General features: G+C 41.0%; 2 protein-coding genes across 2 annotated transcripts in view; both read right to left on the minus strand.

The window, feature by feature from the left end:
• Window positions 1-7,137: 7,137 nt before the first annotated feature.
• Window positions 7,138-71,874, minus strand: carns1.L (carnosine synthase 1 L homeolog). The gene is made up of 10 exons (XM_018225586.2): window positions 71,781-71,874; window positions 70,582-70,597; window positions 69,996-70,242; window positions 37,797-37,886; window positions 37,087-37,553; window positions 24,408-24,609; window positions 23,857-23,942; window positions 23,368-23,599; window positions 10,389-10,672; window positions 7,138-8,838 (listed from the first exon to the last, which is right to left on the minus strand). The coding sequence occupies exons 2-10, from the start codon at window positions 70,582-70,584 to the stop codon at window positions 7,414-7,416; spliced, it is 3,036 nt and encodes a 1,011-aa protein (XP_018081075.1). The 5' UTR covers window positions 70,585-70,597; window positions 71,781-71,874; the 3' UTR covers window positions 7,138-7,413.
• Window positions 71,875-98,826: 26,952 nt separating this feature from the next.
• The window catches only part of LOC121395521, a 45,914-nt gene continuing 561 nt past the window's right edge, over window positions 98,827-144,179 (minus strand). The window contains exons 1-3 of the mRNA XM_041569114.1: window positions 142,309-144,179; window positions 126,007-126,060; window positions 98,827-99,669 (exon numbers count right to left, since the gene is read on the minus strand). The exon at window positions 142,309-144,179 is cut by the window's right edge and continues 561 nt beyond it. Of these exons, the coding sequence (XP_041425048.1) occupies window positions 142,801-144,093 (1,293 nt within the window). The 5' untranslated portion in view covers window positions 144,094-144,179 and the 3' untranslated portion in view covers window positions 98,827-99,669; window positions 126,007-126,060; window positions 142,309-142,800. The remainder of the gene's footprint in view (window positions 99,670-126,006; window positions 126,061-142,308) is intronic.

Raw genomic sequence — 144,179 nt, forward strand, 5'->3', positions numbered from 1 at the left:
AAAGGCAGAAGCAAGAGCCGCGACGCAAGAGTCTAGCACTGGTTCTGGATTTAGGGTGCCGTTCTTGACAGTACTTTACCCTAGGCCATAGATCATATATTTTTGAAAATGTATTTATTATTTATTAAGAGAAGTTTCCATCAAAGGTTGCAACAGGCAGGGCCGGATTCACATAGTAGGTGCCCCTAGGCCCACTACCGTTTGTTGCCTCCTCCAGGTGGACAGGATCAATGGGGATTGGCGCACAGGAAATTAAAAAAATTATTGTATCTCCAGCGCATCCCCCATTGTTTTTGAACCAATGTGGGTGTGGTTGGGCAGCATTCTGCCCCCCCCTAAAATCCTGCCTTTCCACAAATCCGGGCCTGCTAACAGGTGTTCCCAATCTGTGTGTTTGATTTATGGTGTGACAAGTCAGGCAAAGAGTTCATCTGCAAGAACATCATTTTTATTCCTTAGTTTTTTTGAGCATAGCAAAAACAAAAAAAAACACAAAAAGGGGAAAAAAGAGAAAGGGGGAAAAAAATACTTCTGAGTCTGATAGCCCTATTTTTGCACATCGAAAAAGCCTTTTCATAAACAACAGATTTAAGTGAAGATTATTTGTGAGTATTTTAGAATCTCACGAAAATGTAATCTTTGGCAGGGGCAATTCTAGCCCCAAAGTTCCCTGAGGCAGCTTTCACAATGCCCTTAACCGGCACTTATCTTTACATAGCCGCAGGGGGTCCATGGGGGTTGCATCACTAGAGCAGCGAGTGCAGGTGCACTCTCTGGACTGGCAGAGCCAAATTTCCCATTTAAAAACCAGAAATTCAGCTCTTAAAATTACTAGAATTGGCTTTTTGTCGTCCCTGATAACTTGCGGGCACTGCCGTCTGAGGAATGGAAATTTTTCTGCTATATATACATTTGGACGCCACTATGCCACATAGTTTGATAAATCTATGCATATTGGGCATTAAACTGTTCAGTAGACTCCTAGATTCATATTTAGTTTTATGTTGGTATGTTATGACATTTTTGGCATATTATGGGGTAAAATGCAAGCTTTACGATGATTTTCATAAATGTCATAAATATTTTTAGCATGGCTTTGAAGACCACTGGCTTTCATATGATGTTTTATGTTGGTGCATTATAAAATGTTGGGCACATTATGGGGTAAAATGCAAACTTTGAGATGATTTTCAAATACGCTAGTTTAGCATAGCTTTGCTGTTTGATGATTTGCCACATAAATATTTACCTAATTCAGCAGAATGTGTATTTTCTGAAAATATAAGGTTTTCTGTGATCAAGTACTTATTTGTCAATTTTACCACACTTAAATCAGGCAATATTCTCCTTGGTAGTAGAAAAATATGCCATGAATTATGTGTGCACTAACTCAACTTTGGGGTCTTTACAATGGGCATCAAATTCTTAGGTGGTCCAATAGAATTCATGTTCAGGATGTTTTTCCTTGTACTTAATGATATGTTGGAGATCCTTCTGGAAAGTGGAAGCTTTGAGGTGATATTCACATTATTAAAACCGCCAATTTTGAGAAAACCTTGTAAATAGTTTGGGATAAAAATACATGTTACCTATTTTGGATTTGCCCAAATGTGTATTTTCCAAAAATATATGGTTTTGGGGAGGTTGACTTTTTTTTTTACCCAACAGAAAATTCAGTAAATGTGTAGATTTTTCAGTAGCTGAAGTGATCTCCAAGACAATTAGAACACACTAATTTCATTTTGGGGTCTCTACATGCCAGATACTTTGGGAATCCTATGCACAATAAGCATCAAACTGTTCGGTGGTCCCCTGGCACTCATATTTAGAATACTTTTTCTTGCTACCGAATACTATGTGGGAGATGTGAACTTGGAAAATTAAGGTTTTGAGGTGATTTTTCAGATATGTCATACATTTTTATAGAAAACTTGGTGTGGTAATTAGGAGTACAAAGACATGATTACCCATTTTGGATTCAGCAGAAAGTGTTCTTTCCAAAAATATATAGTTTCCTCTGGGTAAACCTACTGTTCCAGGATTTTTCTTTGGAATATAGACTGTCGCATTCTGCTTTGAAAATTCAGTATTTTACTGCTGGGAGCTTTTGATATATAGAAGTCAGAAATCTCCATAAAACTATACATATCTGGTATTGGGACGTTCGAAAGACATGAGGCTTTCTAAATAAGTTAACGTTTTGTGCATAAAATACAATTTTCTGGTATAAATCCCTATATCATGAAAAAAAATTTTTTTTGTGTAATTAGGGCTCTAAATGTTGTTCCAGAACTGGAAATACACAACAACTCAAGCAGATTTAGAAAGCTCACATTCTCCTAAAACAAGCAATGTATAGTTATCTGAGTAAATAAAGTCAAAATCCCTGGCTTTCTTTAATTCTTCCCTCTATAATCTCTGAGGCCCAGAATGGTTTTATTAAGAATAGATCAGGCGTAAAGAATATTAGAGCTCTGATTCATATTTTATATTATGCCAAAAAACACAAAATCCCTAGCTCTATTCTTAATATTGATGCTGAGAAAGCGTTTGATAATATTACCTGGGAACACCTATTTTTTTGCCTTCAAAAATTCGGTATCACGGGTCCCTTCTTCCAATATATCAAATATCTTTACGAAAATCCCAGAACACAAGTAATTTTGGGAGGAGCTAGATCGCCACCTTTTGAAATATTTAAAGGGATGAGACAGGGCTGTCCTTTGTCGCCCCTTTTATTTAATATTGCATTAGAACCGCTAATTTGTTTCCTTGATCAATCCAAGCTATTTAAGGGAATTTCTATTAACAATAGACATCTCAAGGTATTGGCCTTTGGTCTTCACTCAAGGTTGTTTTTGATTCATTTCAAGACTTTCAGTCTTTTTCAGGGTACAAAATTAACGCTGAGAAATCGGAAATAATGAATATTTATGGTTCTAATTCACTATTTAAGAAATTTCAACATAAAAACCCAAAGAATCAAATACTTTAATTAATAATTCCTTCAGATCTAAATAATTTATATTCTTTGAATATTACACCAACCTGTCAAAAGGTTTTTTCCATGTTTTTTCCCTTAATATTAAGGGACGAATTCTCTTTTTTAAATCCTTGTTATTTCCCAAGATAATTTATCCATTAATTAAACTCCCTTTGCTTATAAAGCATTCCGATATTAAGAAACTTGACTCTGCTTTAACTAAATTTATTTGGAATGGCAAAAAGGCAAAAATTGCCCTCTATAAATTGAGAGCTCCAGTTAAACTTGGAGGATTAAACCTTCCTGATTTCAGAGCTTTTAATTTATCAGCCCTCACTAGATATCTTATTGAGTGGATCTCACAAGGTAATACATTTATAAACCCCCGACATTGAGATCTTTCAAGAACCAATTTGTATGAGAACTGAGAGAAAGCAAGCGAAGAGGCAGAACTTGCTGCTAGGTGCTCTTTATTGCACGCAACATGTTTCGGGCCAAGAGCCCTTTATCAAGTGATCACTTGATAAAGGGCTCTTGGCCGGAAACATGTTGTGTGCAATAAAGAGCACCTAGCAGCAAGTTCTGCCTCTTCGTTTGCTTTCTCTCAGTTCTCTTACAAATTGGTTCATTTCCTACACCTGGAGCAGGGGTGTCCTACTGAGATCGAGAGCACAGCTGCCAAATCCCCAGTCATCCCAATATATTGTCCAGATCTTTCAAGAACCCTTTTTTGATATATTATCTGTTTTGCATAGCAAATGGGGTAATGTTCCTTATGACTTTAAGAGGAATCCTATCTATTGTGACTCTATATTTGTGTGGAAACATTTATTCTCTCGACATAGGTATAGCTATACAGTAACACCTTTCATGCCAGCCAAACTCTTACTTAAACCTTCAGATTATCAAAAATCTGATACTTTTATATTTTCAATTAAGAGAAAGTCACTGGTTTTGGTAAAGGATATATTTGATCCGCTTAAGAAAACCTTAATGCCTTGGTCAAAACTCAAAGAACAATACAAGCTTCAAGATTCTGATAGATACTATTATTTAGCGTGTTGATGCGGTCTTTCTCTGCTACATAACAATAAAAACCTGGTTTTAGTGGAAAATAAGCTTGCAGACTATTTGGCAGAGTTTTTGGAATTCCCTGATTTGATCTCTATTTGTTCTCTTTCTAAAAAATTTTTGGAATATCTATAGTTCAGATCCACAACCGTTATTAAAACCTTCCACTAAATGGTCTGAATTTTTACTTTGTCAAATAACTCCCTCAGATTTGGTAAAATCTATAAGCGATTACAATAAACTAATTTTAGCAGAAAGTTGGAGGATACAACATTTTAAACTTACCCATCTAGGATATGGAAAATTGTTTTCGAAAAATTCCTCTAAAACCCTATTTCATACTGTCCTAAATGCAACGAGACTAATGTGTCACTTTTTCATTATCTATGGTCCTGTCCAAAGATTGATCTACTGTATATTGGAGGGAAATCTCTGGTTTTTTGAATTATCAATTAAAGATAAAGATTAAATTGTCTCCGTGCTTTGTTTTTTTGCATATAGATAATGTGATTTTTCTTTCTTTCTTTCTTTCTTTCTTTCTTTCTTTCTTTCTTTCTTTCTTTCTTTCTTTCTTTCTTTCTTTCTTTCTTTTCTTTCTCTTTCTTTCTTTCTTTCTTTCAATATGTTTACTTCCACTGGCTTAGTTAATTTTAGTTAATTTTAGTTGTTGTCAGTCTCTTTTAATGGTATTTAGTTTTTAATATTACTATGCCATTGTATCAATTCCAACATGTCTTTCTTCATCTGAATAATATTTGCTCTCATACTGTTATTACTTGTTTAACATGAAAATCAAATTAAATATTTTCAAACTAAAAGTCAAAATCCCCCCATCCTACAGAAAAGCCTCTGTGAGGGAGAGAGAGAGCACACATTGTTCAAAAAACATAGTGCAAATGAAATGCGAAATTCTGTTGGCAACAATTAAAGGATACTTCCATAGATGAATTCCTTAGGGTGATCTGACAACACCATAACACAAGCGAAAAGCAATTCTATCTGGATTTAACATTTTGGTCACTCAAGTGTTAGGCCACAATTTCAGACCACAGTGGGCCCCTACAAACCTGGGGTTTTACGTATAACGGATCTTTCCGTAATTTGGGTCTTCCTGTCTTAAGTCTACAAGAAATTCATTTAAACATTAAATAAACCCAATAGGCTGGTTTTGCTTCCAATAAGGATTAATTGTATCTTAGTTGGGATCAAGTACAAGCTACTGTTTTATTGTTATAGAGAAAAAGGAATAATTTTTAAAAATTTGGATTATTTGGATAAAATGGAGTCTATGGGAGGCAGCCATTCCGTAATTCTGGAGCTTTCTGGAAATCGGGTTTCCGGATAAGGGATCCTATACCTGTATTATACATTTCAATTTGCCACTAATGAACTGAAATGTCTGAAAGGGTGCTGTCTGGCAAGTGATATGATGCAATGCCTTTGTACACAATAAATATAACGTTCTAGTACTGGACACCGAAAAAATTGTGCTGTTTAAAGTTTAATTCAACAATTCATATCTGTTTAATAATGGTCATATGTTAGATAACACCAAGATGACTGATATAACACATTTAAGCAGGTTTCTCCTCTTGTATTTCTAGTTTAATGTAACTGTATATCTATTATTAACTGACTACTGTATACTATGGGGCCGATTCATGAAGCTCGAGTGAAGGATTCGAATTAAAAAAACTTCGAATTTCGAAGTGTTTTTTGGGCTACTTCGACCATCGAATGGGCTACTTCGACCTTCGACTACGACAACGACTACGAATCGAACGATTCGAACTAAAAATCGTTCGACTATTCGACCATTCGATAGTCGAAGTACTGCCTCTTTAAAAAAAACTTCGACCCCCTACTTCGGCAGCTAAAAGCTACCGAAGTCAATGTTAGCCTATGGGGAAGGTCCCCATAGGCTTGCCTAAGTTTTTTTGATCGAAGGATATTCCTTCGATCGTTGGATTAAAATCCTTCGAATTGTTCGATTCGAAGGATTTTATCGTTCGATCGAAGGAATAATCCTTCGATCGTTCGATCGTAGGATTTGCGCTAAATCCTTCGATTTCGATATTCGAAGTCGAAGGATTTTAGTTCCTAGTCGAATATCGAGGGTTAATTAACCCTCGATATTCGACCCTTCATACATCTGCCCCTTAACACACACACAATCAAAACACACAACTATAAACCAGTAATTATATAAGACACTAAGGGGCTGATTCATTAAGGGTCGAATATCGAGGGTTAATTAACCCTCGATATTCGACTAGGAATTGAAATCCTTCGACTTCGAATATCGAAGTCGAAGGATTTAGCGCAAATTCTGCGATCGTACGATCGAAGGATTATTCCTTCGATCGAACGATTAAATCCTTAGAATCGAACGATTCGAAGGATTTTAATCCAATGATCGAAGGAATATCCTTCGATCAAAAAAACTTAGGAAAGCCTATGGGGACCTTCCCCATAGGCTAACATTGACTTCGGTAGCTTTTAGCTGCCGAATTAGGGGGTCGAAGTTTTTTTTAAAGAGACAGTACTTCGACTATCGAATGGTCGAATAGTCTAATGATTTTTAGTTCGAATCCTTCGATTCGAAGTCGTAGTCGAAGGTCAAAGTAGCCTATTCGATGGTCGAAGTAGCCCAAAAAATATGTCGAAATTCGAAGTTTTTTTACTTCGAATCCTTCACTCGAGCTTCATGAATCGGCCCCATAGTATACAGTAGTCAGTTAATAATAGATATACAGTTACATTAAACTAGAAATACAAGAGGAGAAACCTGCTTAACAGTGTTATATCAGTCATCTTGGTGTTATCTAACATATGACCATTATTAAACAGATATGAATTGTTGAATTGTCGAATTTAGTGAATCGGCCCCTAAATCATACTCTGTGATTGCTTGGAAGTCCAGGAGGCAACCAGTGCACTTACTGATAAGCAGCTCCAAAGTATGTTTATGAAAAATGTATTATTCCTAAAGTTTAAAGGGTCCCAAAAACTATTTTGTTGTGGGACCGGTAACATCTATCTTTATGGGTATATGCAATACTTGACAATTTATATACACATTGTTATTAGACAGTACAGCTTTATTTGAATAAGTAAAAACCATACCATACTACTTAAGAGTGCATTAAGATAAAGAGAGCACTACAGAAAAGAACAGAATAGCAATATGGGCAATTCATTACATTTTTTACATCTATACCATTTTCTGACATTTTCCATGCATCCTAAGCAAGTCAGTTGACTCACCCATCATGTCACCCTCCCCTGTTATTTCTAAACTTCTTTAAATTTGTATTCAATATAAATTCATTCATCCCCCCTCAACTCATTCTTGGTGTTCATTGGAATTCTCCTGTTATATAATCAATTGGATACTCCTCAGAATTCAGTCCCAGTGCAGCACAAACCCCTAACAGCCTTTCCCTAGCCTCTCTTTGCCGTTTTCCCTCACAGGCGACATTCCCATACGGCTCTTGATCAGGACCACGTTCTGGACCACCTTCAAGGCGGTTAAAACGAATGAGTCCAGCATGATCTAGCTCTGCCAGTCTCTCTGGCCTTGCTGTACTGCGCAAAGCTTCCTCATGACTTTCACCTGTGCACATTACCCCAACAAGCACTGCACTTTCACGTGCACCACTTGCAGGTAGTGCTGGCTCTAATCCACATGACAATGCCAGGGCTACCATCACAAGATCTGTGCCATAAACACGCTGAATCCAGTCCCGCAGGTAAAAACCGCCCATACGGGGATTAATTTCCAGCAGTCGTGGTCCACAATCATTGAGTTTTAATTCTACATTGAATACACCAGGGAACAACCCTAGTGCCCTACAGCAACGCGCAGCAGCTTGTACAAGTTGACACCGTTGTTCAGGGCCTAAGCGTGATGGAAGAGCAGCAGCAGTTTCAGTAAACCCTGGAAGTAAGGTTGGCCCATTATCTGACACATATGCAGCCAATAGCCTTCCATTAGAACCTAGAACTAGATCTACATCATGCTCAGAGCCTGTTATGTATTCTGCAAGGAGCAGGTTCGGAGAAGACTGTGTACCTCCTTCTCCTAATTCAGCAAGGGGGGCTTCATTCTCCATTTTGCTATATCTACTCATTCCTTGCTGTAGGATTTCTTCTGCTTTCCATTTACAAGACCCTTCTAATTCTGATGTATAAGCTATACCTTTTGCCTTGCAAGTCTCTACAATCTGACATGTTTTAATGTCTCCTGTATTACTGTTTGCCCCTTCACATGTATTGCAGGCTCCTGAACCTGTACCCATTTTTCTAATCAATGTCCTGCATTCTTCCCCATCCTGAACAAGCTTTACGCCAACAGCTCCTGCTCCAGATTCTGGTTTTACTACAAGAGGATATGAAAGAGTTGACTCTGCAACTTTCAAACCACCTGCTTCAGGACCCAAGGAGAAACATGGCACAGCAAATGCCCCAGGACAAGGGAAAGGGGGAGATGGTGAACTCAAAGAAAGTAGGCGAAGTTGTGTCTGTGTCTTGAGTTTTGCGAGTCTCACTGCACTGGGGGGTGGACCTGGGAGTTCCAATGAGTTACTTAGTATAGCAGCTAAGATTGTACACTCATCCCAGAATGCCATGCAACCGGAGAGTTGCAGACCTTTTCCCCTGACAATAGACAAAACATTTTGGGCATGGATTTCATCAAGAGAGTGGTCTTCAAAGTCATAATGGATGAATGATGACACAAGAGATGAGGCAAAATGTCCAGGATCAGATTCGACCAGATGGATCTAAGGGAAAGATACTTAAGTTATACAGTGATCAATATACATAAAAGACACCTAGCAAAATGGTCAGGAGACGAATGAGTATACATTTTCATTAAACTAAAAGATTATTTTTAACATGATGATAGCTGCTCTTCTGGTTACAGTATAGTGATCAAGGATCCCCTCAGTTTTTACCTTAAAATATTTATTTCTGCTTTTTCTTACTGCACTTGAAACAGACTGAAAACAGGGAACATAAGTGGTGCTTGTATTACAAGACCTCAACAGAAAAAAATAACTTTAGGGTAAGGCCACATTGGGCATTTTGGGGAGATTTGGTCGCCTGGCAACTAATCGCCTCGTCTTTGCGGCGACCAATCTCCCCAAACGCCTTCCCTCACTCTGCGCAGGCTAAAAGTAGAAAACACCGACGCTAATCACACACGGCAGTTCATTTTCTGAAATCACCCGAAGGCCGACTCTGGAAAACGAACCGCCACATGTAATAAGCGTCTGCGGTTTTTTTTTTTTCATTTTACCCGGCGCAGAGTGAGGGAAGGCGTTTTTGGAGATTGGTCGCCGCAAAGACGAGCCAGGTGACCAAATCTCCCCAAAACGCACAGTATGGCCTTACCCTTAGACTTATCAGTGGCACACTAGGTTACTGGGTGTTCTTTTTCTATAGTTACACAATGGAGGTAAGCTTGTGATTTCTCAGGAACCCTCTACTTATTAGAGGGAAGTTCCAAAGATTGCAGATGTTTCATAACAGTCTAAATGATGGCAATGAATATTAAATGATGATGGTTATGATCTGTTCTGAGCCCCACCCAAAAATACCCTTATACGCTGGTTATATAATTTACTAACAAAGATTCAATTAATTTTTCTTCAAAGTCAAAAGTCTTTTTAGTAATTTTATCAACTTTATAATGGTCTAACATATTTTAACACCAGAATCAGAAACTTATGGCAGACTTATGGATCGATTTCTAAAATGTTCAAAAAAATACAAAACACTGAGCTTTGAGAGTAATGCCATCAGTGAAGGACAGTCATATAAGATTATCTGGATGTCCTGCTAAGGAAATGACATATAGGGAGTTATTAACTAAACCTCGAATTTATCTGATCGGACTTTTTGGGGCAAAAACTCAAATTTGTGGAAAAAAACCTACATTTTTTTAAATTATACCTTTATGCTGCAAAATGCCTGATTCCGAAAATTCGCCATCTCAGACTTGTAGAGGTCCCTTATAAGTCAATGGGAGAGGCGCCAATATCAATTTCAAGTTATCATGGTTTGCATTGGATTTAGCCAGAAAATCGGGGTTTCTGGCGCAAAAGCCCCCAAAAAATCAATCAATTTGGAAACATAGTCTGAAAATATTGAACCATTTGGGGTTTTGCACGATTGTATCGGATTTTTTCCCTATTCGATTAATTTGAGTTTTTAAATTAATAAATAAGATCTAATTGGGCATGAGAGTTTGGTTGTGTTTTTTTTTTTTAATAAAAAAATTAGATATATTGGGAGTTTAGTAGATAACCTCCATAGTGTGATTTCTCACCTTAATCCCATAGTTGCGAGCAGCCTCCCATATAAATTTTTTGCTAATGCCCCCAGCTCCAATCACCAGCACTTCTTTCTCTTCCATCACATAACTCATGGAGCGTCGAAGCATTGTCTCAACTAAAGGTTCTGTTGCAGAATTTACATGGATGGGCCCACATGCTGCTAGATTTCCTAGAAGACACTCCTGGATTCCACACATTTCCAGACAAAGGTCTGCTGTTACACCAATAATCACAGGGGTGACCGTATAGTCTACTACTGTAAGCAGGAAATCCACACCTAAAATTTAGGAGAATAAAACAGTGAAAAAATGAAGCCGAAGGGGAGGGTCATCACCATGTGCAAAGTGTCAGGATAATCATTTAAAGGTTGTGTAAAGGATGATTGGAGTCTGCAGCAGTGGAGATGTAGTGCTAAATCACCTTATATCATCTGATGGTCTGATGGGGGAGAGCACTAACAAACTGAAAGTAAAGTTTGATGCAGAAGGAATAATGATCTAGGGTTTTTTTCTATTGATTGGCTGGGCTATTGCTATTATTAACATGTATTTATAAAATGCCAACATGTTTCACACCATTGTACAATAAATTGGTGTTAATATTAAACATACAGGAAAACACAAAAGCCACCAATAATAAGTACAAGAGGTAAAGAGGGCCCTGCCCAAAAGAGCATACAACAGTTTCAGGAAAGCACAAATGACCCAATGCACAGATTGAAGTCTGTACAGAATTGGATTGCTGAGATGGGAGTGGAGGATCTTGACTGTCCTGTACAGAGCTCTGACCTTGACCCAGATGAACAGCTGCTGTATGAATTGGAATGCTGACTATGAGCCAGTCTGATCCCTAACAGTGCCTAGCCTTACTAATGTACTTGTGGCTTAATGGAAACAAATCCTACAAGGATTCTAAATCTAGTGGAAAGCCTTCCCAGAACAGTAAAACTATATAAGCAGTAAAGGGATAACTAATTTCATATTAATACCCTTGGGTTGGGAATGAGACATTGAAGAGATAGTTGTTTGGATATCACTGACCATATAGTGTAGATTTGTTTTATTTTTTGCAGTAACACAGTATGTGCAGATTATTGCTATATTTCTCCTTATATGATGCACCCAGATAAAGTATATTTGTCTTGAAGTATATTTCTCTATAGTCAATTTTTCTCAAGAGGCCACAGACCAAGTGCATTTATGAATATTAAAGAATTCAGAATTCCTTGTCATTTCTTAAGAAATACTATAATTGGTAAAACAAAGTCTGACATTAATGCAGTTGGTAGGTTGAAAATAATGCAAAATATAGACAAACACTCCATGTATTGTTTAAAATGGGCATTTCAGATAACTTTATGCACAATATGATTTATTTCCCATGGTATATTGATAGAGACAAGCACAGAATAATTCTTGTCTTTATTGTGGTCACACTCTCATTCCACCTGTACCTACTGTAATTATTTAAAATTGTTGGTGACCACAGCCTTCTTTTTTGCAATAGTTTAAGCAGGAGCAGTGGTCAGTTCCATTTTGTAACTCCTACCATTTTAACTACATTCAAGAATGATCCCAGTGGTGATAAATAAAAGGGCAACCATTATATCTTTGGAAAGCAATTAAACTTCTCTAGATGTTTGTAAAAATAATTGCTATTAAAAAGAAGTACCCGTCTGTCTATTAACAGTCTCTGCATTCCTGGATCTGAACAATGAAATAATGTTACAAGCTGGCTAAGTTAGCTATGTTCTTGTTCACAAGGCATAGTTTTCCTACGAAGCTGACCAACGTCTAGAAGTGCCTGACTTATGTTAATTTTTTATTATGAGACCCAGAGAACAAACAGGGATAAATTTATGTATATTGCATAACATAAAAACATTGTTATTATAAAGTAATGCTTATTTGCCTATTTCATTCCTTTCACCCTGAATACCATTTTATTTAAATTCCATTCTGAAATAATTCAGATTAATAATTCAGACCCATTTCCACCACATAGGGGCAGATTTATCAAAGGTCGAGGAGAATTTTCGAATTCAAAAAATTAGAATTTCAAGCTATATATTTGTGTACTTTGTCTAGGAAATAGTCCAAATTCGATTCACATTTGAGAATAATTCGACTTCGACCATTCGCCATCTAAAATCTGCTGAATTGCTGTTTTATCAAATCATAAATAGGATAGTCCTTTGTGTGATCATCAGTGTAAATGTGCTTCTCAACGTGCTGCAAACCCAATGCCGTAGTGCAAATATTTCCAAATAAGAAAGATAATAGCCGGAGAGCACGTAATTCTTAAATTAAAAAGTCATCTCTTTATTCAGAGAAATTACTGCACAACATGTTTCGGCTACAACGGCCTTCATCAGGTGCACCTGATGAAGGCTGTTGTAGCCGAAACAAGTTGTGCAGTAATTTCTGCGAATAAAGAGATGACTTTTTAATTGAAAAATTACGTACTCTCCGGCTATTATCTTTCTTATTTGAATTGTTGTTTTAGCCTGTGGGGGACCTCCTAGAACCTATTATTTTTAGGAAAAACTTTGATTCACATTCGATCGAATGCGCTATTACTTCGGCCGAATACGGACCTATTAGATCGAAAACGGACCTATTTGGCCAAAAAAATATTTTTCTATTTCAAAATTCGACCAATGATAAATATGCCCCATAGTGTCACTATGGTTTGTCACTATAAGGGTCATGGACTTTTCCCCCAGGCAGAACTTTTGCCCTGCAAAATGGCTGTGCATCTCACGCCAGATAAAAACACAGACAGCACTCTATTTAAGGGGGTAGCTGCAGGTCTCTGCTGGGCATTTTTTATAATTTACACTGGTCATAAAAAACATCTTATGTGTTACTAATCATAAATCATTTCCTTATTTGAAATAAAAATACTTACTTGTCATTTGTTACATTTCTGTTAATATATCTGTGTGCATAAGACACTTGTCAAAATATTAACTGACTGTTGATTTTGCAGTCTAGGTTTTACCTCTTTATTTGTCATTTGTACTGCTTTTCCCTCCATTCAGTTAACGTATTAAATTATTAATTCAAAAAATTTCATCTTAACTGTATCAAGCCCCTTGTGGTTTTAACAAAATTTAACCTTGATCACCTCCCGTTGCATGTATTGGTACATGGGCATAAATGTATATGTTGTTGGATCATGCTTTCTGTTGTCTGTCCGGGTATTCGGTACATACACCCACAGACAGGAAATAAATATGAAACTAGGCAAAGAATGACATGTGCAACCACAAATGTGGTATATATAATGAAATGCCCGTGTAGTTTCATTTATTGTGGAATATCCATAGGACTAGCATCAGAGCAGCCTAAAGGTTGCCATACATGGGCAGATATTAGCTGCCAATTTGGCAATTTATCTGCCTGTGTATGGGGCTGCAGGCCTGGATTTGTGGAGAGGCCTTGCTTAACTGATATTTGGTTTAAAATTGTCCAGATATTAATTGAGCAAGCTTGATTGCCCAAGTGGATCGAGGTCTGCATCTGCATGCTGATGCGGTCATCCATCTGACTACTGGCTTAGCATCAGCCATAATCCGATTGTTGTCTTAAGAGCCAATCGATCAGATGATCAGATCAGTACAATATTTCCCCAACTTAAGGTGGTCATATTGGTGAACAATCCACTCATTTGGTGACCTCACCAAACAAGCAGATCTTATAATGTATGGCCAGTTTTAGACCAGGATAAAGCAGAAATGTTGGTATCAAAGAAACAGGATATACCAATCTCTAGCTATAAATTGGCTTGAGGAAAAGCTTGATTAAATAATGCAAGGCTTTTCCAATCTATGAAATTGATTGCATAACACCTTATAACAGTTATAAAGAAAGATTTGTCAAGGAGGGAATGGTTACGTTGGAGAACAGGAGAACTTTGTACTTGATCTTAACTAAGATATGATTAATCCTTTTTGGAGGTAAAAACAATCCTATTAATGGTACCGAAAGCAGCAATAGACAAACTACAAAGGGCTATAATGAACTTTGTATGGACGGGTAAAAGATACCGTATAGCACGCCACACATTGTTCGCCCATCAAACGCAGGGAAGACTGGCAATCCCAAACTTAACAAATTATTATAAAGCGGCACAACTTAAACAGGCAATGGATTGGGTGGGCGTCTTTGGAATTATCATACTGTAATACTCCACATTTGGCTTATTACCTGTGGACTACACATAAACCTCCATGCTACCCTACTCTATTAAGGCCGACGTTTCATAAGCTAACATTGTGGCAACGAACAATAGCAAAACATAAACTTCTACCTACAATACCACCACTGTTACCTCTTTGGGGTAATCCAGATTTGTCAGCGAACTTGCACCATACTACTATATCTCCTAACTTGACCGTTAATTTATTTCAACTCTCTAAAGTATTTCATCCACTTACTAGGAAGATAAAAAGTTATCAAGACTGTAATTTAGACACAGGGGTGAGTAAACTCTCGAGATTTCGGTATCTTCAACTGAGACATTTTATTTTGACTAATGTTGCTAAGGGCATACTCCCTCCTATTGAACCATTATCAGCACTATGCCGTCTAGGTTATATTCAAAGAGGGTTAACATCTAGGTGGTACTATGTTGAACATGACTGATTTGGAAACGCATCCACATGCTTACATGAAAAAATGGGAAGCTGATCTGCAATGTAAAATAGATTTGCCTAGATGGCAGAGAATGTGGGAGAATGCAACAAAAAGTCCTATATGCACTATTATATAAGAAAATATATACAAATTGCAAATGCGGTGGTATCATACACCGGCACTGCTGAATAAATTGTTTCCTCAAAATTCCTCCCCCACATGTTGGAGATGTGGTTAAGGAGAGGGTAATATCTTACATATTTTCTGGATGTGCCTGGTGATTATAGGCTTCTGGGACTCTGTAAGTAAATGGTTGAACAAAGTGCTTTTGTCAACTATACCCAAGGATCCAATTATATTTGTCTTAGGGGATAAGATACCTAGGATCACAACTCCGATGCAGAGACTGGCAAACTCTATTCTATCAGCAGCTACATGCTGCATAGCCAGTAAGTGGAAAGGGACATCCCCACCATCAGAACAAGAGTTGTTAAATCGGATCCACTATGTAAGACGGATGGACTTTTTAACGGCCCTGCTTAATGACACAGTGGACCACTTTAATAGCATATGGAGTAACTGGGATGTCACCCAAAAAGTGATTACTAGTTGACACGTTTAGCCTCCCACATTACCTTCTTTATGTCTTGCCAACTAGATCTAGATTGCTATGCGAACCACCTTGCTCTTTCTAACCAGGGTATTATGTATTATATATGTTATTTCTTGTACTCAGAAACTCATTTGTATGTGTAGCCGTGTTGAGTTTTATGTTACTTGTTCTTATAGTGCTGATTACACAAGAATCTGGAAGCAGTATAAGATCTTCAGCTACAAGATAACACATTATGAGTGATTGTTAACAGGGGATAATTTTCATCTGTGTTTTATACAGTAATGTACTCTTATGCATACTAAGATATATTATGTTAAAAGTGAAAATGATGTACACTTCTATGAAAGTATTTTATTTTTGTTTAATAAAAATATTTTGAAAAAAAAACAAACAATCCTATTGAGTTTATTGAGGGGCAAATTTACTTAAGGTTGAATATTGAGGGTTAATTAACCCTCGATATTCGACTGTCGAAGTTAAATCCTTCGACTTCGAATATTGAAGTCGAAGGATTTAGTGATATTCGTTCGATCGAACAATTAAATCCTTCGAATCATTCGATCCGAAGGATTTAATCCGTCGATGGAACTATTTTTGTTCGACCAAAAAAAAAATAGCTAACCCTATCGGGACCTTCCCCATAGGCTAACATTGACTTCAGTAGCTTTTAGGTGGCGAACTAGGGGGTCGAAGTTTTTTTTTTAAAGAGACAGTACTTCGACTATCGAATGGTCGAATAGTCGAACGATTTTTAGTTCGAATCGTTCTATTCAAAGTCGTAGTCGAAGTAGCCCATTCAATGGTCGAAGTAGCCAAAAAAAACCATTTGAAATTCAATTTTAATCTATTCCTTCACTCGAGCTAAGTTAATGGGCCCCTTAATGTTTAAATAATTTTTAGCAGATTTATAGTGTGTGTGTGTGTGTGTGTGTGTGTGTGTGTGTGTATATATATATATATATATATATATATAAATATATATAAATATATATATATATATATATATATATATATATATATATAAATAAAGGTCGAACCGTCGGCCTGTTTTTTAATTAACTTTCAAATAAAATTAAGTTTTAAATAAATCTATTGAATGGTTCCCAGTGTGCACTCACTACTAGCGGATTGTTAGAGGTATATATATATATATATATATATATATATATATATATATATATATATATATATATATATATATATATCCAAATTATGGAAAGATCCCTCATCTGGAAGGTCCTGAGCATTCTGGATATACATAGACCCTATAATAAGCTCTTTATTTACCAGTAGGTCCTTCCAGCAGACACAATGGCATCCATTCAGATTAAAAGATAGGAGCCTCTACCATAATATTCAGTGCATGTTTTTTTACAGTAAGAGCTCAGAAGTGGAATTCTCTCCACTGGCACATTTGATAACTTCAAGAGGGGATTAGCTGTTTTTTTTAGCAAGCGATAACATTGACTAACACATAAATTGTTTATGGATTTACTATGCTTACAGTAGGTTGAGAAAAAGTAATAAGAAAAAAATAGAGTTACAATTTTGGTTGTGAAATAACATTTTGGTTTTATATTGCTGAAGAAGGTGGAACTGAAACGTTGGATAAAATGATTCTTTTTGTGGAATAAACAATCACATTTTCACTACTAACAAAGTGTGCTGATCCTGCTTCTACATATATATACAATATATATATATATATATATATATATATATATATATATATATATATATATATATATATATATATATATATCTAATACACAAAAGCCATGAATATATTATAAATTATATCCTTATAAACGGTGAATTCTGATGTCATCAGTTATAAACGGTGAGTTCTGATGTCATTTCTGTCATGACTCACTGAAATTTGTGTATTATAATAAACCCCCAGTTGCAAAATATGAGGATATTAGAAGTTACCTCACATATCCTCGGAGTTCCATGACCTGTAGAAAAACACGAGGCCTTCGGCCTCGTGTTTTTATATGGTCATGAAACTCCTCGGTAACTTATAATATCCTTTATTCACTATATATATATATATATATATATATATATATATATATATATATATATATGAGTCTCCAATAAAGTATCACATTTGTTAAGCTTCAGAAGAGTCCCGTGAGTGTCGCTATTCCTGCAGATAAACCATTAAATGTTTGCTGGCACCCGGGCATTTACACAGGAAACGGAGTGCACCTTTGGGACTTGTTTATATATATATATATATATATATATATATATATATATATATATATATATATATATATATATATATATATATATATATTTATATTTATATATTTACTTATGGATAGATAAATAACAAGCAATAGTTTTTGTTTTAAAGAAGAAAATTGTTTATGACTGATAACACAGTGACAACGCACTGTAGGGCTCATTTGCAACTGCAAGTGCATTGTGCAAGCTGGAATTCTGGATAGAAATCTATTTTTTTTACCTTTGGTGCAGCATGTTATCCCATAATTTGTTAAAACAGCTTTATTGAGAAAATCAACAAAAGGATATACAGTATAGTAAATACAAACAATCATTGGTAACACATAAGTTTAGGTATGGTTCCTGAGTTAGCTCCTGTCAGGTGGGATATGGTAGAGGGCATAGATATGTTGAAGGAGAGCAGGATATAGATAGAGTGTGGGGAAGGGAAAAAGAAGAAATCCAGGCCCATCTATTAAATCAGTTTTTTTAAAAGAAAAATCATCTGAGCCAAGAGTATTGTTTTGAAGTATAAGCAGATAATTATCTGCAAATCTCATATGAGATTTCATAAAACCAATCTTTAATTGAAGGGCTGTATGTAGATTTCCAATGTTGGGAGGATTAAAAGTTTTGCTGCATTCAACAGATGAGGCTTTAAGCTGTATATGTAGGATGAAACTGGCTGTGGACTGTGGAATAACAGGACATACTGTATACAGGATATGTGGGTATATTAGTGCCAAGGTACCCTTTTACTTGTTACAGCACCAACATCTGCCATTTGTAACATAGTAACATAGTATCTTTAGTTAAAAAGACACACGTCCATCAAATTCAACCTTTTAAGCCTACATATGATCTACCTAACTGCTAGCTGATCCAGAGGAAGGCAAAAAAAAAACAATTTGAAGCCTCTCCAATTCGCCTTAGAGGGGAAAAATTCCTTCCTGACTCCAAGATGGCAATCGGACCAGTCCTTGTATCAACTTGAGCTATCTTTCATAACTCTGTATTCCCTCACTTGTTAAAAAGCTATCCAACCCCTTTTTAAAGCTATCTAATGTATCAGCCAGTATGACTGATTCAGGGAGAGAATTCCACATCTTCACAGCTCTCATTGTAAAAAAAATACCCTTTCAAATATTTAGACAGAACCTCCTTTTCTTCTAATCAGAATGGGTGCCCTCTTGTCAGCTGGAAGGACCTACTGGTAAATAAAACATTAGAGAGGTTATTGTACGATCCCCTTATATATGTATACATAGTTATCATATTCCCCTTAAGCGCCTCTTCTCCAGCATGAACAACCCCAACTTGGCCAGTGGACGCTCTCTAATTCAAATATGTCCCATTTGAGCACTGGAGACCAAAACTGCATGGTACATTCTAGATGGGGCCTTATCAATGCTCTGTATAGTCGCAGAATAACCCCCTCCTTCCTCAAATGTATGCCCCTTTTAATAAAGCTCAAGACCTTGTTTGCTATTGAAGCTGCTGACTGGCATTGCTTGCTGCAGCTAAGTTTATTATCTACAAGGACTCCAAGGTCCTTTGCCATTATGGATTTGCCTAGTGCAGTCCCATTAAGTGTATAAGTGTCTTGCATATTTTACATAAGAATCAAAGGTACCACCTGCTTGTTTGTGCAGGTGTGTGCAAGATTATTCTTTTTGTATTTGCATATTTTTACATCCCAGGTGCCTGACTTTACATTTTTCACTATTGAATCTCATCTGCTACGTAGCCGCTAAGTGGCAGTGTTTGTATTTTTGTATACTGTCGATGTTGTAGCTTGGAGGGTATATAGTACCACCTTGTCAATATCTTATAGTTCAATGCTTCTATTTGGCAACATCTTAAGCTTTAAAGTAGTTTTGAAAGCATGTTTTCAATCTGTACCTCCTCTAGCTGAATATTCAGTTCTCTGGACCAAGTGTTAATATATGTTACTGTTGCCCACTTAGTAGGTAATTGAAGCAGTTTGTAGAAAAGTAGAATACCATGCTTATACAAATTCAAAAGGTGGTAATATTGCTCAAAGGTGTGTGCAATTTGTGGAAATTTTAGGTGGTCCATTTTTGTGAATGGTTTAAGTTGAACTGTTTCTCTGGGTATTCTTGATTTAGGTCTTTTTAAATTTCAGACATAATGTAGTTCAGGACAGTTAGATATGTCCTTGGTAAGTTGAAGACCCAAGTAGGTAAGTGGGTAAGATGTCCATTTGTAAGGAAAGCCATATGATATAAACTGAATGGTGTCTATAGGAACGGAGATATTTAGGGCAAGAGATTTGGAGAAGTAGTTTTTAAAATTTAAAAGTTTACAGAAGGTATGAAATTCCTGGTTAAGGGCTGGGATAGATGAAATAGTTAGGGAAAACAATGTCATCAGTATAGTATAGTGCTATCATCTGAGACAGTAATGGTTCTAAAGCTAGTACAAATAAGATTGGGGATAGTAGGCTCTCCTGTCTTGTGCCATTACATATATATATAAAAAGAGCCCAATAACATGCCATTAAATTTTAAGTGGGCTGTGGGAGTGTTGTATAGGGATGAAAGCCACATTGACATCATGGGGCCCATTCCTAGGGAAAAAACTAAACATATACGTCCAGTTTACCCTGTCGAATGTTTTTTCAGGATCAGTAGAGGGTAACATGGTTCTGCTTTGTATCTCTTGGCCCAAAATAAGAGGTATAGGAGTTTATTTGTGTTGTCTCAGCCTCCCCTGCCTGGAATTAACCACACCCATCCCAAGTACAGAACAAATACATTACAATTGTGAACATCTTTGATGCTGCACTATAAGTAATACAATCAAGGGCATAATACTTGCTAGTCATATATTATTCCCAATTAGGGGCCGGGAGGGAGTTGAACTGAACGGGGGGGGGGATAATTATATAAAGATAAATGTTTCCATCTCATTGAAAATGCTAAATGCTGAAAGGCAGGAAATTGTGTTCTGGTTATAATGTTAGACATCCATTCACTCCAGCCTTTATACATTACATTTTGGCCTAACTAACTATATTAGAAACATTTTTTATTTTGCACAGACTATCTTTTTACACAGTTTTTATTTTTACACTGAACAATTCCTTTAAGCATAAAGAACTATACAAGCATGAGAAGCACAACAAGCAATATGTGTCCTTCATATTACTTTAACAAATGTAGAACAATCTTAACAATCTAGGGATTTCCATGACTGGAGCTTTGTGAATGGGGATGTAGTGCCAAAACCTGGTCAGCTGTACTAGAGTGGTCATCACTATGTAAGGCAGCTTTGGGGGCCAGCATATGCAAAACAGAAAACAGAGACCACAGCTATAGCAGCCTGGTCACTTATCTGGCAGATAGTATAAGCTGAAGCTATGCAGTCTGCTGGTGTTATTGCAGAGCTCATAAAGCTATGAATATCCCAAAGCCTGAGTTCCACAATAAGAAGGTATGTAAGAAGGGAGACAACCTCTCTGAGCAGGCAGCGTGGAATGAGCCAAGTCCTGGTATATTCAATATTACGTTTTTTATCTCTCTTTTTTAGTAAAATTAACTCTTTTGTGGTGAAGTTTTGAGGGCAGCACAGAACATTCTGTGGACACCCTGGCCTACTGCCTGCTACTCTATGTGGCGATCTATGGAGATTTGGGTCTCCTTGTCCTGTTTAAAGGAAAACTATACCCCCAAAATTAATACTTAATCATCAGATAGTTTATATCATATTAAGTGGCATATTAAAGAATCTTACCAAACTGGAATATATGTTTAAGTAAATATTGCCCTTTTACATCTCTTGCCTTGAACCACCTGACCAGAAACACTACAACTCTAACTGTAACAGGAAGAAGTGTTGAAGCAAAATACACAACTCTGTCTTGGTGGCCTTGGTGGCCTTTCCACAAATCCGGGCCTGGATGCAAACTGCAAATCACAGTTGGGTTTTTTCACTTCTGGTGCTCAGTATGCCACCCTGAATATGGCAGAGGAAGGGCCATTTGTGTCAATAGGTGCACTTACACATGATCAGGGCCGCCATCAGAGTGTCCCGATGTGTCCCAGGCCTGGGCCTGAAGGGGGGCCCGGCAGTGCTGCACTTTCAAAAGAGCTGGGGACCCCTTGACAACGCCGAAATGGCCACAAATGTATAATTTTAATATTCTATAGGCCAATGGTTTTTTTTAAAATATTCTTTGGGCCCCATTTTTTTTAACTTGTAAGGGGAGCCCTGGCGGCAATGTTTTTTTAAAAAATATTCTTTGGGGCTCCAATTTTTTTTAACTTGTAAGGGGGGTCCTGGCGCCAATGTTTTTTTTAAACTTATAGGGTGGCCCTGGTCACCAATTTTTTTTTTTTTACTTTGTACGGGGGCCCTGACCACCAATTTTTAAAAAAACTTTTAAGGGGGGCCCTGGCACCACAGTTTTTTTTAACTTATGAGGGGGCCCTGACCATCAATAGCTTTATATAACTTGTGTGTGTGGGGGGTTACATTTTTAGCACTGATGTCTGTGTGATATTTTAAATGTTGTGTGGTGTGGGGGGGATCTGGGGTGGGGGGGATCTGGGGTGGGTGGGGCCCGGGGCCCAGTGGGCCTCGAAAATGTTGTTGTATGGGGCACCTTGATTTCTTATGGCGGCCCTGCACATGATTCAGCAGAAAAGGCAGGATGGATGAAATGGCACAGGCAAGAGTGTGCAAGGAGTGTACAAGGAGTGCAAGAAGTACTCAAGGATAATCAATGTATGGTGTCAATAAGCTCAACATTTTAGTGTGACTGCACTTGCAAGTGCATTCTTAATCTGCATTTGTAAATGAGCCCAGGTGACATGGTGTTAAATAATTTTTTTTAAAATTACCTCAGAATTAGTCTTAACTGAAAATGGATTTGGTCATGAACTTATGATGTCATATGATGCCAATTTCACACTAAGGGAGTAATAAGGGAATAGACACACATAGTAGTTATGCTTAAGAAATTCATATTATTTTCATCAATAAGAGTGCAGGTTATTTAATACAGCTACAGCATATGTTGATGTTTGACTGTGCACACAGAAATAAGTTCTGGCAATAAAGAGATACTGTATGTGTATATATGTATATTTTAAGATTTTGCTATATTGTGAATGTATTGCCAAACAATGAATTAGTAATATTATTATAATGCTAAGCCAAGGGTACATACCTATGTAATAGTGAATTACCTGAATGAGTAAAAAATGTTTTGTACACTCTTGTTGTATGCACTAGTGTCATAAATTGTGCTTGGGGTCTACTTCTTGTCACAACTTACCATTACAAGTGTTTTTAATCATTTTCCCAGAAATGTGCTATGTGAAATAAAAAAATTTACTCCGCAATTAAATGGAAAGCGTCCAGGAAGATGATCTAGCAGTGCTGTTTATGAGCAATATTCTGCTATCTATTGGTCCCCTGCTCCAGTAAATCATAATTTATTCTTAAAATGCTCACCTAGTATGTCAGTCTGTGCCTTCCATCCTCCCCGTTCCTCAGATGTCATTTTTTTTTCCTCCTCCATTACTACTCTCATTGTATTCTCTGCTGTTTTTTTTACTTGAACCCAGATGTCTTCTTTTTGACTCTTATCTGTCACTCCCCACATTTCAAGGGTAGTTTCCAAAGACTGAGGCAGGGCAAATCGATGATGAAGAGGCTTTTCTGCCCGGCCAACGGTGCATATAACCTAAAATAAGCAACACCAAATCTCTGGGCAATAAATTAACGAAACATACAGTAACACAACATAAAAACAAGATAATCTACCAAGGAGAAACTATACAGTCCATCTGTCATCTGAGGACCATCAAGCCATTGAACATATCCTGTGAGACCAAAGGTGCATCATCGGAGAGAAGTAAAGGACTTCTCTCTTCAAAATGCCTCAGTATGAGATTTTATATATTGAGTACAGGCCTCCAGAGGACGGGACAACCCTGTTACCTTGCTGAGGATTGGTTGGTCTCCTCGTGATCGGCAGACAACGGCACAGAGATGAATCGCCAGCTCTGAGGGACGGACGGAGCAGCCTGGGGGGGGGGGCAGAGACAGTAATACAGGAAAAGAGAGAGGGATATGCTAGGGGAGGTAGAAGTGGACAAAAGGTATAATAGAAGCATAGATTGAGGAAATAGATAGGCTCCACCTTTCAATAGTGTGAATAGAAATGATCACACTGCTGAACATGTGGCATGATTAAGAAATACATAGCCCCCACTCATTATACAATGAAGCCACTTTAAAGTAAAGTAAAAAGAAAGGACCAACAGAGAAATATGAAAAGTGGACAGAAAAATTAAGAAAAGTAAGGAACTAAAGAGTGATTTTTAATGAAGTTCAAGAAAAAAGGTAAGAAACAAGAGAACCTGAAGAGACAGTGATACATTAATTTAAGTGTAGAAAATAAAAGATTGGCTAATAGAGACAGAATAAAAGGCTATAACCCTTACTTTAATTCTGCAGAATTCTTCTCCCTATAAGACCCCCTTGCTTACGTGGTATGATGGGGGGAGGCTGTAGTGGACGAACTCTGCGTGGAGGCATGGTGTGTATAAACCCCTCTAATAAAATTGCTTGTCCTTCATGGAGCATTCCCACAAGTCTCAGCACAGTTTCTGATACTGGGACTGGATCACAAGGGTAGAAATCTGTGGCAAAGGATTCTCTCCATCGGGGGCCACAGACTTTAATTACTACCTAAGTAGGACAACAAAAGCCAATAAAGAGGGAGGTACATAGACCTACAATTGTCACAGCAATCAATAAAAGAAAAAAACATGTCATAATCATCATCATTATAACAAAATACCCAGTGCTTTACCTTGGTTATAACAAACAGGGAATAAATGGTGGATAACAAACAAGGGTTTACAGAGTACAATAGGATTATAGGGCCCTACAAATACAAACTAAAGGTAAGGGTACAATTGAGACATTAGGATTTTAGAAACGATTTTGTGACATGTTACAGCAAGTATTCATTAAGATACATTGAATAAGCTTCTTTAAACAGGTGGGTATTTAAGGACAGTTTGAAAGTTTGGAAAGAAGGAGATAAGTGTGAGTAGTTTGAATTTGATTCTAGAGGAGATTGGGAGCCAGTGACGGGACATGCATATGGGAGCAGCAGCATTTAGAACAGATTGGAGTTGTGAAAGGTTACTTATTGGAATACCTGCGAGGAGTAGGTTGCAGTAATAAAGGCAGGAGATGACAAGAGATTGAATAAGTGTTTTGGTTGACTGAGATATGTCATATTCGGGCAATGTTGCGCAGTTGAATACGGCAAGATTTTGCAAGTGTTTGGATGTGTGGTGAAAAAGACAGATGCGAGTCTAGGATAACTCCTAGGAAGCTTGCGCGTGTGGTGGAATTAAAGATGGTGTTGTTTACTGTGAGTGATATCTGAGGGACTGAGGAAGATCTTGGAGGAAATATAAAGAGTTCTGTTTTTGAAAGGTTCAGTTTCAGGTGGCGCTGTGACATCCAGAAGAAGACCACAGAGAGACAATCTGTAACTTGGGAAAGGACAGAAAGATAGATGGCAGGAGTAGACAAGTAGAGTTGGGTGTCATTAGCATAGAGGTGATACTTTAGTCCAAATGACTGGGGGGGGGGCGTGGCCTGATGGCGACCTAGCTGCACGCACTATTTGAGAGCTCCGAACCGCTGCCATCCTGTTAGCCCATTTTTACGCCTTGCAGAGGCTGAAATTGCTCAAACCTGACGCTAAATTCTCTGCTGATAATACGGTGCACGACGATGCGCAGAACGGCGCTCAAAACCAAGCCTGATGCGGCCGCAAGACTCGAGCAGTTTGCTCGCGTACCAAACCAAGATGGCGCTGCCTCACCACGCACTCCAGAGCGGTCTCCCACAGCATTGCCGGTAAAGGACAAAGACCCGGCTCCTGGCCCTGCTCCAGCGGTTCCCTCGCCTGCTGACCTGCTGACGGCTATAACACAGTGCCAGTCCACGCTCGCTGCCACGTTTACTTCTAAGATCGAGGAGCTTAAGGTGGATTTGTCGCTTATCAAACAGGATATGCAGGCCATAAGAGAACGCACTGGGCTGCAGGAGGAACGTGTAGGAGGGCTAGAGGACCGCATGGTGAGAGTTCCAGGGGACATAACGCTGGTAAAAGAGCGCCTGATAACAGCAATGGACCGCATAGAGGACCTGGAGAACAGGCAGAGACGGTCTAATGTCAGGATCCTAGGCCTACCTGAGCGTGTGGAAGGCACTCACCCAGAGCTCTTTATAGAGAACTGGCTCAAAGATATACTGGGCCGTGAGAACTTTTCTGCACAATTTGTAGTTGAGAGGGCACACAGAGTCCCCACAAGGCCCCTGCCTCCTGGTGCTCCTCCTAGGGCGTTCCTCATTAAACTCCTCAATTATCGAGACAGAGATGCAGCCCTCAGAGCAGCAAGAAATAAAGGGGACATACTGTTTGAAGGGGCTCGAGTATCTCTCTACCCGGACTACTCCACTGCAGTTCAATAAAAGAGGAGCTCCTTTCAAGGTGTCAAGAGAAGGCTGAGGGACACAGGTCTTCAGTATTCAATGTTGTTTCCTGCCAAACTTAAGGTGCTCGATGGCAACAGTTCTGTCTTCTTCAATAAACCTGAAGCGGTTGCCGACTGGTTGGATTGCAGGGCGTCCCTGCCACGGAGTCCGCAGCGTTAGCATCTACAGTTTCATGTGTCACTTGAATTTGAGGCTTAAAGAAGAACCCTGCTGGTGATCTGGTATAGTATGCTTCGACAACACCTAAACTACCAGTTGATTTTCTAATATTTGGTGTTAACTACCAGTAGCCAAGCTCATTACTGTTAGTGACATTATGTTGGGTCAATAGTTACTGGAAGTGAAGTTCCTTCCCACAGTTGCATTTGTTGTAATTCTGCTGATGGTGTTTATTCCTGGGAATCTTACGTTGTGCGGACTGCATGAGCCTGAGCAAGCTATAGAAGGGGGTACTCATGTACTTTTCAGGCACAGATACTTTGCCCCGACACGGGCTTCCCGGAAAAGGGAAGTCGATCACGACGCTGGCAAGACATTCCTTCTTTCTCTCCTTATGGACCTCTAGTAGTGATACACCAGGACTTTACCACTATGCCAGTTGCTGCGACCGATAGGAGCGACTACACCCATTGTCACTTCTTCGTGGATAGCAGTGCAGGATCTAAGTGACTACTCCTTTATTGGCTCTTATTGATCAGCACGATTAAGGTGTTAACTTGATCTATGGTTCAGTTCTCTGGACTGGGCATTGCTTGGACGTAACTCAGACCCTACCCTAGTTGGTTAATATGTTGGAGATGTATGTATCTTCAGGTTGTGGGGAGGATACCGGGAGGGGGGGATCAGGTTTTTGGGAAATGCTTGCTGTCTATTTAATGTCTTTTCACCTTTTTTCTCCTTTTCCTATCTTTGTCTCAAGGGTCACTTGTGGTATATAGGGTACCAAAACGTATTTCTGTATTGGGGACTTCATACGGACGGGCCTGAACCTCGGGGCTACTCCAAAATGCTTCCTCGATCATATGTAATATCATCTTATGATGGCGAGTAACAAGTTTCAGGTATTGACATGGAATGTGAGAGGGTTGAATGATAGGATCAAACGGTCTGTTATACTTGACACTGTAAAAAAGTCTGGCGCTGACCTCATTCTTCTCCAGGAAACCCATTTAGTTGGACAGCGCGTACGCGCTCTTAGGCGCCACTGGGTAGCTGCAGTATACACCTCCGAATACTCTACTCACTCCAGGGGAGTGGCCATCCTTATTCGAAAAATCCCTTTATTTACAAATTGAAAGCCTTTCCACTGATAGATTTGGCAGGTATTTAATACTCCAAGCTAAAATTTGGGGAACGTCCTATATAATAGTTAACGTTTATCTTCCGCCTTCCGGCAGATTTACACTTACTTAATGAAATAGTACTGAAGGTAACAGAGCTTGTCCAAAAGCCTACGGTATGGGCAGGTGACTTTAATATGGTGCTTGATCCGACCACGGACAGGCTTAAGCCCAATCCTCATGACTCTCTTTCCTTTGTTTACTGGGTAGAAACATTGGGCTTGGTGGATGCGTGGTGTTGGAAGAACCCACAACTCAAACAATTTACATGTTATACAGCAGCTACGGGAGCCCTTTCTCGCATAGATCTTTACCTAGTCACTAATGAGATACTACCAATACTGGGGGAAGTACGAGTTCTGCCCAGGGTCTGCTCAGACCATACACCTATACTATTGTGCATTGGTGGCAACTCTAAACCCCAAGACTTACTTTGGAGACTCCCCCCAAAGTGGATACAACATCCAGACATAGTTGAAAAAATTTCAGTGGCACTGACTCAATACTGGGAGACTAATGAGGGCACGGCGTCAGACTTGGTGGTATGGGATGCAGCCAAGGCCTATGTAAGGGGAACGTATATTGCACTCATTAAATCAGTTAGGAGACAGATTGATTCAAAAGTAACGGAAGCGCAATCTAGATTACTTCTGGCAGAGAGGGCTATGGTTGAATCCCCCACAGCAGCCGCAAAAGCTGAAATAGCGGACTCTCAGAGACAACTTGATCTGTTATATGTGGATGAATACTCACAGAAAGAACTTTATAAAAATGCAGCTTGGTTTGATAAAGGTGACAAAAATGGGAAACTGTTGGCAGCGCTGGCTAGGGGGGCTCTTTCATGTACAGTGATTAGAGGTGTTCGAAATAGCAATGGAGATTTAATCACAGAACAACAAGAACTTGCAAATACTTTCAGACAATATTTCCAATCCACCTATGCTGCCCCATCTGCTAAGCCTTTGCCAGAACTCATAGATTACCTGAATAGTATTGTATTCCCCCATCTAACTGATGAGCAGAGAGCCCAACTGGATGTGGATATTAGTCAAGAGGAGATAGATAAAGCAATCACTGATCTTCCACCGGGTAAAACCCCTGGCCCTGACGGTATCCCCAGTGAATGGTACAAAGCCCATAGTAATGTTCTCAGCTCTAAACTAGGTATTTGGTTTAATGACATCACTCAGGATAAGATACTCCCAGAATCCTGCTACCAAGCGTACATCACTCTAATCCCCAAACCTGGTAAGCCACCTGACCAGTGTGACTCATACAGACCCATTTCGCTCATAAATTGTGATTTAAAACTCTTTGCCAAAATCCTCTCTTAAAGGAATTATAGAAGAGCTAGTTCACTCGGATCAAACAGGCTTTATGCCAAACAAGTCCACCAATATTAACTTAAGACGCCTATTTACCAATCTGTCACTTATGCATGATAACAAAGGACAAAGAGTGGCAGTATCACTTGACACCGCTAAGGTATTTGATACAGTTAGCTGGGATTATTTATGGGAGGCGCTAGCCCGCTATAATATAGGCCTGAGATTCAGGGCATGGATCAGAGCGTTGTATGCACATCCGCAGGCGAGAGTCCTAGTAAATGGAGCACTCTCCACTACCATAACTTTGGAAAGAGGGTGTCAGGATCAGCCCGGGACTTGAACACTGGTGGTGCTGTTCTGGCGATTTGCAGCACTTGCCTCATGAGCCACTGGGGGCTCTCGGGACTGGTCCTGAACTATTGTGTCTATTGTTTCTGGTAATCTGCCTGTTATCCACCCACCTCGTTTCCCAATTCCTAATCACCTTCCCTTTATAAACCCCGCCCTAAGCTTTGCTCAGGGCTGAGTCATTGAATGTATTGTTTGTTCCTGACCTGCGAATCTGAATCTGAATCTGAACCTGAACCTTGAAAACCTTGTATGCCTAGTTCCTGAAAACCTTGTTACCTTGTTTCCTGAGTGAGTACCTTTGTTCCTGTGTTCCCCATTTTTCCCTCACCATCTGGATACCTCGATAAATAAACCTACTATTACTTCATCATCATCATGTCTTAGCCTACAATTACCTATGGCTACACCCCTGGGCTCCCACCATATCCACTCCCCTTGGAGTGGCTATCCTCGGTTACAGCGGTTCCTCTCTGTGAACGTTACAGAATGACTCAGCCTAACTGCAAGAAGCCTTTGGGAAAGCCCTCCATGCCTTCTGACTCTGTTGTTAAACTGCAACTCCCTTGGGATGGAGAGGATAAGGCAGAAGACGCCATTCATTTCACTGATGATGTCTGGCAGGATTTTGTCTCCGATGATGACTGGGAGGATTCAGTCTTCGATGAGGACTGGGAGGATCTAGACTCGGATGAAGATGAACTACAAACTGCTATCTGGCCTGTATCAGATCGGCCACTTCCAGTTTTTGGGCCCTTGTCTCCTCCACAACCTTCTGCTCCTGTGGCAGCTGCCAAACCCAGGTCACCCTCTTTTTCTCTCAGACCTGAACCCCAGTTTATTCGTTTTTCTACAGTTTCCCAGCACCCTCTCCAGTCTCCAGCTCGTGTGCCGGCTCTTCAGTCACCTGCTCCTGTGCCGGCTCTTCAGTCACCTGCTCCTGTGCCGGCTCTTCAGTCACCTGCTCCTGTGCCGGCTCTTCAGTCACCTGCTCCTGTGCCGGCTCTCCAGCCACCTGCTCCTGTGCCGGCTCTCCAGCCACCTGCTCCTGTGCCGGCTCTCCAGCTACCTGCTCCTGTGCCGGCTCTCCAGCCACCTGCTCCTGTGCCGGCTCTCCAGCCACCTGCTCCTGTGCCGGCTCTCCAGCCACCTGCTCCTGTGCCGGTTCTCCAGCCACCTGCTCCTGTGCCGGCTTCCCAGCCAGTCCTCGCTCCTGTGCCGGCTTCCCAGCCAGTCCTCGCTCCTGTGCCGGCTTCCCAGCCAGTCGTCGCTCCTGTGCCGGCTTCCCAGCCAGTCCTCGCTCCTGTGCCGGCTTCCCAGCCAGTCCTCGCTCCTGTGCCGGCTTCCCAGCCAGTCCTCGCTCCTGTGCCGGCTTCCCAGCCAGTCCTCGCTCCTGTGCCGGCTTCCCAGCCAGTCCTCGCTCCTGTGCCGGCTCCCCGAAAGCTGCCTGTGCCGGCTCCCTGAAAGCTGCCTGTGCCCGTTACCATGCCAAGGCAGCCGGATCCAGCCTCCGTGCCTGCAGCCCAGCCGGATCCAGCCTCCGTGCCTGCAGCCCAGCCGTTTCCAGCCTCCGTGCCTGCAGCCCAGCCGGTTCCAGCCCTCCGTGCCTGCAGCCCAGCCGGTTCCAGCCTCCGTGCCTGCAGCCCAGCCGGTTCCAGCCTCCGTGCCTGCAGCCCAGCCGGTTCCAGCCTCCGTGCCTGCAGCCCAGCCGGTTCCAGCCTCCGTGCCTGCAGCCCAGCCGGTTCCAGCCTCCGTGCCTGCAGCCCAGCCGGTTCCAGCCTCCGTGCCTGCAGCCCAGCCGGTTCCAGCCTCCGTGCCTGCAGCCCAGCCGGTTCCAGCCTCCGTGCCTGCAGCCCAGCCGGTTCCAGTCTCCGTGCCTGCAGCCCAGCCGGTTCCAGTCTCCGTGCCTGCAGCCCAGCCGGTTCCAGCCTCCGTGCCTGCAGCCCAGCCGGTTCCAGCCTCCGTGCCTGCAGCCCAGCCGGTTCCAGCCTCCGTGCCTGCAGCCCAGCCGGTTCCAGCCTCCGTGCCTGCAGCCCAGCCGGTTCCAGTCTCCGTGCCTGCAGCCCAGCCGGTTCCAGTCTCCGTGCCTGCAGCCCAGCCGGTTCCAGTCTCCGTGCCTGCAGCCCAGCCGGTTCCAGTCTCCGTGCCTGCAGCCCAGCCGGTTCCAGCCTCCGTGCCTGCAGCCCAGCCGGTTCCAGCCTCCGTGCCTGCAGCCCAGCCGGTTCCAGCCTCCGTGCCTGCAGCCCAGCCGGTTCCAGCCTCCGTGCCTGCAGCCCAGCCGGACTCCGTTCCCGTGCCAGCTCCCAGACGACTGCTTCTTCCTGAGCCAGTTTCTGTACTGTTTGCCCTGGCCTCCGGGCCCGAGGACCTGTTTGCCCTGGCCTGAGGACCTGCCTGCCCTGGATAGTTCCACTTTCCCTGCTACTGGACCTGGTAGGGCGGTTAATCCTGTCTCTATCAGGTCTATTGCTGTAAGTGGTGGTATTGCTGTCCTGGCTTGCCTCTTCCTGTTTCTAACGGGTGCCTGTGCTCCTGGTCCGCCACCTGTGATGGGTGCCTGTGCTCCTGGTCCGCCACCCGTGATGGGTGCCTGTGCTCCTGGTCCGCCACCCGTGATGGGTGCCTGTGCTCCTGGTCCGCCACCCGTGATGGGTGCCCGTGCTCCTGATCCGCCACCCGTGATGGGTGCCCGTGCTCCTGGTCCGCCACCCGTGATGGGTGCCCGTGCTCCTGGTCCGCCACCCGTGATGGGTGCCCGTGCTCCTGGTCCGCCACCCGTGATGGGTGCCCGTGCTCCTGGTCCGCCACCCGTGATGGGTGCCCGTGCTCCTGGTCCGCCACCCGTGATGGGTGCTCCTGGTCCGCCACCCGTGATGGGTGCCCGTGCTCCTGGTCCGCCACCCGTGGTGGGTGCCTATGCTCCTGGTCTGCCACCCGTGATGGGTGTACAAGCTCCTGGTCCGCCACCTGTAATGGGTGCCTGTATTGGTCTTGTCTGTCTTCATGTCCTGGCTTCCAACTCTGGCTGTGATATCTTGGCTCCTAATTCTGCCAATGTTCCTGATCTGGCTCCTGACCCCAGCGACTTCATTGTTTTGTTTTCCCATCCTGGTGAAGGACCTGTTCACGCTTCTGTTTCTAGCGAGGCTTCTGTCCATTTCCCCAGTGTTTGGACTAAAAAGGATGGGGGACCATTTGATCCTGGGATCGCCCAGAGGTCGATCCTCAAGGGGGGGTAATGTCAGGATCAGCCCGGGACTTGAACTCTGGTGGTGCTGTTCTGGCGATTTGCAGCACTTGCCTCATGAGCCACTGGGGGCTCTCGGGACTGGTCCTGAACTATTGTGTCTATTGTTTCTGGTAATCTGCCTGTTTTCCACCCACCTCGTTTACCCTCATGTGTTTCCCATTTCCTAATCACCTTCCCTTTATAAACCCCGCCCTGAGCTTTGCTCAGGGCTGTCATTGAATGTATTCTGTTTGTTCCTGACCTGCTAATTTGAATCTGAATCTGAACCTGAACCTTGAAAACCTTGTATGCCTAGTTCCTGAAAACCTTGTTACCTTGTTTCCTGAGTGAGTACCTTTGTTCCTGTGTTCCCCATTTTTCCCTCACCATCTGGATACCTCGATTAGCCTTTTTGCCTGTTCCTGCCTTTTGTGTTTCTGTGTTCCGACTGCAATAAACTTACTATTACTACATCATCATCATGTCTTTGCCTACAATTACCTATGGCTACACCCCTGGGCTCCCACCATATCCACTCCCCTTGGAGTGGCTATCCTCGGTTACAGCGGTTCCTCGCTGTGAACGTTACAGAGGGACACGTCAAGGTTGCCCACTCTCACCACTACTGTTCGCCTTGGCGATTGAACCACTAGCTATACAAATTCGGGCAAACCAACAGATAGAGGGGCTTAGACTGGGGGCTGTCACTGAAAAGTTGTCATTATATGCAGATGACATGTTAATCTATCTAGCAAACCCCAATCGTGCATTGACTGCACTCCTCCAAATAGTAGCTGCTTTTGGTGAGTTTTCAGGGCTGAAGGTGAATGAAAGTAAATCGGTGATATTTCCCATTGATTCCTTTCCTGAGAACTGCCCACAGACTGTAGGTAATTTACAAGTGGTTGATTCGTTTAGGTATCATGATATATAAAGACTTATCCAGATATATTACTCTCAAATTGGATCCCATAGTGAGGTCATTTAGTGTAAAACTGGAAACATGGCAGGCCCTTCCACTCTCGCTCCCTGGTAGGGTGAACTTGTTTAAAATGGTTTATCTACCAAAGTTTCTGTACACGTTTCAGAATTCTCCGGTAACCCCGCAGATGTGTTGGTTCAAACGTATAGACAGTTTATTAAGGAATCTTTTATGGGCAGGGGGACATCCACGTATTGCCTTAAAAACTCTTTGTGCTCCAGCAACGGGGGGGGGGGGGACTAGCTTTGCCTGACCTCAAACTCTACTTTCTGGCTAGCCAGTTGGTATTTACTCATTGGTGGATAAATCCCAAACTAGATAATCAGGCGGTGGTCCTGGAGGCTGCAGCAGTCGGCTCCTTTGAAGCTCTAGCCCGATCCTTGTATAGAGGACCGTCTCGGTCCCAGGCCACTGTAATACCTATGGCGACGGTAATACGAGCCTTTCAAAAGGCCCTATCTATGGTGCTGGGTACCCCTTCCGTATGGACTCCCTTATGGGGTAATAATAATCTGCCCCAATTTCAACTTATCCCTGAGGTTAGCTGTTGGGCAATACATGGTTTTAAAGTACTGAAGGATGTTGTGGACAGTGGGAATATTAAACAGTTTCCAAGTTTAAAACAAGAATTGAATCTCCCGTCTAATATGATATTCCGCTATCTTCAGTTAAAACATGCCTTCTTGGTACAATTCCCTACTCGTCCAATACAACTGAAAGAATCTACTCTAGAAAAATATTAACTTAAGGCAGACCTGCGAAAGCCACTCTCATGGTGCTATACAATTTTGCTGCAGGCATGCCCTAACCCATTGGAAAAAGTCAAACAGAAATGGTGTAGGGATATTCCTGAACTAGATGACGAAATGTGGAAGGATGCACTTCAACAAGTACCTGGGATAACGATTTCAATGCGAGATAGGTTTATACAACTTAAATTTCTCAATAGAGTATACTACACTCCATATAGATTAGCCAAATGGTATCCTACAGTCTCTGATGTTTGTCCCAAATGTGGAACCTCTGTTGGTACTTATTTGCATGTGTTTTGGGAATGCACCGAAGTGCAAAGGTTTTGGACTGAGGTACTACAGTATATGGCTATAGACCTCGACCTGCCCAATATCCGTTCTCCTCTTACTTGCCTCCTTGGTATTATCACAGATTCGACAATAGGCTCTCACAAGAAACTATGTTACCTACAGCTTCTGTACTATGCTAAAAAAGCGATTTTACTACAATGGAAATCAATAACTGCGCCTACTCTTTCTGGAAACAGCTGATAAATGACTCCCTTACTAAGCAGAAACTTGCATATATTGCTAGAGGGTGTCCCCGAAAGTTTGATGCAGTATGGGGTTCTTGGGTAATGGCTCAAGAAAGGTGAAAGGTTCAGTGGGATGTTGCAGATGTAAACACATGTATTGAACGCATCCTGTAGGGTACAGGTTAGCCCTTGAGACTACTCTTTTTCTTTTCTCTCTTCTTTCTCTTTCTTTCCTTCTTCCTTTCTCTAACTTTATGCCTTTTTTTAGTTGTAAAACTGAAAAATAAAAACTTTTAAAAAAAGTACAAACGACTGAAAAAGTTTTCCTAGCGAAGTAGTATAGAGCGATAACAGCAGGGGGCCTAAAACAGAGCCTTGAGGAACTCCGACAGAGAGAGGGAATATAGTAGAAGTACAGTTAGAGAAGGCAACTTTAAAGGAACAGTCAGACAGATAACATGTAAACCATGAAAGAGCAGTGTCACGAATGCCAGCTGAGATATGAATGTCTAGGAGGAGTATGTGGTCAACTGTGTCAAAGGCAGCAGAGAGATCAAGAATGGAATGTATGGAATAGTGACCTTTAGACATTGCTAGTAGAAGATCATTGGTTACTTTGGTTAATGCAGTTTCAGTTGAGTGTGATGGACGGAAGCCAGATTGCAGAGAGTCCAGAAGGGAGTTGTGAGTGAGATGCTGGATCAGACGTAAAGAGGTAAACAAGCCTTTCCAGTAATTTGGATGCGAATGGAAGAAGGGAACCAGATGATAGTTAACGGGAGAGCTGGGATCAAGGGAAGGTTTTTGAGGATAGGAGTGATTAGTGCTTGTTTATATAAGGATGGAAAAGTACCAGTAGAGAGTGAAAGGTTGCATAGGTGAGTAAGTGCAGGAGAGAGTGTATCAGAGATTGGATAAAGGAGGCCAGAGGGTATAGGGTCAAGGGAGCAGGTTGTGGGTTTTGAACAGGCTAGAAGTTTACTAACTTCATCTAGTGTTGCGCGGGTGAAGAAGTGCAAAGTGGATGTGAGTGGACTGCACATTAGTCTGAGATTGTTGTCAGATCGTATGCTCAGCCTAATGAGATTGATTTTTTCATTAAAGAAATGAGCAAGATCTTGGGCAGTTATATTAATGGGTGGAGGGGGTGGAGGGAGGCGTAGGAGTGAGTTAAATGTGGCAAACAGTCGCTGCGGTTTAGAGAACAGAGTGGAGATTAAAGAAGAGAAGTACTGTTCTTTTGCTATTGATAGAGCTGGATTGTAGCAGGAGAGCATGAATTTGAAGTGGATGACGTCAGAAAAAGTTCGTTACTTTCTCCACCGTCGTTCAGCTCATCTACTACATCTTCTGAGGTACCGAGTTACACTAGGGTGCCAGGGTTAGGGTTTAGCTGGATGACTGTGATGGGTTGTAGAAGGAGCAAGGGAGTTGAGAGCTGTTGAAAGAGCATTGTTGTAGAGAGAAGCTGCCCTATTTGGACAGGAAAGATTGTTAATATGAGAGATGGATTGTGCTGATTCATAATTGTTGTGGATCAAATGCGTTAAGGTTTCTTTACGTGTGGGTGGAGAGAGATGGTTGTGTAGGTAAAAGTGTTATCTGAAAGGAGAGTAGGTGATGGTCAGATAGGGGGTAAGGAGAGTTAGTAAGGTTGGATGGGTGGCACAAGTGGCAGAATATAAGATCAAGAGTATGACCCTCGATGTCGGTAGGTGAGTCGGTCCACTGAGAGAGACCAAATGAAGTTGTTAGAGAGAGGAGTTTAGAGGTGACAGGAGAAGCAGAGTTGTCAATTGGAATGTTTAAGTCACCTAAAATGAGAGCAGGTGTCTTGCTGGAGAGAAAGTATGGAAGCCAAGCAGCAAAGTGATTCAAGAAAGTAGAGTAGGGACCAGGGGAGCGATATATGACAGCGACACGCAGAGAGATTGGTGAAAACAAACAAATGCTGTGGACTTCAAAAGAAGTGAAGGAGAGAGAAATTGGTGTGGTTAGATTTTGAAACCTACATTTGGGGGAGAGAAGAAATCCAATAATAATGTAATAGTAAAAAACAATAGGAGACATTCAAGCTACAATTGGAACAGATCATATGAATACTGTTTGACATGAAAATGACAACAAGTGAATATCTCAGTGGAACATACCTTCTGGTACAATTTCAGTTTCAAAGAAGACAAGAATTCCGATATATCCTTTTTCACTTTTTCTTCCCAACCCTCCTTCCCATCCAATTTTACCATCTGTGTTGTCCTCTCTTCTCCATTCAGCTGTCCCCACAGTCCTTGCTGGTAAGAAGGTGTAAGAATCAGTGCAGGAGGCAGTGGAATTTCTCGACGATCCAGCAAAAGCCTTATACCCAGTGTATCACCAAGAAAGCGTGAGAGCTGGGGTGAACCACCCATTGGACATTCAATATCTCCTTCCAGCAATATTTGATCTCCTCCTAGCCAGGAGAGGTATGTGACTCTTCGAGGTGGATAAAAAGTGTCCAAAAATGTGCGCCCACCAAGATCAAAACTCACAGCCTGTCTAACAAATAGAGGGTAAGGGAGAGCTGAGTTTGCAGGCCGCATGTGGAAACAGGAAGTGGAGAGGCAGAGTAGTATGTTGCCTAGAACCAAAGAGGAAATATGTATTTTGAAAGATTGAGACAAGCAAAGTTTAAATAACAGTAACACCTCTATTTTAGTTTTTAATAAAACATAAAAAATATTCATCCTGCTATTTCTGAATTCAGTCCATTAATTTTATTCTGTAAGAGCAGTCTTTCTTTCATACTTACTCTCTATATCTTATACCCCTGTCACTGTCTTTCTCATACCTTGGTTAAGATTGTCATTTTATGTCATCTTACCAGGACATTGTCTGGCTCCCTCCAGCAAGACCGACATGGCAAAGCTAGGATCTCCCAGTACACAAATTGTAGTAGTGTCTGCAGTATGACCTGAGCAAATTACAAAAGAAAGCCAACTAGTAAGTATTGTATGTTATGTATTTTTATCCTAGTACAAAACTCTGAAGATATACTATTTGTTACAGATTTTAGAATATGAATTAGTCATGTTTATTTCTTAAGACGTATTCAGTAAATTTTATCTAAAATAAAAATGCTACATTTTGTATTCTAGCTAGATTTCCTTTGTAAAAACATTTCCTTAAGAATTTGATGGGTTAATAAGACGAAATGGAGCACTAAAATATAAACTGATCTTAATTACAATAGCATGATGCAATATTGCCTCTTAAAGGAGAACTCAATTCCCCAATTAAGAAAAGCCCCTACCTACAAAGCTAGATAGTCCCCCCTCACTGCTTACCCCCCGCATACTTCAATAGCACTCAAAATGTCCCTAAAATATTTCTCACTTATCAGTGCAGAGTAAGGGCAGCAGAGCTTGGTACGAGCTAGACGACTGCTCCAACTGCGCATACGCCAATACAGATAAAGACTGGCAATCCGAAAGATGGAGCCCACAATCTCCGCTGCACTTACTCTGCACTGTTAGGTTTACTCATAAGCTAGACTTGTTACAAGGTATCTGAAATTTACCTTAGGGTTGATTCTGGGAATGTTAACTGATTGGTATTTGTAATGTTTCCTAGTGATTTAATACTGAATTGTACTCAATAAATATTTGTGCTTAAAAGTTTTCCTTATAGTGAGAAGAGGGCTGTGCCCACAACGCCTGTATCCACACCACCTACATTATCCATGGCCCCCATATTTTCCTGAAAGTGCCCATCCTATCCTAGGTGATACTAGTCAATTTTTCATTAATACAGATCCAATATAAATCAAGTTTGATGTGGTGAATTGAAAGTAAAGGAGATTTCTAAGTGGTTATTTGTGTTGCCAAAAAAGACATTGCTTATTAGGTTACTAGTGTATTTTGCAATGTTTGGAATTTTTTTGTTTAACAGAACTTACACATGATAAGCAGGGCCAGAACTAGGGTGCAATGTAGGCACATCCTCTTCTGCCAGCCTACCCTGACTTCCAGTCCTGCTGTAGCTGATCGCTGCTCTGCCCTGCTCCACCCCATACCTGTTCATCACCACTCCCTTTCCTCCCCCGCCCCCTGCTATTTGTATTGCATGAGTGTCAGCGAAGCAGGAACATTGGGGAAAGTTACTGCGGGTGAGGGGGGGCAGGAGGGAAGGGGGATGAATGGGAGGGGGTCCTCCCAGCATTGGTCCTGTTAATAGATTGCTTTAGAAAGATGACTCACTTTGTCTTCTCAAAGTCTTATTCAGCACATGTTTCCCCCATTTTCCCCTAAACGGTGTACTGCAAAGGTAATCTCTTTGTAAATCACTTGGGAAAATATTTCAGATTTCTTTTCTTTATCACCCTCAGTCCAATGGAATAGCTGAGTGGGTTAATTAAGTTATTGAGACACCATATTATATGGGCTGAACTTCTCCTGTGTGCATAATTTACCTATAATTATGCCTCTCACTCCTCCAAAGGAAAGTCACCATTCTTTTGTGTTTGCAGCTGGGATCCTCTATCTTTCTCCCTGACAATATTTCTCATGTCTTCCATTTAGAGTGCTACAGAGGACAGCATAAAGAAATCATCTCTGGCACAAAAATCTTTGCTCATATGAAGCACACATCTCCTCAGTACTCTGTGACAATGTCTGGTTATCTGCCAAAACATACATCTCAAAAAACCTTCTCTTAAACTAGATTCCAAATACATTATTTGTTCCATCCCCTTTCCTATTCATGGACCCTGTTGCCATTTGACTGCAACTACCTAAAATGTGCATACATAATGCATACCTCCCAACTATCCCTTTTTTGGAGGGACAGTCCCTCTTTTGACAGCTCAACCTGCAGTCCCTCATTTGTACTGGAAAGTCCCTATTTTCTCTGCACTGAACAGCCAGAAAAAGAAACAAGGTTTCTCACTTAATTGGCTTTTAGCAGAGAGAAACAGAACACACCGGCACAACATGGGTACTACTAGCAGGTATAACCTTGCTCGTTTATTGCGGAAGCAACGTTTCGGGGCGTGACCCCTTTCTCAATCATACCGGATATTAGTGCACATAGAATTTAAAAGCATAGCAATTAAGTTAATTAGTGAAAGAAGTGTTACATTCAATTAATGAAAAAAGGTACAAGTGCATAAATATAGGCCAATAGAAAAATGAATAGTCCAAACTACAAAAATTCTTGGAAAAAATCCTTAAAAATTTTTTTTTGAAAATGTGAAAAAAAAATTACAGTGTCCGTTTTGTAAAATTGAATAAAAACGAATAAAAATATATTTCAGTCCATTCTTGCGCTACTTGCGTTTATATTGGTAAAAAACTGTGTCCAACAATAATTATTAACCACAAGTATAAAGTGTCAGCAGTTAACAGCACAACATTCAGAGTCGGGGCTTACCTCACCCGCTTCTTCACAAAGTTCTGCAAGTTCTTTTTTAGGGGAGGGCCCCCAGCCAAAAAGAAACGCAAGACACAGAGAGGACATGGACGAAAATCCCATGCCCAAACGCCAAACGGCATGGAGGAAGCGCAGGTAAATAATGTCATTAATTTATCTGCCTATGATCTAAAGACTAACGAACTCTCTGTTTTAAGTAAAGGATTAAACTTTGTTCCTACTTACACTGCGCCACCATTTACAATGGCGATTGATTTGTTTAAATTTACTAGAAGTTTAAAATTAAAAGTGTATTTTGCCGAAAAAAATGTTGACCAAAAGGACAGTTTTGTTAAAACGTTGAAGGCAAAATTAGGCACAAAGGGTAATTTCGTTCCTCCAGGGATTTTCCCTACCATTGACACCTTTGAAGCAATGGTAATGGCTGACATCAATAAATATCTAACGAAAAATGGAAACAAACATAATAAAAATCTTTCATTTGCTGAGCATGAGGCATTAAAAACATTGCAAAATAATACTGATGTCATCATTACCAATGCGGATAAAGGGGGTGGCATTGTATTATTAAACAAAATTGACTATGACAAAGAGGCTGAACGCCACTTACTTAATATTTCTCATTATAACAAATTGAATAGTGACCCTACTCTTGAATTTAAAAATGAGTCGAATATTATTTTAAATGCAGCTGTGATGGAAGGGTTAATAACAGAAGAGGTTTCTCGTTTATTATTCACACAACATCCTAAAATACCACACGTGTATTTTTTACCTAAAGTACACAAAAGCCTCATTAACCCTCCAGGAAGGCCTATTGTTTCAAATGTGGGCGCATTATGGCAACCCCCTGCTATTTACATTGATACGTTTCTTCAGGAGATTTTACCATCCCTGAAACCATGCCTCACTGACACTACTGAGTTCCTGACTAGGCTCAATAAGGTCATCTTACCTGAACAAAATTTTCTGTTATGCTCTTTAGACGTAAAAGATCTCTTTACCTCTATCCCCCATGCAGAAGGCATTGAATGTATACGCAGCTATTTATCCGCTTCTGACATACCTGATTTTAAAATTACATTCATCTGCCAGCTTTTGGATATGGTCTTAACCAAAAATTATTTCACATACAATGATGATTATTTTTTACAACTACAAGGCTATGCCATGGGTGCCAACATGGCACCGGCATACGCCAACGTTTATATGGATAATTTTGAAAAAACTCACATTTTCTCTAATTCTGATTATAATCATCTCATTTGCCAGTACATGCGGTATGTGGATGATACCTTTTTTGGTTGGGATCATTGGACAAGTTAAACGAATTTGTAAATCATTTAAACATTGTACATCCCACTATCAAATTTACTTTTGAGGCCAACCCATCGACATTACATTTTCTCGATGTCAATATTCAAGTATTGGATGCTAAGCTGGTTACCACTGTGTATACTAAACCAACAGACAGAAATAATCTGCTTAGACCAACTAGCTTTCATCCCCCTGGTCTCTTTAAAGAATTGCCAAGAAGCCAATTAATGCGGGTGAAGCGTATCGCATCCTCCCCGGAACTATATGATAAGGAATCTAAAAATATGGTACAGAGATTCGTGGACAAAGGGTACGATCATGATACGCTTATGAATACAAAAATGGAGGTAGAAGCAATTCCACGTGAGGAAGCCCTTGTACGAAAACCTAGGAATAAGTCCACCTTACAGAGGGTGCCCTTTATTACATCCTTTGATACAAATTCTAAGAGGTTAAAAAAGACAATCTTAAAACATTGGCAAATTTTGTCCACTGACCATAAATTTGGACATTTGTTTGGGGTACCACCATTGTTTTCCTTTAGGAGGGGAAGAAATATAGGGGAACTTGTTAAAAATAAAAAACCCAATAAAAATAGGGGTGTCAGTACTATCTTAGGCTCTCAAAGCAGTGGCACTTACCCCTGCAGGAATTGCGGACATTGCAACGCTATTATACCTGGTGCAAGTGTAACTCACCCACAACAAGGCACTAAGCACGCAATATACGGTTTCTTTACATGTGATACGAAGGATGTTATTTACAGCCTTAAATGTCCTTGTGGGTTATTATACATAGGACAAACCAGTAGGGCCATGAAACTCAGGCTAAACGAACATAAGTCTACGATTCGTACCTACAAACCCCCTTTGACAACTGTAAAGGTTGAGACTAAATCTGGCAAAAATAAAAGTGAAACCTTGTTGGCTAAACACTTCTTTACCCAATCCCACCAACTCTCCCAATTACGTTGGCAGATACTTGAGAAAGTTTCTCCTAAAGCAGGTATGGATAAAAAGAAATTATTACTGCAGAGAGGTTGAACGAAGAATTTAACTTGAGCTGCTTTTTATAATACTTTTACCCTGTATTAATCTATAACTTTTTCTTCTCTTTTAGATAAGCAGTTTGCGGTCATATGCCTCAGGGAAAGGTTACATACAAAAATTCCTGCTAGGGTAAGATAAAATAAAATCTAATTAATAGAGGTAAAGTAAAATAAAATAAAATAAAATTAAACTAAAATTAAATAAAATAAAATTCAATTAAACATGTCTAATTTGTCTTAGTATTGTTTAAAAATGTTTTTCCTTATGAGCATGTAGCAGATTTGAAACAAAGTATTTTTTAAAAAAATTTGTGACACCTGTTAAACATTATATTGGTATATTATATTGATACATTTTGTACTGAATGTTGTTACCTTTACTGCACTGGACACTTTATACTTGTGGTTAATAATTATTGTTGGACACAGTTTTTTACCAATATAAACGCAAGTAGCGCAAGAATGGACTGAAATACAGTATATTTTTATTCGTTTTTATTCAATTTTACAAAACGGACACTGTAATTTTTTTGTCACATTTTCAAAAAATTTTTTTCAAGGACTTTTTAAGGATTTTTTCCAAGAATTTTTGTAGTTTGGACTATTCATTTTTTTATTGGCCTATATTTATGCACTTGTACCGTTTTTCATTAATTGAATGTAACACTTCTTTCACTAATTAACTTAATTGCTATGCTTTTAAATTCTATGTGCACTAATATCCGGTATGCTTGAGAAAGGGGTCACGCCCCGAAACGTTGCATCCGCAATAAACGAGCAAGGTTATACCTGCTAGTAGTACCCATGTTGTGCCGGTGTGTTCTGTTTCTACGTTGCTTTTGAGGTTGCCAAATTCCTCTATCATCGAGCACCTGGGATTCGCATTTTTCTGGACGGCCAGGGTGTGCGAGTGTAAGTTCTTTCTTTTTACTTTTAGCAGAGAGCACAGAACAGCTAACAGGTGAAAATAAGATACTTTGGGGCAAATTCACTAAGATTCGTAGTTGCGCCAGGCGTAACTTCGCCGCACTTCGCCAGGCGTAGTTTCGCCAGCGCTTCGCAAATTCACTAAAATACGAAGTTGCGCTCAGGGGTAGCGTAAGGTTGCGAAGTTGCGCTAGCGTTGATTCGCTAAATGAAGCGAAGTTACGCTAGCGAAAGCTAATTTGCATACGGCGCCAAATTCAAATTTCAATGGAGGAATACGTATCAGCACTACAAATGGCTAGAAAAACTTCAAAACCTCAAAAATAAATTTTATTTTGCCCTACACATGTGCCCACTGTCTAGGTAAGTTGCCATGAGTCAGGAAATGTAGGGGGGAAGGAGGGGAGCCCCAAAATTTTTTTCGATCTTTTTCAGCCTATCACCCATAATGTAGAAAACACGCCAGCGTTTTTTGGGACTTAGAAAAAATGTTGACTTTTTTTGAAGCACTCCCTATCTACTCTATTGCGCTTCGCCTGGTCTGAGGTGGCGAAGGAAGTCTAGCGTAAAAGGTAGCGTTCAGTACACTTCGCGCGTTAGTGAATTTGCGTAGTTACGTCGCTAGCGAAACTTCGCCAGGCGTAAGGGTGCGAAGTAACACTAGCGAAACTACGCCAGCGTTCGTTAGTGAATTTGCGCAGTAACGAAAATGCCAAACATTAGCGAAGTAACGCTAGCGTTCGGCGCTTCGGCGCTTAGAGAATTTGCCCCTATGTAACAATTTTGAGACACAAAAAAACAGTTTAGATAAGGAGAATTATTTTCAAACTTTCATAACCTGGAAAATTTTGTAAAATGAACATGGTGTGGCCACAGAAATGGGCGTGGCCAAAAAAATCGCTGCGCTACCTGCCAAAAATTTTTTTGTCCCTCTTTTTACTTCTAAAATGTTGGGAGGTATGTAATGTTATCAATGTATCCCTCAACAAGTCCGCCATGTGATTGGTACAATGGATCGAGCTTTCATTCTGGGTGGGTGCTGGCATGCTGGAAATCCTCTCAATTATTAAGGGCAGGGCCGCTCCTGCCATGAGGCAAGGTGAGAATAGGGTTGCCACCCGGTCGGTATTTTACTGGCCTAGCCGGTAAAACACCTGCCAGGGCCGGGGCCGGTATTACAAATTTACCGGCTATGTAGCTGCCCGTAATTTGTAATACCATTTACAAAATCCCCTGGCCGCAGATGAAAACTTACATTTTCGTCTGCTTTTGGCGGTGGCCCCGCCCCTTTTGTGGCACCACTCCACATGGCCCGCCCCTTTTGTGATGCTACTCCCATGGATCCGCCCCTTTTGCGGTACGGCTCTACTGCGCATGCGCCGAATGTCACAAAGTTTTCCGACTTCGTGACATTCGGCGCATGCGCAGTAGAGCCGGTAACTGTTCCTACTGCGCATGCACCAGAAGACGCCGGTCAGAGCAGGAAGAAGACGCGCGTGGGAGAAGATGGCGACTGTGAACTCCGTGGACAGGACCTGCGCAGAGGGGTGAGTAACAAGTTAGGGGCATTTGCCCAGGGGGACAGGTAGGCCAGGGGGGAGGGGGGGCAACACAGGGGAGGGGGGAGGGCTTTTGCGCCCAGGGGGTTTCCTTCTCCTTTAAAGGAGAAGGAAAGGCCTATTTACTTGGGGTGCCAAAGGTTAGGCACCCTATTTACCTCACACCCTGGGCCGTAGTTCCTATTAGGAGAAAATTCCACCGGTCCAACGATCGGCTTTCTTCTTCTTCTTTCTTCAAATTTCCTAGGGCAGACGCATGCGCAGTAGAACAAAATAGCCGACGTCCTTATTAAAGTTTTGGCTTTTTTTTTCACCCACACGTAAAAAGAAAAAGGAAGGCAATCGCTCGCTGGAAAAACCCTGGGACGGTGTAGTTTTCTGCTGATAGGAGCACTAGCCGGGGTGTGAGGTAAGTATATACAATCACTTGGGGATGCCTAAACTTTTGGCCCATGTAAATACAGCCTTTCCTTTTCATTTAAAGTTAAGAAACATTTTTTTCCAAAGTGGTGGTCTCCACAGTGCTGCACACACATTTATAAACTGGTCCTTAAAGGAGAACTAAAGTTTAACTAAATAAGTAGGTTAGTAATGTTGTACATTATGTTTTGGGCTTCTGTACCAGCCCAAGGCAACCACAACCCTTTAGCAGGAAAAATTTGTGTCTCCAGAGATGCCCCAGTAGACCCCATCTTCTTCACTGCACATACTCTGTGCTGCTGTAACTTACTGACCCACTCACAATATACAGTACACATAGAATATAAATGTCACAATATAATGCTGATTAGTAATTAATACAGATAATTACTACATGGCAGCACAGAAACCAGTGCAACTAGCATCAGAATTTAATAATCAGCTATGTAGCATCAGCATGTATTACAGGTCAACCTTATTTTCGGATTATAAATTTGCGATGACCCCTAAGCTTAGCTTCTCAACAGCTGCTCAGAGCCCACTTTCCAAGATGATGACCCCCTGTGACAAGTTTGAAGTCCTGGATCATTGCTGCTATTGACAAGCTAAAACTTTAGGCTGGTGCAATAAGTTTAGTATATAAAATATGTCATGTTTAACCATATTAATTTTTAGGGTTTAGTTGTCATTTAAATTTTGCACAAAATAATTATAATTTGCACACAGTCTAAAAGAAATTTAGGAAGGAACATTGGATTCCAGACAAAAAAACTACAAAATTGGTTCAAGTTTCAGCTCAACCTCAGTCTTTTTAACAGTATTTTAATTTAGTCAAATCCTAGAGTCTGTCTGATCCAATCAAAACCTTTAATATCACTAGGGTTACCTTTGCAGTTCTTGGAAAATGGGCAAGGGGCGGGGAGGATGACATTGGGGGCCGGCCAGTGACTTGGGGCAGAACAGTGAAATTGGGGGCAGAACAGATGATGTGGCAATCAGTGATTGGCTGATCGCTATGTCATTAACTTCAATGTCCTGCCCGGATTTCCTAATTTGGAAATTCTGAAAGGACTTTAGGCACTCTAATATGAATACATATATATAATATGAATACATATATATAATATGAATACATATGACATAAGTCAGTCAGTGCACTCCCTGATACGCCACCACATACGCCACCATACTTTTATTCAGAATGCTTGTGGTACACAGCAGTTGAGCCTCATGCTGTATTTTAGTACCTGGACCAACAAAGTGGCTAAAAGTAAGAACACCAGAAACAGTTATCAACTGAAGCCTTCTAGTGGCCAGAGGTAAAACACACCACATCTTCCCCTTTCAGCCTGTGAAAATAAGAAAGATGAAAAGAAATAAGTACTATAACATTATAGCAGTGCTGGGCCAACATAGTTTGGCACCCTAGGCAAGTGCTTCAATCTGCGCCACCCCACCCCCCCAGTATTCTTATATCACAATTTCCCACCTTACCAATTTACCTTTTTAGTTTAAGAAAATCAAATTAAGAAGGGAATGTTTAATAAAGAAGGCAGTAGAACTCTCACTCAAAGCAATACCTGGTTGTTAGGTTAAATTGTCCCCTAGCAACCAAGTAGGTGCTTACATTACAAAATGGAGAGATGCTGAACAAAAACCTAAATAATTTAAAAAAAAAAAAAAAAAAAAAAGAATACCAACTGACACAAAGAGTGAATTTAATGTAATGTATTTGTTTAATTCATCACAATATAACACATAGGCCAGGGCAGCTTCAATGCACCATCATAGTAGATACTATAGAAAGTAAATCATATACTATGACCAACAAGGAGTGAGGTCTGAGGCCCAGCCCTAGAACAAATGAAGCCAGCATCACAAGGATCGTCTGATGATGTATAGCTAAGGCACAGCAAATTATTATTATTAATAGCATGTATTTATTGCTAAACAAATCTAACCTATTTGCATTTAAAAATATTTTATTTTTTAATAAATATACTGTCAAAACAGTTACAGGCAGCACATTAGCCCAAACCTAAAGATAAATAATAACAGCACACATGATGCAGCAGCCCCCCCCCCTCAGTCACAGCACATGTAACCAAACCAAACACCTCCCGTACCACAGCCCTCCACCCCCCAGTCACAGCACAAGAACACATCACCAACCCACAATGACACTGCACAGAGTCTAGTCTGTGTGTAGTACATCTTTAAATTTACCCTCAGATCAGATGCGCTGCCAGTATTATAATTAATAAAAACAGCCAGCTAGCACTCAACCTCCGCCCCATTCCTGATTTTCCCATGTACCTTAACAAGTTGCTATATATGATGCAGGTCATCAACCCCTTAAAATCAGAAGTAAAGTCTGTTTCTGCCACGCCAAAACACTGATTCCAGTCGCTTCTCCCGCCAGCCGTCTGAATGCCTTGAGCATGCGCGCACTAATTAGGCAGCGTCGGATAAGTGACAGGAGATAAGGAGGGGGATTGGATGCGCACAAGCAGAGAACAGTCGCAAGCGAAGAACAGTTTAATATTCACATCATGCACCACAGCACCAGAATGGCTAAGGGCAGGTGACTGTCCCTCACAATAAATAAAAGAGTCTCTTGCTGAAAAGTGTGCCCCTCTGTGATTGCGCCCTAGGCAAGTGCCTACTCTGCCTACCCCTAGTTCCGGCCCTGCATTAGTTATAACAGATTTAATGCATTTACATTTTCAAATTTTGACTGAAGGTCTCAGGGAGTCAAAGTCTAAAATAAGAACTTAAGCACTATTCAATTAGATGCAAGTTTGTGAATAACTCATCTAGATGAAGTCACTTCATGTCTGTCTTGTTCTTGGCTGTTGCTTCACAGACTTCCTGTGGCAGGCATTTCCCCAGAATGAGGGGGCTCTTGTGTTGCATCTGTTGTGCTATAATTGGTTTCACTGACCTGGGCAGAGGGTACTTGTTCCTCTGGAATTTGTAAAAGATGTCTGTGATTACTACGCAGAGTCTGCCCTGTATCTGTACGAACCACATATGACCTTGGGCTCAGTCTGTGAATCACATCGGCAGGCACTTCCCAAGATTTGGAAGTTTGAATGTGAACTCTACTATTGTCACTCAAAGGTGGAAGTTCTCTGGGATATTTGGCATGAACTTAATTTTGATTGGTTCTAAAATTAAGCTTTTTGTACACCACTGTTTCATCCTGGTATGGTGGCCATGGTTGAGTGGTCAAACTCTAATAACAATCTGATGCCCAAACAGAAGTTCTGCTTGAGACTTTCCACAGCTTTGTGGAGCTGCAAGGTAACCCATCAACGCCAAACAGGGGATTTCCTTCGAAACCCATGCTTTTTTGAGTATAGTTTTAGTATGTATATTACTGCTTCTGCCAAGCTATTGCCCTCAGGATGGTCTGGACTTGACATCAGATGTATGAATTCACATGTAGGAGAATTGAGGACCATTATCAGTGACAACAACAATAGGTATGCAATGTCTAGATAGAATTGACTTAGCATGCTTGACTATCTCTTCAGCTTGCAAATCTTGTAGCTTTGCCAGTTCAGGATAGTTTGAGAAGTAGTCCATAACTGCTGGATAGTACTGTCACCTAAAAGTGAAAATATCCATACCAATTCCCCCCAAAGGAGAGACGGGATAGTTTATATTAAGGTAAGGATTCTTTGCTTGTTTATTGTGATACTTTTGGCAAGCCTGACACCGACTAATAAATTGCACAATATCTTCATTCATGGCTTAACACCTGGCCAGTTAAGCTATGTGCGTGCTCTCCTTTTAATTTTCTCTATTCCTATATGACCTTTATGAAGACTTGATAAATCTAATTTGATCATTGATGAGGGAATAACAATTCTAGAAGAAAGACTTACACTCGCACACCCTGGCCGTCCAGACTTCAGCGACTCCCAGGTGCTCGATGCTAGAGGGAATGGGCAACCTCAGAAACAACGTAGGAACAGGACACACCGGCACAACATGGGTAATTTCAGCAGGTAAAACCTTGCTCGTTTATTGCGGATGCAACGTTTCGGGGGGTCACGCCCCGAAACGTTGCATCCGCAATAAACGAGCAAGGTTTTACCTGCTGAAATTACCCATGTTGTGCCGGTGTGTCCTGTTCCTAATAACAATTCTAGAGCCTTGGAACAGGACACCATCGACTTCAGAGAATTCATGAAGATATTGTATTTATGCAAAAGGAACACCTAATGGCCATTATTGTTCTCAATGGCATGTTTGACTTTCATCAGTATTTCATCTTGTTCTGTAGCCTTGGCTATTTGAGACTACAGGGCATGACTTACTCTGGAAGTTGTCTTAACTAAATTCACATGTGCAGAAATGTCATCAGCGAAGGTATTTTCTGAAGTGTTCTGGATGGATAAGCCACTGGCAACCAAGAGTCATTCATTTTTTGAAGAAGAACTGCCCCAAGGCCTTTTGTTATGTATCAGTAGGACATTTACTTGGCATGGAAGGATCAAAATACGGAAGGATTTTTTAATGTCTTCTAACTTAGCATTGTGATATTCAGTGGTGTAACAAAATGTTGCTGGGCCCCACAGAAAATTTATTTTAGGGCACCCAACATATCCAGAGGTTGTCAGTTTTTACCAATAATGTTGAAATTGCTCAATAATTAGGGTCTCATGGGGCCCCCTAGCATCATGCTTTTGTTTCCATGCTTTGCAACACAAGTTTCTATGTGAGAGCCACTGGCACTTTGCATCTTGCATGCACAACAGGCTTTGCACCCTGCACCAGTTTGTGGGTATGGGTTATTGGCAAATTTTCAAGTCCTTCAAAAACTTTATATTTTGTGAGCATCATTTGTAAGTGATTATTCCCACTTCCAAAACTTGTGACGGCATGTATTTCTACTCATTAAATTTAATTTAATTTGCATGCTTAGTTCAGGAGGCTGCTTCAGGAGATCCATGCTGACATTGTAATGACTGGAGCTGTAGCTTGTTCACAAGTGCACTTCTGGCACCATGAGTTATTCTGTAAACTGACACTGATCAAAACTTTTATTCAGAGTGCTTGTGTACACAGCAGTTGTAAGGTCATTTACCGGGGTATCTATCCTCCCTGGTTCTCACATTCTCAGATGCGGGCATCTGGGATGGTGCTTCACCATTCACGTAGACATGTTTTGGTGCAAATTCGTCAATATCGGTGCACACGTTGCTGGCGTTCAAACTCTCCATCCTCTTTCCATGGCATGGCAAGTCCTGTTCCAACCCCAGGTACTTTCAAATTAGTGAGGCATGAATTTGCGGTGAATTCCCGCGTTTCCCTGCCGGCAAATAAATTCGCAAAACCGCTGCGAAAATGCAAAAAACGGAAGCCGGCGTCAAAAAAAGAGACGCCCGCACCGTTTCACCAAATTTTGCGGCGAATAGAAAAACCACAAATTCGCCCATCACTAATTATGATGTCTCTGATCATGAGTTGCTGGCCATCAAGCTTGCTCTTGAGGAATGAAGAGGCTAATCATCCAGTTTTTATTTATACGGATCATAGATACGGTTTCATTTTCACATCACTTAGTGGCCCCGTATCAATAACACTAAAGCAGATGCCTTGTCCTGTATGCATTCTTCTGATATGAATCCTGGAGACTATCCTGAAACCATCCTGAGACCAAATAACTTTCTTCTCTTACAAGATTCATTGATAGAGTACCTTAAACAACTCTCATCATTCACCCAACTGGATCCTGCTCTTCAAGCTAAGTTATCTCAGAAGGGTGATTTATTATTCTTTGGTACCAAGGTTTTTGTTTCAGCAGGAGCTTGTCTAGAAACTTTAAAGACAGTCCACAACTCCAGACTGGCTGGTCATACAGGTATAAATAAGACCAAATTCTGAGCAGGCTTTGTGTGCTCTGGTTGAAACCTTAAACTTAGGCAAAAGGCAAAGCGAGTGTGGGAGCTGCTTAGCGAGTGTTGCATGTGATCTAAGTGTTTGCATGTGAATTAAGTGTTAAAAACCTTAAGGCGTTTAAAACCAATAAGGCGTTTGTGAGGAATTACATTTGGGAGACTGTAAGTACCCAGTGTAAATATGAGTGGGTTTGCTGGTATTACTCAGTGTGTGTCTTGTCACATGTATGTGGTGTTGGAGCAGCAGTTCCATGCAGTATTTACATGTGAGAGATGTCGGTGGGTTTTCATCTTGGAATCTGAGCTGCAGACTCTAAGGCAGGGGTAGGCAACCCGCGGCTCCGGAGCCTCATGCGGCTCTTCATGCTGCTTGTTGTGGCTCAGTCTTGCGGCTTTGTCTGTCATGCCGTCTATACAACCCTCGGTTAGCTTACCGCGGTTGCACATTCAGGAAGCCGCCAGCAGGTGCGAGGGCTGTATAGACATCCCAGTAGTGACAGGCAAGACCTAGCCGCAGCAAGATGATTCATCACGGTCCTTACTGTGGTCACAAATTCAAGACGAGAGAAGCCTCCAGAGTCCAGCTGCAGCAGGTGCGAGGGCTGTAGACGTGGATGTGAGGCATATTTTAATGACGTCTATAGCCCTCACCTATAAACAGATGAGAACACTAGGATTTAATAGGACTATTCAGTGTTTAATTTATTTCAAAGTAGGCCTACACATGTACACTGTACTTCTGTTTGTTGTATTCTGTTGTTGTAACAGTTAAAATTAAAAAAAGGTTAAAACCTTTAAAAGTTTATAAGCGGTGGTATGTATTGCGGCTCCAGACTATTTTTCTTTAGTGGAAGAGGGGGCAAAATGCCTCTTTTGATAGTAAATATTGCTGACCCCTGCTCTAAGGGGTGAACTTGCAGCACTGAGAGCATCGGCAAACGAGGGGAATGATAGGAGGCTCGCAGAGCAACCGCTGGCAGGGGCTAGTGGAGTGGGGGGAGGAGAAGGGGCGGTGGAGGCTAATGAGGGAGGAAGGTTTGTGACAGTCAAGAGGGGAAGTAGGGGACAGAAGAGTAGGGGGGCTGGTCCACAGTTTGTCCAAAACAGCAAATTCGCCGTTTTAGCTGAAGATGCTGGGGAGGAAAACTATGAACTGGCGTGTATGGAGCAGGCTGACTCTCGGAGCACCCCGGGAGGCAGTGGCTCTAATACGGGTGGTGGGGGGATTGCAAGGAAGGAAAGGCAGGTTCTAGTTATAGGGGATTCAATTATTAGAAAGGTGGATAGGGTAATCTGTCGCAAGGCCCCTACATGCCAAACAGTCTGCTGCTTGCCTGGTGCTAGGGTTCGGCATGTGGTGGAACGAGTGGACAGATTATTGGGAGGGGCTGGGGAAGACCCAGCGGTCTTGGTACACATAGGTACCAATGAAAAAGTTAGAGGAGTTGGTGAAGTCCTCAAAAATGATTTTGAAAAACTAGGTGCAAAGCTGAGGGTGAGGACTTCCAAGGTAATTTTCTCAGAGATATTACCTGAGCCACGAGCAACGCTAAGGAGACAGCGGGAGCGTAGGGAGATTAATGCGTGGCTGGTGTAGGGAGGAGGGTTTTGGGTTTTTGGAGAACTGGGCAGATTTTTCAGTCGGCTACAGGCTCTTTGCTAGGGATGGGCTGCACCTCAATGATGATGGGGCAGCTGTTTTGGGAGAGAAGATGGCTAGAGGGTTGGAGGAGATTTTAAACTAGATGTGGGGGGGGGAGGGTTCAGTAAAAGATTCAGTGGAAGACAGGTTAGATGAGATAGTGGGCAAAGAAAGGGAAAATGGGGGAGGAGATTTGGCTGGGGATACTGTTAAGGATAGGGAGGACCACATGTCATATGTTCAATATGGTACCAGTATTAAATGTATGTTTACAAATGCAAGAAGTCTGACTGGTAAAATGGGAGAGCTGGAGCTGCTGGTGTTGGAAGGAAAATATGATGTGATTGGTGTGGCCGAAACATGGCTGAATGAGTCGCATGACTGGGCAGTAAATATCAGTGGCTATACTTTGTTTCAGAGGGATAGAGGCAATAGAAAAGGAGGAGGGGTATGTCTGTATGTTAGGCAGGATTTAAAGGACCAGTAACATCAAAAATTTTTTTAAAGAAATTCGTTATTATACATCGAAAACTATACACCAACACAAATTAAACTTTAAAATTGCAAAGCCTTTATTAAGAAATAACTTACCGAAACTCCACTTCCGCTCCTGTACAGAAAAGGCGACACGGCGATGATCCATCCTGCGGCATTCTATTTCTCCTCCCTGGCTATCGCCCATATTGTACTGACAGCATGTGAAGCTGCGTTCTGCATATCGGATCCCTTGATGTACTGTACGAAAATAGCCTGAATGAAAAGAACCCAGGACAAGGGCAGCCACAGAATGACTGAGTGGGAACTGTGCAAGCAGCCACTGACAGGATTTTATCTCTCACCCGGCTCTGGGGCGCCTTTCTAGTGCGATTGGATTTGGATCTCACCAAGGACCTCTGTACACGGACATTACCTCTCCAGAAGCTGCGAGGCAATGCACAGCTCCGCTGTCTTCTTCCAGCGCGTCCTTTGGCTACGCGTATCCATTTGGAAGCAGTTACTACGGCTGCCGGGTATCACAACTTATCATCTGGCCGAGAAATACCCAAAGCCTCAGTCCCACAACTTATCAACCGGCCGAGAAATACCCAGAGCCCAGCAACCCCTCCTCCAGGGAGAAGGAGTTTGCATTTTATCCCAGTTTTGCCAGTTCCTATCAGGCAGGTCCCTGGACTTGGACTTGTTAGTAGTGCCGGGGATCAGTAGCCAACTGGCCCAGACATGATGCGCTGCTGTCTATGGACATCCCTCCCTTATGTCGGATCCCGACAGTGGCTGCTTGCACAGTTCCCACTCAGTCCTCCCAAACAGGGTGGCGGCGACGAGGAGCAGGCGGGGAAGACTGGCAAGTAGTATCCATTCGGGGGCAGATGATAAGTTGTGGGACTGAGATAACCGGCAGCCGTAGTAACTGCTTACAAATTGATACGCGTAGCCAAAGGATGTGCTGGAAGTAGACAGCGGAGCTGTGCATTGCCTCACAGCTTCTGGAGAGGTAATGTCCATGTACAGAGGTCCTTGGTGAGATCCAAATCCAATCGCACTAGAAAGGCGCCCCAGAGCCGGGTGAGAGATAAAATCCCGACAGTGGCTGCTTGCACAGTTCCCACTCAGTCCTTCCGTGGCTGCGCTTGTCCTGGGTTTTTTTCATTCAGGCTATTTTCATGCAGTACATCAAGGGATCCGAAATTCAGAACACAGCTTCACACGCTGTCAGTACAATATGGGCGATAGCCAGGGAGGAGAAATAGAATGCCGCAGGATGGATCATCGCCGTGTCGCCTTTTCTGTACAGGAGCGGAAGTGGAGTTTCGGTAAGTTATTTCTTAATAAAGGCTTTGCAATTTTAAAGTTTAATTTGTGTTGGTGTATATTTTTCGATGTATACTAACAAATTTTTTTAAAAAAAATGTTGATGTTACTGGTCCTTTAAAAGCTCATATAAAGGAGGAGGTTATGTTAGAAAATGAGGGGGGTAGAAGTCGTATGGGTGGAGTTCTTCACCAATTGTAAAGAATCCAGCAAATAAATTGTAGGCGTATGCTATAGACCCCCTAATGTAAGTGAGGAGGAGGAGGCGAAGCTCCTCATGCAAATAGAAAAGGCTGCTAGTTTAGGTAAAGTAATGATAATGGGGGATTTTAATTACCCAGATATTGACTGGAGCAACGGTACTGCTAGATTAGTTAATGGGAACAAGTTTATAAACTTATTGCACAACAATTTTTTAGCACAGGTTGTTGAGGAGCAACAAAAACCATGAATTTTGGAAAAGCTAATTTTAGTGCCTTGAGGGCTGCCCTACAGAGCATTGATTGGGGCATTAGGTTTTCAGCTAAAAACACAGAACAGAAATGGTTGTCCCTTAAAATGATATTAAATCATTACTGTTCTCAATTTATTCCCTTAAGGACTAAATGTAGAAGCTCTAAGAATCATCCTGTGTGGCTTAATACAGAAGTAAAGAAATTAATGGGAAAGAAGAGAAAGGCATTTAAAAACTACAAATCTGTAGGGACAAAAGCTGCATTTAATGAATATAAACACTGTAATAAATGTTGTAAATCAGCAATCCGGAAGGCTAAGAAAAGAAATGAAGAGTTAATTGCGGTGGAGGTGAAAACTAACCCTAAAGTTTTTTAAATATATTAATAGTAAAAAGATGCAGGTTGAGAGTGTTGCTCCATTAAATAATGGTACCACTATGGTTGTAACAGATACAGAAAAGGCAAATGTGTTAAATCAGTTCTTTTCTTTAGTGTATACAATAGATGAGTCTGGGTTCACAAGCTCACTTTATAACTGCATGAATGGTTCAGCTCAATCTAGTCAGTGGCTGACTCAGGATATGATTCAAAAAGCTTTAATACAAATTAATGTAAACAAGGCTCCAGGGCCTGATGGCATACACCCCTGGGTTTTTAGAGAGCTTAGTTCAGTTTTAGACCAGCCCTTATTTCTGATTTTCTCAGATTCACTGTCATCTGGTATGGTGCCTATGGATTGGAGAAAAGCTGATGTTATTCCAATATTTAAAAAGGGATTACGATCTCAGCCTGGCAATTATAGGCCAGTAAACTTGACATCTGTGGTGGGCAAATTATTTGAAGGCTTGTTAAGGGATCACATTCAAAATTTTGTCCTAATGAATGGCATTATGAGCAACAATCAGCATGGCTTTATGAACGATAGGTCATGTCAGACGAATTTGATTGCATTTTATGATGTGGTAAGTAAGATTCTGGACAGTGGGGGGGCAGTAGATGTGATCTATTTGGATTTTGCCAAAGCGTTTGATACTGTGCCCCACAAACGACTGCTTTCTAAACTAAGGTCTGTTGGGCTTAATGAAGTCGTTTGCACGTGGATAGGAAACTGGCTACAGGATCGGGTATAGAGGGTGGTTGTTAATGGGACATTCTATACTTGGAGTAAGGTTCTTAGTGGGGTCCCCCAGGGCTCAGTATTGGGTCCACTTTTATTTAACTTGTTCATTAATGACTTAGGGGAGGGTGTTGTAAGTAATGTATCAGTGTTTGCAGATGACACAAAATTATCCAGCCCAATTAATTCCATCCAGGATGTGGCATCCTTGCAACATGATCTTGACAAACTGGCAATCTGGGCAGCTAAGTGGCAAATGAGATTCAATGTTGATAAATGTAAAGTCATGCACCTGGGATGTAAAAATATCCAAGCCACTTATACCCTTAATGGGACTGCACTAGGCAAATCTATTATGGAAAAGGACCTTGGAGTCCTTGTAGATGATAAACTTGGCTGTAGCAAGCAATGCCAGTCGGCAGCATCAAGGGCAAATAAGGTCTTGAGCTGTATTAAAAGGGGCATAGAGTCAAGGGAGGAGGGGGTCATTCTTCCACTGTATAGAGCACTTGTAAGGCCCCATCTAGAATATGCTGTACAGGTTTGGTCTCCATCACTCAAACAGGACATTGTTGTATTAGAGAGGGTACAGAGAAGGGCAACTAAGCTGGTAAAAGATATTGAAAATCTTAGCTATGAGGAAAGACTGGCCAAATTGGGGATGTTCACGCTGGAGAAGAGGTGCTTAAGGGGTGATATGACTATGTATAAATATATAAGGGGATCATATAATAATCTCTCTAATGCTTTATTTACCAGTAGGTCTTTCCAGCTGACACGAGGTTACCCATTCCTATTAGAAGAAAAGAGGTTCCGCCTAAATATTCGGAAGGGGATTTTTACAGTGAGAGCTGTGAAGATGTGGAATTCTCTCCCTGAATCAGTTGTACAGGCTGATACATTAGATAGCTTTAAGAAGGGATTGGATAGCTTTTTAGCAAGTGAGGGAATACAGGGTTATGGGAAATAGCCCATAGTCCAAGTTGATCCAGGGACTAGTCCAATTGCCATTTTGGAGTCAGGAAGAAATTTTTCCCCCTCTAAGGCAAATTGGAGAGGCTTCAGATGGGTTTTTTGACTTCCTCTGGATCAACTGGCAGATAGGTAGATTAAAAAAAATAAAAAAATAAAAAAGTTGAACTCAATGGACATGTGTCTAAGTGTAAGGTTGAAAAAATGGTCGCCTTTTCGCCGTTTCTGAAGAGGACAGGAAGTGGACTTTCTGTAAGTTATTTCTTAATAAAGGCTTTGCTATTTAAAAGTTTAATTTGTCTTGGTGTTTATTTTTCATTGTGCACTAATGAATTTTAAAACTTTTTTTTTTGATGTTACTGGTCCTTTAATATCAACTGAAGCCCTCTAGTGGCTGGAGATAAAACACACCACAGATGCCCCTTAAATTTCATTTAAACTCAATGGGGTCGATTTATCAATGAGTGAAGTTAGAGATCACAGTCAGTAGAGTGAAATACCGCCTCTCTCCATTCATTTCTATGGGTTTTTTAAAGGCATAGTTATCAAAGGGTGCTAGTGAAAGTTCACCATTTGATAAATATGCCTTTAAAAATCCCATACACCTCAAAAACTGCTGATTTGGCAAGAAGATCTTTGCCCAATATTGCCACCTACATTTTGGACGCACGCACCATATGTTAACTTGCAATGCAGCTTCTTTTCCAATACTTTTAGGGTAATTACATCTGCTATGAGGAAATTAGCTGCATACAATTGTGGCTAATGTATATAAATGTGCAGACTTGTATTTGTGCATCAACATGAACCGGACGCATCTGGAAATTCCAGATGGCATCACTTCAACTGCAACTGAAAAAACAGGTGCATCTGATTCTTTAGGTGCACATTGACAGTGTCCATTGATGCAGGTCACCTTCAGAGGCGTTGGTAGCTCTAAGGTTGCCCTATGTCAAATAAATGCAATTTATTCACACAGCAACTACACTGATTTTGGGTAAATGAAGCCTCTTATCTCTTATTTAAATTTTTTCTTTAATGTGTTGTTACCATATATACTCGGGTATAAGCTGACCCGAGTATAAGCCGAGGTACCTAATTTTTAAAAACTGGGAAAAGTTATTGACTCGGGGGCGTGGCCTGACTGCTGATGGGATAGCACGCACTTGGTGGAGCTCCGCAGCATACCCTGCTAATATCCTGAATAACCTGCAATATTTCCTTTATTTTTGGAGCTGGAGCACTCACTACAACCTCCCTTACCCCAGAGAGAGCTCATGGGGCAGAATAAAGCACAGAAAAGGGCTTCAGAGGCTGCATCCCGGCTGGACAAGTATGCCAGAAACTCGTCTCAAAATGGCGGCGGTAAAGGCCTGGCTGCGCAACGCTCTTCACCTGTGAGGGAGAATGAGACGGAGGACTCTACCACTGATAACAGAGTCGGTGACCCACAACCGGAAGGTGTTACTCTGAGAAGAAATCAGGGCTGCTAATGATACCTGTACAACTCTTATACAATCCAAGACTGACGAAATCAAAATCGATTTGTCCATTATCAAGCACGATCTCCAAAAGCTGAGGGAAAGAACTACGGCAGTGGAGTCGCGGGTGAGAAATCTTGAGGACTCGTGCAGTGAGTTACCCGCCCAATATCGTGCAATGCAAAAAATGATGGTGGAATGTCAGCGCAAATCGGATGATTTGGAAAATCGCCTGCGTAGTAGTAACTTGCGGTTCGTGGGCTTCCCCGAAAAGGCTGAGGGGGCCGCTCCCGAAACTTTTCTTGAAACCTGGCTCAAGACCACCTTTGGAGCAGCCCAACTTTCCCCGACGTTTACTATTGAACGGGCGCACCGGTTACCTACCAGGCAGTCGCCTCCGGGAGCCCCGCCTAGGCCGTTGATCTCTAAACTCCTCAACGCAAGGGATCGAGACAAGGTGCTTGCTCTGGCGAGAGTACAGGGTCAGCTGCATTATCAAGATGCCACTGTCTCCATCTATGCTGACTATTCTATGGAGGTCCAGCGACAACGCGCGGGATTCCAGAGCTGCAAGATCCGACTCCGCAATGCTGGGCTCACGTATGCCATGCTGTATCCGGCCAGGCTCCGGGTACAAGCGGATGATCGCACCCTGTTTTTCACGGCACCACAGGATCTGAACCAGTGGTTGGATGCGAGGGGTGTGAATTAACACGTTCTACGGATCTACCGCGCTCTCTCTGTGAGTACTGTACATGTATGCCTTTTGCCATGCCTTGCGGGAGGCTTTACTCCGTCATCTCTGCCCGGCCGGGCATTGTCGCACTGTCTGGGACTTGGCCTTAATTCCAACACCTAAGAAGTGACTCTTTGAGTTTCCCGGCAGAACACTAATTCTACCTTGGCTTGGTCTACCGTTTTATTAAGGCCGAATGTGCCGCTGCTATCCTGTTTTGTTCCCTGGCAGGTTATCATTTATTTTCATATTCTGAACCTGTGGGTTCCTTTTTTTTTTACTTCCCAAGGTGCGACTTTTTCCCTTTTTGTTTTTTATTTGACTTTTTTGACTTTTAGTTTGTTGGTTGAAGCCGCTAAATTTGTTCACGATTAGTGGCGCCAACAGACTGGCACGACCCGCCCCCAACCAGGATGTGCAAACGGGTTAAGTTTTGGGCTCGAGTTCTACCTTTTGTTAGATATGAGGTGGAAGGGGAGGGGGGATTTTTTTGTGGGCGGCATAGAGTTGTTCTGTTGTTACACATCTCTAAGCCTATTGTTAAACTTTTTTCTGCAATTTTTTTTCTTTATGCTCAAAGAACCGATTTGAAATGTACTGCAATGTTTATGGTGTTTATGCTGTTGCAACTGGGTAGACAGGAAAATGGCGATTAACCTCACTAGCTGGAATGTAAGGGGTCTGAACTGCCCAATAAAACGTAGATTGGTTATGGATTTCCTGAAGCGACATGCCACCTCCATTGCATTCCTGCAGGAAACCCACCTAACTGGTTCCAAGGTGATGGCTCTGAGAAGACCCTGGGTGGGATGGGCATACCATGCTGAATTCTCGACTCATTCCTCAGGGGTGTCCATCCTAATCGGTAAATCTGTACCCTTTGTTTTTGGTAGCATTAAATCTGATCCTAAAGGCAGATATATTTTCCTACATGGTCACATTCATTCACGGGAGGTTTTGCTGGCGAATATTTATATCCCCCCGCCATTTGATGCTCGGGTACTTCAATGCCTAGCTGACCAACTCCTTCTATACCCTCATGCCTTGGTCATAGCAGCAGGGGATTTTAATGAAGTCATGTGTCCAGAGGTTGATAGACTGTTAAAGCGTTTAGACAGACCACCCCCGCAACACACTAGGCTAAGCAGAATGATTCAAGGGTTGGAGTTACTGGATATCTGGCGTGTCACAAACCCAGCTAAAAAACTATACTCCTGCTATACAGTCGCCCAGCAGGCGCTCTCTAGAATAGACCTGGCCTTTGTGAATGCAGCTGCGGTCCCTCATGTCGCATTTTCCTGCTATCTCCCTAGGGGTATCTCTGACCATGCCCCTCTCCAACTTAAGCTCACTGCCCTGCATAAGCCTAGACCTCGCCTCTCTATCCATCCAGTTTGGTTGAACATTTTGGACAACCACAAGGATGTAGAAGCTGTGATACAAGAATTCCTGGAACTAAATTCGGGTATCCCTAGTATTCTACCTATTTGGGACTCCCTTAAGATATATATCCGGAATTGCATAGCAGCGGATATTATTGCCTTTAAGAAGCAGTCTAGGCTTGCAACCCAGGTCTTGGAAGAGGAGATAGCTGTATGTGATGCCCGTGCTGCTCTAGCCCCTACTCCTGAGAATTTTAAGCTACTGCCAGTAGTCCAGGACAAATATTCTATGAGTCTAAAAGCCAGTGCGCAAAACCGTCTCTACTTTTCTAAAGTTGGAGTGTACGAGCAGGGAGAGAAGGCAGGGAGAATGCTCGCACACCTAGCCAAGGCCCACCATACACCACCCCCGATTCCTGTCTTAAAGGACAAACTGGGGATCCTCCACACTGACCCTAGTGAGGTGAAAGACATGCTAGCTGATTTTTACACTGATCTGTATTCGAGCAAGTTGAGTGTGTCTATGAATGAAATTGTAACCTTTTTGCAAAAAGGGGATCTTCCTGCTCTCACCCCTGAGTATAGGGAAACCTTAGAGGCAGATTTATCCCTCCTTGAAATTCAGGAAGCAATTGATTCCTTTCCTATAGGTAAAGCTGTCGGGTCTGATGGCCTCCCTATAGAGATCTATAAGCGCCACTCTAAAACGTTGTCACCGCAGCTCCTGAATTTGTACACTGAAGCCATTCAGTTGGGGCAGTTACCACAATCCCTATATGAGGCAGCCATTGTACTTCTTCCCAAGCCAGGAAAGGATCCTCAGCTTTGTGAATCCTTTCGTCCCATCTCCCTTCTCACGGCCGATGTGAAAATCTATGCAAAAATTCTTGCTAGGAGACTAAGCAGGGTCATTACCCAGATTGTCAACCCCGACCAGGTGGGATTCATCCCCCAGAAAACCACTAGTCTAAACACTAGGAGGCTTTATCTTAATGGAGGTAGGGCCATTGCGGTGCTTGACATTGCCAAAGCTTTTGATACGGTGGAATGGCCCTACCTCTGGCAGGTTATGGAGTCGATGGGCTTTGGCCCGAAATACATTACCATGGTTCAATTGCTATACAAACTCCCCACAGCTTCCTTGAGGCTAAACTCTCTGCATACCCCGAGCTTTTCCCTCACCAGAGGAACGAGGCAGGGATGCCCTCTTTCCCCTTTGCTCTTCGCTTTGGCCATTGAACCCTTTGCCCAAGCAGTAAGGTTGCATCCTCAAATTAGAGGGTTTGAAAGGGAGGGCCAAGTGGAGAAGATTCAACTGTATGCAGATGACACACTTGTGTACCTGGGGGATAGAGGTCCATCTCTGCAAGCCTTGGTTGAGCTCACACAAGACTTTGGCAGAGTTTCTGGATTACAAACAAACATGCAAAAATCTGTACTGTTTTTGGTGGATGGGTTGCTACCAGGCGAAACGTTGCATAACTGTCCCTTGCAGGTAGTAAATTCTTTCACTTACTTGGGTTTGCAAATAGCACTGCCAATTGGGCGGTTTCAGGAATTGAATCTGGATCGGTTAACTCTGTGGACTCAACTCAAATTCAAAACCTGGGACTCCTTGCCTTTGGGGCCCGCTGGTAGGGTGCAGCTAATTAAAATGTTTATTTTAAATGGTTATATACCCTCTGGCATTAGCCTGTTCTTATACCTAAGAAGTTCTTTGCAGGACTAAATAGCACTATCAGCCAATTCATATGGGGTGCCTCTAGGCCACGATTACGCCTCACTACCTTAATGAGACCTAGGGATGAGGGGGGTTTGGCACTGCCAGATCTATATTTGTATTACATCGCAGCACAGCTCACTCATTGCATACCGTGGGTGCAGGAAGGTATAGCTCCTCCGCTGTCACAGCTCTGGTCGATAGCGGCGCAACATCCGACCACCCCATGGGCAGCACTGTTGGTTAAACAGCCTAAGAAACTGCAAATGCCGTTGGTGTGGCTACAGAGCTATATCTTACGTAGTGCCCATAGAATGGTTGGTTACAACCAACTTGCCCCCCAAACTCCTCTTTGGGGTAATCCTGAGCTAGTGGGTCTGGCGGGGTTTCCTCCCCCAAAGATATGGTGTGATCTTGGGATTGTTTCTGTGGGGGACATTTGGGAGGCTGATCAGATGCTTTCTCTGCTCCACCTTCACCAAACTAGAAACCTTCCCCAAGCTCAATGGTTAATGTACCATAGAATTACCTTGCAGGAATTTAGACGGCGACCGAACACTGAGATTGCGAACTCACCCATTATTGAGGCCCTATCCGCCAGTACCCCCAAGAGAAGGATCTCACATTTGTACGCACATTTATCCAAACCACAATATGTGGATACCGAATTAAAGGCCAGAGGGGCATGGGAGGCAGATGTAGGCATAATCACTGATGAACAGTGGGAATGGGTATTGCACACTCCTACACTAGTAGCCCACTCATATAGGCACAACCTATTACAGTTGTACTTGATCCATAGAGCATACTATACAGTACAGAGACTATATGCTATGAAGCTGTTGCCTTCTCCCATGTGCCCCAGATGTGACTTGGAACCTGCTACTTTGCTTCACACGCTTTGGGAGTGCCACAGGGTCCAGGTGTACTGGAAAGAAATTATTCTTTGTCTGTCCTCGATGGTACCAGATTGGGGTGTGGGGGATGCTAGAAATTGTATGTTAACTATTGATCTCAATGAAACATTGGACTTACATACCAGGCTTTTTCTTGTCAAAGCGCTATTTCAGGCAAGACGCTTATTAACTCTACACTGGAAAGACCTAACCCCTCTGACATTTAGAGATTGGCACCTAGCTATGGCAGACTTGGCCGCTCTTGAACGAGTGGTGTTGGAAAAGAGGGGACAAATGCTCAAATACATTCAAATATGGAGACATTGGTCTAGCCACGTTGAGTTACTTGAAAATGGCACGGGATAGTGTGGAGTCATGGAGTTAGCTTCCTGAGCGGGGGATGGGTATCTGAGAGCTCTGATGGTGTAATACATCTGTTCTAATTGCCATTGTTGCTGACAGTACGCATTGGAATGTTTCTTGTACATTGTTCTGATTGATGTAACCCTATAACATTGCTGTAATGACTCTGTTTCAATAAAATCTTCTTTGAGCAAAAAAAAAAAAAAAAGTTATTGACTCGAGTATAAGCCTAGGGTCAGAAATGCAGCAGCTACTGGTAAGTTTAAATAATCAAAAATTGAGGCATGAGTGGGTTAAATGTTTTTGAATACGGTATTTATGTTATTATCCCACTGTTACTATAGGCACCATCTCTCCCTACTATACCTGCTATCCCACAGTCACACTCCCTTCCCAGAGACCATTATCCCACTGTTACTATAGTCACCATCTCTCCCTACTAAACCTGCTATTTCATAGTTACCAACTTACCATAACTTCCCAAAGGGTATTATCCCTTGGTTAGATTTGCTGTTGTAGAGAGCATAACTTTTAATTTTCAGATTGAAAATGTGGAAGTTAAGTTGCTGCATGTGGCACAATACATGGCTCCACAACTGTGGTCTATTTCATATTGCCCAGTCAAATAGAAAACAGGTATCTATTATCTATTTGTATTGACATACATTTGTATTGACATCTCTTACAAGAAAATTATTTTTTTCCATTGTGTGGCACGGTACTGCCTGAGCTTTTCTTGCCTCATGTTAAAATCAGCACTGCAGATACTACCATAACTGGAAAAGGGAAGCTGTTATATATTAATTTTTATATACGGTACCATATTTTTTCCCTGCTCCCCAGGGCCTGGGCCTGTCAAATTGGTGCGGTTGAAGACAAGTGTGCATCGCCGATGACATTGCGACGCTGGTGAAGTCACATGCAGTGTGTGTTCAGCTTCCACCCTTCAGGTGTAATGGAAACTATGACACTCACCCAAGATGGCGTCCAAGATGGCGACCTTCTGCTCCACCGCATGGCTCCTGCTGGGCGCTGTCCTGTGACATCGGCATCTTCTCGATCTGGGATTGGTCGCCGACGACGGAACGGACGCCGGCGTCAGAATCGGGTGCCGGCGTCAGGGCGTCAGCGTGGGGACGCTGGCGTCTGCGTCTGACGCCAGCGCGTCAACATTTCGGCGCCAAGCCATGGACTATTTAAACCCCATTGCCCTTTTCTTTCTTGCCCAATTATAGGTTCCATTGACTTGTGTTCCTGGGTGTGACTTCTATTCTGATTTTCTGTGTACCGATCTTTGCCTGTTTCCTTGTCTCCGCTGTTTGCCGCCTGAACTGACCTTTTGCCTGTACCCTGACGATTCTTCTGGATAAACCCTTTTGTACTTCGAACCTGGTTTTGTCTCCTCTTTGGTCCGCACTATTACTGCTGCGCCTTCGGGCCCATTACATCAGGCATCTGATTTGACTGCCTGCGGCGCACAGAATAGAGGTTGTGCGCGAGCTGCTGGGGCCCTGCGGCGCTCAGAAGAGAGGATGTGTGCGAGCTGCTGGGGACCTGCGGCGCACAGAAGAGAGGATGTGCGCAAGCTGCTGGGGCCCTGTGGCGAGCAGAAGAGAGGATGTGCGCAAGCTGCTGGGGCCCTGTGGCGCACAGAAGAGAGGATGTGCGCGAGCTGCCGATGGCCCTGTGGTGTACAGAAGAGGTGCAGGTCAGCACAGCCATCCACTCCGAGCGCTAGGTACCCTATATCTGCTTTGATCAGCAAAGGATCATTTTTGTACAAGCAGCCCTGACTCGAGTATAAGCCAAGGTAGACTTTTTCAGCATATTTTGGACGCTGAAAAACTCGGCTTATACTCAAGTATATACGGTACCACTGTAATTTATTCAGTTTCTTTTATATTTGCAAGCTCCAGTCATTTCTGTTACAGAATGTTGTATAGTAAGCATTATGTTTCCATACAACTATAATGTTGTATTCTGTAGTATGGAAATAATAAAGATGATGAATATTGAAGGTACTGTTGATGTTGACTTTTGTTGCAGCGTTCATGGTTTGTTTGGTGCGGGAGAATTCTTAAGTAAACATGAGTAATGTGTTTTTAGACTGTAATATTTTCCTATTTAAAGGGATATTCCATGAAAACGTTGGCCCATATATAAAAGTGAATCTGTTTTATATTGGTAGCATGTTAGTTTATATCTCTAGATGGGAGTATTGCACCTTAAATTATATATACTGTTAAGCGACACAATTGGCTCATTATGCTCAACAACAAGGCAGACCAAAGATAACATTCTAAAGTCCACAGCTCTGGAAACCATCAGTAAACAATGCCCACTCCAACCGGGAATTCTTAGTACTGTGTACAAACTGTTAAATCAACCTCCCCAACTATCCCTGAAACTGGGATAAATGCTGAAATGGGAGAAAGACAAATGCCACAATTGCAACCGAGCACTGGGCCCAATACAGCCTTACTGCACATAAAGGGAGAACTTGTGTGACCATCAGAGAGACTTCCATTAAACTACTTAATAGGACTTATTTAATCCCTACAAGACTGAACAAACTTTACCCCACATGCAACTAGGGTTGCCACCTGGCCGGTATTTTACCGGCCTGACCGGTAAAAATACCAATTGATCCCAATGTTATTAATAGGGTAAAAACATAAATATATAGGAAGGCCAGTATTTTGTTCCAGAAAAGGTGGCAACCCTACGTGTAACCCACAATGCTTCTGAGGCTGTTCAGATCCTGGGACTATACTCCACATTTGGTGGAACTGTAAGGTTATATCTAAATTATGGGATGCAGTTACCAATCTCCTTTCCAGAGTCCTCCATGTTACTAGGGAAAAAAACACAAAAATATACCAACCCGGCTCATAGGTTGAGCCAACACATACTGATGGCTGTGAGACTAATCATAGCAGGTAATTGGAAAAAAACAGGAGGAACCATTGGGATCCCTAAAGACAAAGATAATTGGCATAGCCACCAACGAAAAGCTTAAATATACATTGAAGAATGATATGGCAGCCTATTACAAAATATGGCTCCCTATGTTAGCTCATGAAAATGACTCTCAGGTGTTTCTGGCCCTATACTCATGACGAGGGGACATATTTAAGGAAAAACCGGTAAGCCAATTATTCTAAAACCAACATAGAAATAATAACAGTAATACCCCACCGCCATATAACGATCATTATTTTTAACATATTAAAAATATGTACTTTTTTCCCCTTTTTTGTATTCTTTCTTCTTTTGAGTTTCATTTACCCACCCCCTTTTTTTCTTTCTTTTCCTCACTTTTCTTTTCCTTTTTTTTCTTTATTTATCAGTTGGGTATTAATATGCAACCAGTGGACGACCCATTTCATGTACAATGAAAGTTAATAAAACATGTCAGTTTAAAAAAATTATATATACTGAATATATATATATATATATATATATATATATATATATATATATATATATATATATATATATATATATATATATATATATATATATATAATTATGGGCACTGTCCCCAAGAGGGCAGGGAATTCCACAAGAAATATATAGAGGCATGGAATTACAATGGTATAAGAAGGGTGAATTTTAAAGAAGCTAAGGAGCCAAACATGTACAGTACATTGTTGTAGTAGTATAGAATCAGCATAGAGTACCAAAGGCAAAAAGTCCCATGCGTATCAGTGTGCGTGAACTTGCGCTGTAAGGTCTAGTGCCTAGGGTGGCTCTGAACTTAAATACAGCTCTGGCCAATCATGTTAAATTATTTTTTTTTATTGTAATGACTATTTGGTGGTGGCAGTAGCACTAACCAGTTGATGAAAACATTGGGGTCTTTTTAAAGAGATGGAGCAATAGTTTTTTTTTTCCCTTTACTTTTAATATATTAGAATTGAGTGAATATGGTGGGGAAGTTATAGTCCTGAAGTAAGTGCTAGCTATTTGGGTTTAATGCTGTACTGACTTATCCCAATGTATATTTAAGAGAGACTTTAAAATTCATTTGTGATATCATACCTCCCAACTGTCCCGTTTTGAGTGGGACAGTCCCACTTTTGACAGCTCAACATGCAGTCCTGCTTTTGTATTGGAAAGTCCCAATTTCTCTGCACTGAACAGCCAAAAAGGATGTTTCTAACGTAATTGGCTCTTGGCAGAGAACCCAGAATAGATACTAAACATACATTTGTAACAGTTTAGTCCCTTGTGAGAAGTTAGACTCAAAGCTGTAATAAACTGTAATAAAACATAAAAACTACAGGAAATGTATTCAAACTTTCATAACCTAATGAATTTTGTAAAAGTGGGATGGCCAAAAAAATGCTGCACTGAGTGCGACAAATTTTTTGTCCTTCTTTCCATTTCCAGAATGTTGGGAGGTATGTGATATTATTAGCCATGCTTCCCACAGGGAGATGCTGAAAGGAAATCTAATGGCTATATGGGGGGTAATGTAATAAAATAAAGGGTTATGGTCTTATGCCTCCTATACATGGCCCTGATTTCAGCTTATCAGACTGTCTGAAGCCAAACTGGTGGCCCATACGACCGCATTGACCCAATAATGTAATCCTTTCCCAATGAGTCTGCATAGGTCTCTATTGTGACTGCAACAAATTACATTTCCTTGATAGATTTTTGTGCTAAAGCTCTTCCAAGGTCTTAGCCACTTTTACTTTATTTTCAGGGAGAATAAATTTGATTTGCTTGCTGTTTCACCTTAATTTTTACTGGGATAAGGCTTCAGAGTTACAACCCTGAACCGATAAAGTCTTGGGTTCAGTGTCCTTTAGTACAAACAACTGTTTGTACTGTAAGAACCGATTACATGTTTTTTAATGGCATTACTGTCCTTGCCAATCAGGTCACTATGTATATACTCAGCAAGCTGGTCTGTGATTGACTAAAAGAGACTCAGCCAAACACAATAATCTCCTTACATAGTGAAACACGTGGCATTTAATCTGTTGCAGAACAAACATGTCAGCCCCTTAACAATTATAACTCATCACTATATTTTTGCCAGTCATTTCACAAGGGAAAATCAGGCATCAAATTAGGGAGCTTTTTTTTTTTTTTTTTTTTTTAATATCAAATGACAATTGTAGTCCTATAACATTGGAAACCACACACTCCCTATGTCTGTAGAAGATTGCAATGAACTTTGAGTTCATGGCAATGCTTTCTAATTTTTTTATTTTTCTAATACCTTGTGTTCTTATTTTTATATAAGGCTGTTGATATTTTTACAGATGCAGGGGGATTGAGAGTTAAATACCCATGCCCACTAGCATATGGTGTAAGACATCAACATTTTTTTAATTTTAATTCATCCTCTCTCTTATATCATAGGCATTTGTCCAGAAATGCAAGGAAAGGTAACTGTTCCTATGTAGGGTTGATATTTATGCTACTGACCACAAAAATATTTCTTCCTCCTGTGTTATGACAATTACCTCCAGTATTCACCAACTTTGGTAAACTCAGTATTGTTATACAAATAAAAGCAATCAGTGTCTAATACTGCTTCATATTTATCATAGAAAGCAACATTATCAGCTGGCTCTAATATATGTCATGAGTAACATGACATATAACTATATAACTATAGATACAATTCTGTTTGCCTGTTTATCAGTGCATAATTCTTGAGTCTTTTTGATATTTAACAGTGAGAAAATGTCTGAATTAAAGTAGCAACAGGCTACTAAACTGAATTTTCTTAAGTTATCTCCACTAAATAGGGAATTTGTGTATGGTATTTCTATGTACTTGACAGTGGTTAGATTACCTTATTTTTGTGAATTATAGATATATATGTTTTTATTTACACACAGTGAAATATGATTGTTCTGTTAAAGATTTGGTACCTGTACGGGGATGTTTGGTTCTGTCCTCAGTCTCTGGCAGACCAGCATTAATAAGAATGTTCTGAAGATTGCCATATGCAGTGGTAAAATCTGAATTATTCTCTGTTCCATATTTCTCCTTGTTTGTCTCTTGCGGCCCTTTACACCACGGAGGTCCATCAGCTGCCATGCCTGGAACCCACACAGCATTGATATCTCTATCTTTAGAGTAGTTAGAATGATCCATGATCAGCTGATCAAGGGATATCTAAGGTACAAAAAAGACAAAGGAAAAGAAAGACGTGGAGACCAAAAGAATAGAAATACAGTATAAAATGGATACAATAAAATACATATATACACACAGGGAAGAATACAGGAAGACATTTAAATGATGTCCTATAATTTCTGACAGTAAATTAGGAGAGAAAGGTGATAAAGACTAACAGCTAATAAGCTTAAAAAAGAGAGTGAGAGAGAGAGAGAGAGAGAGAGAGAGAGAGAGAGAGAGAGAGAGAGAGAGAGAGAGAGAGAGAAAAGGCAGAATGAATCAGACACAGAGGTATTATAAAAGAGAAAGCTCATACACATGCTTGTTTGCACTCACCATGTTTGTGTTTCTCCTGAAAATTAAACACATTTTAGAGGTTACTTTGTTATCTGTTGATAACAATATTGATTTGCTGTAAATGAATTGTTATAGCCTGATACCATTAAGTACAAAGCTTTTAAAAATGTGCCTCTTCATACTGGGTACTAGAGTACTAGACCACAGAGTGTTTTGTATTGTTGAATTCTACCATGTGAGTAACACCTCATTCCAAACTCCTAGAATTGTCTTTTAGAATAAATTAAGGAATTCTGTGGTGATGCCACATCCCATTTTCTTTTTTTTTTTTTAGAAATAATTCCCTGCATCATTGTTCCCTCTAAGCTGTTTACTTGTGTGTTTGTATGCAGCTTATACCATCAGACAAAACAGAGATTATGAAGGGCAATGAAAATGTTGTAGGATCACATATAATTCAGTACTGGCACAGCCCCACCCACAATTGTGTATGCACAGTGTTTAAAGTGCAGAAATAAGATAATTTCGCCCTTGCAGCATAAAAGAAGTTAGAAGGAACTCTGCCTGCCATTTTGTCTTGACATTTTTCCCAGGGAGAAAGATTGTCTAGCTTTAAAAGGTTTATGCATTTGTAATTTCACTTGTGAAAAAAAAAAAAATTTTGAATAAAACAGTGCACTAATTGGTTATGGTGAAATATCTGAGATATATCAACAAATTAAGCTTATAGGTATTGTATAAATGGAAAGGTCACTACCGACATGTTCTTTTACTGTAGGTGATACTTTTCCCCACAATCTCAACTCAGTTCTCCTTAATGACCTTCTGTCACATTATTAATGGCTACTAACAATTTTTCTAGCATGTCAGTCCTGCCCTAAAGCACCATCAGCTATTCTTGTGTTTCCCTACCCTTTTCATTCCTTCAAAGGCACCACTACCCCCTTAAACCATAACAGAATACAGTGTCAGGAACTAACTTTCCATTGGATGCTGTCCAGATTCTCTCTCTCCCGTCTATCGCTCTACTCACACACATAGAAGTGTAATTTTTTTACATAGTGGATTTTATGTAAACAAAGCTTATATGTAAGTGGTATTACACAGTACTAGAAGGCATGAGAAGTGATTATAATAAAATATTTTGTATGTGTTCTTTAAGATAAATATTTATAGTAAAAGCTATTATGGCAAAACTATTGTATAACTTTTGAAATATGTATAAATGGACAACTTACCTTTTAATAAACAGTTCTCAGCTTCTGGAAACCACACAAAAAGTTGAGCAGGTAAAGAAACACAGCAAAAGACAAACCACAAAGAGAGCTGTAGAGGATTAGAGTCTGTTTAAATCCTGCTTCCTCATCTACCCCTCCCTTTCAGGCTTTACTTGAGCTGCTCCCAGCTGTCACTCAGCTTGGGGCATATCTGCAGGTCAGTGGCACAGCAGTGCCTATCAATCATTTTGTGATACCAGGGAACTTATTCCATTACACACAACAGCACCTTGATGTCACAACTATTCCTGCACTGAGGATACAAGTAACTCTGTTGCATTGCTGCAGAAAGTATACATGCATCAAGACCAGTGCTTGCAACTGCTGTTTTCTTGGCTAAACCCTGATTTATGTTTGTGCACTATCAATGCATTAAACATTATTTTTAGCAGATAGTAGCATGCTTACACGCCTTTAGGTTAATATCACACAGGGCTAATCTCAGCCTGCGGAAAAGTAACATAGTAAATTAGATTGAAAAAAGACACACATCCATCAAGTTCAAACCTTTAACTCTATTTTAACCTGCCTAAAAGCAAGTTGATTCAGAGGAAGGCAAAAAAAAAACCCATTTGAAGCCTCTCTACTTTGCCTCAGAGGGGGAAAAATTCCTTCCTGACTCCAAAATGGCAATTGGACTAGTCCCTGGATCAACTTGTACTATGAGCTATCTTCCATAACCCTGTATTCCCTCTACTTGCTTAAAAGCCATCCAACTCCTTTTTAAAGCTAAATCTAATGTATCAGCCTTTACGACGGATTCATCTTCACAGCTTCCGAATATTTAGGCGGAACCTCCTATCTTCTAATCGGAATGGGTGGCCTTGTGTCAGTTGGGAGTGCCTCTTCTCCAACGTGAACAACCCCAATTTGGCCAGTCTTTCCTCATAGCTGAGATTTAGTTGCCCTTCTCTGTACCCTCTCCAATTCAGTAATGTCCTGTGCATGTATGTAAAGTGCATGCCAAGAATCAGTCCCAACACTGGCAATAGCTTCCATTTTTGCCTGCACCTAGAACCATTGCTTTGGGCCACAATAGCACCTTGATGTCACACCTGTTCCTGCACTGAGGATACAAGTAACTCTGTTGCATTGCTGTAGATAGTATACATCAAGACAAGTGCTTGCAACTGCTGCTATCTTGGCTAAACACTGCTTTCTGTTTGTGTACTACAAATACGATTAACATTATTTTTTTTAGCAGATAGTAGCATTCTTACACACCTTTAGGCTAATATCACATGTGGCTGATCATGGCTCCAATGTTGGCATTAGCTTTTTTCTTTGCCTACACCCAGAAGCATTGCTTTGGGGCAGGGTGCAGGTACACACTCGTGTGTCTGCCTATCCACAAGATCAGCTCCCATGTGGCATTTGCATTAGAGACACTTGAAGAGTAAAATTAAATAAATACAGATGTGTAGGTATGATTTTGTTGCTCAATAGCAACGGCACATAACTAAAGGAGTTCTAGCCACTAATATGTCTTATGGAGCACTTTTGCACTATGGGATGCATTGCTGCTATGTTACTGCTGCCATAAGGAAATCAGTCTCTACAAATAGTGGCAATTTCCACAATTGAAAGATGGAGCATGGAGGGGGAAATGTAATAACTTTGCAAATAAAAATTTGCATGTTGAGGGGCAAAGTGTTTGCAAAGGCAACATTTTTCACTTTGCAAAACATTTATTCACTTTGCAAACATATATTCGCATTGCGAACCAATTGTGAACGAGTTTTGCAGTAGCGACCAATATTACATTCCCCCCTTAACAATCACTATCTTCTCAGCAGAAATGTCTCTTCTACGGATTCTAAACTCCAGGCAGAACTCTTGGTACCCCTGGAGTCTCCTGCAAGAAAGAATTTGCTTCAAGGATGCCATGACAACACCATGCTGTGCAACAGCATGCCTTGCTGCCTTACTCTTTGTGGACAAACCAATATCACGTATTTGGCATAACTTCATTGCATCTTGGTTTGATTGGTATGAATACCTAATTTGAATAGATGCTCTTGCACATACATAATAGGGCTCATTTTGTGTGTGCAGTCAGACTTTTTTGCACTTTGCACAGTGCATTCCTGTCTAAATAAATGCTGAATCTCTCTGTGCTTCATTTAGGACTTGGGTGATGTTGCATCTTGCAAAATACATTTTTATTCAGTGCAAGACACAGAGTACAGACAGACCCTCTGCATGATCACTATATGATGGGCACTCTTACACTTCATAAATGACCCCTAATGGCTCCCTCCAAATAACTTATAATAGGCCAAAACTGTAAATAGAAGCAGGAGGCTGTCTTGATCACTTGCCTTTTCCTTATGGGGCTGCCAGTTCCTGCCTGTCTGATCCGGCCAGCATTTTTTTTCTCAGCAATAATCCCTTACTCTTCTCTGTGCCAAATAATAAACATGTAATGAAATGGTAGTACATTCACATGCCAAAGATTGTTGGAAGTTGGTTGGATAAAGCAAAATACTGAGAGACAGAATGTAGAACTTGCCATGCAAAGCCCAAATACAGGTGACTTCAGAGTCCAAGGCCCATCTAGCCACTTTAGCTGACTTTTTACAAGCCTAACACCCAATTCCCAAACACCAATTTGTAACTTCAGTAACAGCCAGGGAACTCTATCCTCACCTACTCCCCTGTTTCTTTACAGATACCCCTTCCACCTTTTGTTTTTTTCTGGTCAGATGTAGTGCAACGTGAGTGGATTAGAACCTTCTGGGTTCTACAACAGTGAGTGGATTAGAACCTTCTGGGTTCTACAACAGCATTTATTATTCAACTGTTCCGTTATCTAGATGCAATATTTTATTTGTTAAAAACATATCACTATATATAACATAGTAAGTTAGGTTGAAAAAAGACACACATCCATCAAGTTCAACCTTTTAACTTTTTTTAACCTGCCTAGTTGATCCAGAGGAAGGCACAAAAACCCATCTGAAGCCTCTCCAATTTGCCTCAGAGGGGGGAAAATTCCTTTCTGACTCCAAAATGGCAATCGGATTAGTACTATGAGCTATAACCCTTTAGTCCCTCACTTGCTAGAAATCCATCCAACCCCTTCTTAAAGGGATACTGTCATGGGGAATTTTTTTTTTTTTTAAATTAATCAGTTAATAGTGCTGCTCCAGCAGAATTCTGCACTGAAATCCATTTCTCAAAAGAGCAAACAGATTTTTTTTATATTCGACTTTGAAATCTGACATGGGGCTAGACATATTGTCAATTTCCCAGCTGCCCCAAGTCATGTGACTTGTGCTCTGATAAACTTCAATCACTCTTTACTGCTGTATTGCAAGTTAGAGTGATATCACCCCCTCCCTTTTTCCCCCCCAGCAGCCAAACAAAAGAACAATGGGAAGGTAACCAGATTACAGCTCCCTAACACAAGATAACAGCTGCCTGGTAGATCTAAGAACAACACTCAATAGTAAAAACCCATGCCTCACTGAAACACATTCAGTTACATTGAGAAGGAAAAACAGCAGCCTGCCAGAAAGCATTTCTCTCCTAAAGTGCAGGCACAAGTCACATGACTTGGGGCAGCTGGGAAATTGACAAAATGTCTAGCCCCATGTCAGATTTCAAAATTGAATATAAAAAAATCTGTTTGCTCTTTTGAGAAATGGATTTCAGCGCAGAATTCTGCTGGAGCAGCACTATTAACTGATTAATTTTGAAATTTTTTTTTTCCCATGACAGTATGCCTTTAAAGCTAGCTAATGTATCAGCCAGTACAATTGATTCAGGGAGAGAATTCCACATCTTCACATCTCTCACTGAAAAAACCCCCCTTCCGAATATTTAGGCGGAACCTCTTTTCTTCTAAACGGAATGGGTGACCTTGTGTCAGCTGGAAAGACCTACTGGTAAATAAAGCATTAGAGAGATTATTAAATGATTCCCTTATATCTTTATACATAGTTATCATATCACCCCTTAAACGCCTCTTCTCCAGAGTGAACATCCCCAATTTGGCCAGTCTTTCTTCATAGCTAAGATTTACCATACCCTTTACCAGCTTAGTTGTCCTTCTCTGTACCCTCTCTAATACAATAATGTCCTGTTTGAGTGATGGAGACCAAAACTGTACGGCATATTCTAGATGGGGCCTTACCAGTGCTCTATAAAGTGGATGAATTACCGCTTCCTGCCGTGAATCAATGCCCCTTTTAATGCAGCTCAAGGCCTTATTTGCCCTTGATGCTGCCGACTGGCATTGCTTGCTATAGCCAAGTTTATCATCTACAAGGACTCCAATGTCCTTTTCCATAATGGATTTGCCTAGTGCAGTCCCATTAATGGTATGAGTGACTTGGTTATTTTTACATCCCAGGTGCATGACTTTACATCTATCAACATTGAATCTCATTTGCCACTTAGCTGCCCAGATTGCCAGTTTGTCAAGATCCTGTTGCAAGGATGTGTGGATGGAATTTTTTGGGCTGGATAGTTGTTTGGTATCTGAAAACACTGATACATTACTTACAATACCCTCCCATAAGTCAATAATAAACATGTTAAATAAAAGTGGACCCAATACCGAGCCCTGAGGGACCCCACAAAGAACCTTACTCCAAGTAGAGAATGTACCATTAACAACCACCCTTTGTACCCGATCCTGTAGCCAGTTTCCTATCCATGTGCAAACGACTTCATCAATTTTGTCTGACATTACCTATCCTTCATAAAGCCATGCTGATTGCTGCTCATAATGTCATTCACTAGGACAAAATTTTGAATGTGATCCCTTAACAAGCCTTCAAATAATTTGCCCACCACAGATATCAAACTTACTGGCCTATAATTGCCAGGCTGAAATCGTAATCCTTTTTAAATATTGGAATGACATCAGCTTTTCTCCAATCCATATGTACCATACCAGATGAAAGCGAATATGAGAAAATCAGAAATAGGGGCTGGTCTAAACCTGAACTTAGCTCTCTTAGAACCCGGGGCTGTATGTCATCAGGCACTGGAGCCTTGTTTACATTATTTTTTATTAAAATTTTATGGATCATATCCTGAGTCAGCCACTGACTAGACTGAGCTGAGCCATCAATGCAGCTATGAAGAAAGCCTCAGAACTCAAACTCCTCTATTGTATACAGTGAAGAACTGATGTAGCACATTTGCCTTTTCTGTATCTGTTACAACCATACTGGTACCATTATTTAATGGAGCAACACTCTCAACCTGCATCTTTATACTATTAATATATTTAAAAAAAACTTTTTGGGGTTAGTCTTTGCCTCCGCTACAATGCACTCTTCATTTCCTTTCTTTGCCTTCCGGATTACTGATTTACAACACTTATTATAGTGTTTATATTCCCAACAGACTTGTAGTTTTTAAATGCCTTTCTCTTCTTTCCTATTAACTTCTTTACCTCTATATTTAGCCACATAGGGTGATTCTTAGAGCTTCTACATTTACCCCTTAAAGGAATAAATTGAGAACAGTAATGATTTAATATCATTTTAAATGACAACCATTTCTGTTCTCTGTTTTTAGCTGAAAACTTAATGCCCCAATCAATGCTCTGAAGGGCAGCCCTCAAGGCACTAAAATTAGCTTTTCTGAAATTCATAGTTTTTGTCGCCCCAGTGCATATTTGTTTTTTGCACCAGACATTAAATTATTTATCATTATTGTCACTATTACCCAGGGGTTCAATGACTTGCACATTTGCTATAAGTTCTGGGTCATTTGAGATCACTAGATCCATAGTTACATAGTAAGTAAGGTTGAAAAAAGACACACGTCCATCAAGTTCAACCTTTTTTTATATCTGCCTAACTGCCGGTTGATCCAGAATAAAAAAATTTCTGGTTGACTTCTCAACAACCTGTAGCATGAAATTGTCATGCAACAAGTTTATAAACTAGTTCCCATTAACTGATGTGGCAATACTGTTGCTCTAGTCAATATCTTGGTAATTAAAATCCCCCCTTATCATTACTTTACCCAAACTCGCAGCCTTTTCTATTTGCATCAGGAGTTTAGCCTCCTCCTCACTTATATTAGGGGGTCTATAGCATACTCCTAGAATTAATTTGCTGCACTCTTTACAATTGTTGAAGAACTCTACCCATAAGACTTCTGCCCCCTCATTTTCTAACATAATCTCCTCCTTTATATAAGCTTTTAAATCCTGCCTACCAAACAGATATACCCCTCCTCCTTTTCTATTGCGTCTATCCCTCCAAAACAAAGTATAGCTGCTGATATTAACTGCCCAGTCATGCAACTCTTTCAGCCATGTTTTGGCCACACCAATCACATCATATTTTCCCTCCAGCACCAGCACTTCCAGCTCTCCCATTTTACCAGTCAGACTCCTTGCATTTGCAAACATACATTTAATACTGGTACCATATTGAACAAATGTCATGTGGTCCTCCCTATGCTTAACAGTACCCCCAACCAAATCTCCCCCCCCCATTTTCCCTTCCTTTGCCCACTATATCATCTAACCTGTCTTCCACTGAATTTTTTACTGAACCCCCCCACGCCTAGTTTAAAATCTCCTCCAACCGTTTAGCCATCTTCTCCCCCAAAACAGCTGCACCATCATTATTGAGGTGCAGCCCAACCCTAGCAAAGAGCCTGTAGCCGACTGAGAAATCAGCCCAGTTCTCCAAAATGCCAAAACCCTCCTCCCTACACCAATCTCTAAGCCACGCATTAATCTCACTAAGCACCCACTGTCTTCTTAGCGTTGCTCATGGCACAGGTAATATCTCTGAGAAAATTACCTTGGAAGTCCTCACCCTCAACTTTACACCTAGTTTTTTAAAATTGTTCTTGAGAACCTCACCACCTCCTCTAACTTTTTCATTGGTACCTATGTGCACCAAGACTGCTGGGTCTTCCCCAGCCTCTCCCAATAATCTGTCCACTCATTCCACCAAATGCCGAACCCTAGCACCAGGCAAGAAGCAGACTATTCAGCATGAAGGGTCCTTATGACAGATGACCCTATCCACCTTTCTAATAATTGAATCCCCTATAACTAGAACCTGCCTTTCCTTCCTTGCACTCCCCCCACCACCCGTATTAGAGCCACTGCCTCCCAGGGTGCTCTGAGCATCAGCCTGCTCCATACACGCCAGTTCAGAGCTTTCCTCCCCAGCATCTTCAGCCAAAATGGTGAATTTGCTGTTTTGGACAAGCTGTGGACCAGCCACCCTACCCTTCTGTCCCCTAATTCCCCTCTTGACTGTCACAAACCTGCCTCCCTCATTAGCCTCCATTCCCCCTTCTCCACCCCCCACTCCACTAGTCCTTGCTAGTGGTTGCTCTGCGAGCCTCCTTTCCTCACCCACATTTGTCTCTGCCCTCAGTACTGCAAGTTCCCCCCTTAGAGTCTGCAGTTCAGATTCCAAGATGAAAACCCACCAACATCTCTCACATGTAAATACTGCATAGAACTGCTGCTCCCAAACCACAAACATGTGACAGGACACACACTGAGTAATACCAGCAAACCCACTTGCATTCATATTTACACTGGGTACTTACAGTCTGCCAAGTGCAATTCCTCACAAACGCCTTAAGGTTTTTAATGCTGCTTAACACTTAATTCCCATGCAACACTTAGGTCACATGCAACAATCGCTTAGCAGCTCCCACACTCGACTTTGAAGTCAAAGAGTAAAAGGTTTCAACCCACAGAACACAGAGCCTGATCAGAATTGACCTGATTAACTCCTCCTCCTTAATTAGCAGGCAGAGGGAAAGGGAAAAAGAAATGCTGTTTACTACCAGCAGTAAGATAACAACCCCTTATTAACTTTTTTTAAAAATGTAGCCTGAAACTCTTAGTCTAAAACACAAACAGAAAATAAATGCACTAAATGTATCTACTAGTTTACCCCAAACAGAGAAAAGAAAAAAGCGGTTTGCCTCAGTCAGATAACTCTCAGAACTAGGGATGGGCGAATTTATTCACCTTATTTCACCACGCAAATGACGCCCATAGACTGGTATGGCGTCATGCGTCGGAAAAAAAAGACGCACGTCAAAAAAAAATTTGGCGAAACAAAACGGGTCAAACTCACCCATCCCTACTCAGAACACACAGCAGTCAGTTATTTGCACTTTCTCCCTTCTTGAACCCAGAATTCCCAGCATGCACAGCAAACACCAACTCCTGAAAAGCCCAGATATATGGCCATTTTACTGTGTCAAACGCTTTAGATATGTCAAGAGCGGCAACTGACCTCTGCCCTTTGTTATCGTGAGGAGTAGCCAAGTTTAGGAACAGCTGTCTAAGGTTTAAAGCAGTGGATTTACCCGAAATAAAACCTGTTTGATCATTAGCAATAAGGACACTTAGGATTTTACTCATTCTGGTTGCAGACAGCAGTGAGATGGGGCGGTAAGCATCCATCTGTAACGGATTCTTTCCTGGTTTATGAAGCAGAATTATAGATGCTTCGAACATAGAGGCAGGGAGAATCCCCTCTTTCTGAGCTTGACATAAAGTCTTAAGGAAATGAGGAGCTACTACTTCTTTAAAACGCTTATAAAAATCAATTGGGAGGCCATCGGGACCAGGTGTTTTTTTAGTGGGGAATGAATCAATGGCTTTCAGGACCTCCTGTAAGGTGATATCAGTGTCTAACTGTGACTTGTAGTCTTGTGGGAGGGTTGGTAGATTCAAGGACCTTAGGAACCCAGCTATCAGGCCGTAAGGTGTGATTGATAAATTTGGGTAAAATAATCTGTCAAACTGACTGCAATGTTTTCAGGATTTGTGTGCTGAGTCCCTGCTGAATCAATGATTACTGAGATCACAGGAGGGGAAGAGTGAGACCTGGCAATGTAAGCTAGAAGTTTCCCTGCACGCTCCCCATGTTCAAAATATGCAGCTCTGGAAAAAAGCAATTTTCTACTAGCTTTAGTGTGTTGATATTTAGCATAATTTTGCTGCGCCTCTTGAAGTTTGCTCAAGTTCGAGTGACTTGGGACTAGTGTGGATAGAAATTCGGCGTCCTGCACCTTTTTAGCCAGATCCCTTTCCTCCCATGCCAAGTTGCGTTTTACTGCTATAATTTCTGAATTAAGGATGCCACGTAGAAAAGCCTTAAATGCATCCCAAATCACTAAGGGACTAGTGGGGCCATCGTTATCAGAGAAAAATTCAGACACTATAGTAGCTATCAAATCGTCTATGTTCAAAATTTCCAACCAAGCCGGATTCAAGGACCAGCGAGTAAACTTAGGGGAGCCTGGGCTGTCCCATTTAGAGAGTAAAGGAGCGTGATCGGAAATACCCCTTGGTAGGTATTCAGAGGAGGTTAGGCCGACCAGGAGAGAAACGGGTACAAAAATAAAATCAATACGGGAAAGGGAGAGATGGGAAGTAGAGAAGCATGAGTACTGTAACTCTAGGGGATGTAAATGTCTCCAACCTTCAAGTAAGGCCTATTTCAGTTGTTAAGGCCAGCAAGTTAGTAAGGGGAGAAACAGAGCTACCATGGCCTTTGCTGATCCTATCAAAATTTGGATGAAGTGTGGAGTTGAAATCACCAGCACATATAACTTGCGCCTGGGGGTGAAGGAGAATGAATTCCAGCAACTTTTTAATGCAGTGATCTGAGTATGGAGGGGGGATATAAATATTAGCCATAATTGTCTCAGCCGCATTTAGTAGGCAATGTACAAAGACAAATTTGCCATTGGGATCGGACTTACTGGACATAGGTTGGAAATTAGCAGATTTCCTGACTAGTATGGAAGTACCTGCTGTATAAGTAGAGAATGTTGAGTGAAAACTCCAACCCACCCAAGGTTTACGAAGAGAAAGTAATTTCCCCCCTACTAAATGTGTTTCCACATCCCAATGTTGTTTTTTAACGTAATCCAAAACCAACCTTCTTTTGATTCATTCATTCCCCTTACGTTCCAACTTAGTATAGAGACCCCCATTTGTGAAACACAGCCTGAACAACAGGATCAGTATACAAAAGGTAAATCATTTTATTAGCTAGATTTTTGTGCTTTAAGAATCCCGCATGCCTGAAAAACTGTATAAACAAAAAAACAAAGACATTTACCCCCCAGATGGGCAGATTTTTTCGTAGTACACACATAGTAATACACATTTCGGTAAACTGCCATCTTCCCTTACCCTCCCGCTCCAACTTCCCAAAAAACTGGAAGCAGAATTTACCCAAACAGACAACCTGTAAACTAAGATACGCTCTAGTGCGAGCAGTTCGGGGTGTGGATAGACAGGGTTCCAGCTAGGCCCATGAGGCCTTTGTAGAGAGGAAAACAAAATAATAGTGAAACAAAAGAAAAAAGTTCTGAGTAGCCCCAAGGCCATGCACCCCAGTCAACAGTGACGTATGCCATCAAAACAGTTGGATAGGAACGACTTGTAGAGCCCGTAGCAGTTATCAAAATAAGCATGGCCAGATGAGTAGCAGTTACCTGAGATGACCAAGCAGGAGTCCAAGGCCCTTGTAAAAACAAAACTGCCATGTCAAAGCCCACGGCAACTGAACACCAAAGTGACCTGGAACAAGGCAACACATAAACCATGGAACGCCAAGTAGTTGTGGACCAATAAGCAGAGAGCCAAGCAGTGAGTCCGGGTGATTTAGGTGATGTTAGTAGATAAACCCCATTTGTAATCCAATGCGATCAACATCAACCCAGATGTAGAGACAAAAAAAAGGGGGCAAAAAAGTAACAGTATAACAAAAAGGTGCGAAAAATTAACAATACAACAGCAGGATACACTCCGATCCAGGGTTAGTTGCGCTGAGCCTTGTATGATGTAAGCCAGGTATCAGCCTCCTGTGGTGAGGCAAAGAACTGGACTTTGCCTTCCACCGCAATGCGGAGCTTGGCGGGGTACATCATGGCATAAGAAACATTAAACTCCCGAAGAGCCTTTATAACATCCAAAAATTTAGCCCGTTGTTTCTGACGTTCCTGCGAATAGTCAGGATAGATTGCGATGCGTGAGTTCTCAAATGGAAGTTGCCCTTTGCTTCGGGCCATAGACAAGGCCTTGTTTCTATCTCTGGCATTAAGTAATCTGGCAATTAAGGGCCTGGCCGGGCTCCCGGCGTAGGCTGGCGCATGGGGACACGGTGAGCACGTTCCACAGAGAAAGTAGAAGTAAACACTTCACTCCCAAACATTTTAAGAAGCCATTGCTGACCAAATAGTTCGGGTGACCCTCCGAGCACCCCGGAAAGCCCAGCAGCCTGATGTTATTGCGGCGCAGGCGATTTTCCAGGTCGTCAGCCTTACTTTGCCAGGTTTGAACCGCCATCTGGATATCACGCATCTGGGTAGGGAGCGGTCTGGTCACGTCTTCCAAGTCACTCACCCTTTGCACTACAGCCGCGGCCCTTTCACGGATCTTTTGCATGTCATGCTTTATAATCGAGAGGTCAACTTTTACCTCATCCACCTTTGCAGTGATGAGAGTGGTGCAGGCCTCCCTGGACGACTTAATTTCGAGCAGTAGTTCTGTCAGTGTCGGCTCTGAAGGTTCCGACGGGCTACTTGTGGCAGGGGCCTCTGCTTGTTGCGCACCTGGGGAGTCGGCGCCATTTTGTTTCCCTTCGCGGGCAAACTTTCCGTGTTTAACAGCAGCTTCAGAAGCCCTCTTTTGTGCCTTATGTTGCCCCATAAGTTCCCTTTGGGGCAGCGGAGGATGTTCTGCAGGTGTAGACTCTGAGATATCAGAATTAGCAAGCTTTTAGGTGTCACAAATGGGTCCCAGCCACGGAGCTACTCAAAAACGCGTCCTCTCACATCGAGCTGGTAGCCACGCCCCCGCCAATTAATGTATTTAAATGTTTGGAACCGAAACCTAAGATGTAATAAACCTCCACTTTGCTTTACCTATCGATTTGATGTAAAATTTCCTTGGAGTGCCATCACTTGATGAAGAATTTATTATAATATCGATTGCCACCCAGGTTGTACAATGGACTTTTGGTTGTGCATTCCACATGTTGGTGTATATATGTTGTGATATTGTAAAAGGTAAATGCAGGTCATTTCTGGGGTTAAGAGCTCTGGATAATGGATACTGCAGTCAACTTACTGCAGTGTTGTTTTTCTTTAGTATCCAGGGTTGGGGAAGGATTATGGTTGTGGTTTTAGACACATGCCCATAAATGAGTCAGGTGAGTCACAGAGTGTGTGGGGAGGGGGCTTAGAGCCTACTGTGAACACCAGCTGAGAGTGGAGAAACTAAATATATAAGCCTGGTGCCATTGCTTTGTCAGCCAGACACTGAGGAAACTGAGAGGTATCAATAAGTGCTGGACTGTATTATTTATGATTTTGCCATCCAACTTGGAACTTTTTTTTATGCCTTCTTTTGAACTGGTTGAAATAAAATCAGCTCAGGCTGAATTGAACTTAAGGCTCTGTTGAGTGATTCTGTGCTAAGAAAAGTGCAGAGGTAAAGATCAAAGGTACCTGAAATCTCTCTCTCTCTCTATATATATATATATATATAGATACAGTTATATGAAAAAGTTTGGGAACCCCTCTCAGCATGCATAATAATTTACTCCACTTTCAACAAAAAAGATAACAATGGTATGTCTTTCATTTCCCAGGAACATCTGAGTACTGGGGTGTTTTCTGAACAAAGATTTTTAGTGAAGCAGTATGTTGTATGAAAGTTGTATGAAATTAAATCAAATGTGAAAAACTGGCTGTGCAAAAATGTGGGTACACTTGTAATTTTGCAAATTTGAATGCATGTACCTGCTCAATACTGATTACTGGCAACACCAAATTGGTTGGATTAGTTTGTTAAGCCTTGAACTTCATAGGCAGGTGTGTCCAATTATGAGAAAATGAGAAAAGGTATTTAAGATGGCCAATTGCAAGTTGTGCTTCTGTTTGACTCTCCTCTGAATAGTGACAGCATAGGATCCTCAAAAGATCTGAAAAAAAGATTATATTATGGTTTAGGAAGGAATGGAATCAGGAAATGGAAGGCCACAGCCACACTTGCTGTAAAACCCAGGTCTGGCAGGCCAAGAAAATACAGGAGTGGCATATGCGGAGGATTGTGAGAATGGTTACAGACAACTCAAATAACACCTCCAAAGTCCTGCAAGAACTTCTTGCTGCAGATGGTGTATAAATACATCGTTATATAGATTACATCAAATTCACTATTACTTCGAATTGTACAATTCAAATTTGGAATACGGACCTATTTGCTCGAAAACTGAACTGTTCGGCCTAAAAAAACTTCGGCTTAATTTCGGTTGGTCTTTTTGAATTCAAATTTTTACGTTTTTCAAATTTGAAATTCAACCCTTGATAAATATGCCCCCAACTGTGCTCTTTCTCAAGGAGGGAATCTCTTAAGGGAATAACAATTTGCACAAATAAAAATTCACATTTCACTATGTAATATTCTTCATTATATCATTTACAATTTTTTACAATGCGCAATTTAATTGCGCATTTTGCAATTGTTAGAAGTGCTTAAAAGCGTTGTTATGTTTTGGAGCAAACAAAACAACTTTTTTTCTAAGAAGTTTATTACTCTGCTGCAATCTTTCTTCAACTGTCAAAAGTGGTCGCTAAAGAGTTTCTTGGTTCACAAAAGTTATATCAAAATTCATGCAAAGGAAATTTTTTTGCGCAAAGGCATACATTTTTCCACTGTGAATATTTTTTCCATTAACAACTTTTATTACATTCCCCGTTTTCCTCTTAGGTACTTCTCTGAAGCAGAGAGATTGGAAATACTCCTGTGCTAAGTCAGAGGTTTGGACTAACTTTAAAAAAAACTTTAAAAATTATATTGTTATTTATGTATTTAGTAATGAAAATATGCAAATGTAGAAATTTAAGGACCAATTCTGTAGTGGCACAGATAGCTTGTCCCAAACAAGTCGGCTGACATAAGATAGTCTACTTAAAAGTGAAGAAGGCCCAGATGAAATACACCCAAAAAACTTAAGACAGTTTTTTTTTAACATCATAACCTTTATTGAAAGATGATAGGCATGACATGTAGCAAAGAATGCAACAGAAAAGGCGTAATGGACAATGCAGTAGATGACATAACACATGACAGTCACATACCAGTCAAATAAAGTTATACAATATGATAATCAAAAGAAAAGAAAACAGTGAAAGAAAAGAAACAAAACAAAAGAAAAAAAAACAGAGAAAGTGCATATATTCAACATTGTCTAGAAAACAACAATATGATAATCTGCCAACAACACTATATATAGATAAGAGTCCCGAATGCAGTAAGCAAAGCTGTCTAAATGCAAGCATACATCGTTTACTCAATAGTGCAATCCAATCGCCGTGCCTAAGAGGCCGGCCACGATCCCCAAACCTTGTCAAATTTGGTAGATGATCCCCGTTTAGTGTATAGGTAAGACATACAATTAATAAAACTAAGCATTTGTTCCATCCACATCTGATGGGTCGGGGGATCAACACTCTTCCACAGTTGAGTTAGGCATTTGCGTGCATGGAATAGGCTCTGGCGTACAATAACTAACTGATCCCTATTGAATTGGGAGTCGTCACAGGCACCCAATATGGCTAGTTCAAGGGAAGGGACTAGAGGGGTTCCCAGTACATTCGTTAGCGTAGCAAACACCTCCTCCCAGTACTTCTGTAGTTTCCTACAGTCAAACTTAAGACAGTTTAGTTAAATTTCTAGATAGGCTGCTTTTTGTCATTTTCTCAAGAGCAATTTCTCTTATTAGAATTTATTTTTTTATGCTTAAAGGGGTTGTTCACCTTCAAGATAACTTTTAGTATCATGTAGAGAGTGATATTCTAAGATAATTTGGTCTTTATTCTTATTGAAGGTTTTTCCGTTATTTAGTTTTTATTCAGCAGCTCTTCAGTTCTACCTTAGCAGCCATGCATTGGTTTGAATAAGAGACTGGAATATGAATAGGAGAGGCATGAACAGAAAGATGAGCAATAAAAAGTATCAATAACAATAAATTTTGTAGCTTTACAGAGCATTTGCTTTTTAGAAGGCGTCAGCGATGCCCATTTGAAAGCTGCAAAGAGTCAGAAGAAAAGGGCAATAACTATAAAACTATAAAAAATAAATAATTGAAACCAAATGAAAAGTTGCTTAGAATTGGCCATTCTATAACATAATAAAAGTTTTGTTAACAAGATAAAGTAAAAAACAAAATGTATGTTCAGCAATGCAAGAAGGGAGAAAAAAAATAAGAGAATAAGCTACGGTTTAGGAAGAGAACAGAAAATAATGAGCATACATAATCAAACCTCTCATTGTACCTATAGAGTGGTCACTTTGCATACTTACATAGGTAGTCATGTAAATAGAGAGGGACAAAAAAATAAATTGACCATCTTTTATTTCAAAATACTTTTATCAGACTATAACATTTAGACCTCTACTGATTTTAATAACCGTATTGGTAAAACTACTTTGTGTGTAGGGTTCCCAGAATGCTTGATCAATCATTTAGGGTGCCTGACATCAGGGCCACCATCAGAAATCACAGTGCGCTGTACAACAAACTTTTCTGGGCCTACTAGGCCACACCTACCCACCAAAAAAAAACCACTGGTGGTCAGGGTCAGGATTGGATCATGAAAAACAGATGGGGATAATGAGATGGGCGGAGAGGTAAAGTGGAAAACTGAGGTATATCAGGAACACAAATGAACAAGACAAGACAAAGGACCTCCAGTGACATGACAGGCAAGTGCACCGGTAAGTTAACACAGAGTTCGAAACTGAGCACTTCCTGACACACACTTCAGACCCAGAATGAAACCGCCCACATTGTTCACCTGTTCACACCTCATATGAAGGGGCACCAGCATTATGCAACTGTATGTAGTACATCTTAGAGTGGTCCTGATTGGTTCCCCTGTCTCCTGCTCTGTTCTGCCTTCCCTATGTTCGCTGTGTGTGCCAAACTCTGCTTGCCCTCTGCTCCCTGTGTGTGCTATACTCTGCCTGTCCTATGCTCCCTGTGTGTGCCATACTCTGCCTGCCCTATGCTCCCTGTGTGTGCCATACTTTGCCTGCTCTATTCTCTATGTGTGTGTGCCATACTTTGCTTTCCCCATGCTGCCTGTGTATGCCTTACTATGCCTGCCCTATGCTCCCTGGGTGTGTCATACTTTCCCTGTGTACAAACAAAAGTGAGTGAAGGGCACTCCAAATAGTAAATGGGTTAATTTTCAATAGAGGTGCAACATAGCCCTAGACCACTCCCAAGTAGTGGTCACAGTTATACTATTGTAAATATATATAGGGTGTGCACACTCAAATAAATATTGCCATATTCACACAGTGGTATTTTTGAAATACTTTCTTTACATGTAAAAAATACATTCATTAGTTTTACAGACAATTTGGTTCAAAAGTTTACACATATTCAGAAATTATATTTTGAGCATTTACATACCACAATGTCGCAAAGCATGTATCGAGCCTAACAAGTGAGCAGACACCCTTGCCAGAGATGAGAAATACCCCGATATTTCGGTCAGAAGCCTTTATCAAGGGGAATTCTCCTTGATAAAGGACAGTTGTGGGGATGAGCTTACCGGCTGGGTTGCCTAGGATGAAATTTCACTTTCTCCCATTGATAAATACCCTTTTAAAAATCCCATAAAAATGAATGTAGAGTGGCGGAGACTGTGGTGATCTCAAAATTCACTCTTTGATAAATATGCCCCGTAGTATTCTTTCAAAATAATAATTTTGCACATGGGAGGATATATCCAGCCCCAAACTGGGCACAAATTGAAATCTTTGCAGAGGGGTTATATTTACAGATGGTATTCTCAGACTCCAATCTATCAATTCTTGGACTGTCAAAACCAATATGCTGAGTCCAAATTTATAAAGTTCCTAAAATGCAAATTACCCCACACTGATGGGTTAAGAGAAATATACAGTATAACAAGTTAAGATACCTTAACTGACTCTTTCCCGTTTCAAAGACCATATCAGTGGTAGTTTCCTGTAAGAATTTGTTTTCAATTCATCTCTGGAGCCCATCAACTGACCTGATTTTCAGCATGTACAGGAAGGTTAGAGAAACCGCACACCTCACAAACCCCGAAGTCTTATCCGGTGCTGAGTGATAAAGGAATCGGCCACCTCAAATCCAAGCAACAAAGGGGCATGTCCAAGAAATGTTGCACCACCGCATTAATAAAATTGCAAGGGCTTGCCCTGCTATCGCAATTACTGTGTGCCAGTGAATTTCTTCATACCCAGCATGTACAATACATAGGAAAGTTATGAAGCAATATCATATATTCACACATCTTGGAGACTCAGGCTGCCTTCATCAACTGCAGCCACAAAGGTTTTATATGAGAACCTCATCTGGGAACCAGCATAAATGAAAGCAATTTTTACTTTCTAGAGTCTCTTAAAAAAGCTAACTGCTACCTTTTCTGGTGCATTTATCAAAAAAAATTAACATTTTGGCTGTTCAAATCATTTTAAACAAATTTACACATCCCCAGATCGATAAGGGAAGCTTCTTCCAAGTGTTCCCTACTTTAATACATTTTTCTACAGAGAATCCAAAATTTCCTCCAAGTACTGCTTGGCAGAGACTCTCATCCGTAAGTACTGAGAAAAAATAATATTCTGTTTATGCAGATTCCCCCTGGGAGCCCCCTGACTTGGATGGATTATATTGTCAAGCTAGCCTTGGCAATACTTCCTTGACCATGAGGAAAAACCATTTCATTGGTTATTTGAGTAGTTCTTTGTTTATCTGTGCTGTGAAAAAATATCTCTATGCTCTTGCGATAGTATCACCCTTTTATGCCTTAAAGAGACTGACATCAGAAAATAACCTTTTTCATTATCATTAACATTGTCTTTGAATGCTATTTATAATTTTGCCATAAAAGTATGTGCCTGATGCATTTTCATTACCTTTCTTACTCTGTTCCTCTATGAGGGGGCTGCCATATTTGTGCAGCAGTAGTCTGTTAGCATTAGAAATTCTTTTAACTGACAGGTTAAGAAGGGACAGTCATGTTGGCAAAACAGTCAGGTTTAGGAACTTCAAATAAGAATTACTTACAAAAGCAGAACAGTGAATCAACATGACCTATAGGTAACTTTTAATGTAGATTAATATTTTCGAAATAATTTTTTTTGTATCAATATCACTTTAATCTCATATGTCATATGTTCCCAAGTTTACAAAAACTCTGTGATTTCTTTGTTCTGACTCTTTATGAGTTCAGAATCCAATGAGCTTGTGTCAAATAAACGTTGTCTTTTCACCTTCACCTCTAGTGGTCTCCGGTTGTTGCAGTTCCCCAACAGTACCTAAACTGGTCCACCCACTGCATATTGTATTGCAGCAACTAAAAACAATAAACAGTAATACCCTTAGCCATCCGTAGACAGACAGACTATTATTAAACCTGACCTGCGCAACTGGGGACTTATAAAGTAGCTGAATTCAGGTAAGTTTAGTTCAAAGACGAATGATCAAAGTACTGCCCATAAGACCACTGAATCCTGTCAAAAGCTTTTGCTGGATACAGAGAAACAACAACCCTCCTACCTGCACTGTCATGTTTAGCTTGCATATTAACTAACATGCAACTTCCCGATGTTATATGTTGTTAATTAACTGGGCATAAAACCTGCTTTATCTGGATTAACAATTTCAGTAATTACTTAGCCAACCTTATTGCCAACATTTTAGCTAGTATTTTAGTATCCACATTTAAAAGAGAGATAGGCCAGTCGTTCAGTTTCCTATTCTTATGTTCTTTGAGAATTAAAGTTATTACTGCATCATACATTGTTAATGGAAGGCTACCCATGGTAAATGCTTTTTGAAAAACTTTTAACAGAATTAGATTTTTATATTTACTACTGATCTATACCATTCCACTGGCAAACTGTCTGATCCAGGAAATTTCCCAGGGGGCAAACTAGATAAGGCCTGTGATGTGTCTTCCACAGTAATGGAACCCTCTAGATCCCTCACCATGGGGGAAATTTACTAACCTGCGAAAATTCACCAGCGATGGCTTCGCACCCATCACTACACTTTGCCAGGCGAAAATTACTTTGGCAATAAAAGCAAAGTTGCGTTAGTGTTCAATTAGGCCTAGCGAAACTTCGTTAGACGTCTTCACTCAGGCTAATTTGCATATGATGGGAAATTATAAAGTTGAATGGACGTAAATGTTGCAGCAAATAAATTACATTACACAAGTCCAGGGAACCCTATACATGAGCCCACTGTATAGTTTATGTTTCATATGTTAGAAAATGTATGGGGGAACCTGGTTACCAAAAAAAAAATGAAGGACTTTTGCAGGCTATCAAAAGGAAAAGTCTTAAAAAGTTTTAAAAAGTTAAAAAGCTTAAAAAGTTTTTCCACTAAAAAAATGATGTAAGTAACAAAAGATTGAGGAAGACCTATGCACTCCAATGCACTTTGCCTGGTCTGAGCTGGCAAAGGCAAGTCTGGCAAAAGAGGTAACGTTCAGTAAAATCCGCATCTTAGTGAATTTGCGCAGTAACGTCCATTCACCGGAGCGAAAATTCACCTGTCAATAGAGTGCGAATGAGAACTAGCATCTGTCTCTTTCATTAGCAAAGTTACGCCTGCGGCCATTAGTAAATCGGCAAAGTGCCTAAAAACGGTAACGCTGGTGAAACGTCGCCAGTGTTAGTCACTTCACCCTTTAGTAAATCTGCCTCCATTTCTGGAGTAAGCCTTGGTAAACCAATATTTACCAGATATTCATCCAGCTTTCTAACTCCCTTTGGGCCTTAAAGGGGATGTTCACCTTTGAATTAACTTTTAGTTTGATGTAGAGAGTGATATTCTGAGACAATTTTTCCATTTGTTTTCATTTTTTATTATTTGTGGTTATTTATTTTTTGAGTTATTTAGCTTTTTATTCAGCAGCTCTCCTGGCAATTTTGAGCAATTTGGTTGCTAGGGTCCAAATTACCCTAGCAACCCTGCACTGATTTGAATAAGAGACTGGACTATGAATAGGAGAGGGCCTGATAAGAAAGATGAGAAATAAAAAGTAGCAATAATCATACATTTCTAATCTCTAATCCCTGTGTCAATCACCAGCCATAAAACATATTAATTACATAGCAGCTGAAATTTGCCAACTCTATTATATTTTTGTATACATTTCTGGGATTGGCTTGATTGGCCTCCTTGGACTCAAAATTTTAAGATAACGCAGTTAACTATTTCCTGTCAACACTAGTATAGAAATATTAAAATAGAATGTAATATAATTTTTACCAGATATTCATCCAGCTGCTGATCTGTCTGTGAAAGATATGAGTATAACTTTGTATAATAGCTAACAAATTCCTCCTTGACTTTTTAGGTTGACAATACACAATCCCCACACTCAGGGCAGCCATCAGGGGGGGACAAGGGGGAGAAGTTGTAGGGGGCCCGAGGGTAAGGGGGGCCCGGCCACGCCACACTTACTTGATTAGCTGGGCCCCCCATCTTTCTGAGAGCTGCTGACTTCGGGAAGGCATGGACGTTTAAGGGGCCCTGGCCAACAATTTTCTCATAATGTGGGAGGGCCCTGGCCACCAATTTTTTTTCTCATGTGGGGTCCTAGCCACCAATATTTTTTAATGAGGGGGCTCTGGCCACAAATGTTTTTTTATGGGGGGCCCTGACCACCAATATCTTTTTATTTTTTAATAACATGTGGGAACCCTAGCCACCAATATGTATATATATTTTGTTATTTTACTATTTGGTGGGGGGCGGACCTGTGGGGTGGAGAGGGCAGACCTGTAGGTGTGGCTTGCGGTGGGTGCAGCCCAGGCGCCCAGGGAATTTTGTTGTATGGGGCCCTGCGATTTCTGATGGCGGTCCTGCCCACACTATTGGTAATGTTAGAGATGGAGACTCAGCCTTGAACATATTTGAAAGCACTTTTCCAACTTTTTCACCAAATTTTGCTGACAGCACTTTGAAAATTGTTAGTAAATTTTGTTTTTTATAATTTCTTACTCCCTTTGGGCCTTAAAGGGGATGTTCAGCTTTAAATTAACTTTTAGTATGAGGTAGAGAGTGATAGTCTGAGACAATTTGCCATTGGTTTTCATTTTTTGTGGTTATTTATTTTGTGAGTTACTTAGCTTTTTGTCCAGCAGCTCTCCAGTTTGCAATTTCAGCAAACTGGTATTTGTGGTTATTTATTTTGTGACTTATTTGGCTTTTTATTCTGCAGCTCTCCAGTTTGCAATTTCAGCAATCTGGTTGCTAGGGTCCAATTTACCCTAGCAACGGTGCACTGATTTGAACAATATTGCTGTTCCAGACGGTGGTAATATTGTTACTGATTGGAGTCCCAGCTTTGCCCCTTTTGTCTGGAAGATATTTGGTTATACTATGTCTGTTTACCAACACATCACAACTCCTATTTCATTCTCTTATATTGAGTAATTGATATGGAATAACTTTTAACCCTTTCACTGACACCCGATTTGGTAATTTAATTGCCAGACCCTTTTTTGGACATTTTGCTCTCTTCACTTTAGGAGCATTTCCTTGGGGGTTGTCTTTTAGTTTACCCAGGAAAAAAATATTGTTTTATTGAGGACAACCTAAGCTTTCAAAGTATACTAGAATTTTGGTGCAATTCTGAAAAAGCCAAAATCGGTCAATATGTCTTTCTACTCCAAAACTGCCAAGTTGCAATTCTCTCCTAAGGTTATAGTTTCTTTATGCAAATGTGTGAAATTTTTGAAAAAAAGACCTGAAAGCTTCCAGTCTACAGCATCTTATCTTCTACAGGTTATTAGATAAGCAGATAAAACTTCCTAAACACCCTATCCTAAAATCCTAAATTACCCTAGCAACCATGTGTTATTTAATTAAGAGAATGGAATATGAATAGGAGAGGGCCCGATTAGAAAGATGAGAAATAAAAAGTAGCAATAACAATACATTTCTAATCTCTAATCCCTTAGCAATGGTGTCCGTGTGAATCACCAGCCGTAAAACATATTAATTACATAGCAGCTGCAATTTGCCAACTCCTGTATTTTTTTGTATACATCTCTAGTATTGGCTTGCTTGACCTCCTTGAACTTAAAATTTTAAGGTAACACAGTTAACAATTTTCTTTGACTGTCAGCACTAGTAAATGTAACAGAAATATTAAAATAAAATGTAATATAAATACACGTGGTTTGGCAAATGTTATAAACAATATGTGGGACAAAACAGAAGTTGAATCTGAGGTGTCTTGTTGCTATAAATATTTAATGTTAATAATGCCTGGAGAATTAATTATCCTAATTATACTCTGTACTTTATTTGGTTATTATGTTTTGGTGATTTTACAATATCAAACCCAAATATGTTTTTGTAGCAGCTTTTTAAGTAATTATATTCAAATTATCAGATTCAATTCTCTTTTCACTAAAGTTTTATCTTTTACCAGTGTTTCATTTTGTATATTACTTCTGTATTTGTTACATTAATTATTTTGCTTATTGATCATTGCTCCTTTAAAATCCCTTTAATATACAAAAATTGCAAGGCTGCTATTTCACTATGCACTTTCAATTAACCTTGAGAATACAATATTTTTCCAACTTCCTAGTGTGTCCATCTGTTATTGTGCGTTATAGCCACACAGCAGAAAAAAGACAAACTGCTTTGACTACTCAATGTGTAATGCACAGAATATCTAGTAGAATAAAACAGATTATAGATATTTCTATTCCCATAATACTTTGTAGAGTAAGATAAATTAGTCATTTGCCACTGACTGATTAGTCATTGATTGTATATTTATTTCCACTTATTTTATATAGTAAAATAAAGCCTGTGTATACTGTTTTTTTAATCAGTACACTAAAGAAACCTTAATCTGAAATTAGGCAAAGGGTTAGAGGTCTACAACCATTTCTTACAACTATGGTGTGCTGGCTGGCTGGCTCCTGGCTGGTAGTGCTAATAACACTGAATAAAAATCAAGTAACCACCTAAGTAACAGATGTATTCAACATACACTATAATACTGAAATCATCTTATATCCCTTCTATGCTTTGTTACTTATGTCTGCTTTAGGTCCAAATCCATAATCACTTCACTATTAAGTAGAAGCATTGAACAGTTATTCTACAGGTTTGGGACCGGTTATCCAGAATGCTTGGGACCTGGGGTTTTACAGATAATGGATATTTTCGTATTTTGGATCTTTATATCTTAAAGTGATACTGACACTAAAAATTTTCTTTTTAAAATCTTAATCTACATTAAAAGATACATATAGGTCACGTTGATCGTTTTTCGCTGATAGTTCTGTTTTTGTAAGTAATTGTTACTTGAAGTTCCTAAACCTGACTGTTTTGCCAACCTGACAGTCCGATCTCAGCCTGTCAGTTAAAGTTGCTAATGTTAACCGATTACTGCTGCACAAATATTGCAGCCCCCTCATAGAGGAACATGGCAGTAAGGAAGGTAATGTAAAAACATCAGGCAAATACTTTTATGGCAAAATTATAAATAGCAATCAAAGATAATGTTATGATGGATATAAAAAAAAAAAGGTTATATTCAGGTGTCAGTATCTCATATCTTTTTCCCTGGTGTCATGGGAAAATGTTTTTATCAAAATGAGTCAGTTAATAGTGCTGCTCCAGCAGAATTCTGCACTGAAATCCATTTCTCAAAAGAGCAAACAGATTTTTTTATATTCAATTTTGAAATCTGACATGGGGCTAGACATATTGTCAATTTCCCAACTGCCCCAAGTCATGTGACTTGTGCTCTGATAAACTTCAATCACTCTTTACTGCTGTACTGCAAGTTGGAGTGATATCACCCCCCTCCCTTTCCCCCCCAGCAGCCAAACAACAGAACAATGGGAAGGTAACCAGATAACAGCTCCCTAACACAAGATAACAGCTGCCTGGTAGATCTAAGAACAGCACTCAATAGTAAAAACCCATGTCCCACTGAGACACATTCAGTTACATTGAGAAGGAAAAACAGCAGCCTGCCAGAAAGCATTTCTCTCCTAAAGTGCAGGCACAAGTCACATGACCAGGGGCAGCTGGGAAATTGACAAAATGTCTAGCCCCATGTCAGATTTCAAAATTTAATATAAAAAAATCTGTTTGCTCTTTTGAGAAATGGATTTCAGTGCAGAATTCTGCTGGAGCAGCACTATTAACTGATTCATTTTGAAAAAAAATTTTTTCCCATGACAGTATCCCTTTAAGTCTACTAGAAAATCATGTAAACATTAAATAAACCCAATAGATTGGGGTTGCTTCCAATAAGGATTAATTATACTGTTTCTTAGTTTGGATAAAGTACTAGGTACTGTTTTATTATAACAGAAAAAAATAAAATAATTTTTAAAAATCTTGATTATTTGGATAAAATGGAGACTATGGGAGATGGCCTTTCCGTAATTCTGAGCTTTCTGGATAATTTGTTTCTGGAAAACAGATCTCATACCTGTACATAAAAATTTAGCTATTAGCTAATCTGTTTAGAAACATACCAACTGTAGACCATAATAATTTGACAGAAAACTACAACTCATGCACTGCAATGTGTTTTTCCACAAACACACATACAAATGTCAACCAATTTATTAATTGATTTATTCCCGTGTATAAGCCGAGTTTTTCAGCATCCAAAATGTGCTGAAAAAGTCAACCTCGGCTTATACTCGGGTCAGCGGTACCCGACCCGAGTAGCTGAGATTGCAGTCACTTTTAATCATTCCTATACCAACAGTTCACTTGGGGAGAGACTGCACTATCCCACAATGCCCTCTGTTGGTTATATGAAAGAATAACAGTGCGCCATCTGTTGGTTATATGAAAGAATAACAGTGACTGCAATATCACACAGCGCCATCTGTTGGTTTTATGAAAGAATAACAGTGACTGCAATATCACACAGCGCCATCTGTTGGTTGTATGAAAGAATAACAGTGACTGCAATATCACACAGCGCCATCTGTTGGTTGTATGAAAGAATTACAGTGACTGCAATATCACACAGCGCCATCTGTTGGTTGTATGAAAGAATAACAGTGACTGCAATATCACACAGCGCCATCTGTTGGTTGTATGAAAGAATAACAGTGACTGCAATATCACAGCGCCCTCTGTTGGTTATATGAAAGATTAACAGTGACTGCAATATCACACAGCGCCATCTGTTGGTTGTATGAAAGAATAACAGAGACTGCAATATCACACAGCGCCATCTGTTGGTTGTATGAAAGAATAACAGTGATTGCAATATCACACAGTGCCCTCTGTTGGTTATATGAAAGATTAACAGTGACTGCAATATCACACAGCGCCCTCTGTTGGTTATATGAAAGAATAAGTGACTGCAATATCACACAGCGCCCTCTGTTGGTTATACGAAAGATTAACAGTAATGGCAATATCAAACAGCACCCTCTGCAGATGGTAGTGGGACAGTGGGACAATGCACACAGTAATCCGTTTGGCAATTCTCTGTCACCATCAACTTTGCAAAGAAGTCCGGTTGATCGCTGGGGGGGTCGCTTTGGGAGAATGTGCGCTGCTGGGAGACAGGGCTGTAGTTGTGTCTAGGCTTATACTAGAGTCAATAAGTTTTCCCAGTTTTCGTAGGTAAAATTAGGTACCTCGGCTTATACTCGGGTCGGCTTATACTCGAGTATATACGGTATTCATTCACTTAAAAACTTTAAATCTGCCTGAATATTTGTGTAATTCCATCTCTGTAGCAAGATATATGATTGATAAGATCTTAGTTGTGGGTTTCCGTGGCAGGGTCAGACTGGGTTGGCAGGACACTGGGAAAAAACCCGGAGGCCCCCGCTCTTGTGGACCCTGCCGACCCAGATCTGCACCCTGTGATGGCTCTTGTCCCCCTGCTGCGACCTCTCTTGTGCCGGTTGAGGCAAAACCACACTGCGTGCTAGTTCTTACACTAACGTGCGCATAGGCACACGCACGTTGCAGGGGGGGTCTGGTCCGGAGGGAGGTCCTGAAACTGTAGCCCTGGTGGGCCCTGCCCCCCCCCCCAGTCCGACCCTGTTCAGAGGCTTCCCTTTGTTATGTTTTATAACAAGTATTTAGGAGCAGGCCACCGGATATATGTGTGAGTACTGCCCTAAATAGTGAATAAACAATATAGTAATCCAAAGTTAGGCAGTATCACACATAAACTGTGATGCACAAATCAATCAGAAATTTATCCAAAATTAAAAAAAAATAAAAATCAACCATACTAAAAGGACAGAGGCAACTCAGTACTCCATGGTTCTGGAGCTCTTCCCTCCTAACGCATTTCACATCATTAGACGCTTCATCAGAGGAGATCTTAAAGGATCTAATGACGCTAAATGCATTGGGAGGAAGGACCATGTAGTACTGATGTATCACTGCCCTTTTGTTATGGTTAATTATTTTACATTTTAGATAAAGTTTACAATGCTTGTGCACCAAACGTTTTATGTGTGATACTGTCTACCATTTATATTACAGATTTGGTCACTGCAGGGGCGATCCTGGCCCCTCCGCCGCCTGAGGCAGCAGCAGTTGCTGCTGCCCCCCCTCCCCTGGAAATTTGCTCTTAAAGTACCAGGAGCAGCATTTTTGCTGCCCCTGGTACCTAGTGGGGTGCTGCCGCCTGAGGCGACAGCCTCAACTTGCCTCATTTGCGAAGCACCCCTGGGTCAGTGCAACATAGTAAATAAGGTTAAAAAGACATACATGCATCAAGTTCTGAATTAAACCTCTGCTTAAGGCTCTTACACACACCATGACTGGAGGCAGCTGGGAAATTAACAATATGTCTAGCCCCATGTCAGATTTCAAAATTAAATATAAAAAAATCTGTTTGCTCTTTTGAAAAATAGATTTCAGTACAGAATTCTGCTGTAGCAGTACTATTAACTGAAACATGTTTTCCCATGACTGTATCCCTTTAAGGCACATTCAAAAAATAACATAATGGGAAGCACATTTATCAAAACCCAAACTTTTCTGAGCAATTTAATTAAAAAAAAGTCTGACCAAACTAGAATCCACGATTGGAGCTTAATCAGATCAGAGAAAAACACGTAAAAAATTGCGAAAATCAGAATTGCTAGTTTTTTCAGCCTTTTTCCTGAAAAGTCGGAAGTTTTCGGATTTTTGCCTGAAAAGTCCGAAATAGTTAAATTTTCGAGTAATTCCAGTGCAAACCACAGAAAATTCCAAATAGGATAGGGATTCAGTAGGTCTGAGATGCCGAATTTTCAGATTCTGACTTTTTCCATCCTCAGGGTATAATAAATATCGAAAAATTCTCCACTAAGAACCCTATTCTATGTAGAGACCATTGATAACCATCCTCTATACATGTATATATACTATATATCCTTTAGCCATCCTTTAATGTTCTATCCATGAACAAACAACATTACTAATACCAACAGACCTTAGTTTAGAAAGCAGTCATTTATCAAGAACTGTATCAAATGATTTGGCAAAATCCAAATAGATCACATGTACTGCAATCCCACTGCCCAATTTATTATTGTTAACCCCATCATAAAAAACAGATATGTGTTACGATTGGTATCCCAAACCCAAAATAATCCTCAAGGTCCCGGTCGCGGCTCAGTCTTCTGCCTATAACAGCCACCTTTCGTGTCGGGAGGAGCCCTCCACTATTCTGATGCCCCTCTTTTGAGCGGCAAATGCAGAGGACAATGAATCTTGAACCCTTCGCCAAATCTTAGAGAGGTGATTGACCAAAGAATTGACAGCTGGAACCTCAGAGGACTGACCTGAGAAAGAAAAGACTCTGGGATTATAACCGAAAACAGTAAAAAATGGAGATCATTCAGTGGACAAGTGAGTGACATTATAGAATGCAAACTCAGCCCATGGAAGCAATTCCGCCTAGAGTGACTGATTACTAGAACTATAACACCGGCGGTATTGCTCTAAAGAATGATTTGTTCTCTCTGTCTGGCCATTGGTCTGTGGATGATAAACAGACTAGAAAGACAAATCAGTCCCCACGAGAGAACAAAAGGCCCGCCAAAATTTAGACACAAATTGAACCCCCCTATCTGAGACAATTTTCAATGGGGCCCCATGAAACTTGGAATGATCTTGGAGATTTTGCAGAAGGGAGAGTGGGAAGGGGAATGAAATGGGACATTTTACTAAAATGATCAACTACCACCCAGATGACAGCGTTCCCTCTAGAGGGAGGTAATTCAACCATGTATATGTGGGTTTTTCAGGAATGGAAAGAGATTGTAGCAGCCCTTGCGGCAAAGACCTAGAAGGTTTAGAATGTTGACAAACTGGACACGAATCAATATAATTACCAACATCCTGAGACAGAAGGGAACAGGTCTTACTGTGACCTGAATGTCCAGGTACCTTAGAATAATGCGTCTCTAGCAAGACTGATTCACAGAGATTTTCTGGAACAAAATATTTGCCCGGGGGCACATCAGGAGAAGAATTGGCTTGGGCTCTAGATAAAGAGGAACACAGATCTGAACTTAAAGCTGCCACAATCACTTCCTTAGACACAATAATTTCAGGTTCATACTCTTCCCTTTGGACTGGAGACAAAACTTCTAGAGAGGGCATCTGCTTTAATGTTCTTTTCCCCTGGTCTGAAATTTATAGTGAAATTGAAACCGGTAAAGAACAAGGCCCACCTAGCATGTCTGGGGTTTAAGCGTTTAGCTGATGCAATGTACAACAAGTTTTTATGGTCAGTAAAGACTGAAACCATATGTTTAGCGCCCTCTAGAAGATGTCACAACTCCTCAAATGCCCATTTGATGGCCAACAATTCCCTGTTACCAATGTCATAATTCATCTCTGCAGGAGAGAATTTTTTAGAGAAGAAACACATGGATGAATCTTATTGGTAACAGGGTGTCGTTGAGACAAAACTGCCCATGCGCCAATCTCAGAAACATCCACCTCCACTAGGAAAGGAAGGGAGGAATCTGGATGTTGGAGAACAGGGGCCAAAAAAAAGGCTTTCTTTAGCAATTCAAAAACCTTAATCGCTGCATCTGGCCAAATACTAGGGACCATCCCCTTTTTAGTAAGGGCAGTGATAAGGCATACCAAAATGGAGAAATCTTTGATGAATTGCTGATAGTAATTGGCAAAGCACAAAAACCTCTGTATGGCGTGAAGAGACAGAGGTTGTGCCTCAGGGTCAGACTGGGAGTAAAATGCAGCCCCGGCAAAAAAAAAAAATCAAAGCAGCCCACACATAAATGCGTGTAGGTGTTTTACGAATACACACGTATATTTTATATATGTACATATAAAATATGGAGATAATTTATTGATCGCGCACCCAGGCAAATTAACACTTTATTTGAGAGTGCCAGCTCTACGTTGGTTCAATATATCCTTATTTACAGTAGGGGGTTCATTATCCCTTATAATACATAAGTGTATTTTTGCCCAAAAGCTTTATATTTCCCCACTTTTACATGTTGCTTCTTCTGATAAGCTCTTAATCGCCACCCCACCCCTACCCAGCTCACAGAGCAATACAGCATGTAAAAAGACAAGTAGAAGGCAGCACCAGTGGTTTGCCAGCTTGAAATGATTGTTTCCTAAGTCAGCGACTCAATAAGGAAGGTTTTTGCCTTCCTCTGGATCAACTAGCAGTTAGGCAGGATAGGCTACTGTTCAGCAATACTAATGAAAGAAAAAATATAAATCCTCACTAGGTCAAATACCATTCTTCATTTAATCTCTGCATTTGTGGATATGCCTCCCACTCTTCTCCCTTTTTTCATCTTGACACCAAGAGTCCCTTCTCACCTGTCTGCCCCACATTGATTAAGTTTATGATTTCCCTGCTATGTCTTTAAACTAAACACTGCATTCTGTTTGGCAGCCTCTCCTATTTTCCTTTTCAATCTCTTTTATTTCATGAATTGCTTGCAAATGGTTAAAAGCTATTTTTAAAAAAATCTTTTTTAAAATTGATATTTATTAGCACTGGCTTGATTGATGATCTAAAATTAATTCATAGTTAATTGATTGTATTGTATATTTAAGCACAAGCACTTTAATTAATGAACTACAAATTGAAAGAATTCATAAATTAATTGATGTTTTTTATCGATAAATGAATTGGTCGCTAAGCTAGTATTGAATCGATTACACTAAGCACAAAACACTTTTCACTGATTGATGCACCTTAAGGGTACTGTATAATTTTAAATTCATTTTAGAATAAAAGAATCCGATAGTGTGGGGTTACTACTGTTTGCTCTTTGTTTGCTCTTGGCCTTGACCACTAACTGCTCCCTGTCCTAGTCCTAGCCGCACACGTTCGGTTCATATGCTCACCCAGAACTCTCTGCCTGGTTCTCCTGCAATAAGACCTGGTGGCATCTGAGTAGCGGCGGGCTCCATCCGAAGCCAAAGGTGGCTGCTATAGGCAAAACAGCAGGTTGAGACCAGAATCTTGGAGTTAGTTCTGGGTTTGAGATATAGTACGTTACACTAGGATTCATTTGAGGGGTTGAAAGGTCTTTTTTTCAACCAAAATTAACTTTGTAACTATGTGCCATACCCTGTGTCAACCACTTGATACAGTGGAGCCATTTGAGTCCCTACCAAGTGGGTCTTTGTAGACACTGAAGAGAAGTAGTGAGTAAGAGCTTTTGCCTTTTAACCAAATTGTTCCATTATTAATGGAGCCACACTCTCAACCAACATTGTTGGGATTAGTCTTAAACTGTGCAGCAGCAAGTTCCTCATTTTCTTTCTTTGTCTTCCTTGATTCTTGTTTTACACTTATTATAGTATTTTTTATTCATTAAATACAACATCTGTCACCAAGCCTACGCTTCTTTTCCATTAACTTCCTTACCTCTGAATTATGCCACATATGGTGGTGCTTAGCACACTTACATTTAATTCTTAAGGGAATAAATTCAGAACAATAATGATTTAATATCATTTTAAATGATAACCATTTCTGTTCTGTGTTTAAGTGGAAAACATAACATCCTAATCTATGCTATTTAGAGTCTTTGTTTCGCAAATTTTCTTTATGCAACAAACATTCAGTGAGATCACATTATGGTCAGTATTTCCCAGGGGTTCTGCTACTTGCACATGCTATATGTTCTGGGTTTTTAGAGTTCGGCAAATCCGGTATAGCATGATTTTGGCTTCTCCACAACCTATGACATAAAATTATCATGTAAGTTTATAAACTTGTTTCCAATAACTGTTCTGGAAATACGATTGCTCCAGTTAATATCTAGTTAATTAAAAATTCCCTGTTATAATTCTCCCCCAAAGCAGCTTCATCGTGTGCAAAAGAGCCTATAGCTTAAAGTGATACCAACACAAAAAAACTGCATTTTAAAATATAAATGTACATTTGGGGGCACATTTATTTAGGGTCGAATATCGAGGGTTAATTAACCTTCGATATTCGACTGTCAAAGTTAAATCCTTCGACTTCGAATATCGCAAGATTCAAAGGATTTTTATCCATCGAACTAACGATTTTTCTTCGATCACAAATTGGCTAGAAAGCCTATGTGGACCTTCCCCATAGGCTAACATTGAGGTTCGGTAGGTTTTAGGTGGTGAAGTAGGTGGTCGAAGAGACAGTACTTCGACAATCGAATGGTCGAATAGTCGAACGATTTTTAGTTAGAACCGTTCGATTCGAAGTCGAATTTGTAGTCAAAGGTCGAAGTAGCCAATTCGATGGTCGAAGTAGCCAAAAAAATACTTCGAAATTCAAAGTATTTTTTATTCTATTCCTTCACTCAAGCTAAGTAAATGTGCCCCTAAAAGTTACCTATAGTTCATGTTGATCTTTTTTTGCGGAGAGGTTTTTTTATCTAAGTTATTGTTAGTTGAAGTTTCTAAACCTGACTGTTTTCATCATGTTTGCTATATGGCAAATAAGCTTTGTTCTTATTGGTTCAGTAAAGTGACTGACAGTATTGTTTCACAGAATGGATATTTTATCTGTTTTGTTTTCTGTGCTAGGGAATTTTGTATACAAAATGTATTCTGGACAAATGGCACCCCATACATGTACACTGCCAACAGCCAGGAAGACCTGAAACACAAAGCAGATCTTATTTATGTACAGGAAGACATTTTAGACTCAAATATATACATCCTTACAAAATAAATATTATTCATTGTTTACAGCAGCTTCTGCTTTTACAAACGACGTGAAACGCTCCCTTCAACTAGCAGACCCCAAAAGTGCCTTGTGATGCAATGTTCAGCTGGCACCAAAGAACTTTCACCCTTTGATAAATACACCTTTAAAAATCCCATAGAAATTAATGGAGAGAGAGGCAGTATTTCACTCTAATGGACTGTGGTGATCTCTAACTTCACTTTTTAATAAATATACTCCAAGGAGGTAGGGGTTGCATTTTGTTTGAAGCTTAAGGAGATGGGGAACTGGTGTCTGTGAACAGAGATAGACGATCATTATTTCCTTTTAGTGTGTAGAATCAGGGAAGTTTATGTAGAAAAAAAGACATTTCAATGTATTTCTGAAAGTTCAGATATACACCTTTTCTACATAAGCCCAAATGAATGTGCTTACTGTATGTCAAAATGGGGAATAGTTTTTCTTTAAAGTACAAGTATTTGCCATTACATTATGTACCTCCAAAAACTAGAAGGAATGTGTCTATAATGCTGGCCTTGGCCATACATGTGCAAATAGTATAGTTATGTGTTCAAGGAATGGTTGAAACAGGCATCTTGATACCATGGTAATTGGTTGTTTTGTCAGCTGGGTGGCACTGAAAATTTTTGTTGGTTTGTCTCAAACAATTGATAATATGTGTTCATGTATAGTCCATTAGATCATAATTATAGAACAAAAGTGGTAAAGGATGATATTTCCGGCTTATTCCTACTCCTACTATATTTGTGTGCATGGCCAATCTACTGGGCAGTCTTTCCTACAAACATTCAACGTGGAACTGGGGGGCAAACTGGGCCTGCTGCCTCAGGGGCCTCCACACCAGCTGCAAAGCACCCACTGCCCCCCCCCCCAGAAGGAACCCCCCTTCCGGCCTCCCCATCCAAGCTGCAACCCTCCATTGGCCCCACAGCACTAACCTATTCTTCACTGCAGCGAACAGACCAGGGAGAGAGGTTGGGGCAACAACGGTGGTAAGGAGAGCAACATTAGGGAGCATGTCTGGGCCGGCAAGGCCCACAAGAGCCGGTGGCCCTTGTGGGGCTATTCTTTCCTTCTAACTGTTTTTCACCTGTTAGTTACTTTTCTTATATTATTTTTCTTAATTTTTTTGGAATAGCACTTTTTACACTAGTTGATGTGAAGCATACAGGGTCGGACTGGGGGGCCCGGGGCTGCTGCCCCAGGACCCCCTCCGCCCGCCGCACTGAGCCGGCTCGACGTATGTGCGCATGCGCCGGACGGGATTAATTAACAAAGACAGATCTAATAGAGAGAGATAGTTGCCAACCCATCTTTTTTGGGAAACCACAAAAGGGCACATACCCGTGCCTATCATGCCAATGCTGTAGTAGCATTATTAAGGGTAATAAAATGAATCATCCTTTGAAAGTATTTGAGATTAAGATGAAAGATTTTGCTACTTGCAGTACAGCAGGTGTTATCTATATGCGTAAATGCCTGTGCAAGAAAGCATATGTGGGAAAAACAAAATGACAAGTTAAAATGTGTATTGGTGAGCATAAAAGGTCTATAGATAATTGTGATTTGGTGAACATGAAATATGTCACTCCCGTTAGCAGACACTTCAAAACCTTTGGCCATAATAGTAAACAATTGAGGTGGCTAGTATTACAAGTTGTGAATTTCCCGAGACATGGGGGGAATAGGGACAGATTACCCTTACAACAAGAAGTCCTGTGGATTGAGATATTGAACACCCTAGCACCTATGGGACTGAATGAGGAATTGAGCTATTCTTGCTTTTATTAATACGTGTCAAGCTTTACCTTGTAAATGTGGGTTTGTGATTATGTGCTTATATATACATGTAAATATTTTTTCACGGTAATATATATGGACACAGGGGATATCATATACAGTATGGATTCTTATACAAAGGATTTGGACTATGGACTATTATGATTCATGGACAAATAAGGCACTAAGGTACTTGGTATCCTTGTAGATGCGGTCATTATAAAGAGGAATTTGTGAATAACTGTCAATCATGATCGTGATGTCATTACTTAATCACAGGAGGTGGGGTTACACATTGACCTTCCCTTTAAATGTTTGTATGCACACATTTTGTAAGTAGCACTTGATGAAGGGGCTTGCATTGTAGTGAGTATGCCTTTGTTTCTATTTTTCTACGTATTAACAGAAGCTCTTATCTGCTGCAAAACTAACTACCATTTTGAATATATCAAAGCGAAAAAAGTTTTTTGAATTTTGCATGCGCATTCACAAATGTTTTTGTGGCATTAAGAAGCTAATATGGGTGCAGATCTGGGCTGGCAGGGCCCACAAGAGTCAGGGCCCACCGGGTTTTTTCCAGGTGTCCCGCCTGCCCAGTCCGACCCTGGAAGCATATCACTGTGAATGAAACAAAATGTATGACAAGTGGAAACCCCCCCCCCACTCTTCTGTAAAACTTTTATTCTACTGCACATGTGCACCTCCCTGGGCTACTGCAAGGAGTCCCTGGACAAGAGTTTGTGCTACATGTATCAGAATAACACCTAGGGCTGTATTTTTCATCCAAAAAAAGAGCAACAGACTGGGGTCTGAGGTTTAAGGAACAGTAACACCAAAAAATGTAGGTGTTTTAAAGTAATGAAAATATCGTATACTGTTGCCCTGCACTGGTAAAACTGATCTGTTTGCTTCAGAAACACTACTATAGTTCATATAAACAAGCTGCTGTGGAGCAATGGCGGAAATTGAAAAACGGTTATATGGCACAGGTTAACTAATGGATAAAAGATAACACCATTAGACAGACAACGTTAATCTGCTGTGTAACCTGAGCCTTTTCTTCTTTAAATGGCTGCCCCCTTGCTACACAGCAGCTTATTTTTATAAACAATAGTAGTGTTTTTTAAGATGGCCACAGATTCAAAGATCCGATCGTACGAATCAATGTATGATCGGACTTTCCCATCTCCCGACCTGCCACTAACCATTCAGATCAAAGTCTTACCATTCCCACCAAATAAAATAGTTAAAGAACAGATCAGCCGATGTTCTGCCCCTGACAGCAATTGTACGATAGATAAAGCTAGTGACAGTCTCCCACTGAAAATCGTACGATCGGCAATACATGTAGAGATATTACCCACAGCCAACAGAAATTTTCTAACGGTCGACCAATTGGCCGATCTCCGCCGGACGAAAAATGACGGGACTCTCCACACACGTTCCGAAAAATCGTACGAATCCTTGTTTTGTACGATGAGATCTTTGTGTCTAGGGCCAGCTTTAAGCAAACACAGCAGTTTTACCAGTACAGAACAACACTAAATTATATTTTCATTACTTTAAAACACTTTTATTTTTTGATGTTACTGTTCCTCAATCTCTTAGTACCTTGTCCTTGTGTAAAAGCAGTTGAAACATCATTTGAATGAAAATGACCAGTTTTATCCTTTTTTTTTCTCCTTGCATAATTTGCATACTTTTTTTAGCATAACTTCATATAATACTTAACAACTTTCTCTTTACTGGTTAGGATCATTACAGTCCATTCTGCCAGAAAGGAAGCAATCTACGATGCAGGCGTATTCTCTGAAAAGGTGGTTCTACAGGGTGCAGAGTGTTTACCGTTTGATAAGAGACTTAGAAATCATTAACCATTATTGACCTGATTTTAAAGGTGGAAAGCATAGAGGAAGAGATATATAATGCACTGGTTTAGAAAATTAAAATGGGGGAAAGTACAACAGAAAAAGCAACAACTCTCTACTCTTGTGACAGAGAAAAACATTATTTTCTATGATAGTTTGAGCCACTTTGCAGTTTGGTCACACGTATAGTCAAACTACACAGATTTCTTTATCATGCTCATTTTCTGGTTGATCAATGTATGACATTTGTAAACATTTGTTTTGCCATTTTTGTACAATCAATTATAGTAAAACCACACTATAGTTTATTCATGCTTATTTAAAGAGACTAGCAACCATACCAAAGTTCATTCACTTCTACTAGACAGTTGTTAACAATGAATCTTTATAGTCCTTCCCAACCCTTAATTTTAAAAACCTTTTGTTGGAATAGGACCAGATTACTGCCTTTAGATTCAGCTGTATAATGTAATTACTAATAAAAGTGCCGACTCACTTATTGTCTAGGGGTATTAGAATAATCTCCAGGCTCGTAGTATTTGTATAAAAATAAGAATATTTATTGCTGTGTTCAATAAACAAGGTACAGCATAGATTACAATACAATTAAATTTAGTAAAAGACACAGGACAGGCAGACAGCTAGGAATGGTCAGGGACAGGCAAGATAAACTGGAAACCGTACCCGGGAACTATAGAAAATAGACCTACGTTGGGCAATGTGCAATTGGCCGCAGGTCCTTTAAATATTTTAATTTCACTCCATGATGTAGTCACCTGTGGCATGCCAAAAATAAAAGGTCATGTACAAGTGTCCATGAGTCAAACCCAGAAGCGACATGCATCCGTGCGCAGAGGAAGCAAGGGCTACGGGCATCCCAGCAGGGAACATGGCGGGGCGTCCCTGCCACCACACTGAGCCAGGTACTCTTACAAAGTTACTGTTGTAAGCCTATAAACAGACACTATCATGCCTGACTTAAGTATATTATTATATTATAAGTATATTATTACTATTTTATATTTCATATTATGGTTACATTATAGTATATTAGTCTGGCCTTTGGAAGATTCAAAAAGGAAAAAAAATAAGTGAAAAAACACTGGCAAACGTAGTAGTGAAGATGGGATCACTTTAGAGTTCCCTTCATTCATTGTTCCTCATTCTTCATGAGGAACAAACAAGCACTCTGTGCAACAATGTACCCTTAACTGAATAACAGTAGCACACTACTTACCTATGAAAATCACTACTCTAATAATATGTGGCCTCTTTCGTTATGGAGCAGATCACCACTACCAGAATAACTGCAGTCATAGCACCCCCCATGGGAAGTGGTTCACTGCCCTTTGTTAAATGCACGATGTCTATAGAATTTGGGTGTGGTTTCAGCAAAGAAAACTGAAGAGCAGAAAAATAGAACATGAGACAGAATAAAAAAGGTAAGTGGAAGAGAGATGGTCGAAGGAAGGGGTAATCTAAAGCCACACTGTTAGGAGAAATATACTGGTCATAAAGCAAATCATGTGTGGTGGGCCTTGAAAAATAATCTTTTAAATGTTATAATCCAATAACAGAATGTCCTTGGAAATAAAATTCCGCTATTCAGGGCTGGGCCAAGCTGACCAGGTGCCCTATGCAACCTGGCCAGCAAGATCACTCCCCACACCGCCTCCCATGTGCATGCATGTGAATGTATATGCGCATGCGAATGCAAATGTGTTTTACATGCCCATAACAGAGGAGAGACAGTGGAGGGAGGGGAGATCATGGCAGAGGGGAGGACAGAGAGCAGCAGAGGGGAGCACAGGGGAGCAGAGAGTGGCAGAGGGGAGTGAACATGGACTTGGGGTAGGCAGACCCTTTAACAGGTACCTGCCTAGTGCCCCCCCCCCCATTGTTGCACCTTACGCAGGTGGCTCTTCTGCCTACACCTAGTTCTGGCCCTGTAGCTATTGGCAAGTGATGGAAAAGGCACAGCAGTGCATAAGATGGAGGAAAAATTTTATTGGGATGTGAGGTTAGGGGGGCAGCATAAAGCTGTCCATAGACGCAACGATAAAGTAGCACGTACATTTTTTTCATACAATTTTTGGACCATGTCGGGATTTTCCCAACATTTTTTGTGCCATGGGGATCGGTCGTTTAGTCGATCTACCAGGTTAGAAGATTTCTGTCAGCTAATGATAATATCTCTGCATGTATTACCTATCTGACACTATCAGTGGGTGACTGTCACTACTGTATTTCAGACATAACTTTCGTACTACTGCTGTCATGGTCAGAACATTGTACGATTTGTTCTTTTACTACTGTATTTAATCTGAATGGTTAGTTGCAGGTCAGAAGAATCATTTGTATGATCGTTTGTACGATATAAGGCTAAAATCTGTATATCTATGGCCAGCTTAAAGCTCACATTACTTATCATTTCACCTGCTTAACATTTCACCTGGGGGGGGGGGTTAGTCAGTGACAGAGAGTGTGACAGAAAATAGAGGGGGTGGGTTGGAGAAGAACAGAGTTTGTCAGGGACAGAACTAGGGAAAGGCAGAAGAGGCATGTGCCCTGGGCGCAACTCGAGGTGAGTGGATTGGCAGGGCCATGTGGACAGAACAGCATGGATTAGAGTAAGAGGTAGAACTAGAGTGAAAACCAAGATGAGACTCAATGTTGTAGTGTTTAGTAACAGCCCTTCTAAGGATGTTTATTATGCCTTGTTTATGTTTATTGCTATGCAGCACTGCTGACACTAGAGGACACCCTCTACAGCAGTCCAGGGAGAATCCTAGAGTATCCTAGGATTCTATGGTTATGACACTTTCCATGTGGAGCTGGCAGTTCTGCAGTCTGTTGAATAAATACTACAACCAAAGCCTTCTGTGTGTGTGTGGGTCAAGATTCTACAACTGACGAAGAGGATCAACATTTTGCATAACATTCATTGATTCTTGCTAACAGTGTGTAACCTGCATTTATCATGGCCCTTTGCAGGGAATACATTTTTCCACCATTTGACTCAGATGCTGAAGCCAACTCTGCTGGACATAGGTGGATGAAATGGATACAAAGATTTGAAAATTATCTGATTGCTATGGATGTCACTAATAATGACAGAAAGAAAGCTTTACTACTGCATTTAGCTGGAGAAAAGGTTTATGATATCTATGACACACTAGCTAAACCCAATGACACATACACAGAAGTGAAAGTGAAACTAACTACATACTTTAACCCTAAGACAGATGTTACAGGGCAACCCTTTTGAAATAAAAAAAAATAACAAAAGTGGTATAAAGGTGATACCTTTATTGGCTAACTAATATAATCATAGCAAGCTTTCAGAACATTTTAGTTCCTTTTTCAAGCAGATTACACTGAAGCTGTGGTGTTCTCTGGTATATATACAACATTCAGCTCATAGGTCAAATGACCAACAAAAAGGAATATCAATCTATGTGTAAGGTGTCAAAGTCATTTAAGAGGGGATCTGCAAGAGACAAGCAGATAAGGTACAAGATAATGTGGGTCAAAGAGGCTGAGTATAAATTATGGCTGAATTATTGGAGTGAAGAATCAAAGGAATTCCATATGATCTCTTAGTCCATATTCAGACATGTTGGTCAGACATAATTAGCCATAAATCCACGGCCCAGGTTTAGTCCATTCTTCAGAGAATTGAAAGTTTCCATTAATTTGTATTCAGACACTTATCTTTCATTATCTGTTTTAAAATTGCCTATATATATATATATATATATATATATATATATATATATATATATATATAGACCACTTTTGTTATTTTTTTATTTGACTATATATATATATATATATATATATATATATATATATATATATATATATATATATATATATATATATATATATAGACCACTTTTGTTATTTTTTTATTTCAAAAGGGTTGCCCTGTAACAATTTTACTGGCTAACACAGTACAGCAACTTTACCTGCAACCCTAAAACAGAGGAATACACAGCATGAAATCTACATATTCAGACAAGCAACACATCAGTCAGATGAAACTCTGGATGCCTATCGCACCAGATTATGTTTACTGGCCAAATATTGTGACTTATCTAATAGTGATGAGGAAATAAAAGCACAAATAATACAAAACTGCACCTCCTCCAGACTCAGGAGATATGCACTGAGGGAATCTGATGTGTCTTTAAAAACCCTTACTGGACTATGGCAGATCTTTAAAGATCTCTGATAAACAAGCTGCAGGTACAGAAAACAAATTTATTACTGATCAATTTGCTGTAAATCAGACAAATGAAGTATGTACCACTGCACACTATACCAAACATAATCAAAAGCCACATACCATATAGTAACTGTGGTGGCTCTTACCCACATACAGGAATGTGTCCAGCAAAAGGCCAGAAATGCAGAGCCTGTGGCAAAACTGTAAAAATAAGTGAATCACATTTTTCCACTAAAGTGCAGCAAAGGAAAGTGAATCAAGTCACACACAGTGATGGAACCTGAGACTTTCAGTGATGAAAATGACTATACCTTTGTGGCCACTACCCAGTCAAGCAAAAAAAAAAAAAAAGCAAAAAATCAATTAAAAGACTTTCAGGTGCAACTTCACATAAAATCCTGATGTGAAACCTACAATACAACCACATAGGAGAATTCCTTTTCACTTACGGCAGAAAGTTAGCACAGAACTAGAAAACCTTGAAAAGCAAGGTATCATTGAATGCATATATGGGCCCACTCCCTGGGTCTCCCCAATAGTAACAGCACTAAAACCCAAAGACGCTGATCATGTCCGAATCTGCATAGATATTCGACAAGCTAACACTGCAATTGTGAGAGAGTGACACATCACTCCAACCATAGATGATATTATTCATGACCTAAACCAGGCAAAAATATTTTCAAAATTGGACCTAAAATCAGGCTATCATCAACTCGACTGCATCCACATAGCAGATATATCTACATTTTCTACACACACTGGGCTGTGGAGATACAAACGTCTGAGCTTCAGTGTATCTTCTGCTGCTGAGAATACAATACAGCAATCTTTGTCTGGACTTTCAGGTGTTATAAACTTCAGTGATGACATCTTAGTGTATGGAGCAACCCAGAAGGAACATGGTGATAATCTAACTGCAGTGTTTAAAAGACTTAATGCTAATGGTTTTTTGTTTTTTTGGTTTTTTTTTTTTATTCAAAATTTTTTATTTTCACAGAAAAAAGAAAAATTCTTACAAGCATAATATTAGCACATTTACGAATAGGGATGTCGCGGACTGTTCGCCGGCGAACTTGTTCGTGCGAACATCGACTGTTCGCGCTCACCGAATGTTCGCGAACGTCGCGCGACATTCGCCATTTTGGGTTCGCCTTACCTGGCGCTTTTTTTTGACCTCTCAACCCAGACCAGCAGATACATGGCAGCCAATCAGGAAGCTGTCCCTCCTGGACCACCCCCACACCCCCTGGACCACTCCCCTTCCATATATAAACTGAAGCCCTGCAGCGTTTTTTCATTCTGCCTGTGTGTGCTTGGAAGAGCTAGTGTAGGGAGAGAGCTGTTAGTGATTTGAGGGACAGTTGATAGTAAGTTTGCTGGCTAGTAATCTACTTGATACTGCTCTGTATTGGAGGGACAGAAGTCTGCAGGGATTTGAGGGACATTTCAGGTTAGGTAGCTTTGCTGGCTAGTAATCTACCTTCTACTGCAGTGCTCTGTATGTAGCTGCCTGCTGTGGGCACTGATCTCTTCTGATCTCATCTGCTGACTGCTGTAATAACCCAATAGTCCTTGTAAGGACTGCTTTTATTTTCTTTTTTGTTTTTTTACTTTGCTAGTTGCTACTATAAGAGCCCAGTGCTATTAGTCTAGCAGTGTTGGGGAGTGGGACTGGTGTGCTACTGTGCTGCTCCTAGTAGTTCAGCAGCACCAACCGAGAATTTTTTTTTTTTAATATACATATAATTTTTTTTTTATTTTACTTATCTTACTGTTCTTTAACGTGTACAGTGCTGTTTGCTGTTCTTCATAGTAGTGCACCAATAGTAGTGCACTTGCAGGCATTATTTGCCCAGTGTGTTCTTCAAACAACTGCCATCTAGCTGTGTGAGCTTGTTCACATACTGTCTAAATATCAATAATAATACCGTCTCCAGAACCACCACCTGAGTGACGTTTTTCAAGCAGCAATAATATATTCCGTATCCACTGCTGTAGTAGTGTATACGTTGACCTTGTAGGCATTGTTTGCCCAGTGTGTTCTTCATTTTCAAACAACGGCCATCTAGCTGTGTGAGCTGTTTCACATTCTGTCTAAATATCAATAATAATACCGTCTCCAGAAACACCACCTGAGTGACGTTTTTCAAGCAGCAATAATATATTCCGTATCCACTGCTGTAGTAGTGTATACGTTGACCTTGCAGGCATTGTTTCAATTTGTTTGCCCAGTGTGTTCTTCATTTTCAAACAACGGCCATCTAGCTGTGTGAGCTTTTTCACATTCTGTCTAAATATCAATAATAATACCGTCTCCAGAAACACCACCCGAGTGACGTTTTTCAAGCAGCAATAATATATTCCGTATCCACTGCTGTAGTAGTGTATACGTTGACCTTGTAGGCATTGTTTGCCCAGTGTGTTCTTCATTTTCAAACAACGGCCATCTAGCTGTGTGAGCTGTTTCACATTCTGTCTAAATATCAATAATAATACCGTCTCCAGAAACACCACCTGAGTGACGTTTTTCAAGCAGCAATAATATATTCCGTATCCACTGCTGTAGTAGTGTATACGTTGACCTTGTAGGCATTGTTTGCCCAGTGTGTTCTTCATTTTCAAACAACTGCCATCTAGCTGTGTGAGCTTGTTCACATACTGTCTAAATATCAATAATAATACCGTCTCCAGAACCACCACCTGAGTGACGTTTTTCAAGCAGCAATAATATATTCCGTATCCACTGCTGTAGTAGTGTATACGTTGACCTTGTAGGCATTGTTTGCCCAGTGTGTTGTTCATTTTCAAACAACTGCCATCTTGCTGTGTGAGCTTGTTCACATACTGTCTAAATATCAATAATAATACGGTCTCCAGAACCACCACCTGAGTGACGTTTTTCAAGCAGCAATAATATATTCTGTATCCACTGCTGTAGTAGTGCATACGTTGACCTTGTAGGCATTGTTTGCCCAGTGTGTTGTTCATTTTCAAACAACTGCCATCTAGCTGTGTGAGCTTGTTCACATACTGTCTAAATATCAATAATAATACCGTCTCCAGAACCACCACCTGAGTGACGTTTTTCAAGCAGCAATAATATATTCCGTATCCACTGCTGTAGTAGTGTATACGTTGACCTTGTAGGCATTGTTTGCCCAGTGTGTTCTTCATTTTCAAACAACTGCCACCTAGCTGTGTGAGCTTGTTCACATACTGTCTAAATATCAATAATAATACCGTCTCCAGAAACACCACCTGAGTTGTTGTTGTTGTTTTAAAAATAATGCCAGGCAAAGGCAGGCCGCCACGCAGAGGCACTAGGGGCCGTGCTGCTATGCTATCCTGTGGCCCTAGGAAATTGCCCAGTTTTAAAAAGGCAATGACCCTGAACTCCCAAAATGCTGAAGAGGTAGTTGACTGGCTTACACAGCACACCCCATCCTCTACCGTTTCTAACTTTACCACAACATCCTCATCCTCCACTGCTATGGCCACCCCACGTAACACTTCCTCCACCACCGGCGCCCCTTCTTCACTGGAGTCAGAGGAGTTATTTTCACATGAGTTTCTTGAACTCAGTGATGCGCAACCATTATTGGCAGAAGAAGATGAAGGAGATGAGGACGTTACACCAGATTTAATTCTGGCAGAGAACACAACAGAGATGGACATAATGAGTGATGAGGAGGTCCCCGCTGCTGCTTCCTTCTGTGAGCTGTCAGAAGAAATTGATGCATCTGAGGAGAATGATGATGAGGAGATTGATGTTTTGTGGGTGCCCAGTAGAAGAGAGCAAGAGGAGGATAGTTCAGATGGAGAGACGGAGAGTCAGAGAGGCAGGAGGAGAATAAGACTTAGAAGAAGCAGGGAGGACAGCTCGCAGGGAACAGTAGGGCAACAACATGTATCGGCACCTGTGGTCAGCCGGCCAACGCGCCCGCCATTGCCGCCAACGCCGCCAACTTCTACTGTTACCGCCAGATTGCCAGCTTCAAAAAGGTCAGCAGTGTGGGATTTTTTTAATGTGTGTGCCTCTGACAAAAGTGTTGTAATTTGCAATGAGTGCAGTCAGAAACTGAGTCTTGGGAAGCCCAACAGCCACATAGGTACAACTTCTATGCGAAGGCACATGAACGGCAAGGTCCTCCAATCATGGTCAGGGCAGGTATGTCACCTACACTGCCCACTGGGTGAACTTGGTAATGGCTGGGAAGCAGGGAATGTGTGGCTCAACAACGACAGTGGAGTTGGTGTCACCACCACGGATTGCACGCGGTTCTGCCACCACCTCTACTCCTCCTTCGCTCTCTACCTCGTCTTCTTCATCTTCTTCCTCCTCTGCTGCTGGGTCCTCCTCCTCCACACCTGTGCACCCCCAGCTCCCCCTAGGCTATTCGACGTGCCAGGTACGCCGTTGTCATGCTGTCTTGGGGATGACGTGCCTGGAAAGCAGAAACCATACCGGATCTGTACTCCTGTCATCTCTGCAGTCACAGGCCGATCGGTGGCTGACCCCACACCAACTGAAGATCAGAAAAGTGGTGTGTGACAATGGAAGCAATCTGTTGGCAGCACTGAGACTGGGCAATTTAACACATGTGCCCTGCATGGCACATGTTCTGAATTTAATAGTCCAACGTTTTGTCTCGAAGTACCCAGGATTCCAGGACGTTCTCAGGCAGTCCAGGAAGGTGTCGGCCCATTTCAGACGTTCATACACAGCCATGGCACGCCTTGCTGACATTCAGCAGCGGTTCAACATGCCAGTCAGGCGTTTGATTTGCGACAGCCAGACTCGCTGGAATTCAACGCTCCTCATGTTGGAACGTCTGCTGCAACAACAAAGAGCCGTCAACGAATACCTGTTTGAACTGGGTGGTAGGACTGGATCTGCAGAGCTGGGGATTTTTTTCCACCGTTACTGGGTGCTTATGCGCGATGCCTGCAGGCTCATGCACCCTTTTGAAGAGGTTACAAATATGGTCAGTCGCACCGAAGGCACCATCAGCGACCTAATACCCTTTGCTTTCTTCCTGGAGCGTGCCGTGCGACGAGTGACAGATGAGGCTGTAGACCAGCGTGACGAGGAGCAGGAAGCGCACGATTTCTGGTCGGAATCACCAGAACGAACCCAGGCACCTGCTGCAACGCAGGGAGAGGTGTCAGAAGTGGAGTCAGAGGAGGAAGGTGGCTTTGTGGAGGAGGAGGACCAACAGGAGCAGGCTTCCCAGGGGGCTGGTGGTGACCTTTTGGGGACCCCTGGTCTTGTACGTGGCTGGGGGGAGGAGACCGTGGATGATGCAGTCCTTGATAACGAGGAAGCGGAGATGGATACCTCTGCATCCAACCTTGTGAGAATGGGGTCTTTCATGCTGTCATGCCTGTTGAAGGACCCCCGTATCAAGAGGCTTAAGGAGAAGGACCTGTACTGGGTCGCAACGCTACTAGACCCTCGGTACAAGCATAAAGTGGCAGAAATGTTACCAACATACCACAAGTCCGAAAGGATGCTGCATTTACAAACCAGCCTGCAAAACATGTTGTACAATGCTTTTAAGGGTGATGTCACTTCAGGAACTCATCAACATTCCAGGGGCAGAGGTGCCAGTAATCCTGCCACGAGCGCACCTGCAAGGACAAAGCACTTTGGCCACTCTGTAACGTCAGACATGCAAATGTTTTTCAGTCCAAGGCAGCGCCAGAACCCTTCTGGATCCACCCTCAAAGAACGCCTCGACCGGCAGGTAGCGGACTACCTGGCATTAACTGCAGATATCGACACTCTGAGGAGCGATGAACCCCTGGACTACTGGGTGCGCAGGCTTGATCTGTGGCCAGAGCTGTCACAATTTGCCATGAACCTCTTGTCTTGCCCCGCCTCAAGTGTCCTCTCAGAAAGGACCTTCAGTGCAGCAGGAGGGATTGTAACTGAGAAGAGAACTCGCCTAGGTCACAAAAGTGTGGATTACCTGACCTTTATTAAAATGAATGAGGGGTGGATCTCGGAGGGTTACTGCACGCCGGAAGACTTGTTCTGAGTTTCTGACTCCCCATGCAGCTGTCCTTCTCTGCATGCCTCATGACTCCACACACAGCTGTCCTTTAGCGTCCTCCTCCCTCCGCCACCGTTACAAACTAGGGTGCAAACCCTACTGGTTTCATTTGAATCCAGGTAAATCCTGAGTTTTTCTGGCCTCTGTGCTTCAGTGGCTGCAACCAAAAAAATGAATATTTTCAGCATTTATATGGCATATTTTTTCTGGCCTCTGTGCTTCAGTGGCTGCAACCAAAAAAATGAATATTTTCAGCATTTATATGGCATATTGTTTCTGGCCTCTGTGCTTCAGTGGCTGCGACAAAAAAAAAAGAATATTTTCAGCATTTATATGGCATATTTTTTCTGGCCTCTGTGCTTCAGTGGCTGTGACAAAAAAAAATGAATATTTTCAGCATTTATATGGCATATTGTTTCTGGCCTCTGTGCTTCAGTGGCTGCGACAAAAAAAAAAATGAATATTTTCAGCATTTATATGGCATATTTTTTCTGGCCTCTGTGCTTCAGTGGCTGCAACCAAAAAAAAATGAATATTTTCAGCATTTATATGGCATATTGTTTCTGGCCTCTGTGCTTCAGTGGCTGCGACAAAAAAAAAATGAATATTTTCAGCATTTATATGGCATATTTTTTCTGGCCTCTGTGCTGCAGTGGCTGCGACAAAAAAAAATGAATATTTTCAGCATTTATATGGCATATTTTTTCTGGCCTCTGTGCTTCAGTGGCTGTGACAAAAAAAATGAATATTTTCAGCATTTATATGGCATATTGTTTCTGGCCTCTGTGCTTCAGTGGCTGTGACAAAAAAAAATGAATATTTTCAGCATTTATATGGCATATTGTTTCTGGCCTCTGTGCTTCAGTGGCTGCGACAAAAAAAAAATCAATATTTTCAGCATTTATATGGCATATTTTTTCTGGCCTCTGTGCTTCAGTGGCTGCGACAAAAAAAATGACTATTTTTAGCATTTATATGGCATATTTTTTCTGGCCTCTGTGCTTCAGTGGCTGCGACCAAAAAAAATTATATTTTTAGCATTCATATGGCATATTTTTTCTGGCCTCTGTGCTTCAGTGGCTGCGACAAAAAAAACATAATTTTTCAGGAAAGTACACATGCCTAATTTTTCAGGGTTCTGCAACAGTGGCAAAATCGCATCTTTTATGGTCACCGCAGGTGATCAATAAAGTAGACCAAAACTGGGCCCACACTGTAGAATCAGTGTTTTTTGGTTCACTTCACTGTACATTGAATTACCTCTGCCTGACCGTGCACGTGCGCACAAGCACGGTGACTGCTAAACACACCACTACAGAAATATTGCCACCAACAGGACGAACATCCTGGAGGTGACAAGCTCAACTAGTAATTAACAACTATTATTTGCTCACTTGACGGTATCATTCATTAAAGCTCTTTGCGTTTTTTTGCGTTGCAGTAAGTGCCGCGTTTCGTCTTTGCGTGTGAACAGGCTGTAACCTTTACATGTAGACGCTGGACGTTTTAAAGCAGTTTATTACACAGGTTTAGAAATGTAGTGTGATTTCTGCCCTTTACAGCACAAAACGTAGCGCTGTGTCAACAATGTATTTAGAAACATTTTTGCCCTTGATCCCCCTCTGGCATGCCACTGTCCAGGTCGTTGCACCCTTTAAACAACTTTAAAATCATTTTTCTGGCCAGAAATGTCTTTTTTAGCTTTTAAAATTCGCCTTCCCATTGAAGTCTATGGGGTTCGTGACGTTCGAATTTTTGACGCAAGTTCGCGAATATGTTCGCGAACTTTTTTTCCGACGTTCGCTACATCCCTATTTACGAATGGTACAGTTACATTACTTTAGATTGGAGCAGTAAAACTTACAGGCATTGCTATAGACATTTCCATGTGTTATCAATAAACCTTGGCATTGAGTATAGTAGCCAGTAAATGACTTTATTAGTGCTGTCGTCACGTGCTCAGCCTGTAGTATGAGGTAAGTATTGGCCAATCCGCTATCAATGCTTCGTATATTACCAAGAGGGGAGGAAGAAGGTGAATAATAAAGGTAGGAATGCAGGGAGGAAGAAGAGAAGAAAAAAAAAAAAAAAAGGGGGGGGAGTAAGGGAGGGAGGTCAGAGGATGAGAGCAGAGGAGCCAAGCCATTGGATCAATTTGAGTCTGTTTGGGTTGTCTCGAATTCAGCCCAGGGAAGCCACAGCAGTGCGTTTTTGTAGTCTGTACCTTGCAGATATGCTCTAATGGCTTCCATATTTCTTACCCATTTCACTTTGGTGATAAGGGCCTGTTGGTTTGGTAAACAGGTGCTCTTCCACTTGGCGGCTCTTAACGTTTTCGCTGCCATTAGTATATGCGTCGCAAGCTTAGTAGAATCTGAGGTCTTCAGTGCTGTGAGAGGTAGACCCAGGAGAAAAGAGAATGGGTCAGGGTTTATGGATAGTTTAAAAATGGCGGATAAGGTGTGAGCCACCATTTCCCAAAATTCTCGAACAATCTTGCAGGTCCACCACATGTGATAAAATGTACCCCGCTCTCCACATCCTCCAAAACATAGCGAGGGAAGACTGTTGCTTGAAAGGTGGGCCAGCTGTGAGGGAGTGCAGTACCATCTGAATATCAATTTATAGGCCTTCTCCAATATCACGGTGCACACCGATGTCTTGCTAGCCTTATCCCAAATTGTTTGCCACTGATCCTGGTCAATTGGCATTTGCAGATCTCCCTCCCATTTCCTCATATATGGTTGAACTAAAGTAGTATTATCGTCCGCGAGCCTGTCGTATATAATTGATATCAAGCGAACAGTCTGATCAGAGTTGTGGCACAGAAGTTCAAATCGGGTGGGGGCCGGTATCAAAGTGTTGCTCTGTAAGAAGGTTTGTGATATAAAATGACGTATCTGCAAGTATCTAAAAAACTGGCTGTTTGGAATGTGGTGACTGTCTTTAAGGTCTGAAAAGGTACGTATCTCTCGCCCGGCTACTAAAGTTGAACAGAGATGTGCTTTGTTATCTATCCAGGGGAGAAAGTAATTTGTTACCAACCCTGGGAGGAATTTTTTATTTCCCAAGAATGTGCAGAATAATGAGTTGCGTGGAGAAAGATGTAGTTTGTCTCTATATCTATCCCAGAGTTGTAATGAGTGCTTTGTCGTGGGGGGAAGGTGGTTAGGTATATCTCTATCCTTCTCCGGTATCCATATAAACTGATTCAATGTCATAGGGGCCAGGCTTGAGTTTTCAATTTCCAACCACGGCATGATAGGAGTTCTGTGCGTTGATACTACTTCAGATAGTCTTGCTGCCATATAGTATCGGAATATGTGTGGCACCCCTAGTCCTCCTATTTTTTTTGGCTTTGTCATTATGTCCAGTTTTATTCTAGGTCGCTTATTCTCCCAGATGAAAGTCGTGATGGCCTTTTGTAATGAGTTAGCCGTTCGTTCCGAAAAGTATACTGGGAGAACTCGAAATAAATATAATATCTTGGGGAGTAGTGTCATCTTTACCGCCGATATACGGCCAAACCAGGACAGTCCATATTTGCTCCAAGTTTGTAAGCTTGTTTTTAAGGAGGTCAGTAGTGGGGCATAGTTATTGTCATACAGAAGATCATAATTGGCAGTTAGATGTATCCCGAGATATTTGATTGTCTGTTCTCGTCAATGAAAATCAAAATTGAGTTGTAACAGTTTTTTCTCCAGAGGCTGCATATTTATTGAGATAGCCTGCGATTTAGAGTGATTAATCTTGAACCCGGAGATGAGACAAAATTGGTCTAACAGAACATTCAGATGTGGTAACGAGGTTTGCGGTGAGCTTAGGGTAAGAAGAATGTCATCAGCGTATAGACTAATTTTATGGTCTGACTCCCCCACTCTGATGCCCGTGATTTGTGAATGGTTTCTGATGGCGTTAGCTAGTGGCTCTAATGAGAGGGCAAACAGTAGAGGGGAGAGTGGGCAACCTTGTAATGCTAATGGTTTAACATTGAACCGCAACAAATGTGAATTCAACAAAATTCAGCTTGAATTTTATGGCTTTATTTTCTCAGCAGAAGGTATATCTGCAGACCCCAGAAAGGTTGCAGCCATTCATGAGGCAAGTGCTCCCAAAGATGCCAGCGAAATACGCAGTTTCCTTGGCATGGCTAACTATTGCTCTTGTTTCATTCTACATTTTTCTACCCTTGCAGCTCCACTGAGAGTGCTTACAAAGAAAGGTGAACCATGGCACTGGGGAGAAACTGAAGAAAATGCCTTCCAGACACTGAAACAAAGCCTAACAAGCAAGCACATTATGTCATACTTCAGTCTATAAAGAGAAACTGAACTGATAGTAGATACCAGTGCAGTTGGCCTTGGTGCCATCCTAACACAGAAACACAAAGTTAAACAATATGTCATTGCATATGGCAGCCGTTCACTCAGTGACGTTGAAAAGTGATACTCTCAAACAGAGCGTGAAGCTTTGGCAATAGTGTGAAGCTGTGAATATTTTCACCCATAATTGTATGGGAGTCCCTTCACTTTAGTGACAGATCACAAGCCACTATAGCTGATTTGGACTACCGTATATACTCGAGTATAAGCCGAGTTTTTCAGCATCCAAAATGTGCTGAAAAAGTCTACCTCAGCTTATACTCGAGTCAATGAAATACACTCCAAGGAAATACATCAAGTCAATAGTTCAAATGAAAGTGGAGATTTATTGGTGATCCAATGTTTCGGCTCGAGCCAATGGATCACCAATAAATCTCCACTTTCATTTGAACTATTGACTTGATGTATTTCCTTGGAGTGCTGTCAATCCCTGCATTTTGTTTATTATTTAGAAACTAACGTTTCGGCTGCAACTCAGCCTTTGTCAAAGTTACACAATGTCAAACAAATCAACCCTAAATACCCTATCAATGGCGCGAAAATCACACACCTCCACCTGTCACGCTCCCTTCCCCTGTGTCGTGTTTCCCTTAATTTATTCAATGCATCTTTTCTATTAAAATCATGTATAATCAGTAAAAGCATTTCAAAATCGTTACAGTGTCTTTGCCTGCTCATTTGTCCAGCCTTGCAACAAAAGTATCACATATCATTGAGCCAATAGTTTGTTGCATAGTGATCTCAACATACCTCAATTAACCCTTTCGCATGTCTATGACCCCGTTCATATCATTTTCACTTCCACCTCTGTGGAAGGCTGGATAAACGAGCAGGCAAAGACACTGTAACGTTTTGAAATGCTTTTACTGATTATACGACATGAAGTTAATAGAAAGGATGCATTGAATAAATTAAGGGAAACACGACACAGGGGAAGGGAGCGTGATTTTCGCGCCATTGATAGGGTATTATGGGGTGATTTGTTTGACATTGTGTAACTTTGACAAAGGCTGAGTTGCAGCCGAAACGTTATACTTCTGGAAAAGTCCTGTGAGTGCAGCTGCATCATTGGAGGATTGTATGCAGTATTTCATGGCGTTCACCCAGGCAAGGTGAACTGATGTATCATGAGTGCTGTGATTGTGGGGAAGTATATATATATATATATATATATATATATATATATATATATATAGTCAAAAATTTCACCGGCACTCACCCTCAATAAATCAAGTCCCGGGTGCTCCTCAGAGGAGAACAAATAGATGCAATATATAATCTTTTTGCACAGGCAGCCACACTCTGATCCGGATTTCCCAATTGTGGGTACTGGTTCAAATAATACATATCATTTTCACATAGAGCCACACTCCATTTATCAAGTGAATCAAGTTATATTTATTTGCATAGATCTTCGTGTCCAACGTTTCAGCCCACCTTAGGGCCTTTCTCAATCGTGGAAAAATTCAAAATTCAATTGTTAGTAAATGACCCTCATAACATGCCTGCCTTTTACATACCATACATATGTACATATGTTTTTCTACTTCATAAAATTTTAATTTTTCACAAAAGATTTCTAAAAATTCTAAATATTCACAGCATCCTATGCCCCACATCTTCAATATGCATAAGATTATTGTATTATGTGGCATGTAGAGAGCCCAAAATATAATAATCTAACATTTTTCATTGCTATTATTTAAGCCTTTGTAAAACAATACACTGCCTTGGGGTCATAGAAGCACCTAAACCAGGGGTGCCCATGACATCAATCGCGGCCTACCAGTCGATCCCAGTCCTTTTCCTGGTAGACCATGACCTGCTTTGTAGTTTTGAAAAACGGTCCGCACACACCAATATTGCAGTCGGGGATTGTGCCCCTTTTATTAATGCCACCAACAATGATTGTTGGTGGCATTAATAAAAGGGGCACAATCCCCGACTGCAATATTGGTGTGTGCGGACCGTTTTTCAAAACTACAAAGCAGTAAGGAGACCTGGCCAGGTCAACGGAGGACCAGCACCACCACGCAGAAAAGTGGAAGGAGGTGTGCGGTAATAGAAAATCTCATTAGACCATGACCTGCCCCATGACCATGACTGGCACTTCCTGGTCGTGACGTCAGAAGTCGAGACTTCAGACGAGAATCCTTGGTGAGCCACAGCACGGTGCAGCCCAGCAGGCTCAAACTGGGGCTGGACAGTATAACAGTCAGTTGTGGGGGAAGGGGCAGCGAGTTGTGTCAGTAGAAGTGCGGGCACTATATGGTTTGTGTAGTACTGTAGTATATCTGGTGTGTGGGCACCGAAATTCCACAAGCCTTAACTTTGTGTGAGATAACCCGGTGTGTGTGTGTGTGTGTGTGTGTGTGTGAGAGAGAGAGAACCCGGTGTGTGTATGTAAGAGAGAACCCAGTGTGTGTGTGTGTGTGTGTGTGTGTGAGAGAGAGAGAGAGAGAGAACCCAGTGTGTGTGAGAGAGAACCCAGTGTGTGTGTGAGAGAGACAACAAGAAGGGACACAGAAGGGAGAGCTGAGCAACAAGCAGGGACACAGAAGAGAGAGCTGACAGCAATAAGCAGGGACACAGAAGGGAGAGCTGACAGCAACAAGCAGGGACAAAGAAGGGACAGCTGACAGCAACAAGCAGGGAAACAGAAGGGAGAGCTGAGCAACAAGCAGGGACACAGAAGGGAGAGCTGAGCAACAAGCAGGGACACAGAAGGGAGAGCTGACAGCAACAAGCAGGGACACAGAAGGGAGAGCTGAGCAACAAGCAGGGACACAGAAGGGAGAGCTGAGCAACAATAAGCACAGAGGGAAAGGGAGGGCTGAGCAGCAATGATGGAGGGAAAGGGAGTGTGTTTAACTTTCATAACCAGCCAAATTTTGTAAAATTAACATGGTAGTTAGGAGGTGTGGTCAAAAAATGAGCGTAGTCAAAAAATTGCAGCGTGTAACCAAGGTAGATTTCCTGATGGGGGCCAGGTGTCAAGCGTAGACCCCGGTGTAACAAAGAAAAGAAAGAAAGAAAGAAAAAAAGAATACGGTCCACAGATATCTCAACAAAGAATTATTTAAAAAATATTTAAGCTACATGACTGTCACATATCCCCTTCTTAAGAGAAAGGACACTTTCTCAAGTAAGGATTAGAATAAATTACATTACTGTTTCATCTATGACTGCTCCATATTGAGACAAATAATCATGTTATGTTCCTTGCCTGCTTTGTGCAAAATAGAGAAACGAAAGTGCTGAAGTGCCAAATACCACCATGTCACTCTAGCATTTTTGTCTCTCATGGAATTTATATAGCTACATCAGAGGGAGGTGATCAGTTATTAGCTGGAACTCCTGACCCAACAGATAGCACCTTAAGGATTCTAGTGCCCATTTTATAGTTAGGCATTCCTTCTCTAAGGCTGCATATATGGTTTCACTTGGAAGCAATTTACAAATAATATACAGTAAAGGATGCTCTTCTCCATCAGGCTTAGAACCACTCCAAGACCAACTTCAGATGCATCCATTTAAACAATAAATGACTTGGAGAAGTCTGGGCTTCTAAGCACAGGACCATCACAAAGAATTTAATTTTGGAGAAAGCTTTTTCACACTTACTGTTCCGTTGAACTTTATTGTTTCTAGCCTTTTTGGTTAGCACTGTAAGAGGTGCTGAAATAGAAGAAAATTGAGGAATAAATATCCTATAGTAGCCAACTAGTCGTAAAAAAGAACAAACTTATTTTTTAGTTGTAGGTTTCTTTGCATCTTTAATAGCCTTGGTTTTCACACTTTCTGGCTTCATTTCACCATTACCCAAAATGTAGCCTAAATACCTTGTCTCCCCAAAGGCAAAGGCACATTTTTATGGATTAATAGTGAGACCAGCTGACTTAATAACAGACAAGATTTTGCTTAAGTGCTCTAAATGTTCTTCCCATGTAGAACGCAACACCACTGCATCATCAAAATATACTGCTACGTATTCACTGTGATCCTCTAAGAGAAAATTCATGAGGGGCTGAAAAGTTGCTGGGGCTCCATGTAGGCCAAAGAGCATAGTTACAAAATGAAAGAGACATTTCCTGGTTCTGAAAGCATTTTTTCCCTGGATTCATGGTCCAGAGGTATTTGCCAATACCCTTTTGTCATATCTAGTGTGGATATATACTTGGCCCCACCTAACTGATCAATTAAATCATCAATTCTGGGTAGTGGAAAAGAGTAAAACTTTGATACACTGTTTATCTTACGAAAATTAATGCAGAATCTTATTTTGCCATTCTTTTTTGGTACCAAGACAATAGGTGAACACCATTCACTTTTGGAGGGTTCTATAACTCCAATTTGAAACATTTTGTCAACTTCCTGCTCTACCACTGACATATTTCTCAGGTATTCTGTATTGTCTCTGCCAAATGGGCTTGGTCTCATCAGTGTATATGGTATGTTCAATTAAAGAAGTAGGTCCAGGGGTGTTTACTAGTGTGCTCCTATGTTGATTTAGTAAAGCTAAAAGGTCATAATGCTCTTTATCATCAGGGGGACCAATATCACTATCCCTTAAAGGTTCACTTGAGGAAGTTAATCTTTGATGGGCTTGCTCTGCCATATCAGGAATACATTCTTTTAATACCACCATTGATGCTTTCTCATCCCTCCCTTTCCATTTTCTCAGTAACTTAACATGGTAGATAGTTTTCTTACATTTACCTGGCATTTCAATCTCATAATCAACAGGGCCTACTTTGCGGGTGATTAGAAAAGGACCCTGCCACTTTGCTAGTAGTTTGTTTTCCTTATTTAGCAACAGTAATAAAGCCTTCTCACCTGGTTGAAATGTGCAGTATCTTGACTTATGGTCATACTAAATTTTTTTTTATGTTAGGCTTCTTTTCGTTTCCCTTATGCTAACTCACATATTTTGGTTAATTGTTCTCTCATGTTAATAATGTGAGTTACCACATTATCAATTTTGAGGCTCTGCACTTTTCTCAACCCAGTTTTCTTTTATCACATCAAGAGTTCCCCTGGGTTGTCTGCCATAAAGCATTTTAAAAGGAGAAAATCCATTTGACATTTGTGGAACCTCCCTATAAGCGAACATTAAGTATGGAAGCCATTTGTCCCAACAGTTTGGGTTCTCCTCAACAATTTTTGCATGCGCTATAGTGTCTGATTCATCCATTCGACCAAGCCATCCGTTTGAGTATGATATGGATTTGAACGAACAGTTTTTACCCCTAACAAGTTGTATAATTATTTTATGAATGCAGAGGAAAAGTTAGTTCCTTCATCAGTTAATACAACCTTAGGAATTCCTACTCTAAGATTTTTACAACCTCTTCTGCAACTCTCTTTGCAGTAACGTTACTAAGAGGAATTGCTTCTGGATACCGAGTACGATAGTCACATACAACCAAAATATACTTATTACTTCTCTCTAAGGAGCCCATTATGTCCATAGCCACTCTTTGCAGTAACGTTACTAAGAGGAATTGCTTCTGGATACCTAGTACGATAGTCACATACAACCAAAATATACTTATTACTTCTCTCTAAGGAGCCCATTATGTCCATAGCCACCTTTTCAAAAACATTGTCAACCAAGGGAATAGGTAGTAGCGGAGCTTTGTCTTTTTGCCTTAATGGTGCATTTGACAAGTGGAACAGGCATCACAAAATGAGGCTACATCTTTATGCACACCAGGTCAGAAAAATCTGTACAGAATTCTTTTGAGAGTCTTGTCTCTACCCAAGTGACCTGCCATGGGTATTTCATGAGCCAGTCTAAGGATTTCTCTGCGATATTTCTCTGGTACCAATAACTGCTAAACTCTGTAGCCAAGTTTGGGGTGCTGACACATTCTCATCAGAATTCTGTTTTTCAGTACATACATTGGTATATTTTCACATTCATTTTCATTTTCAGTCACATTTTTATAGTATTCTTTAAGCGTTTCATCGTTATATTGCTCATTTGCAATATCAGCTTCCAAATTCATGATGTAAAATTTTTACAAGGTGTTCAGGTCTCCCTTCTTTTTTAAGCTTTTTTTCTTTTTTAGACTTACAGGGTTTCCAGTCACCTTGGAAAAGGTCACCATCATTTTTTTTCCTCTTTTGCTTGAGACGTGTCTGTCCCACAGCTATAATGGGTGCAAAAGCTTCACTCAGTATTTGAAAAAACCCTGGAAAGTCTCTACCCAAAATCATAGAGTAGGGCAAATTATTAATTACTCCAACAGTAATGGTCTGTATCTTATGTCCAAGATCAACAGTCACTTGGGTTGTTAAATGAGACTTTGTATCACCATGGACACATTCTATTAAAGTCTTGCCCTTTCTGGGTAGATGCCTCAATACATTCTTTTTCAGTAAGGTCTGTGGGCTTCCAGTTTCAATCAGGGCCTCAACTGGTTTGCTATTAACTTTAAACATTTTCAAGAGTTCTTTCCCAGTACCCACTACTGATACTGGACTTGTTTTTTTTTAGCTTTTTTACAGAAGCGAGAAATATGCCCCTTTTCCCAACATTTAAAACAGACCTGCGGAGCAGTAGGAGCTTTTGCCCCTGTATCACCACTTTGTGAAGGAGTAGTTACATGGGGGAATCTAACCACAGGCTGCTGAACAGTTCTCCTCCTAGCCTGGAAATAATCCTCAGCCAGGGTTACAGCCTTGGACCCTGACTCTGGATGATGCTCTTGGATACAGATGCGCACACCCTCTGGCAGGATGTTAAGGATTTGTTCTAAGATGATCACATCCAGAATCTCCTCCTTAATTTTTCCTGTTGGCAAGCCGTATTACCCATTGTTCTGGGGGCCATCGATTGGCTTTAGCCACACGCTCAAACATGGTGAAATATGCCTCAATATCATCTGCCATAAGTTTGGGAATTTTGAGATCCTTCACCATTGGCTCTTCTGTAGGCTGGGCATGGAACTCACTCATTGTACTTAGAATTTCTGTGATTTGCTGGGTATGCTGTTTCTAGAACATAGTTATCTCAGCCTGGTGCCTTCTGAATTGCTCCTCCTACCTTTTCTCTTGCCCAGCTCCGAAATGTCTCTCCTCAGCAAAGCGTTGCTGTTCTTACTTTTGCCATTTCTCCTCAGCTTCCCTTCTTTTGGACTCTGCATCTATCTGCTGCAAGACCATCCATTTTAGTAGGCCAGATCCTCTGGAGGTTGAGTAGGAATATCTCAGTCTGTGGGTGGATAGTTGAAGGAGTGACTTTCAGCTTTACATTTGGGAATACAGGTTGTGCATATCCTGTTGTGGCTGTTTCTTCCACCAGTGGCACGGGGTCAGATGATGCAATTGCAACCTCTTCCTGTCGATCAATCTCAGAAGCTATAGCTCTGTTCTTTGAAAGACCTCTCTTTATTTCTAGCTGTTCTTGCCTTAAAATAGCAAGTCTGCCAAGTGATTTTACTCCTCTTATTTTCTTTGCATCAGATTTAGGAGCACACTTTGTCAACAAACTTCAGTATTAATCTATGATCATGTTTAGTTCCAGCGATGAAATGGCATCCCACTTCTGACACCAAGTATGGTGTGGGCCCTTTAACAGAGGTTGCTGAAGCTTGCTTGGCAAAGAAAACTTTAGCTTTAATTCTTTAAAGCAGAAGGTAGAGTGTTACACAGCTCAACTTAGCATGACATCAGAGCAGTCTTTTACCTAGGTCTTTTCTTGAAAAGAGCCACAACCAGACTGACTCTTGCTGACTGGGAGCGGCCTTTTATACCCAAGGCTCCCAGCATGCTTTGTAGTTCTGTGACATCATATATTTTAAATGAAACAAACATTCAATTTTAACAATAATCACAATTTATACTGGTAAATGTACATATTAGTCTGTGCCGATTAAAACATAAAAAGGTAAAAAAAAAGAACACATTTAAACAAAGTTTAAATTCCAAGCTATGCAAATGCCTGTGCACAGCTGCCAATCATTAGTATACACCCTTGTGCTTCACCAAACCCTGGGCATACTTGGGAAACTCAGGTAAAGAGTATTTTAAACTTTAAATGTTTAAGGTTTGCACACTTATATCCAAAAACTGTGTAGTATGTTTTAGTGGCAAGTGAAATGCTTTTCTAAGAGAAAAAGCTAATGTTTAAATGCTGTAGCATTTCATATCTGCAAACAGCAGATTTTCACATGGCTTTTAACCCATTTTGGACACAGGAACAAAATGTGTTCCAATGCTGAGAATAGTGTAGGACAGACACAACATGTGATGAAGAGTTTAAGAAAGAGATTGTTTTTGTTTGTACTGGCCAGCATAGGTAGAAAAGACAGGAAAGAAAGAAAGAAAGAAAGAAAGAAAGAAAGAAAGAAAGAAAGAAAGAAAGAAAGAAAGAAAGAAAGAAAGAAAGAAAGAAAGAAAGAAAGAAAGAAAGAAAGTACTGTCCACAGATATCTCAACAACAAAAAAAATATTTAAGCTACATGGCTCTGTTACAACTACCAAACTAGAAACAATTGCCAAATATAGCTGCTTTTACAAAATTTTAGATAATTGCTTTAAAGCTTGCATTTTACAGCATCTTACTTCCCACATATTCGTACAATATATTTATATAAAACACATTAAATAGTAGTGCCAGGGTCTTCTGGACAATTTGATACACAAGTATGTAGTATCTAGAGACCATTAAAGGGCATGTAAAGGCAAAAAAATAAAATGCAATTTTTACTTTCTTTAATGAAAAAAAAAACATATAAATCTGCAATATACTTTGATTAAAAAATGTGTACCGTTTTATAAGAAACCTGACTGTATGCAGTAAAATTCTCCCTTCATTTACTGCTGTGGATAGGAATTGTCAGACAGTCCCTAACTTCTCTGCAGGGAAACAATCATACTTATGAACAGCAGGGGGGCGGGGGCCTTACTTCCCAGCCATGCAGAACTCAAGCAGCTTTGTTTATGACGATCCCTAAGCAGCCCAGACCACACTGAGCATGTGCACAGTCTTAGTCTTGCAAAGATGTTTAACAAATTTACACGATGGTGAACCCCTGTAGCCAACTTTGAAAGCATAAATTATTTGTTTGATTAGGCTTGTGGTGCAGTAAGTTCATGTTTATATTTAGTATACAAAATACAGCATTTCTAGCCTTATTCTGTTTTAGACTTTACATGCCTTTTAAACATATTTTAAATTGCATACAGATGTTCATGACTGACATTTTGGCACCTGCCAATACAATGCTGTATACACAGCCTGCCAATACTCCTGTATTTTTGGGGAATAGTTTCTGAAGAATTGAAAAAAAGGTAAACATATTTTTCAGCTCCTAGTCATGGTTGAAGTAGTTAAATGTGTGCTTCTACTCTAATCTACCCAACCACAATGAAAAGTTTGTGTTTTTTGTAAAAATGTGTGAATAGTCTGAAAAATCACTTCAGAGCTGTCATTGTACTACATAGTATAATAAGAGATCCAACAATTACGAATTACTGGCCAATGGTAACTTTAGATATAATTCTCTGCTGAGTAATATAAAAATTAAGCGGGCAAAGTAGTAACCTCTGCTGTCTGCTGCAGAAGCACAACGTTTGTCAAGTAATAGGAGAGCTGGAGTTGATTGTACATACTAAAATTTATAATAGATATAAATGGTATTACTGAGACTTGGTGGGATGAAACATGACTGGGCTTTGAATTCATTAGTTACATCCTTTTTAAGTTAAAGGAATTTAAATGGGCAAAGGAATTTCTCTTCATTTAAAGTCAGAATGTTACAAAGAAAATTATCATTGGTGCATGCTACAATCCACCCAGCATATGTGAGGAGACTGATGCCCTGGCTACTATTACAGATGTTAGAGGCTTTACAAGTAGTTAAGCTATTATCATGTTACCACAGAATACCTGCATTATCCAGGCATTAAAGGGGTTGTTCAACTTTAAATGAACTTTAACCCTTTAAGTGCCACAGAACGTAGAATCTACGTTCTGTGGAAAAGTAACTTGAAATGCCACAGAACGTAGATTCTACGTTCTGCAGCACTTCCGGGTTCTGGAGCGGAGGAGCGGCTGTTAGAGCCGCTCGCTCCGTTCCGCTTCGATCCCCTGCCCCTAGGCAACGAGCAGAGCAGGGGATCGAGTGGCCCCTGGGGCGCGATCGCCCAGGGGCCCAAAAACAGCAGCAGGCACGTGTTACTTACGTGTCCTGCGGCTGCAGCCTGCACCGGATCGTCGATCTCCGCCCCCACAGCACACAGACAGGAACCACGAGGCAGATGTCTTCCAGGGGCTCTTCCTGATCGCCTGCAACAGTCTTCAGCGATTTTTTCAGGTTAGTGCAACAATTACACACACAAACACACCAACACACACTTATTACAGTAATACACAATTAGATTCACACTTACACACACTTACACATACATTTTTGGGGATTGGGGGGGTCACTTACACTCACTGCACTTACACACACGTGCACACGCACACACGCGCACATAACATGTAATTTACCATTTTTACACACGCACACGCACATACATGGCATTGTGGCTTTTTTTTTTTTTTTTTCTTATCGCATCGTCTCTTTTTTTGGCTGAAAAAAATGTTTTATTGCCATTACGAATAGCGTATTCGCTAACCGTACTGTGCAATATCTTTTGTATGTTATTTCGGTGATTATATTGCAATTTTGGGTATTTTGGTGCATTTTTAGCCATTTTATTGAATTTTTAGCCATTTTATTGCATTTTCAGCTCTGCATATGTTGTGTTCACTTGTTTCTAGCCATATAACCTGTTTGGCCCCGCTAAAATATTCAAACTGTGATTCTGACGGCCGATAACACTATTCTGGAAAAAAAACATTGATTTTTGTGGTTTTATTGGATTTTTTTTCATTTCACTCTTTACTGCCTTATTTTGTTTTGCCTTGTAAATTTTATCTACTATATATCCATTTGGGGGTCTCTGTACGCCACATAGTTTGGTATATCTATGCATATTGGGCATCAAAGTGTTCATTAGACCCCTGGCGTTCATATTTAGGATGTTTTATGCTGATACATTACGAAATGTGGGGCATATAATGGGGTAAAATTCAAGCTTTCTGACGATTTTCCGAAATTTGATAAAAAACCGTTATGTTCAGCATTGCTTTGCAGTTTGGCAGTTTGTAGTAGAAACACTTATTTACCCATATTGGATTCGTCAGAATGTGTACTTTCTGAAAATATATGGTTTTCTGGGGTCTCTGTACTGTTAGGGGGGTCTAATATCGCATAATACACACACCAGGTGCTTATATTGCAGCAGCCAGCGCGTCAGCCGTGAAAATGTATATACACTATTGTCATTTGGGGGTCTCTATGCGCCACATAGTTTGGTATATCTATGCATATTGGGCATCAAAGTGTTCAGTAGACCCCTGGCGTTCATATTTAGGATGTTTTATGCTGATACGTTACGAAACGTGGAGCATATAATGGGGTAAAATTCAAGCTTTGTGACGATTTTCAGAAATTTGATAAAAACCGTTATGTTCAGCATTGCTTTGCAGTTTGGCAGTTTGTAGTAGAAACACTTATTTACCCATATTGGATTCGTCAGAATGTGTACTTTCTGAAAATATCTGGTTTTCTGGGGTCTCTGTACTGTTAGGGGGGTCTAATGTCGCATAATACACACACCAGGTGCTTATATTGCAGCAGCCAGCGCGTCAGCCGTGAAAATGTATATACACTATTGTCATTTGGGGGTCTCTGTGCGCCACATAGTTTGGTATATCTATGCATATTGGGCATCAAAGTGTTCAGTAGACCCCTGGCATTCATATTTAGGATGTTTTATGCTGATACGTTACGAAACGTGTAGCATATAATGGGGTAAAATTCAAGCTTTGTGACGATTTTCAGAAATTTGATAAAAACCGTTATGTTCAGCATTGCTTTGCAGTTTGGCAGTTTGTAGTAGAAACACTTATTTACCCATATTGGATTCGTCAGAATGTGTACTTTCTGAAAATATATGGTTTTCTGGGGTCTCTGTACTGTTAGGGGGGTCTAATGTCGCATAATACACACACCAGGTGCTTATATTTCAGCAGCCAGCGCGTCAGCCGTGAAAATGTATATACAGTATTGTCATTTGGGGGTCTCTGTGCGCCACATAATTTGGTATATCTATGCATATTGGGCATCAAAGTGTTCAGTAGACCCCTGGCGTTCATATTTAGGATGTTTTATGCTGATAAGTTACGAAATGTGGGGCATATAATGGGGTAAAATTCAAGCTTTGTGACAATTTTCAGAAATTTGATAAAAACCGTTATGTTCAGCATTGCTTTGCAGTTTGGCAGTTTGTAGTAGAAACACTTATTTACCCATATTGGATTCGTCAGAATGTGTACTTTCTGAAAATATATGGTTTTCTGGGGTCTCTGTACTGTTAGGGGGGTCTAATATCGCATAATACACACACCAGGTGCTTATATTGCAGCAGCCAGCGCGTCAGCTGTGAAAATGTATATACACTATTGTCATTTGGGGGTCTCTGTGCGCCACATAGTTTGGTATATCTATGCATATTGAGCATCAAAGTGTTCAGTAGACCCCTGGCGTTCATATTTAGGATGTTTTATGCTGATACGTTACGAAATGTGGGGCATATAATGGGGTAAAATTCAAGCTTTCTGACGATTTTCAGAAATTTGATAAAAAACCGTTATGTTCAGCATTGCTTTGCAGTTTGGCAGTTAGTAGTAGAAACACTTATTTACCCATATTTGATTCGTCAGAATGTGTACTTTCTGAAAATATATGGTTTTCTGGGGTCTCTGTACTGTTAGGGGGGTCTTCACCAAAACCGACAACTTTGGGAAAGCCTTGCGACTCAGTAGTTTGGAGCAGAAAGGCATGGGTACCCATTTTAGATTCAGTAGAATGTGTACTTTCCAAAAATATATGGGTTTGGGGGGTAAACATATATTTCTGTGTTTTTACCCCACAAAAATGCAGTCAATGTGTTGATTTCTCATTAGATGAAGTTACCTACAGGACTATTTGTCTGCGCTAACTTCATTTTGAGGCCTCTAAATGCCAGATACTTTGGTAAACCTATGAACAATGGCCACCAAACTGTTTGGAGGAACCCTGGCAATCATATTTAGGGTGCTTTATCTTGGTGCGTAACGATACATGGGTGATATGGTGCTGAGAAGTTGAAGCTTTGAGGCAATTTTCAGATATTTCACCAAAACCGACAATTGTGGGAAAGCCTTGCGACTCAGTAGTTTGGAGCAGAAAGGCATGGGTACCCATTTTAGATTCGGTAGAATGTGTACTTTCCAAAAATATATGGGTTTGGGGGGTAAACATATATTTCTGTGTTTTTACCCCACAAAAATGCAGTCAATGTGTTGATTTTTCATTAGCTGAAGTTACCCACGGGACTGTTTGTATGCGCTAACTTCATTTTGGGGCCTCTAAATGCCAGATACTTTGGTAAACCTATGAACAATGGCCACCAAACTGTTTGGAGGAACCCTGGCAATCATATTTAGGGTGCTTTATCTTGGTGCGTAACGATACATGGGCGATATGGTGCTGAGAAGTTGAAGCTTTGATGCAATTTTCAGATATTTCACCAAAACCGACAATTGTGGGAAAGCCTTGCGACTCAGTAGTTTGGAGCAGAAAGGCATGGGTACCCATTTTAGATTCGGTAGAATGTGTACTTTCCAAAAATATATGGGTTTTGGGGGTAAACATATATTTCTGTGTTTTTACCCCACAAAAATGCAGTCAATGTGTTGATTTTTCATTAGCTGAAGTTACCCACGGGACTGTTTGTATGCGCTAACTTCATTTTGGGGCCTCTAAATGCCAGATACTTTGGTAAACCTATGAACAATGGCCACCAAACTGTTTGGAGGAACCCTGGCAATCATATTTAGGGTGCTTTTTCTTGGTGCATAACGATACATGGGTGATATGGTGCTGAGAAGTTGAAGGTTTGAGGCAATTTTCACATATTTCACCAAAACCGACAATTGTGGGAAAGCCTTGCGACTCAGTAGTTTAGAGCAGAAAGGCATGGGTACCCATTTTAGATTCGGTAGAATGTGTACTTTCCAAAAATATATGGGTTTTGGGGGTAAACATATATTTCTGTGTTTTTACCCCACAAAAAATGCAGTCAATGTGTTGATTTCTCAGTAGCTGAAGTAAAGTCCTGAACAATTTGGATGTGCTAACTTCATATTGGTGTCTCTAAATGCCAGATACTTTGGTAAACCTATGCATAATGGGTATCAAACTGTTCAGTGGACCACTGGCAATCATATTTCAGGTGCTTTTTCTTGGTATAGTTTGTGATATGTGGAGCAGCAAAATAAAACCTTTGAAATGATTTTTCAGAATTTTGAATTTTGAAATTTTTTTTGAAAAACCGCTATGTTCAGACAAGCTTTTATGTTTGGTAGTTGGGAGTAGAGAGACATAGTTACCCATTTTGTAATCGGCAGAATGTGTACTTTTCAAAAATGTATGGTTTTCTGGGGTAAACCTACGGTTTCAGGAGTTTTTGCCTTGGAATCTAAAGCATGCCGTTTTCTGCCTTAGTGCTTTCAAAATTCGGCAATATACTGCCGGGAGTTTTTGAGGTACAGAAGTCCTAAATCTCCCTAAAACTATACATATCTGGTATTGGCACGTTCGAGAGACATAAGGCTTTCCAAATCAGTTGGATTTTCATCCGTAAAATGAAATATTTTTCTGGTATAAATTGATATACGATGAAAAATGGTAATTTTTCATTTTTTTTTTGGTATTTAGCACTATAAATTTTTTTACACAGGTGGAAATACATGAAAACTCAGACAGATTTAGAAAGCTCAGTTTCTACCGAAAAAAACAATGTATAGTTTTCCTAGGTAAACTATAGGTTTCCCCTCAGAAAATGCCCCTAAAGTGAGAGAGCACAAAATGTTTCAAAAACGGCTGGCATTTCGCATAACCAAAATGTGAAATTCTGCTGGCACTTAAAGGGTTAAGTATGATGTAGAATCAGATATTCTGAGACAATTTGCTATTGTTTTTTATTTATATTGTTTATGGTTTATGAATTATTTAGCTTTTTATTCAGCAGCTCTCCAGTTTGCAATTTCAGCAATATGGTTGCTAGGGTACAAAAACCCTAGCAACCATGCATTGATTTGAATAAGAGGCTGGAATATGAATAGGAGAGGACCTGAATAGAAAGATGAGTAATAAAAAGTAGCAATAACAATACATTTTACTATTTACAAGTACATTAGATGACATTATAGACAGATAGCAGGGATCTTTCTTTCCCATTTTGCTACTCTCCAAGTCCTACCTCTCAGAAGCCATGTTACCATATCTTGCACTGATGAGATCTAAAAAGATCGAAACAGGCTGTCTGCAAGTTTGGATATATGACTCTGAACCATTAGGCTGTATCTGTGCTATAAACCAGTGATTCTGGATACATAGTTGGCCAAAGGGACATAAAGGAGTGATTTGCATGTCTCTGCCCATGATGCCTTATGTGAAAATCAAAACTCTTATTTTTTTGTTATCTAGGCAGTGCTGTGTGTATGTTATGAGACAAGTAAATACCTTCTGATTTCAGAAGGCTTTACTTTGCATGTCTTTCCTACAGAAAAGATCAATGCTCTAAATTGACCCCTTTAGACTAGAGGAACAGAATTTTAATTTGAAGCAGCGTAGGTGATTCTTCACAATGAAGGTCGTGAGGTCAGGAGTGCCTCTCCAGGTGATGGCTAATTATATAAATGCATTTAAGAGAGGTTTGGATGATTTTTTGAACAAGCATAATATCCAACGTTTTTGTTATTTTATGATCTACAGTAGTTTAGTATATATATTATTTGGAGGGGCTGAAATCAATGAACTTCAGTGTTTTTTTAACCTAATTTAACTATGTAATTATGTAACATGTAATTAGGGTCCAATATAAAACTATAAATATGAATGCCAGTGGTCTTTTGAACAGTTTGATGCCCATTATGCATTAGATCACCAAACTATGCCATAAGGATACTTACCTATGCTAATTGGAGCAACTTCCAAAGGATATATATTCTCAAAGGAAGATTTACAAGTTAATCTGAATTGAGAAAGCCAGTTGGATGACTGGTGAAACATCTTCAAGGAAATAACACAGCAAGTCCAGTTGATTTGACTTATTTCTATAGATATACCATGACCTGGATGAATGAGAATCTTCACAAACAGATGAGGGCACTGGGCAGAAAAGCTGTGTTATGGACTGCCAGAGGGGCTGGGGGTGCTGTCTGCCACTGCAAGGAGCAGAGGGATCTGTGTCCAAGTGACTTGAGAGTCTGTCTGACTGAGAAATTAAGGAAAGCCAGGAGGCTGAGCAATCCAACAAATAATTATCTTGAGACAGGACAGACCCCAAGACGTGTTTTCTTACTAGTAGTCCACAAGGGGCCCAGTTTAGTTATGAAACTCATCAAATGCGTTAAGGTAGTGCCCAGTGGGCAGGATTTATTTTTATGATTTATGTTTTGTTTGCTGAAATTATTCACCACTGTGTCTGAATAAACTGCCTTAATGTAAAGAAAGCGTCAGTTGTGGATCCTGTAAGCTTACAATAGCTGTATGTAATGGTTGGCACCCAGAATTTAGAACCAATGCCAAGCACCCTGATCTTGGCTCGTGCTTCTGCCTGTAGCAGCTGCCTTTGGCCTCGGGAGGAGCCCTCAGCTACTAAGATGCCACGAGGTCTTAAAACGAGAGGTGCAAGGCGAAAGGTTCTAAACAAGTGAAGGATCACAACTGTAAGCAAAGTCTTTGGGCAGAAGGTCGTGGTGCAAGGTGTTTAGACAGGCCGGGTCGAGGCAGGCAGAAAGTGAGCATAAACAAATCAGGCCGGGTCTGGCAGAGTTCAAAGCATGGTCAGACAGGCAAGGGTCAAAACCGGGAGATCAAATAGATGGATAAGGCAGAAGAGATAGTCGGATTTCAGGCAAGGATCAGGATACAGAGGTCAGAATCGTCAGGAACAGGCAGGGGTCACAACAGGTAATCAGAATCAGGATCAAGATCAGAATACCAAAAGCTACCAGCACCAGGGACAAATCCTATAACGGGCAACGATTTTACACATAGATGTCTCTTTTAAACATTTGAATTTCGCGCCATTGCGCGCTGGCGTTGTGACGTCATGTGCCTTTAAATACAGAAGACGTGCGGCGTGTGCGCCCTAGGCAAGTTCACGGAGGAGGAACATATCGTGGTGGGCGTTCCCGCCGAGGGGGCGGCAGGCGTCCCTGCCGTCCACCCAGTAGACTACCAGGGTGAGTCTCTATTATTACACTGTAGTTCAAAAAATAGCAGAATGCAATTTATAGCAAAGGATTAAATTTGTTTTACTTAAAGAATTGTAAAAGATCATTAAAATTCAAATGACTCTTAAGCAGGGCCGGAACTAGTTACATAGTTACATAGTTACATAGTTAAATTGGGTTGAAAAAAGACAAAGTCCATCAAGTTCAACCCCTCCAAATGAAAACCCAGCATCCATACACACACACCCCTCCCTACTTTTAATTAAAATTCTATATACCCATACCTATACTAACTATAGAGTTTAGTATCACAATAGCCTTTGATATTATGTCTGTCCAAAAAATCATCCAAGCCATTCTTAAAGGCATTAACTGAATCAGCCATCACAACATCACCCGGCAGTGCATTCCACAACCTCACTGTCCTGACTGTGAAGAACCCTCTACGTTACTTCAAATGAAAGTTCTTTTCTTCTAGTCTAAAGGGGTGATCCTCTTTATGGGTAAAAAGGTCCCCTGCCATTTGTCTATAATGTCCTCTAATGTACTTGTAAAGTGTAATCATGTCCCCTCGCAAGCGCCTTTTTTCCAGAGAAAACAACCCCAACCTTGACAGTCTACCCTCATAATTTAAGTCTTCCGTCCCTCTAACCAATTTAGTTGCACGTCTCTGCACTCTCTCCAGCTCATTTATATCCCTCTTAAGGACTGGAGTCCAAAACTGAACTGCATACTCCAGATGAGGCCTTACCAGGGACCTATAAAGAGGCATAATTATGTTTTCATCCCTTGAGTTAATGCCCTTTTTTATGCAAGACAGAACTTTATTTGCTTTAGTAGCCACAGAATGACACTGCCCAGAATTAGACAACGTGTTATCTGCAAAGACCCCTAGATCCTTTTCATTTAAGGAAACTCCCAACACATTGCCATTTAGTGTATAACTTGCATTTTTATTATTTTTGCCAAAGTGCATAACCTTGCATTTATCAACATTGAACCTCATTTTCCAGTTTGCTGCCCAGTTTTCCAGTTTAGACAAATCACTTTGCAAAGTGGCAGCATCCTGCATGGAACCTATAGTTCTGCACAATTTAGTATCATCTGCAAAAATAGAAACAGTACTTTCAATGCCCACCTCCAGGTCATTAATAAACAAGTTGAAAAGCAAGGGACCTAGTACAGAGCCCTGCGGTACTCCACTAACAACACTGGTCCCATTAGAAAATGTTCCATTTACCACCACTCTTTGTAGTCTATCTTTTAGCCAGGGGCCTACTAGGGGTAGGCAGAGTAGGCACGTGCCTAGGGCGCAAAGCTAAGGGGGCGCCAGGCACGTACCTGCTCTTTCGTCTACCCCATGTCCGGTCCTGTGTCTTCCTGGCCGCCGCTAGTAATGTGCGCTAAATCGCTTGCGCGCATGCGCGCTGGTGCGTAGTCTCGCGCATGCACGCTGGCACGTACTTTCACGCATGCACGCTGGCGCGTACTTTCGCGTATGCGCAATTCAGCACACACTAAGCCGGCGCCGTGGCCGGCCAGGTTGCCTAGGGCGCCTGGCCGGGTTGGGCCCGGCTCTGCTCTTAAGACATTAAGTGGATTTTCAAGCCAACTAAACAAAATTACATGAGCTAACAAAAAAAACAATTATACAGACATTAAACAAATACAGTTATGGGATCAGTTATCTGGAAACCCATTATTCAAAAATCTCTGAATTAGGAGTAAGAAATGTCCCATAGACTCCATTTTAATGAAATAGTTCAAATTGTTACAAATTATTCCCTATTGTTCTTTAATGACAAGACAGTACCTTCTACTTGATACAAAATAAAATATAATTATTCCTTAATGTAGGCTTAACAATTCTATTTGGTTGAATTCATGTTTAAATTATTTTTTAGCAGACAATGCATGGAGATCCAAATTATGGAAAGACCCCTTATCCAGACAATACCAATTGTGTCATCATTTTCTGTACATGCAATTAACTCAAACTCTCCCATTTTTCCTGATAAGCTGTGTGCGTTTGCAAGCAGACAGTGAAGGTTACTTCTTTTTTGGTCTGTTGTTTACATTAGTCTTTGGAGGGTTATTTTTATATCCACTGTTTTATTTAGAACAGTGGGACATCCTTAACATATAAACTGTGCTTTCATTCCTCATGTGTAATGCTAGGTCCCTAGCAGTTTTTGAAACCTTTAAGGACCAGTTTATAAATGTGTGTGCAGCATTGTGGATACTCATTAATCAGACTGATTTATTCAGTTTATTTTTAAGGAATTCCAACTGCATGCCAGCACAAGAATGGGTATAAACAATATTTACAGTATGTGTGTACACACAGAATGTATTATTTAAAGTAGAATTATACACATATTCAAAAAGGCAAAATAATTTACCAGACCATGTGGTGTAGTTCCACAAGGTTTTACATAACAGAAGTGAACTAGAGGTTAAACAGGTTATTTTAGTACCTTACATCTTTCATACAGACTCTACTCTTGGCTGTTTTATTTAACAGTGTTGAAAATCTTCACGAAAACAAGCAGAAATATAACAGGATTTGTTATACTCACGGTAAATCCCTTTTCGGAGTCCCGTCACACCAGCATGGGGATAGTATAGTCAATGTGCTGTTCCCTTTAGGAGGCAGGATGTCTTAAAACTTGACAAGAGGACTGGGACACTCCCCTCCTTATCCTACCCTTCTCTGTATTGACCCCTCCTCCATCAGTTTTCACTAACACAGACAAGAAGGAAGATGTAAAGTAAGAAGGAAGGGTGGGCATCCCTGTGCTGCTGTGACTGGACTCAGAAAAAGGGATTTACAAGTGAGTATAACAAGTCCCATTTTCTTGGGTCGTCCCTAGGCAGCACATGGACAGTAGGGTTAGTCCCAGAGGATAAAGGAATAGAGGGAACAGAAGGAAGGTAAACAGAAGGGAAGTAACACTAACATGTCAGCTGAGGAACTAGTGTATTGCTGCTTGTAGCATCTTACGGCCAGAAGGGTGCGCTGATGTGAAAACATGGAACTGGTAGAACTTTGAGGAGGTGTGAAGTGACGATCATGTGGCTGCTTTACACAGCTGTTCTGCGGAAGCATTGTTGAGTCTTGCCCATGAAGTACTAAGTGCCTGAGTAAACTGGACAGTAACGTGAAAGGGAACCGGGCAACCATGGACCTTGTAGTATTTTGTTATGAGGAGCTTTATCCACCTTGCAATGGAGGCCTTGGGTGCCTTGACTCCCCTGAGGTTGGAACCATACAGTATGAAGAGCGAGTCAGACTGTCTGAAGCCTGTAATCATATGGATATAGAATTTCAGGACTCTCACCACATCTAGGTAATGCAGTAGACGTTCCTTGTTTTTGGAAGGCTTGGGGCAGAAGGACGGCAGGACAATGTCCTGGTTTATATGGAAGGTAGAGGTAACCTTGGGCAGGAAGTCTCGCTGGGTCCTCAAGACTAACTTGTCCTTGTGGAAAATGCAAAATGGGGCTTTGTACCCCAGTGACCCAATTTCTGAGACCCTTCTGGCCGAGGATATTGCCAACAGGAAAGCCAACTTCCATGTTAGCAACTGCAGGTCGATGGTAGCCAAGGGTTCAAATGGTAGTGCTTGCATAGCCCAGAAAACAAAATTGAGGTCCCAAGGCAGTAGGAGATGATGGAAGGCTGGCCTGATATGCGCTGTGGCTTGTATAAATGTTCTGATGTCCTGCCAATTGTTATAGCAGCATAGAAAGGGCTGATATTTGTACCTTGATGGACTTAATCCTAGACCCAGGGTCAGACTGAGCCGGCAGGGCACCAGGAAAAAACCTTGCAAGCCCCACCAGCCCAGATCCACTCCCTGCTGAATCTTCCTGTGCAAATAAAAAATGTGCGTGCATGCATGGCAGGGGACTCGACAGGAGGCCCAGCTTACAGGGGACCCGGAGGGGGGGTAGGCTCGGCAGGGAACCTGGAAGGAGGGCCCTGCGGCAGCAGCCCGGTGGGTTCCCAGGCCCCCAGTTTGACCCTGCCTAGACCCCTGTCTAGCCAGTCTTGGAGGGATTTCAACAGCAGGGGTATCTGGCATTTCCAATGGTTTATAGACCTGACTATGCACCAAGTTATAAAAGTGTGTCAGATGTGAGTGTGTTTGCATTTCTCGAGTGGAGAATCCCTTGTGCAACCAAATAGCACTCTCAACAGCCACATCATAAGGGAGTCTCTTGAGGTCCAGGTGTCTGTGCTGGCCCTGGGTCAGGAGATCCTCTCTGAGGGACAGGCGCCAGTGAGGGTGACCCGGAGGAAGGGTAGGCTCGGCAGGGGACCTGGAAGGAGGGCCCTGCCCTGAAGGTCCGAGAACCATGACCTTCTGGGCCAGCAGGGTGTCAGCACAATGGCTGTTGTTCGGAAGAGACGAAGTGGGACTAAACCTGGACACAATGAGCTGGG

Source organism: Xenopus laevis, chromosome 7L (genome assembly GCF_017654675.1).
Source record: "Xenopus laevis strain J_2021 chromosome 7L, Xenopus_laevis_v10.1, whole genome shotgun sequence".
NCBI classification, from domain to species: Eukaryota; Metazoa; Chordata; class Amphibia; order Anura; family Pipidae; genus Xenopus; species Xenopus laevis.

Excerpts from the sequence above, each read along its gene's own strand:
- carns1.L (XM_018225586.2), bottom strand. Across the intron at positions 37,887-69,995 it reads AACCAAACATCCCCGTACAG|GTCATACTGCAGACACTACT; the intron begins GTACCAAATCTT and ends TAATTTGCTCAG. Across the intron at positions 8,839-10,388 it reads CTCGCAACTATGGGATTAAG|ATCCATCTGGTCGAATCTGA; the intron begins GTGAGAAATCAC and ends TCTTTCCCTTAG.